Consider the following 144179-nt stretch of genomic DNA (forward strand, 5'->3'; position numbering starts at 1 on the left):
GTGGGCATATCTGTGAGCACTGCCGAGTAGGCGATGGGTTGGAAGGCCTTCTAGAACTCCTAGGAAGAGGGTGTGGGTCTTGCTTATGTCTGTGCCCTGACAGCATCTGGCCCTGCCTCAGAGGTCAGGTGGTCTGAACCTCGGCGGGTTAAGGAAGTGTGGATCCTGGAGCATCACTTGGCCGCCTCTGCGGTCCGCATCCGCTCCCAACTAACACACAGTCTGACTCCCGGGTGCTCCTAGAGCTCCTGTTAGGATAAATACACAGAATTTAGCATCAGGTACACAATGATAAATAATTAATTGTGATAATAAAAAGGACCACACAGGTGATCTGACTCAATCCGGAATCTCTTGTGTCTTTTTTTTTTTTTTTTGGTGGTACTGGGGATGGAATCCAGGGGCCTTCTACCTTTGGGTTATATTCCCAGACCTATTTTATATTTTCTTTTGGAAACAGGGCCTCACTAAGCAGCTCAGGAGTAGAACAACACTGGGTTCAGTCTCTAGTGCCACAAAACCAACCAACCAACCAACCAACAAACAAATAAACAAAAACCGAGGTTAGCATTGAAATTATATTTAGAGCATATTTAATTGCTAAAAGCCAATGACTATTTTCTCCAGTAGATTCATGTAAAAAAAAAATGTTCTGGGTTTTCTAATATGAGGATGGAATTTGAATTTGTAAATTCAGGAGGGTAATCAGCCAGTCATGTAGTAAACTAGACATTCCTCACATAGGTGCACTAGTTGAATAAGGGGGGTAATTATCATTTCATACACTTCCTACTTTAAATCGTTTCCCAAACCGCAGCCTATATATGGGACGTGACTTTCTCTCTGGTTATTGATTGGGGAGCAGGCCATGCCCTGCTCTGCGTTCCTCAGTGCTGGTTCCTGGGCGAGGCGTAGCACTGGACTACTCCATTTTATAAAGCAGTATTTTTCCAGGAGCTACCCAATTTGAATATCAGCGCAGAAGCAGAACGACTCTCTACCTCATTAGTAAAAGTAAGAACCACATCTGCACAGCACAACCATAAGGCGCCAACTGATAAATCAATCACACTAATAAGCAACCGCCACTTGCGAACTTATGGATTAAAGCAGTAACACGTGGACACGTGGGCGTTATCAATCCCGTATCAGAAAAGCCAGGCCATGAGCTCAGCAAACACACCAGACCACGGAATGAAGAAAGCCCTCACTGAACGCCATAAAAGGAGGGCACCCGAGACTAGTCCCGGCGCACAACCTGGTCATCCGGGCACTTGCCAGGAGCTTGTGCAGGGACATGGGCAGTGATGGACCTCGGAGCCTCTGGCCTTCGCCTTCAAGTCAGCGTGGTTCTTCCTGCCTGTGACGACAACAGCAGGGCCCGCCAAGCCGACACTCTGGAACTGCGGTCTGTCCATCTAGACCCTGGCCAGAAACAAGTTCCAGGCTGCAACAGCTCCGGCCCCAGGACAGGCCCTTCCGCCGCTTCTCCAAGTCTTCCGGGTCCTCTGACCACCTGCAGAGGCTCACATCTGTACTGCTGCGTCTCAGCCTCCGCCACCCCGCGGCCACCTTGGCCCTTTAGCCCGTCCCTGGCCCTCCCCAGCCTTCCTTTGTGTGAAGTCTCATGTGTGCCCTGAATCTTAGAGACACTGGAAATTAAGATCGGAATAAAAGAAACTCTGATTTCCTGGTTTATGACTACCAGGTGACTCGCAAATGTACACTGAATAGCAACTGATGAAGGTGGCGTAGCTTGTGGGTTTATTGTTAGCCAGTAGGTTCTGACATTTGAGAAAGACACAGATGTGTTTGGCCCATGTTAATGACCATAGCTCGTTCACAACAAAATGTATTAAAAATCTAACATTAGCCAGGTGTGGTAGCACATCCCAGTACTTGGGAGGCTGAGACAGGAGGATCACAGGTTCATGCCAGCCTCAGCTACTTAGTGAGGTCCTCCGCAACTTAACAAGACCTTGTTTCAAAAGAAAAAAGAAAATAAGGTTGGCGCTGTGGCTCAGAGGTAGAACGCCCCGGGTTCAACCTCCAGTACCCCTCCACACATACACACACAAAGTCTAATGTTAAAAATCTTATATTTTGCTTTTTTTTTTTTTTTTTTGCAGTACTGGGGATTGAACCCAGGGGAATTCTACCTCAGAACGACACCCCCAACCTTATTTTTTATTCTTTATTTTGAAACAGGGTCTCACTGAGTTGCAAAGGGCCTCATTAAGTAGCTGGGGCTGGGGGTGAACCATAAACCTCCTGTCTCGGCCTCCCGAATGCTGGGATTATAAGCATGTGCCACTATACCCGGCTACATTTTGCTTATTTAATTAAAAATATTTTTTAACATTGTGATGGTTAGAGTCTTTTAATCTGTGATTTTAAGACCCTGGTGTCTGAAGTCTGCTTAGCAACAGGAAGTGGTTTCTCATAGGCCCACCCCTCCTCTTGGTAGCGCTCAATGCAGAGATGAGAGCTGGCAGCCTGAGGGAGGAGTCTGACCCTTCTGGGGGTTATGTTTGGCTTGTATGGGTTCAGTTTTAATTTTTTTTTTTTTTTTTGGCACTGGGATTAAAATGGTACTAGGCATTCTACTCCTGAGCTACACCCCTAGGCCTTTTTACTTGCTTACTTTTTATTTTGAAACAGGGTCTCACAAAGTTGCTGAGTGTCTCACTAAGTTGCTGGGACTGCCCTCAAACCTGTGTTCCTCCTGTCTCAGCCTCCCAAGTACTGGGATTACAGGCGGGCTGTTCCCAGCTGGCTCGATGTTTTTGTTGTTGTTGTTTTGTTTTGTTTTTGGTGGTACTGGGGTTCCTGGAAGCCCTTCACTGGGCTACATTCCCAGACCTATTTTTATACGTTTTTTAATTTGTTTTTATTTTATTTATTTATTTATTTATTTTTTTTGGTGGTACTAGGGATGAAACCCAGGGGCCTTCTACCTCCAGGCTACACTCCCAGACCTATTTTATATTTTATTTGGAAACAGGGTCTCTTAAGCCAGCAGAGGCTGGCTTCAAACCTGCGCAATCCTCCTGTCTCCGCCTCCCTAGCGCAGGGATTACACGCGTGCACCACCACGCCTGGCCTGGCTGGATGTTTTAAATGTTTGAATTTAAATCTTAAACTGAGGCTTGCACGCTCATGTTTGCCACACTGTCTCTTTCTGGTCTTAACCTCTGCCTGTTCTAACAGCTGATCATCCACATGGCCCTTGGAAGCATCTGCCGAAACCTTTGGGCTGTTTCCCCCACCCTGGCAGAAAAGCTCTCATTATCTTGAATCTGCTTCCAACCCCCATGGGAGACACGGCAGTTCCCCACAGCTCAGGGTAAAATAGACCAGTAGAATCGCTTTTCTCCCCACGCCTAAAGTCAGCCCAGAGGGAACCGGAGCTTTGCCGGTGGGGATGCTCCAATCTTTGAGGCCTAACTGAGCGGATGAAAAGCCTCCCTGCCCGGGACCAGGGAGAAAGGGGCTTCCAGAAGTCAGAGCATCGGGCCCGGGAGGGAGTTCCCACTGATGACCAGTGTTGCTGCGAGAAAACTCCTTCTCTGCGTTTTTTAGACAACTTAGATACTTTTTCTAAACTCAAATTGTGAGATGAATCAGCTGAGAAATAGGAAAAAGTCTTTCAGTTCTCCTGAGAAGACTAAAACTTAATCACCAGGGGCACTTGTGTGCTTGTGGGGCTCCACTGATGACCGGAAATGCCTCCCCAGGCATGGGAGGTTTGGTAAACGTTTCTGGAACCAGGGAAAGCACATCAGAGGGACATGGGGACCTCCGTCTGTCTTGCTTGTAGCTGTTAACGTGTCGTGAGTGTGTTTCCCCGGCAGTCACATCCACGGCGCAGTGGGCAGGTCGCAGACTGGCCAAAGGCGGTGCCTGGAGGTGGCATGGGAGACATGTGGCTCCCTGGGAAACTTGCGAGAGATCAGTGGCTTCTCCAAAAGACTAGAGCGGTGACAGGCTGGACAGAGCCACCTCTGTCCGTCACTGTGCTCTGCCAGGCAGCCCCTCCTCTCCGTACCTCACAGTGGTGGCCGGCTGGACGAGTGACACACCCCCTGAGCGAGGGCTCCTGTATGTCAGGTAGGGGCACCATCAGCCCGGGCTCCAACACTGGCGCAGTCTGCCTGTGGGACCAGCACCCTGGAGAGCAGCTCCTGACACACGGGCAGGAGAGTCGCCTCCCGCATGGGACACTAGCTGGCCCTGGCTCTCTGCGCCTGAGAGAAGCCCGGGGCCTTCAAGATAACGTGTATCTGGACACTGGGTCCCGCTGGCTCTCACTGTGATCTTAACCTGGCTAAGTTTTGGGGAACAGAAAGGGGTATTCAGGAACAGGGTGTTTCAAGTGTCCCTTTCTTCCTTTTTTCCTTTCTTCCCTCCCTCCCTCCCTCTCTCTCTCTCTCTCCCTTCCTTCCTTCCTTCCTTCCTTCCTTTCTTTCTTTCTTTCTTTCTCTCTCTCTCCCTTTCTTTCTTCCTTCCTCTCTCTCTCTCTGTCTCTCTCTGTCTCTCTCTCTCTCCCTCCCTCCCTCCCTCCCTCCCTCTTCTTTCTTTCTTTCTTTCTTTCTTTCTTTCTTTCTTTCTTTCTTTCTTTCTTTCTTTCTTTCTTTCTTTTAGATTGAACCTGGATGCATTCTACCTCTGAGCTATATCCCCAACCCTACTTATTATTTTTTTGGTGTGGTACTGAGGATGGAACCCAGGAGCATTCTACCTCCAACTCAGGGTCTCGCTGAGTTGCAAAGGATCTCACTAAGTAGCTGAGGCTGTCTGCAAACCAAGGTCTTCCTGTCTCAGCCTCCCGAATACTGGAATTATAAGCATGCGCCACCATGCCCGGCTCCTACTTTTTATTCTTTATTTTGAAACGGGGTCTCACTAAGTTGCAGAGGGCCTCACTAAGTAGCTAAGACTGGCCACGAACTTAGGATCCTCCTGTCTCAGCCTCCCAAGTACTGGTATTAAAAGTGTACACCACCATGCCCAACTTCCCTTTGCTTAAAGTTTGATAAACTGGTCCTGTTTGCTGCAAATTAGGAATCATTCTTGGAAATAAAATAAATATTAATATCTTTATATATCTTTTGTATATAGAACTAAGAATAATCCTGCAAGTTTCTGCTTCTGTAACCCCGCTTGCTAATATAGAATTAGGTCAGAGTAAAAACTTGTGAGTTCCTGCTTGTGTAGCTGCTTGCTCAAGTCCTCGCTTCTGTAATCCTGCTTACGCCCCATTTGCTTTAATGCTAAAAGTTGTTTTAAACTAAAAACCTGGTTTGCTGTTAGAAATTGTCTTAAGGTTAGACTTGTCTCTTAAGATTCTTGTTTTGATGTTAGAAGTCGTTTCTTTAAAGTCTGAAATATTTTTAAAATATTATAAAGTGTTTTAGAGTGTAAAGCTATTTTTCTTGGAGGTGAGTTCTAAGCCCGCCACAGCCTTATCTATAAGAAAACATCTGGCCCTCATGGCCCGAGCTAGAGGTTACCATAGTAACCAAGCCTATGAGAGATAGACATTCCTTGGCGGGCGGTGACGTAGAAAGGCTGTTCTTTAAAACCATTTGCTGTGATTCAGGTGTGTGTGTGCTTGCTTTTAAAATCATTGGTTGTACTTGTTTACCTTTTGATTTGATTGGCTGTATCCTACCTTTTGGCGGGCTGTGACGTGTGTAACCACTCCCTTCAGGGGCTATAAATACGGAACCTGAAGTGGGCTCAGGGTCTACTCTGACCACATCCTTCTGTCAATGAGGCTGAACGCTAGCTCGGCCAGAGGGAAATCTCTGGTAGCCGCTGGCAATTCCTCTAATGGCAGTTGGGCTTGTGAAAGAGTTCTGACCACTGGCTTGCCAGTAAGAGCTGCAGCACAATAAACCCTGCGTGTGATTTACATCCTTGGTGAGTTCTTCGTTATTTGGGTAAGGGGGCGACTCTCGGATCCTAACATTATCTCAGCCCTATATCATCATCATTATTATTATTATTATTATTGCTGAGGATTTAACCTAGAAGCATTCTGCCTCCAAGATATACCCCCAGCTCTTTTTATTTTTTGTTTTGAAACAAGGTCTTGCTAGGTTGCTATCTTACTAAGTTGCTGAGGCTGGTCTCGAACCTACAATCTTCCTATCTCAGCCTCCCAAGTATTGGGATTACAGGGGCGTGCCACCATGCCCAGCACTTTCTACTTTTTCAAGTATCTCACTGATCCTGAGAGTGATATTCCAAGAAAGACAACTTTTGGAAGCAAAAAGAGTCCAGAAATAGGTAATTTTTTTAATGTGATTTTTGTGTAGCGCCATTAACTTTGCTGGGTTAAGTTATTCAAAAACTATTCAATCATCTTTGCTGACATTGTATAATGTTTGCAAGTTTTCTGGAGACCACAATCCTTCATAAATACTACTAAACTGAATGTTTCTTATTTATACAAAATGTAAAGAAACCTGTAACAATGAGTAGAGAATTTCTGATTTTTCACTTCCAAGCCCCGAGGATTTTTATTTACGGAGAATATGGAAAAGTTACAAAGACTGAGGATCTAAAAAGGTGAGTGAGAGTCTGTTTTGAAACGTTGCCCGGGGCCAATCTTGTTCCAACAGGAAAAATAATGGTTATCTAGCAAATGTCACAGGCTGTAGAAGCCCCCCCCCACCCCCCGGGGATCTGCACCTGTTTATGTTATCTTCTCTACTCTCAATTTCATCTAGAAACGGGATTTTACTTTAGTCCTGGCTGACAAGTCAGCGTGCTGCACGAGGAAGCTTCGGTGACCGGGGCCACTGGGCTGCAGGGTCGGCCATGGAGTCTGTCCCGGCTCTGGGCCCAGGCAGCCCTGCGTGAAAGAGCGGGCTCCGCGACTTCCCTTGTACCAACTCCGTGCTTTCCAGTGCGGGCCTGGTTTGGATGGACCAAGATGTGATTAAACCCTATTGGTTTCTCAAAGTGCAATGATGCCTCTTTCCCACCACTGTGGTGAACCGTGTGGCAGCTGTGTCCTGGGAGACTGGCAAGCACAAAGAATAAGACTCATCGCATGAATGCTGCCCTTCCCACTTCAACGCTGAGGCCCAGGTGGTGTGCGTGTATGCCTGTGTGTGTGTGCTTGCGTGTGTGCATGTGTGCGTGCGTGCGTGTGTGTGTGTGTGTGTTTGTGTGTGTGGTACTGGAGATTGAACCCAAGGTGATCTACCACTGAGCCATACCCAAACCCCTTTTATTTTTTATTTTTTGAAACAGGGTCTTTCTAAATTGCCAAGGCTGGCCTCGAACTTATGATCTTTCTGTATCAGCCTCCAAATTACTGAGATTATAGGTGTGTGTCATCACTCCCAACTCTGGGTAGATATTTACTATATTCAAAGCATATTCTTACACATATTTTCCAACATTTACCATTAAAAATTTAAACATACAGAAAACTTGATTTTTGTGTGTGTGTGGTACTGAGGACTGAACCCAGGGGCTTTCTACCTCTGAGCCAACACCCCAGCCCTATTTTATTTTTTATTTTGAAAAAGGGTCTCACTAAGTTGCAGAGGGCCTCACAAGTTGCTGAGGCTGACCACGAACCTGCAATCCTCCTGTCTCAGCCTCCCAAGTACTGGGGTTACAAGTGTGCGACTTAGTGAGGCCCTGTTTTCAAATAAAAAATAGAGGGCTGGGGTGTAGCTCAGAAGTACAGTGCCCTTGGGTTAAATCCCCAGTACCATAACAAATAAATAAACACATAAATAATAAAAAAATTTTAAGAAGGGTTCAGAGGTAGACCCAACTTAAGTTCAATCCCCTGTACCAAAAAAAAAAAAAGCCAGGTATGGTGGTGCACACTTATAATTCTATTACTTGGGAGGCTGAGGCAGGAGGATCACAGGTTCAAGACCAGCCTCAACAACTTAGTGAGACCTTGTCTCAAATAAAAAATAAGGCTGAGGCTATAGCTCAGAGGTAGACTATCCCTGAGCTCAATCCCCAGTACCCTCCCCCCCACACACAATTTTAAAAAGAACACATGGGAAACCGGGCATGGTGGCTCATGCTTATAATCCTGGTAGTTGAGAGGCTGAGACAGGAGGATCGCAGGTTCGTGGCCAGCCACAGTAAGTTGTGAGGCCCTCCACAATTTAGTGAGACCCTGTTTCAAAATAAAATAATAAAATAGGGCTGGGAGAGATAATCCAGAGGTAGAATGCTCCTGGGTTCAATCTCCAATATCGCAAAAAAATAAAATAAAATAAAATAGTAAATAAACCATGGGCAACCTCATATGATCTTTCAACTCGCCTGGTTCATGTTAAGTCGGATCGGATATTCCTACACCAGACAAACTGAGCAAGTGTTTTGCCATTAGCCAACGCCCCAGCCTCTCTCTCTCAGACATTGCCAACTTGCCAAACCACAGCTGGCTGACCCTCAGCTTAAACAAATGCTACCCAGAGTCCTAAAGGAACTGCATCTCTTTCCACCAAAATTTCATTCCATCCAGAGCACAGTTCTCTACCTAATCAAGATATCATGTTTAGCAAATCACAGATCTCTCCTGAGCCATCCCAGCTGACGAGGACCCGGGGAAGTGCATCACTGGGGGCTTTGGCATTTCCTAAAGCCAGGACATTTGGGGAATGGAAGGAAGCAGGGCCAGCCCGCCCCGGGATGCAGCGAGCATCCATTAGCTCAGCGATCCAGGGCTGTAGTCAGAGGCCGGGGCTGCCTCTGAGTTCTAGGGCAGTTCACCCTACAACACAGTGAACAGTTGTTGAGCAGTGAATAGTGAGTTAGGCAATTTGTAACCATCAGAAATTTGGTTTTGAAAGTGGCAAAGGATGTGTACCTGCCGGCCAACCCGGGAAAGATTTCTGCTTCTCCGTGAATGGGTCAGAGACAGTGTCCAGAGGCTGAGGGTGCCCAGTCCATTCCCCTCGGACTCAGCATTTCCCACGCACCAGCCTCACTCCCAACTGCAGCACCTGTCTCTTTGCCGCTGGGCTTTATCCGGGAGCCAAGGACTCCTCTGCAGTGCACCCCGCAGGCCAGATGTCCTGGGGAATCAGTATCCTTCCAGTCGCAGCCTTTCACCAGGAATTGGTGTTTAAATACCCCAGCTCGCTGGGCATGGTGGTGCAGACCTGTAATCCCAGTACCGGGAGGCTGAGACAGGAAGAGTGCAGATTTGAGGATAGCCTCAGCAGTTTAGCAAGAACCTGTTTAAAAAAAAAAAATGTAAAAAGGGCTGGGCATAGCTTGGAGGTAGAATCTTGTGGGTTCAATCTCCAGTAGCAAAAAAATAAATAATTAATAAATACTAAGTAAGCATCCCAGCCGGCCCTCCCTCCTTGTGCAGCGTGACTCTGATGCTTCCTTTTTTTTTTTTTTTTTTGTGGTACTAAGGATGGAACCCAGGAACATTATACCTCTGACCTACACTCCCAGCCCTATTTTTTAATTTTTAATTTTGAAACAGGGTCTCGCTAAGCTGTGGAGGGCCTAAGTAGCTGATGCAGGCCGTGAACCCGGGGTCCTCCTGTCTCAGCCTCCCAAGCACTGGGATTACAAGCGTGCACCAGCATGCCTGGCGCGACTCTGACGCTCATACTCTGCACCTACTCTTGGAATCCCTCAGTGGGATTCCTCTCCAGTTGCCCACAGTGGAAACTGGCCTCACAATGCCGTTCTGACCGGCTCTCCTCTCTCCCGGGCTTCCTTCCCCGCTCCTCCACGCAAATAAACTGCTTACACTTGAATTTGTGCCCGCGAGTCTTTTTTCCAAGGGGAAACTAAACTAGACACAGACCGTGGATAAACACTCCGAAGGTCCCTCTGGCTCATGACTTTCCATCTTGTCATCCGTGAAGGCAATCTGAAAGCGGAGAGGGGAGGATCTGCCAAACACACTCACCGCGGCCCAGAAAATTCAAGGGCATCTTTTCCTGGTAATGGAGAGACTCGGTGCCTTTGGGAACAGCTGTCACGGTGTCAGCTCTGGCCTCGTGTTACTCAACCGCAACACCACCTCCCATTATGGAATGTGAGAACCGTCAGAAATACACTGGAAAGGCAGTGGTACCATCCTTGCTGTGGCCTTGACAGGCCTCCTTTGACAGGTTTACCTCTGAGCTGTTCTGCTTGTGTGGCTGCATGGAGACTTCTCGGTGCAATCTGACATAGCACACTTGGAGAGGATGTAACACTAATGCGCTCACCCTGCATCTCAGCGGAAGTTGAGCGGACAGATTGATTTTTTTATTTTCCTCCAAGATTGGGCCCGGTGACAATCACTGGGCCACAAGACACAAGAAGAAACTGTTTATGCTCCAATGAGGCTAACGCCCTTGCTCACTCGGCACTCAGAACGGTGTTGTTTTGGGGGTGCCATTCATGTGGAGGGGCGAGAGAAAAGGCCTCCTTAGATGACTGCTGCTGGATGCATCCATCGCTAAAAGGCTCAAGTGGGAGCCAGAGTGGTCGGTTGCCATGTGGTGTCTACCGAGTGTCCCAAACCCTTCTCCCAGCAACGTGGATCATGATGGGAGGCGGGATCCACTTTCTACGACAGACAAGAGTCAAGCCAGATGCCCTGTGGCAGACTGGAAAAATACTAAGCCCACCTCCTGGAGGCCTACGTGACCTTTCGAGAAGCGATATAGATCAACTGTCCCAGGAAGAAGCCTGCAGCTGTAACAGCAAGAATTTTTACAACACTGTTGCCTCCCTCCCCTCCTTACTTCCTTCCTTCTTTTACTCTGCATATAAACTGCCGCTTATCACCAATAAAGCAGACCTTGATAGGATTATCTACTTGGTCTCCTCTCTCTTTCTCGCCCATTTTTTTTTTTACAGATCGGGGTCCCCCTCGCCCCCTGAATTACTTGTCCCGCAGGACGGGACAATGCCCTGTCCCTGGTCTGTGGCCTCTAGAGGTCAATCATACAATCCAGACTCAGCAAAGCAAATGCTCCCAGCAGGACGTTTAGACTCAGGGACATTTGGAGTTCTGGAGCTGCAGTTAGCAGCTGGCTCCTGTGCTGAGCTGTCGCCATGCCCCAAAACCAGAGCAGCAGCAGCATCACAGGCAGGGACCTGCTGACCAAAGCGTCCCCAAGGTGTGACCTCACCCGTGCCCCGCTACCCAGCTTATCTCGGGCCCTGCATGGTTAAAAACCTCGTTAAACCAGGCGAGGTGGCTCATGCTTGTAATCCCAGTACTTGGGAGGCTGAGACAGTTAGGATCACAGGTTCACAGCCTGCCCCAGCTACTTAGTAAGGCCCTTTGCAACTCAGTGAGACCCTGTTTCAAATAAAGAATAAAAAATAGGGCTGGGGTTGTAGTACAGAGATAGAATGCCCCTGGATTCCATCCCCAGTACCGAAAAAAAAAAAAAAAAGATACTCTAGCATAGTATTACTCAAAGTATGGTCTGTGGATTGGTGCCAGTTTGCAATCTGTGAGCCTTTGGCCTGTAGTAAGTGTGGATGTTGGCAGGAAGCATTCGGAAATGTTCACAATACTTGTGAGTTGCCATGGTATCCAAGAAGTGATCAGGAGACTCATCCCTTGAGTAGAGCAGGACCTAGTTGGGTGGTTGTGATGAGCTGTGTGTGTCCCCGGCAGGAGCTGTGGTCTGGTCCTGGCTCACGACCAAAGCATCCCTCGCCATGGATAGCACGACAAACGTTTGCTCCAGCGTACCCACAAAAAGGGAGGGAGAAAGGGAGGCTGCAGACAAAGAATAGCAGAAAGCCACGGCTGTCTAATACTGTTCTATTTTGTGAATATTTGAAAATCAGCATCATTTGGTCTATTAAAAAGGTTTAGCTGGGCCTGGTGGGGCACACTTATAATCCCAGTACGTGGGAGGCTGAGACAGGAGGTTTGCAGGTTTGAAGCTAGCTTTGGCAACTTAGCAAGAATCTCAGAAATTTAGTGAAACCCTGTTTCCAAATAAAAAAGTAAAACAAGCCCGGGCGTGGTGGTGCACGCTTGTAATCCCCGCGCTTGGGAGGCGGAGACAGGAGGATAGCGCAGGTTCGAAGCCAACGCGGTAGAAGCCAGCTGCGCTGGCTTAAGAGACCCTGTTTCCAAAACAAAAGTATAAAAAAATAGGTCTGGGAGTGTAGCCCGGAGGTAGAAGGGTTTCCAGGAACCCCAGTACCACCAAAAAAAAAAAGTAAAATAGGGGTCGGGTTGTAGCTCTGAGGTAGAATGCCTCTGGGATCAATCCTCAGCACCACACACACACAAAATGTTTTTTTAAAAATCAACCTGTCAAGAGAGTGAGCATGTATATCATTATCAACATGATTTACATTATGATATGAGACTATAATGCACCAATAAAAACACAAAAATTTTAAAAATCAACCTGTCAAAAAAGATATTTTAAATATATATGTTTTTTGTTTTGTTTTTGTTTTTGTGGTACTGGGGATGGAATCCAGGGGCATTCAACATTCAAGCTACACCCCCAGGCCTATATTTTATTTTTTATTTTGAAACAAGGCCTCACTAAGTTGTGAAGGGCCTCACTAAGTAGCTGAGGTTATCCCAAAACCTGTGATCCTCCTGCCTCACCCTCCTAAGTACTGGGATAACAAGCATATTACAAGCATGCGCCACCACACTCAGCTTAAATATATACGTTTTAAATGTATATATTTGCATCTAAACATACAGTATATATTTATACATATATATAATGATGTTTCAAATATAACATAACTGACACGCAGAACCCAAGCTCACATAAAGATTATATGTAATGACTCAAATTAACTCTTTTAGCCAGTTATGGTGGCACACGCTTGTAATCCCAGCATTCGGGAGGCTGAGACTGGAGGATCGCGGTTCGCAGACAGCCTCAGCTATTTAGTGAGGCCCTCCACAACTTAGTGAGACCCTGTTTCAAAATAAAGAATAAAAAATAGGGCAGGGGGTGTAGCTCAGAGGTCGAATGCCCCTGGGTTCCATCTCCAGACCCGTAAAAAAAAAAAAAAAAATAGCTTTTATTTTAGGAAAAATGTTTTAAGAAAACAAGCAGTAATTTGCTGAACCGTGAGCTGGATGAGCTTGTTTATATAATAAACTTTGATTATATAATAAGCTCCTCCAGGCCATGGCTCTGGTGAGATCCCTCTTCTGTGTCCCCATAGCACACCACCCAGGGTACCGCAGAGCAAATGGTACTTAATCAACGTTGGCTGAGTACAGGAAATGAATTGGTGGGAACAGCAGTTTAATTCTCTCTCACCAGCTCTGTGCTGCTTAGTCAATTTCAAAACCCGTCTCCCGAATCCACCCTCTTGAAGATTTGTCACAGAATCCTTGAGTCTGATGGGGATTGGAGCTGCGTTAATGGCCTCCCTTTGCAGGCTCAGACACGAGGTCCGGGGAGTCGGATGAGCCTCACCGGACGCGCTGCTCCTTGGTGGCAATGTCGCCGCCTCTCCCGCCTGCGATCCCTTCCTTCTGCCCAGATGTCTCTCCCAGGGTAACAAGCCAACCTCCTACTCTGCCGGAGCCAGCCGGCAAAAGTACAGGTTCTGAAGAGCGGCGTGAGGATGAACAAGCATGGGAGGGTCGCCAGCAAACTCCTGGGCCGATATCTCTGCTGGCCGACAACCAGGTTTCTTTCTCTCCTGGTATTTATACAATTTCCAGCTTTGGGTTGCACAGGAATGCAATCATGAAAATCCAAAGCACATATATCACTTTGCGAGTCACACGGGAGCCTGGTACTACACAAACCTAATCTTAACTAGCAGACAGAACAGTTAGCATCAGTCATTCTAAGGGGTCTTATTTACTTAGACTCCATGACTCCAGACCTTGGTGACTCTGGGAAGCACAGTCAGAAGTGCATTTTTGAGTAAGGGTGAGACAGGATAAGGTAAAAACCTTAATGGCTCCCCACACTACTCCAGGGCTGGCTCTTGGTTTCAAAATAAAATGGCTTCAATTATAGACAAGAAAGAAGTCATCAAACGGGCTCCTGGACAGGAGACATGACGACAGAGATTCGTGACATGATCAATATTCACCCAGCCTGGGCCCGTGCCTGGCCACAGGATGAGCGCTCTGGCCTTCAGGAACTCTGTGTCTCCTCAGAGGATGTCGTACATCTGCGAGTGGTTAAAAGAGAGCCTGCCTCTAAAAGTGCACAGGAGTAGGACTTAGAGCCTGGAATGGGAGTGGAGAAAGGATGGGATGTTTTGGAGGGGCAGGTCCCAGAAGGTGGGAAGGACAGGACCCCCAGCCAGATCAGTGTTGCCTGAGGTCGCCGCACCCAGTCTACCGCAGGGGCCACCCAGGTCTCCTGCGGGAGGAGAGGGTCCCTCAGGGATCTGTGTGGGAGAGGCTGGAACAGGCAGAGCTGGAGGACTGCAGGGAGAGGAAAGTGCGGAGCAGGTGATGGCAGACGAGGGAAGGAAAAGCCACATGCAAGAGTTTCGTCGTTTTATGATTAGAAGAGCCGGGCGTGGGGGCGCATGCCGCTAGTCCCAGTACTTGGGAGACTGAGACAGGAGAGTTGCAGGATCAGGGCCAGCCTCAGCAATGCAGCCAGACACTCAGCAAACTAAAAAAATAATAAACAAATAAACAAACAAATAAAATAGGGCTGGGGAAGGAATGGCTCAGGGGTAGAATGGCCCTGAGTTCAATTTCCAGTAATAACACACACACACACACACACACACACACAAACAAACAACAACAACAAAAAAAACACTTCTGTGTGCCAGGTACTGTACTAAAAATAATGCACATCTAACTTGATTTACCCTTCCCCAAACGGGAACTACTGATGTTCCTTCCTACTTTACAGATGAGGACCCCAGGTGTCCTGACGCCTCCACCCTTTGTCCAGCCTAAGTGACGCATTAAGTATTAATGACAGGGCTGGATTGAAGACGTCCGATGAGAATATTAGCCTGTGGGAAAGAGGACACACTTGTTTTTGTTTTGTTTTGCGGGTCTGGGGATGGAACCCAGGGGCATTTGACCTCCGAGCTACACCTCCTGCCCTATTTTTTATTCTTTAGTTTGAAACCAGGTCCCACTGAGTTGCAAAGGGCCTCACTAAGTAGCTGAGGCTGTGCAAACCACGATCCTCCGGTCTCAGCCTCCCGAATGCTGGGATTACAAGCGTGCGCCACCACGCCCAGCGACACACTTGGTTTTTTAAGACACGTTTTACTTATGGTCACAAGTCACAAGGATACACGGGACCATGGGGAATGAGAACTAACAGGAAGTTGGCAAAGAGATGATCAATGAAGTTCTGAGAGAGGGTCACTTCAAAAGCAGGCAGCGAGCTGGGCATGGGGGCACACGCTTGTAATCCCAGCATTCGGGAGGCTGAGACAGAAGGATCACGGTTCACAGACAGCCTCAGCTACTTAGTGAGGCCCTCTGCAACTTAGTGAGACCCTGTTTCAAAATAAAGAAAAAATAAATAGGGCTGGGGATGTAGCTCGGAGGTAGAATGGCCCTGGGTTCCACCCCAAGTACCGCAGGGGGGGAGCATGCAGTGTGTGAAGTGGAATCCCATGAGATTGCTGGTGCTTGGGCTGTTTGGATCAACAAAAATGGTGATTTCATATAGATCAACTGGGGCTTAAAAGTGTAGCTCAGGGCAAGATGAGAGGTTGAGGTTAGGAGAGAGAGGATCTGTATGGATGGATGAGAGAGAGAGAGAGAGAGAGAGAGAGAGAGAGAGAGAACATTCTTTTACATTATTTATTTATTTGTTGTGGTGCCAGTATTGAACCCAGAGGGATTCTACCTCTGAGCTACATTCCCCAGCCCTATTTTTATATTTTATTTGGAAACAAGGTCTCGTTAAGTTGCTGAGAGACCTACTAAATTGCTGAGATTGGCTTCCAGCTTGTGGTACTCCTGTCTCAGCCTCCCAAGTACTGGGATTACAAGTGTGCGCCATCACACCAGCCTGTGTACAATTTTTAATGATAGAGGAAGCTGGGCACAATGGTGCGTGTCTGTAATCCCAGTGCTTGGGGAAGCTGAGAAAGGAGACTGTCAGGTTTGAGGCCAGGCTGTGCAGCACAGCAAGGCTCTCAGCAACATAGGAAGGACCTGTTTCAAAATAAAAAATAAATGAGAGCTTGGGGTATAGCTCAGAGGTAGAATGCCCGGGGTTTAATCCCTCGTACCCCCCCACACACAGTAGCAGCAGAGTGGGGTGGGGAAGACATCTAATTATATGTTAGAAAAGGGAAGGGACAAGGGGAAGGGCTGAGGGTAGGAGCCAGAGCACGCGCAGTCAGGCAGGCTCGGGCAGCCCTGCATCCTTGCTGCAGCGATCCTAAGCAGAGCATCTGATCGGCAGTACTCGCCTTGCGTGGGACCATCCCCACGGCACCTACAGAGCCAGCCAGGCAAGCGCCCCAGGGACTTGCAAAGACAGCCAGCTTGAATCCACACGAATGACACTCCTGTGAGTAATTCTGGGTGCCTAAGGCACCTGCCAGGAAGCTGCACACACCAAAGGAAGTCAAAAGGAAAGCAAGAGAGGCCAGCGCTGCTAAGTGCAGTCCTGTGTGAACGCGCTACCCACTGAGAGCTGCAGGACAGGGCAGGGGGTGGGGGAGAGAACTGAGAATCTTGGCTCATTTGCTGGTAAACCACTCTCTTTGAAGCACAGATCTCAGGGATTTCAATAAAGAAGAAATTAAAACATTAGGCCGATGGGTTTTAAACTAGCAAACAGGCCTGCTCTGGTCCACAAGCATATTTACCGAGAGAATCGTTTATGCCAAAGGGGCTGCCAGCCGATGGCCTAATGTGGGCCTTTCTCTGCGTGTGAACGTGACTCCTGAGGACTGAGTTCCCGGACAACAGAGGGGCGATTTTACCCTAGAGAAGAAAAGAGCGGAAGAGAGCCACGCACTGGAGAAAACAGGGACGGAGCGGGAGAGGAATAGACGAGGGTCGTGGGTCCGAAGGCAGCCGAGAGCCAGCTGCGTGGTCATTTATCTGGTGCGCACAGACCACCGTCAACTCAAGCTGATGACCTGATTCTGTGGAAGGGTTTGGGGATAAACTGCATTAACACATTTTACCCTTAAGACCTTCAGTAGATATCCCCCCAAAATAAGGATACCTGCCTCCTTTTTCTTTTCTTTTTATTTATTTATTTATTTTTTATTTTTTGGTGGTATTGGGGTTCCTGGAAGCCTTTCTACCTCCGGGCTACACTCCCAGACCTATTTTATATTTTTTATTTGGAAACAGGATCTCTTAAACCAGCGCGGCTGGCTTCGAACCTGCGCGATCCTCCTGTCTCCGCCTCCCAAGCACGGGGATTACAAGCGTGCGCCACCACGCCCGGCCTTTCTTTTCTTTTTTTTTTTTTTTTTGCATTCAAAATATAAAATAAAAGAGGTCTGGGGTGAATCACTGAGGTAAATTGTCTCTGGGTCTGATCCCCAGAGCCACAAAACACAAACACAACAATAACCTGTCCATCTCTTCTCCTATTGTTTTGCATTGCCATCTGTTTTTAGAAAGAACTTCCTTATGCAGAGATTACAGAAACACCTGCATTATCATCTGTAACTTTTATATTTAAATCCTTAATCCATCTGGAATTTATTTTTGTATAAAATTTGAGGTAGGAATCGTACCATTTATTAGAGATTTAGGCAATTCTTTCTTCACCAGCATTTGAAATGCTATCCTTGGCAAATTCTAAGTTTCATAAGTAAGGCAACTTATCTTCCTGTTCTCTTGCTTCAAGCCCTCTAATATTTTCTCCATTGTCCTTAGAATAAAATTCAAACTCCTTACCCTGACCTAAAAGGCCACAGCCCGCTTCTGAAATCCACCTACTAAAATAAAAGCTGCGATTTCTCTCCCAGCCTGTCCCCTGCGGGCTGTGCTCCTGATCACCCGGGGCTTCCTTCTGGCCAGATGTTCCAGCTCATTCGGGGCTGCGTTTCTTCCCTAGCTTTGCACACGCTCTGCCCTCTTGCCTGGCTTCTCCAGCCTCTGCTGCAACCCTGGTGACTCCCGCAACCCTCACCTCGAGTGACGCCTCCTTGGTCTTCCCGAGACCATGCAGAGCAGAGCGCCCTTTATGGTCCTTGTCCGTGTCCATACATGCCAGGAGAGCAAGAGGCCTTCCGGGTCTGGCTCAGTGCCGCAGTCGCAGCTGGAGTAGATGCTGAGGCACAGCTGTGGGATGGGTGAAGTGTTGGGTCAAAGAAGACGGGGTTTAGCCAGGCATGGTGGCACATGCTTGCAATGCCAGTACTTGGGAGGCCGAGATAGGAGGATCATGCAGGTTCAAACCAGCCTCAGCTACTTAGTGAGGCTCTCAGCAACCTAGTGAGACCCTGTTTTTATATATCTATAAAGCATATATATCTACTTCCGGGATACTGGGAGTGTAGCCCGGAAGTAGAAAGCCCCTGGGTTCCATTCCCAGTACCACAAAAAAAAAAAAAAAAAAAAAAAGGAGAAGACTTGGTTTTATGCCTCTCACTGAGGCTGCCAAATTGCGAGGAAGGCTGGCACAGTTAACTCTCCCACCACAGTCCCTCAGAGTGCCAGCTCCCTGCACCTGCCCACGCACTGCAGTCCTTCCAACTTTTTCCTCTCCAAAATACAAAAATCAGGAAACAAACAACAACAAATCATAGCTTGTTGGTGTTCTAAATTGCACTCTTTTTTACATGTAAGTGTAATTAGGCTTTCATATTTATTAACAATATATACATATATTTGTGGGTACACACAGAGGGTTTTCAATTTATGATGACTTTTCTTGGGCTTTTTCAAATTTATGATGGTACAAAAGTGAAACTCAGTTGGAGAACAGTGGTGCATACCTGTAGTCCTAGTGCTTGGGAGGCTAAGATGGCCGCATCACAGGTTCGAGGTCAGCCTCAGCAACTTAGCATAGACCTTGTTTCAAAATAAATAAGCCAGGCTTGGTGGCACATGCCTATAATTCCAGTGTTGAGGGGGCTGAGACAGAAGGATTGCAGGTTTGAAACCAGCCTCAGCAATTTAGGGAGACTCTCAGAAACCTAGTAAAACCTTGTTTCAAAATAAATAAAAAAAACACTGCCGAGGGCTGGCTCAGAGGCAGGATGGCCCTGTGTTCAATCTCCAGTACCCCACACCCCAATTTTAAATGAAAGTGAAAATGCATTCGATTAGCCTTCAGAACACATTTGTTAGAAACAGAACTTCACATTCCACATTTTGATCTTTTCCTCGACCAGCGACCTATGAGACTGGCTGGAGGTTCCAGGCAGTGGCAGCAAGCCACAGTTCCCAATCCGCCATGCATGCATGAGAGCCCCCAGCCCTGCTCCCCGTGAGCGCCGAGCTGCAGAGACTGATGATGCTTGGCAGGTGAGCTGTATACAGTGCACTTTTGACTTTCAATATCTGCCACTTCCCGTGGATGTGTTAGAACAGAAAGCCGCTGTAAACCGAGGAACATGTGTGCGTGCGTGTGTTTTCTCTCTACCTGTTCATCTCCTTTGCCAATTTTTCTCCTTGGTTGATTTTCTGATGAGTTGTAAGAATTCTGCTTGTTGAAGAAAAAGTCTTTCTATTACATGGGTTCTAAGTATTTTTCCTGGTTTTGATCTTTTATGACTTGAAGGTTTTTTGGGGGGGATACCTGTAGAAGTTTTAGGTTCTACAATGTTGATGAAATCGAGGGGTCGATAACATCCCACTCTTTCCTTGTGGTTTTCAGGATTTCCATTCTTAGAAAGCTCTTCCCTGTTCCAAGATCGCTCTCTCCCCCTATACATATGCTGCAGTGTCGCGTTTTTATGGCTTCACTTTTACTTCGAAGTTTCAGCGCAGCTCGCATGCCTTTGGCTATGAGAAGCCAGATGGGATCCAGCCTTTCCCCCTCTCTCTTCCCAGAGCAGGGAGCCCATTTCTCTAAGATCATTTGCTAAAAACTCTACTTCTTTTTATAGACCTTCAACACCAGGTCCATCATCTACTAGGTTTCCACACACATTTATATCTACTTATGGACTGAATCCTTTTCCTTTGGTGTGTCTATTTCTGTTTTGTTGTTGATTCAATGATTATAGAGCTAAAAATGTGCATTTTGTTTGGTTTGGTTTTGGTACTGGAGATTGAACCTTGGGGTATTCTACCTCTAAGCTACATCCCCAACCCTATTTATTTATTTAATTTTTGGTACAGGGGATGGAAACCAGGGGCATTCTACCTCTGAGCTACACCCCCAGCCCTATTTTTCATTCTTCATTTGAAACAGGGTCTCACTGAGTTGCAGAGAGCCTTACTAAGTAGCTGAGGCTGTCTTTGAACTGCAATCCTCCTGTCTCAGTCTCCCAAATGCTGTGGTTACAAGCGTGAACCATCACGCTTGGCGTATCTTTTATTCTGAGACAGGGTTTCACTAAGGTTCTGAGTATTGCGCTAAATTGCTAAGACTGGCCTCAAACCTGTGATCCTCCTGTCTCAGCCTCCCAAGTATTGAGATTATAGGCATATGCCACTATGGTCAGCAATGTTTGCTTTTTAAAAGATTTTATAAACCAGGCGTGGTGGTGCACGCTTGTAATCCCAGCATTTGGGAGGCTGAGACAGGAGGATTGCGGTGCGAGGACAGCCTCAGCTAATACTTAGTGAGGCCCTTTGCAACTCAGTGAGACTCTCTTTCAAAATAAAGAATAAAAAAATAGGGCTGGGTGTGTAGCTCGGAGATAGAATGCCCCTGGGTTCCAACCCCAGTGTCACAAAATAATAATAATAATAATAATAATAATAATAATAATAATAATAATAAAATTTGTATCCTGGTTCAGGAGGAAGAGAGGCTGTCGTGCGCAGTGACGACTCTTACACGATCTTCCTCAAGCAGTTTTATTACCCCAGGTTCTTATACAGTTCCCGTAGATCTTCTCCATCTTTCCCCCATCACTCCACCAACCCTCTTCCGTGGCACTCTACGTCTCTGCTGCAGCACACACCGGTCACAGTGGTGGCTTTGTGAACATGTCCGTCCCAGCTCGGAGCCCAGAGCAGTCCGCCAAGAAACTGCTCTTCCTGTCCACCAACCCTCTTCGCTCCGCCCGCTAGGGCATGCGCGCTTTTTAACCTTCTCCTGGGCGGGCAGGTGGTAGCACGAGGCGCTGCGTCACTAATCATCCGTAAGGCGCCTGATAGGGCTCACTGCGCAGGCTCAGGGCACCGCCAGCCTCGTGAGCCTCGTGACTTGGCTGCAAGCCCAGGCGCCATCTTGAGTCCACGCTGGCAACAAGCCTGGGTGCCACCTCGGTCCTGCCGAGTGGGCCCCGACAAGAGGCAAATGTGGCTATGGCTTAACCTGATAAAGAGGGGTGGTGGAAGATTATAGGGTACTGTGGATTATCTATTCCAAACTTCAGCGATTTAGGGTTATAACATTTTATCATATTTATAATTTTGACATATCTATATGTCACCTGCTCTATTGATTCTATATTAATTCAATCTACTTTAAATTTTTTAAATATTCATATTGAGCTCATTTTACATAGCTTCTGTGAAAGCATGGATTAGATGCCGCAGTTTTATTTTTCTAACATACTGGACTGAACAGATTAACAATCAAAATAGCCAGATGTTGCGTTGCACATCTGTAAGCCCAATACTCGGGAGGCTGAGAGAGGAGGACTGAAGGGTTGAGGTCAGCCTCAGCAACTTAGAAAAAGATCTTCAGCAATTTAGGAAAACCCTGTTTCAAAATTTAAAAAAAGGAAGCTAAGCATGGTAGTGCATGCTTGTAATCCCCATACTTGGGAGGTGGAGACAGGAGGATTGCAGGTTCGTGGCCAGTCTCAGCTACTTAGGCCCTCTGCAACTTAGGGAGACCCGGTTTCAAAATAAAAACTAAAAAGGGTTGGGGGTATAGCTCAGAGGTAGAATACCCGAGTTAGCCGGGCATTGTTGGTGGTTCATGCTTGTAATCCCAGCATTCGGGAGGCTGAGACCAGAGGCGGTTCGCAGACAGCCGCAGCTACTTAGTGAGGCCCTTTGCAACTCAGTGAGACCCTGTTTCAAAATAAAGAATAAAAAAATAGGGCGGGGGGTGTAGCTTGGAGGTCAATGCCCCTGGGTTCCATCCCCAGACCCGCAAAAAAAAAAAAAAAAAAAGGAATACCCCTGGGTTCAATCCCTAGTACGGGGGGTGGGGGTGGGGGCAGGAAACAAAACAACAACAGAAACCAAACCGAAACCCAGAGTTCTGATGTTTCTACAGCAATTTAAATTATCTTCATAAAGGCCCTGGTAGGTCTCAAAGAGGCCACAGATGATATCAGTGTTCGTGGGATCAAAAGATACTGGTGAATTTATCTTCAGGGCTGAGTTAAACAATAACACCAAAGGCCAGAGCCTCAATATTCCTATCTTTTAGTCTTTAATAAAGGTTTAAAGAGATAAATGGAAAATGCTATCATAACCTCACGGAGATCAAATTAAGGAGCAGGATCGCAGGGAATCAAATATCTGGCACTGACCTGTCACCAGCACTTACTCGGATACAAAGGAACACAGAACATGACATCTCGCCCCGCGGCAACTCTGGTTTCTAGACTCCTGAGTTCTCTGCTTTCAAAGTCTCCCGTGCTGGGTGGGCACCCACAGCACTAGTATTACTAACGTTTACAAATTTTCTTTAAAAAAAAAAAGTTTTGTTTTAAATTTTGGCCCTGTGGATTGAGCCCAGGGGCATTCTACCTCCAAATCACAACCCCAGCCCTTTTTATTTTTACTTTAAAACAGGGCCACACCGGGTGTGGTGGCACATGCTTGTAATCCCCGCACTTGGGAGGCTGAGACAGGAGGATCGCGCAGGTTCGAAGCCAGCCTCAGCTACTTAGTGAGGCTCTCGGCAACTTAGTGAGACCCTGTTTCCAAATAAAATATAAAATGAGTCTGGGAGTATAGCCCAGAGGTAGAAAGCCTCTGGGTTCCACCCCCAGTAGTACCAAAAATAAATAAGTAAATACAAAATAAAACAGGGCCTCACTTTGTTGCAAGGATCTGTTAAGTTGCTGACGCAGGCTTCCAAACCTTGATCCTTCTGTCTCAGCCTCCCAAGTACTGGAATCACAGGCATGGACCACTGCTCCCAGCTTACAAATTTTCTGATAATAAAACTCCCTGTGAAATAGAAGTTGCTCCCTCCCAAAATGGAGATTCAATTAGCTTGTGGTTTTTTGTTTTGTTTTGTTTTGTTTTTTTGTCCTTTATGAACAGTGTAAAAAAAGCTGGGCGTGGTAGCACACACTTGTAATCCTAGTACTTGGGAGGCTGAGACAAGAGGATCACAGGTTCAAGGACAGCCTCAGCAAGAAGTGAGACTCATCAACATAGCGAGATCCTGTTTCCAAGTAAGAAAGAAAATTGGTCTGGGAGTATAGCTCAGAGATATAATGCCTCTGGGTTCAATTCTCAGTACTACGGGAAAAAAAAAGTGTAAAATAATCCTGTTTCCTTCTCTTGGTAGCTATGGAGACTAATTGCAAATTATTTCAGTGACTGAATAATACTAAAAATGACAACATTCTTCAAGGACATCTATTAATATGCTTCACATTAAAAACAATAATACTAGCACCCTTATCATTTAACCGGCAGGTTTGCAATGATAAGTCCCACTGGTTTCATGACTATCTGGGGGCTGTTGAGTAGGGGAGAGGCAGACGATGCTTGCCTGGGGTTTTATTTTCTCCAGTTCCTCTCAAAGGCCTATTCATTTCCAATTTCCTACCACGCAGGTCCCCTTCACTGGCTCCTGGGCCCTTCAATTTGGAAGTTTCTTACCTCTGACCATCCCCTAATGGAAACCTGACCATGTTATTCCTAACCTTTAAAAGGCTCGTTCAGCCGGGCGTGGTGGCGCACACCTGGAATCCCAGTACTTCCGAGGCTGAGCCAGGAGGATCGCCAATTTGAAGCCATCCTCGGCAACTTAGCGAGGTCATCAGCAACTTAGTGAGACTCTGTTTCAAATTTTTTTTTTAAATAGGGCTGGGGTATAGCTTGGTAGAATATCCCTGGGTCCCATCCCTAGTTCCAAGAAAACAAAAATAAAGTAAAACAAAAGGCTCCTCTCTCCATCCCAGGGTCCCTAAGAAACCCTCCCAAGATGGCGCACTCGCACGCCTGTAATCCCAGTGCTTGGGAGAGGCAGTGACAGGTGGAATAGGTTTGAGGACAGCCTCTGCCAGGAGTGAAACCCTCATCAACCTAGCAGGACCATGTTTCAAAACAAAAAAATAAAGAATAGGGCTGCGGGTATATCTTGGAGGTAGAAAACCCCTGAGTTTAATCCCCAGCTTAAAAAAAGCGGGGGGCAGCACACTTACTGTTTTTTTTTCTTTTCTTTTTTTTTGGGGGGGCAGAACTGGGGATTGAACCCAGGGGCACTTTACCTCTGAGCTACACCCCCCAGCTCTATTTTTTATTCTTTATTTGGAAACAGGGTCTCACTGAGTTGCAGAGGGCCTCACTAAGTAGCTGAGGCTGTCCGCGAACCCGGATCCTCCTGTCTCAGCCTCCCAAGTGCTGGGATGACAAGCGTGCGCCACCACGCCCCGCTGTGCACTCACTTTTAAGGTTCACTTTGGCTGCCCTGTGCTGCAGAATCTGCTTCTGCTTTCTTTCTTTTCTTTCTTCTGTGGTACTGGGGATCGAACCCAGGAGCATTCTACCACTGAGCTACACCCCCAGCCCTAGATTTTATTTTTATTTTGAAACAGGGTCTCACTAAATTGTGGAATGTCTTACTAAGTTGCAGAGGGCCTCACTAAGTAGCTGAGGCTGGCTGAGAACCTGTGATCCTCCGGTCTCAGCCTCCCAAGGACTGGCACTGAAAGCATGCGCCGCCATACTGGGCTTGCATAACATGCTTTCTGGAAAGCTTTTGGACTCTTATACCAATTACATTTCACCCCGAGTATCTCAAAATCTAGTTTTATGGGGATACCAGCTTTGGGTCTCCCCTCACACAAGGGCTATCCGCCTTTCTGTTGGTGTAATTTGCTTGAAGAGCTGTCGAGCTAGGGATTAGTGGGAGGCTCCCAGTTACATTTTGAGGGACTGGTGCCAGATGATGTAATTCTACCAACCGAGTCTCAACCTGGGGCTCAGGACGCAACCCGCAGAGCCGAGCATCTGCCAGCGAGGCCCTCTGCGGCTATTTGAGGAGCCGTAGGCCTGGGGGCCGGGCCGGGGTGACAGCACAGCCCCGTTCTGGGCAAGTGTCCACTATGCAGCTCAGGCTGTTGGAGGCAAGTGAGAGGCTGACTGCTCAGAAGACATCGAGGGTGCTGGCGGCACACAGGTAGAAGACAAAATAACCCAGGAGAGGAGGGCCCGCCCGGACAAAGGGTCCTGTTCTCTTCAAGCACAAACTGACAGGGCCCCACGGGGCGGCCAGCAGATCCCAGCTGGGCGTACACACAACGTGGCGGTGACTACACTCCTCTCCCTTCACCCTCCATACTGCAATCCCACGGAGAGGAAGAAACATATGTACCATTAAATATATGATTTGTGAATTTTAGCTGTTGCTTTAGGTGGTTCAAATGTTCCTTCCTATTGCTATTGTTGTTGTGGTTATTTATTATTATTATTATTATTATTATTATTATTAATTATTATTATTTGTGGTACTGGGGATGGAACCTAGGGCCCTTCTACCTCTGAGCTATACCTCCAGCCCTATTTTATATTTTATTTGGAAACAACGTCTCACTATGCTGCTGAGAGCCTCACTAAGGCTGAGGCTGGCTTCAAACCTGTGCATTCCTCCTATCTCAGCCTCCCAAGTGCTGGGATTACAAGCATCTGCGCTACTATGCCCAGCTATTATATTATTATTATTATTATTATTATTATTATTATTATTATTTGCAGTACTGGGGATAGAGCCCAGGGGCATTCTACCTCTAAGCTTTACCCCTAACCTTAGTTTTTATTCTTTATTTTCAAACAGGGTCTCACTAAGTTACAGAAGGCCTCACTAAGTAGCCGAGGCTGGCTGCAAACCTGTGATCCTCCTGACTCAGCCTCCCAAGTACTAGGATTACAAGCATGCACCACCACGCCTGGCTCAGTTAATATTATAAAGCAGGACAGTCTGGCTTTGAGAGGAAGCAGGGCTATGATTAAGGTGTGAAGGACATTTAGGACCCGTATTTAAATCTTTAAGACCTTTTTCAATCACATGGTCTCCATTTTACCACTTGGTTTAATTCTTATCCTTGGCTCAGCATAGAGCTTTGTATCCTTCCAAACATTCACCCCCTAAGTCAGGCATGGTGACGCATGCCTGTAATCTCAGTACTTAGGAAGCTGAGATAGGAGGATCACAGGTTCAAGACCAGCCTCAGCAACTTAGTGACTAGACTGTCAGAAACCTAGAGAGCCTGTTTGAAACATTTTTTTTTTTTAAAGGGCCAGGTGTATATCTCAGAGGTAGAATGCCTCTAGTTTCAGTCCCTAGTACCACACACACACACACACACACACACACACACAAACACTTTACCCCAGAGAAAGCCGTTCTCTTAGGTTGGGTTTTCCTATGAACAGGCTCTGAGTCAAGGAATCAAATATAAAAGTTTTATTAAGGAGACACAAGAAGTTGAATGGGAGGAAGAGGATGGGAGGGGATGAGGCTGAGCGAGGGTCTGATTTGCTGTGAAGCCCCAGCGCGGCCGGGTCTGAGGTCCTGCGGGGAGAGAGCCCTGGAGCAGTGGCCAAGGGAGGCCAGGAAGCTGGGCCCTGACTCCTAACCCGCCATCTGTAGCCACAGCCAAAGCGAGGGGCGAGGGTGACGGGGCATGAGGTGGCCGTGGGGATCTCCACGCAGGCTGACTGCTTTCCGCAGCAGGTGGCAGGGGCCAACCCTTAACGTAAAGCATGAGGCTGGGGCTGAGTACATGGGGTTGGCAAGAGACCCCAGAGGGCCAAGGTGCCCCGACATCGTGGCCACGGCGCTTTGCCTCCAAGCCGCCTGCCCTCACCACCAGCACCAGTCACGGGTCTTTTATCACATTCTGCTGCAAGAGGAACCGAATGACATCTTTTGAAAGCCCTGGGGTGGGCTCTTCGTTATCCAGAGATGCAGTCCCTTCCTCCAGGGGGTAGAAGCGGGCGTCCCTGGAATGCCTCTGCAAGGCCGAGCAGCCGTCCCGGCTGAAGATGACCCGGGCCATCTGGAAAGTGCGGAGGGTGTACTCTTGGCTCTCCTGGCCCCTCAGTTCAGCAATTTTCTGAGACAGGCACTTGTAGACAGCTGCAGAAAGCGGATTCCCAGAGGCCGGCTGCAGACAGCCAAACTCTTCGTAGAATCTATCCAGGGATTTCCGAAGCCCGTCGTCCTCTTCCGTGGTCTCTGACTGGTCGTTCACAGGAGAGTCGAGCCAGTCCTGGGCGGTCTCAGCGGTACAGGAGATTTTCTGTTCAGTACTTAGGTTACTGCTGTCTGCAAGACAAAACACATTCCCATTCTTAAGCACACAATCAAAAATATCCCAAAGCAAGCCAAGAGCAGATGATGTCTCTTTCAGATCGACACACTCGCTGTTCCCGTGGAACTGGCAGTTGGCGGGATCAGGGACTTCAGAATCTGTTCCCACCATCCTTGGGTTGGTCCACTTTCTTGCTTAACAACCAGAACAGTTTTCTTGCATGTATTGGGGTTCTTAACCTGAGGACCCTGCGTGGCAATTCAGGGGGCTGGGGATTTGAATGGGAAAAAAAAAAATCTCATCTTTCTTTTCACTTAGCCCCTGCCTGATATTAAGCATTTCCTTCTAGGAAGAGTATAGGCATAAAACCACAACCTTAGCAGCGGCCCTTGGGACCTTGTCACCAATGGGTTACAGTTATTTCATCATCAGATGGTAGCACACTGTGTCAAAAATGTCGTGAAACAGTTATGCTTCCATTGTGTTATAGACTGAACTGTGTCATTCCTGCTTGGCAGTGTCCACAGCCCGCCTTATTCCACCTGCTGATACATCCCAGGCTTGTAGGGGCAGTGATGTCTCCTCGGGGCAGGGTCTGGGGAAGCTCTGGTGTCGGTGTCTGCACAGTGCCACGGCCAGTGCCCCCCAAACCCAAAGAGGAGTTCAGACTCATGGGGCAGACTTCTGGAAAGGGCAGGGAGTGAGTGCTGGATCTCACTGCGCTGCGGAGCGCCGCTCTGCCTCAGTCTCCCCAGGCGCCTTTGCAATAGGCGCGCTTCACCGCACAGCATGCTTCTCACCGGCACCCACCGTGCGCGCATCCCTCCCTGCCTGCACGTCCCTGAGATGGCCCCCACCCATCCTCTTAGCGAAGGCCTGGTTCCCAAGGATTCTGGCGATGTCTACACTGGCTGGGGCTTCCTTTCATATGTCAACATGCTTTCCACCATGAGTAGGATTTCTTTAGAAATTTAGGAAAAAAAAAAAAAGGAGGGCGGGCTTGACAACACGATGCTCCTGCATGCATTGTTTCCAAGGAACCTATTTATCAGAGCGTCATTTGTTAAATTTTTCTTGTAGATGCCGGGCGTGGTGGCGCACGCTTGTAATCCCTGCGCTTGGGAGGCGGAGATAGGAGGATCGCGCAGGTTCGAAGCCAGGCACGCTGGCTTAAGAGACCCTGTTTCCAAATTTTAAAAAATATAAAATAGGTCTCGGAGTGTAGCCCGGAGGTAGAAGGGTTTCCAGGAACCCCAGTACCACAAAAAAAATTTTTTTTTTTGCTCATAGCATATACATGGTTGAGATTCTTATAAAGACAAAACTATTTTCTATCTTTAGGAGTTATGGGTGATCGTTTGAACTCATTAAGGCAGGACAACCAGTGAGCACAGAGCTTTATGGTTGCATCCTGGGAACGATGCCGCTGGCCCTTAGAAACCCAGAGGTCTAATGGGGGATTCTTCCAGAGAATTCTCCACGGCTGCTTCTGTGGTGAGTGAGTGCGCGCAGGGATTTATCTCTGTGAAACATGTTAGCCTTCAGCTTTACGTTTATGCTAAGTAGGTCTGAAATTTAGAGTTCTTTCTAAATGTGCGCTTTCATGCGTCTGTATCAACAGCGCCCACACTACCCTTCCCCGGTTCCACTTACTAGCAACAGCTCATTAGGAGGATCTGTGGTTCCCAGGCTGCACAGAGCCGGGAGAATCTAAGACTTAGCTATAAAAAGCTGGGGAAAGCGTGAGGCTCTAAACAAAGAAGGGGTGTGTGCTTTCTGCATCCCCTCCCGAGCTTTTTGGTGAGGAGCTGCCCGTTTGGGGTGCAGCGTGGCACACTCCTCGGTTCCCAGGCCTGGCCGCCTCGGAGGCTCCCTGCCTCTGTGTGGCTCTAGAAGGTTGCAGGACGAGAACAAGCTGAGTGGGGGCTTGGTGGGCTGGGGGTAGGTTCTGGTCATCCGCAGTCATTTACTAGAAACTTCTGCCGCACCACTCATGGCTATATGACAGGAGTCAGACCTCAGGCCACCCCCGGCCCCTGGCAGTCGCTTCCCGAAGCGACGCTGCCGTCTAAAGCCCGTGAGGGGCTGTGGCCGCAGACCAGGGCCCGCTCCGGACCTGGCCTTGTCCTCCATGCTCTTTCCTGTCCCTCTTACCCTTGCTGCCCCATCCATACTCTGGGAGAACTGGATGGACAAGACTCAGTGCCGCCTCCAGCCCAGCCCTGTGAGGCCGCCTGGAAGTCTAGCTGGCGCTCTCGCCTCTGTCTGCATCACCACATTGAGACACCTGGCTTCCCACCCGACCCCCGAAGACACCCGGCAAGCTCCTCCTCAGAACTCTGCCCTGGCAGTTCCTCCGCAGGCAGCACGCTTGCTCCACGTTCTCCAGGATTGGTTCCCTCGCCTCCTTATGTCTCTTTTCAGCTGTGACTTCCTCAGTGAGCTTTCAGTATCAGTCAGAATGGGCTAGGTTATGCTGCATAACAAGCAAGCACTAATCTCAGGGGCACGAAACAACAAAGGATTAGTCCGCATTACCTGTAGGACTGTATCTTACTGTAAGCTGCTACAGCATCTCCTGCAGATCTTGACAAAGCTCGATCAGGGGACCCGCAAAGGCGGAGATCCCCCCATGAAGTGTGTCTAGCATTTCCTTCTTCAAAAAATTATTTTAGGATTATTTGGATCAATATGTATAATTGGAATTTTATGTATAAGCGTTATAACTAAAACTGATGGGCAGCGGCTTGTGAGAGACTCAGGCAGCAAAGACTTTTTTTCTCAAGGATAAAGTTTGGGCCAAAGATTAAGTTCAAACTGACCTTAGTTTGGGCCAATATATAAGATTAAGTTCAAGCTGGCCTTGTGATGAGACAAAGCACACTTTCTATGATTATTTAAATGTCTGGCACCCTGCCCTAAAGTCTGTTAAAAACCTTTTTCTGTCCTTGAAGTTCCTGTTTACATGACTATAAAGATTGTAACAAATCCTGAAAGGATTGAAGTAAAAAAGAAGTAGTAAGAAAATTCGTAAGAAAAGAAGTAAAAGAAAAGTAATAAAAGAAAGAAGTAAGAAAGTAATAAGAAAATAGTAAAATAAATAAATAAATAAGAAAGAAGTAAGAGATAAAGCTGGAGAAGCTTCCACCAAAATAAAGTTCAAAAATGGTATAATGGCGCCTACCGCGGGGCATAACTGGTGAGTAATCCCCCCCTCAACTTCAGAAAAAAATGTTCTCCTTGGTTTCCTAAAAAAATAACTTTAGGGCCGGGCGTGGTGGCGCACATTTGTAATCCCAGCATTTGGGAGGCTGAGACCTGGAGGATCGCGGTTCGCCGACAGCCTCAGCTACTTAGTGAGACCCGGTTCCAAAATATAGAATAAAAAATAGGGCAGGGGGTGTAGCTCGGATGTCAAATGCCCCTGGGTTCCATCCCCAGACCCGAAAAAAAAAAAAAAAAACCAAAACCCTTTAAACTTAAAAACAGAAAACAAGTTAAAAAAATAAAACTATATTATGCTAATCATGAATCAAAAATGGTCCCTATAAAAGCTTTATCTCTATAGAATCTTTTTAAAGATTCCTTAAATACCTCAGTCTGGCTGCATCTGGCTCCTCAGTCTCTCCCCACCCTGCGGTGTAATAACATCAGAACCGGCGTCCTAAAGCACCTCATATCCTGTCTTATTGATAATGAAATTAATGACAAAAACATCAAGAAGCTTAAGCCTCCTTTTCCTGCAACCCTGTCACCCTGGTTTATACATTCTACAATCTGCAACTGTGCCTTTCAAAGGACAAAAAACCACATACTCATAAAAAGAGGGTAGGTGGCTATCAAGATAATGTAATCCAAATTAACACTTCAAAAGGATGGATGGTGTTGTCTGGTGCTTTTGAAGCCAGTCTCGGTCCATACTTGTTTACATCTGAAAGCTAAACTGAATGAATCGCGGCGGGGGCGGGGGGGGGGGTGAGTGGCATATATGTCACCCTTCATCCTAATGACAAGCAGAAGCATCGCACAGGGAACTGGGGTCTCTGAGAGGCCCTTCCCGGCACAGAGAATGCTGGGAAAATACCCAAACAGAGACAGTGTGGATGGAAGACAGCCCCCCAGGTCAGGTGCTAGGCGATTCATTGAGGCTAAGGTTCTGATAAGTTATGATTTTACCTTTAGAAACTTTATATTTTTCTTAAGAAATTAAAATGTCCTAAAAGTTATAGAAAATGAAAATATCTTGCTGGGCGTGGTGGCGGACGCTTGTAATCCCAGCATTGGGGAGGTTGAGACAGGAGGGTCACAGGTTCGTGGCCAGCCTCAGCTACTTAGTGAGGCCCTCTGCAACTCAGTGAGACCCTGTTTCAAAATAAAGAATAAAAAATAGGGCCAGGGTATAGCTCAAAGGTAGAATGCCCCTGGATTCAATCCCCAGTACCGCAAAAAAAGAAAAGCTAGCCGGGCATGGTGGCGCACGCTTGTAATCCCCGCGCTTGGGAGGCAGAGACAGGAGGATCGCACAGGTTCGAAGCCAGCCGCGCTGGCTTAAGAGACCCTGTTTCCAAAAATAAAAAAGATCTGGGAGGTAGCCTGGAGGTAGAAGGGCTTCCAGGAACCCCAGTGCTTCCAAATAAAATATAAAATAGGTCTGGGAGTGCAGCCCGGAGGTAGAAGACCCCTGGGTTCCAACTAGTACCACCAAAAAAAAAAAAAAAAGAAAGAAAGAAAGAAAAACTAAAACATCTAAACTCGCAGCTCCCCAAATTGACCATTAACATAAACACACTTGTTTCACATCTTTTTTCTTATTAAATATTCCAAGTAAAGTTAACTACTTCTTCACAGAGTCACATTTCTTTCCTTCCAGCCTGTTTTACATCACACACATACGCACGCATACGCACACACGAGAGGTTTTGCATCTTGCTTAATTTCTTTTTTTTTTTTTTTACTTTCTCTATATAAAGTTTTATCGCTTCTCAGCCTTTTGGCTGAGGTCAAGTGCAGTATCTCTATTTTTGCATCCTGCTTTCAATGTACACAGTTTTGTATCTGACTTTGCAATTTTTTACTTCTAGTCACTGTTGACATATAGAGATTTGCTTTATACTATTCTAATATAGAAACGTCCTATGAAAGCCCAGCGTGGTGGCACGTGCCTGTAATCCCAGTACTTGGGAGGGCGAGAATGGAGGATCACGGGTTCCAGGCCAGTGTGTGGTAACTTAGTGAGAACCTGGGTTTTGTGTGGTTGTTGTTTTGTTGGTACTAGGGATTGAACTCAGGGGTGTTCTAACACCAAGCTACACCTCTAGCCCTAATTATTTATTTATTTTTGTGGTACTAGGGATTGAACCCAGAGGCCTTCTACCTTCGAGCTACACCTCTAGCCTGATTTTCTTATTTGAAAACAGGCTCTCACTAGGTTGCCGAGGATCTTACTACTTGCTGAGGCTGTCCTCGAACCTGCCATCCTCTTGTCTCAGTCTCCCAAGTACTGGGATTACAGGTGTGTACCACTGTGTCCAGCTGAGACCTTGTTTCAAAAAAAAATTGGCTGGGGATGTAGCTTAGTGGTAAAGCAACCCTTGGTTTAATCCCTAGTTCCACAAAAGGAGGAGGAAGAGGAAGAGGAGGAGGAGGAGGAGGAGGAGGAGGAGGAGGTGGTGGAGGAGGAGGAAAGAAGGAAGATACTATCATTTTTCATCCCTTCCTCACTCATGGACATGTAGGTTAAACCCGGATTTTCACAAACAAGGCCTCGGTAGCTTGCTGACACACACCTGCTGTGCACATGTGCCGGGCTTCTTCTGGAAACACATCCAGAAGTGAAATTACTGAGTCAAAAGGAACCTGCACTTTCCATTTTCCCAGACGCAGCCAAGTCCCTCTCCAAGGGGCTGTGCCAATTTCCTGCCACCAGCAGTGCCGGCCTTTCCCGTTTCTCCCCATCTTTGCCAAAGCCTGATATTGTCAGACAATCCGAACTGCACCACCTATTTGGGCTTGTGCCTCCCGGGCTGTAGTACCGCACAGCTGCTTGTCACACACTCACAGACCCTCTGGGTTCCCTGTTCTGGGAACCGCTTATTTCTATTTTTTCCCATTTTTCTATTCTATTGTTTTTTTCCCCACATTCTTTCTTTCTTTTTTACTTTTTTTTTTTTTTTTTTTGGTGGTGGTACTGGGGTTCCTGGAAGCCCTTCTACCTCCAGGCTACACTCCCAGGCCTATTTTTACATTTTTATTTGGAAACAGGGTCTCCTAAGCCAGCGCGCGCGGCTGGCTTCGAACCTGCGCGATCCTCCTGTCTGCCTCCCAAGCGCGGGGATTACAAGCGTGTGCCACCACGCCTGGCTTTTTTTTTTTTTTTTTTGGTGGTACTAGTTGGAACCCAGGGGTCTTCTACCTCCGGGCTGCACTCCCAGACCTATTTTATATTTTATTTGGAAGCAGGGTCTCTTAAACCAGCCAAGGCTGGCTTCGAACCTGCGCGATCCTCCTTTCTCGGCCTCCCAAGCACGGGGATTACAAGCGTGCGCCACCACGCCCGGCTCATACGTTTTTGTCTTACCTTTTTTTGTGTGTGTGATAATGGGGATTGAACCTGGGTGCAAGCTACACCACAAGTGATTATATATATATATAAAATCTTTATTTTGAGACAGAATCTCACCAAGTTGTGGAGGGCCTCACTCAATAGCTGAGGCTAGCCTCGAACCTGCAATCCTCCAGTCCTCCAGTCTTAGCCTCCCAAGTACTGGAATTACAAGCGTGCACCACCACACTCAGCTTATCTTTTAATGGCATACAAAATGTGCCTAACTTTTCTGTGATTAATCTCAGGAATATATTACTTCAGTCTCTTACAAGGAATGAGATAAAAAGAATGTGAGTAAGAAATAGAGGCCTAAGGAGACCTGTTTTTGTTTTTGTTTTGATGCTGGAGATTGAATCCAGGGGCAGTTACCTCTGAACTTTACCCCCTGTCCTATTTGTTATTCTTTATTTTGAAAAAAGCCTCATTAAGTTGCGGAGGGCCTCACGAAGTAGCTGAGGCTGGCCTCGAACTGTGATCCTCCTGTCTCAGCCTCCCAAATCCTGGGATTACAAGTGTGCGTCACCACGTCTGGCTTTTGTTTTTGTTTTGATGACAAATTTTCTCAAGCCGAAGCACCCTCACAGCATCATACTGTGATTCAACTCCATTTGATAAAGAAGTCACGGGCTGCACAGTGTGTCCAAGAACAGGGAAGGCTCGAGGTTTTCCTGAATCTTATTCCAGATAAAACAACCAAGACGCGTCTCTAGGATCACTGGGTAAAGGGCCTGGCAGTTGGAACACAAGGGCACACATGTGCTTATTAATTTTCTTAACTCATATGATCTTCCTAAGGCTGTAGTTTCAGAATGAGAAGCAGCGACAGGTTCCCGTGTTGACCGTGATGGACCAGGCAGGGAGCCCCAGGACCTCCCTAGATGATTCAGATAACACAAGTTCAGGAATTTCTGGCTTAGATCATACGAACATTGAAAACTTCTCTCCTTTGGTATGAGACCGAAGCTTCAGTTTAAAAATCCTGGTCCAAGCCGGGCGTGGTGGCGCACGCTTGTAATCCCCGCGCTTGGGAGGCAGAGACAGGAGGATCGCGCAGGTTCGAAGCTAGCCCCGCGCGCTGGCTTAGGAGACCCTGTTTCCAAATAAAAATGCAAAAATAGGTCTGGGAGTGTAGCCCGGAGGTAGAAGGGCTTCCAGGAACCCCAGTACCACCAAAAAAATAAAAAAAATAAAAATAAAAATCCTGGTCCTGCATTTTGTCACCAAAGAGTAACCAAGTCAAAGGATCAGAATTTATTTACTTTTGTGGTGTTGGTGACTGAATCCAGGGCCTCGTCCGTGCAAAATGCATGCACCACCACTGTGTGCCAGCCCTGACCGATCACAACTGGAGCCCTTGGTACCTAGAAAAGCCCCGGGGAGCTGCCAGGCCCAGTTCTTCTGGACGAGAACAGCTAGAGCTGCAGGAAGAAGTACAATCCCCAGACCTGCCGTGTGCTGGGGACAGCTCGTGGGCACCTCTGCACTGGAGGGGAGGGAGGGAGGCTCTCAAGACCAGGGAACAGGAATGACAGCTGCCTCCAGGGGTCGTTTGGAGTTTGGGGCCTCACTGAAACAAAACAATCCTTTAAAAATGGCTTTCTTGCCAGGCCTAGTGGCACACGCTTGTAATCCCAGCGTTTGGGAGGCTGAGACAGGAGGATCACAGTTCAAGGACAGCTTCAGCTATTTAGTGAGGCCCTTTGCAATTCAGTGAGACCCTGTTTCTTTTTTTTTTTTATTTATTTATTTTTTTTTTTGGTGGTACTGGGGGTGGAACCCAGAGGCTTTCTACCTCCGGGCTATCCTCCCAGACCTATTTTACATTTTATTTGGAGACAGGGTCTCACTAAGTTGCTGAGAGCCTCACTAAGTAGCTGAGGCTGGCTTTAAACCTGTGTGATCCTCCTGTCTCAGCCTCCCAAGCGCGGGGATTACAAGCGTGCGCCACCACGCCCGGCCTGTGAGATCCTGTTTCAAAATAAAGAATAAAAAATAGGGCTGGGATGTAGCTCGGAGGTCGAATGCCCCTGGGTTCCAGCCTCAATACCCGCCCCCAATGGCTTTCTCTCCAGCTAGACCACTCCTGGAGATCTTTCCAAAGGGACTGAAATACTACAGTAATATGTGCATGACCATGTTCATAGACACGTAATTCACAACAACCAAATTATAGAGCCAACCTAGTGTCCATCCACAGATGGACGGATTACAAAATTGTGATGGATGGATTACAAAATTGTGGGACAGACACACAATGGAATTCTACTCAGCAATAAAGAACAAAATAACGTCATCTGCAGGAAAGTGGCTGGACCAGGAGAACATTATACTACGTGAGATTAGCCAGTCTCAGAAAGCGAAGGGTCATATATTTTCTCTCAACGTGGAAGCCGGGGAGTAATCGGATCGCAGACTTCAGGTCGTGGAAGAGAAGCTCCAGCAGAGCCAGGGAGGGGGTGTCTGGGAAGGGGTAGGGAGAGAGAGGGCCAGCGAAGGAATCGCCTCCATGATGTTAGGAGCCCATCTCAAGTATGGGGAAGGGAGGATGGGGAGGGAGCCCGGGGAAAGCCTGCCAAGTGCGTGTGTGTGCGCATGTGCAACTACCGCTATGATTTACATTATAATGTGAGACTATGATGTGCTTTTGTTGTAACAAAATAAATAAAAATGTTTTCCCCTAGCTGGGCCTCTGCACTATAAACCAAGTACGTGGGAGGCTGTGTCAGGAGGACTGCAGGTCTGAGGCCGGCCTCAGCAACTTAACAAGACACTCAACAAGTGAGACTCTGCTTCAAAATAAAAGAAAAATATATAAATAAAAAGGCCGAGGGGGGTGTTTGCAGCTCATAGGCAGACGGCCCCTAGATTGAATCCGCAGTAACAACACCACCGACAAGTCTCTCCCCAAATGGTTTTTAAACTTTCATTACTCACAAGAGGTTTCTGCGGATGTGCTTCACATCCTGGCTAGACGTCAAGGAGCCCTTGTGAGCGGGCAGGAAAAGCCAGCGGTCGGATTGGCTCTTGGTTGCTATGGCAACACTGCTATTCTGATCACGGTTGTTTACTTCGGCCAAGTTAGATGTGAGCAGCTAACTACGAGGAGGCTTGCAACTTTAACCCCAACTATAAGGAAAAATATAAGCACTTTAAAAATGCTTGAAATGTAGGCCGGGCGTGGAGGCGCACGCTTGTCATCCCAGCATTTGGGAGGCTGAGACTGGAGGATCACGGTTCGCGGACAGCCTCTGCTACTTAGTGAGGCCCTCTACAGCTAAGTGAGACGGTTTCAAAATAAAGAATAAAAAATAGGGCAGGAGGTGTAGCTCGGAGGTCGAATGCCCCTGGGTTCCATCCCCAGACCCGCAAAAAATAAAAATAAAAAAAATAAAATAAAATGCTTGAAATGTTGCTGTGTCCATGAAATGGAGCAGGGGCACCGTTCCCGTTACTGGGGAAGCAGAAACAAGATTTTTTTTTTTTTTTTTTTTTGGTCCCTGAAGAGGAAAGAGGGCCTCCCACAATCTGCCCAAGTTGACAAGTCAACATTTGTCAGTTTTAAGATGTAAAGAAGAAGCCGGGCGTGGTGGCGCACGCTTGTAATCCCCGCGCTTGGGAGGCAGAGACAGGAGGATCGCGCAGGTTCGGAGCCAGCCGTGCGCGCTGGCTTAGGAGACCCTGTTTCCAAATAAAAAATATAAAATAGGTCTGGGAGCGTAGTCCGGAGATAGAAGGGCTTCCAGGAACCCCAGTAACACCAAAAAACAAAACAAAACAAAACAAAACAAAAGAACAGAACAAGACTCCTATGGAAACATCCAGTCGGTGTTAACGTCAACAGCAGGGCTTCCAAGCAAAGGTGAACATTGGTGGCGGCCCAGGGAGGTCAGAAACGTCCACCTGCAGGAGGGTTTTGTCAGACGCAGATCTTTATAAACAGGTGTCACTCCGCACTGACCTATGAGGTAATCTGAATTGTAAACAGATACTCCCAGGGCCAGGGAGGTAGCTCATTGGTTGAGTGCTTGCCTAGCGTGCAGGAGGCCCTGGTTTCCATCTCCAGATTGCAAAACAAAGGCCCCGGAATGTACTTATACAGCTCAGGGCTCCTCCCTCAAAGCCACCACCCTAAGGACCAGGCTCTTCCTTATAAAACGCCGATGCTGCTCAGAGGATGTCACGAAGCATCTATTCTGAAAGCTTCTCCTGAATGCCCTCACTGATGACAAATCTCCATCCTCAGAGGACAGAATTCCCTTCTTGGAAACCATCAAGAGGCATTCGTGTAAATAATGCAGGTGCCTGAAAGAGTAATGTGGCATGAGGTAAAACACAAGGTTCATCTACAGAAGGAAATCACTTTCTTGTGTTCCACGAGCTGGTTCTAAAAGCTATTCTCATAGGCCAGGCGTGGTGGCACACCTGTAATCCCAGTACTTAGGAGGTTTTAAGACATGAGGACCACAGGTTTGAGGACAGCCTCAGCCACATAGTGAGATTCTCAGCAACCTTGAGAGACCTCGTTTCAAAACAAAAAATACAAGATGGTTAAACAGAGGTAAAACTCCCCTGGGTTCAATCCCTAGCACCCCACCCCACACACACAAATTATCCTCACCAAAAAAAAAACTTTGAATCAGCTCTCTACATGGCAGGCAGACAGCTTTTACATACATACATACATACATACATACATACATATATATACTTTCAAAGTGTTACTTTGTAGGGCAGATTTAAGACCTGCCCATGTAAAAGCTCCTGGTCACAGATCAAAATTCTGAACATTAATGGGCATGGGGGTTCATGCTTATAATCTCAGTATTTGAGAGGCTGAGGCAAGAGGATGTCAGGTTTGTGGCCAGCCTTAGCAACTCAGTGAGGTTCTCTGCAACTTAATGAAACCCTGTTTCAAAATAAAAAATAAAAAAGCCTGGCGTGGTGGCGCATGCTTGCAATCCCCACGCTTGGGAGGCTGAGACAGGAGGATCGCACAGGTTCGAAGCCAGCCTCAGATACTTAGTGAGGCTCTCTGCAACTTAGTGAAACCCTGTCTCCAAATAAAATATAAAAATGGGTCTGGGAGTATAGCCCGGAGGTAGAAAGCCTCTGGGTTCCACCTCCAGTATCACAAAAAAATAAAAAATAAAAAAATAAAAAATAAAAGAGGGATGGAGGTATAGTTTGAAGGTAGAATGCCCCTGGGTTCCATCCCCAGTACCATACATACACATACATGCAAACAAAAAAACTTAACATTTTTGCCCTGACAAAAGAGATGTTTGCCAACACTGACTTCAGGTTTGGAAGATGTGAGCTGTGTAACCTGGGCAAGTTACTTAACATTTCTGAATCTTGTGTCCTCACCTATAAATTGGTGATATTAATGGCTCTTGCCTCATAGGCTGCTCTAAGAGTTAACACAGAAGAGCTTGGCAACATCACCATGGCAACAGGAGCAGCACCACAGCAGAGCTGCTGCAGCTGAGGAAATGTTCCTTTTTTGTTTGGGTTTTACTTATTTATTTATTTATTTATTTATTTATTTATTTATTTTGGTACTAGGAATTGAACCAAAGTAGGTGTATCTACTTCCGTGCTACACTCCCAGCCCAATTTTATTTTTATTTTGAAACAGGGTCTCACGAGGTTGATGAGAGTCTCACTACTTGCTAAGGCTGTCCTTGAACCTGCGATCCCCCTATTTCGATCTCTTAAGTACTGGGATTACAGGTGTGCACCACCACTCCGGGCTAGTATTTGTCCTTTAAAAACTGGAATTTTGTGCCAGGCGTGGTGGCGCACGCTTGTAATCCCCGCGTTTGGGAGGCGGAGACAGGAGGATCGACTGGTTCCAAGCCAGCCGCGCTGGCTTAAGAGACCCTGTTTCCAAATAAAAATATAAAAATAGGTCTGGGAGTTTAGCCCGGAGGTAGAAGGGCTTCCAGGAACCTCAATACCACCAAAAAATATATATAATAAAATAAAACTGGGATTTTATGGTGCTTTTTCTTTTTAAAAATGTATTAGCTGGGTGTGGTGGCGCACGCTTGTAATCCCAGCATTCGGGAGGCTGAGACCAGAGGATCCTGGTTCGCGGACAGCCTCGGCTACTTAGTGAGGCCCTTCGCAACGCAGTGAGACCCTGTTTCAAAAATGGAAGACCAGGACTTCCGGGAAGTTGGCGACCGAGAAAAGCGGGGCTTAAGAGCCCCGCTAACAACAAATCTCCATTACCACAAAATCAGCGCCTTTCATAGCCAGAAAACACCATCACCAGTGAAACAAAAAATCACCAGGCTCCAGAGAGAAAGCGGACTGAGAACAGAGCCACAGAGGAGATACACCGGCCTCGCGCCCGAGGACGTGGCAGACGCGGCAGCAGCGCCATACTGCCGGCGGCACCGGCGAATTCACGGGATGGCTATAGGAAGCCGAGGTGAGCCACTGCGGAACAGCCAGGCGGGATTTCTCCACGCAGAGAGCATCTAAAGCTCCCAGTGGCTGAGCTCAGCACACGCTGCAGGGATTCAGAGTCAAAATCAAAACCAAGAAGAAAACGCCAGCCCCATAGCCGAGGGTGTAGCAGCGGCGCCATATTGCCACCGGCGGCAGCAGCAGCAAATTCAGCGAGGCCAGTACAGCTACATCTGCGCACTCAAGAACAGTGAGTCAAATTGCGGGCCACAGAGGAGAAATCCCAGTACTGTACTCACTGGGACTTGACCCAGTGGGGGAGGGGCGGTGGCAGAGATATCACACCATAGGAGAACGCCCAACCTGGCACCCCCCACAGTCTAAAGCAGCCTCTATCGACTCTCTGGGTCGGAGACTCTGTGATAAAACCCAGTAAAGGAGTAGTGGGGTCTGAGATACTACTGACTCGAGATCCAGAACACCTTAAGTGAAGTCATAGTGACCCAAGGGAAAAACCCAGAGAAGGCACAAACATCCGAAATCATGGGAAAGAGGAATAATACTGGAGCAATGAATGCACACAACCCCACAACATCAGAACCTGATAAAACTGAAAATCAGAGATTTCTAGAAGATCAAATCAGGAAAATAACTAGAAATAATAGAGGTGCTTCGAAAAGAACTCAGAGAGAGCCAAAAAGAGATAAAGGATGCAATTAATGAAGTAAAGGCCTCAATTCAAAGCACAAACAACCGATTAGAACACATGGAGAACAGAATCTCACTCTTAGAAGATGAGCAATCCAAAAATGAACGCATAGTTTCTAATCTAGAAAAAAATATCCGACAGCAGGAATCTGATATTGAAGAAATATGGGCCCATTTTAAGAGAGCTAACCTAAGAATATTTGGAATAGAGGAGGGAAAAGAAAGTGAAACCAAAGGGATCAACAATCTCTTCAAGGAAGTAATAGCAGAAAATTTTCCAGACATAGAGCAAGAGGTCGATACACAGGTCCAGGAAACTTATAGAACTCCCTTTAGACAGGATCGGAGAAGAGGATCCCCACGCCACATAATTGTCAAAATGACCAATGTGGAAGCCAAGCAGAGAATCTTAAAGGCAACAAAAGCAAAGGGCCAAGTGACATTCAGAGGCAAACCAATTAGAATCACTCCAGACTTCCCAAACCAAGTTATGAGAGCCAGAAGGGCTTGGAGTAACATAGTCCAAACTCTGAAAGAAAACAACTTCCAGCCAAAAATTTCCTACCCAGCAAAACTTTCTATCAAATTAGATGGAGAAATAAGAAGCTTCCATGACAAACAGAAACTGAAGGAATTTATGTCTTCAAAACCAGCGCTAGAGAAAATACTCAAAGAGATTAACTACAAAGAAGAAATAGGTAACACACACCAGAACCAGAGAAACAAGATTTTCCATCCAACAGACAACTAAGACTGATTATCTGTGGAGATTCATTATTTATGTTAGTCTTTTACCTATCTCTAAAGGGTATTGTTTGCCTTTATTGTTGTTAATTTTTAGGATTTCTAGTTGGAATATTAATATACCTTCAGATATAGCAATTGGAAATATTTTATCCCATTCTATTAGTAACTGTTAATTCTGTTTACATTGTCTTTGGATATACAATATTTTTTTTATTTTTTAGGGAGTTTGTATACGCTTCTGTTGCCTGTGCCATTGAAATCATAACCAAGAAATCACTGCCAATTTCAATGTTGTGAGGTTTAATGACCCAGATTTTCTCCTAAAAGTTTATAGTCTTAAGATTTATATTTAGGTCTTTTATCTATTTTGAGTTAATATTTGTATATGGGATTAGGTAAGGGTCCAATTTTATTCTTTTCCATGTAATTATTATTTTTCAACAATATTTAGTTAAAAGATTAATATTTCCACCACCAAATGTTCGTGGAAACCTTGTCAAAAATAACTTGACAATATAGGGAATAATTTAGCTCTAGGCTTTTACTTAACTCCAATGGTTTATATACCTGCCTTTAGAATAGTACTACACTGTTTCAATTATTGTAGCTTTATATGGTTTGAAATCAGAAAATATATATCTTCTAGCTTTGTTCTTTTTCAAGATCGTTTTGGGTACCTAGAGTCCATATTCCATTTTAGGATAGATTTTTTTCTGAAAAATAAATATACAAATATATGATAGTTTCACCTAAAAAATAGAAAAAAATATTCTCTGGTAAGAAAGAAAGCAAAAAGAAATATTGAAATGTCATCTTTAAGTCATCAAAAGCTTGGTATCAGACAAATGAAACTGTTATGTGAGATTACCATTTTTAATTTTAGATAAATTGCCATAATACTAGATGTCAACTACTAAGCCAAGCATGGGAGGGAGGGATAGGGAGAGAATGGGGTGGGGATTGGGTGGGGGCTGACTGGGAAAAGTGTGCATGTATGTCTACAAAAGTATGTATCCTACTATGATGTATGAATACAGTGCACCAATAAAAAAAAAATAAAAAAAAATAAAAAAAATGGAAGACCAAAATATAGGACTGGGGGTGTAGTTTGGAGGTAGAATGCCCCTGGGTTCCATCTCCAGTACTGAAAAAAAAAAATCACACACACACACACACACCACACATATTTGTATTGGTGCAGTGTCGTCTCACATCACAATGTAGTTCACTGGGATCGGGACATACATGCGCACACATTTGGTATTAGTGGGGATTTTTTAAAGAGTAACTCGTAAATGCTCTCACGTTCCAGTGATAGGTGGGTAACCTGCTGAAGGTCTGGGTGAACAATAGAAGAATCACGGCCAGCCCATCTCCCAGCAGCAGGACTGACTACACCGGGCCCCAGCTGCCACCAAGCAGCCCCGATCCCGGCGTGGGCAAAGCAGCGGCTCAGCGCGTGGGAGCTTCGAGCACAGAAGCCCAGGCTGCCGGAGCCGTCCAGCCGTCCCCAAGCGGCCCACAAGGGAACCCAGCAGCAGCGTGTGGGTGGGACCGAAACGACTCAGCCTCCAGAGAGCCCCATGGCGGGGCGGTTTGTGTAAATTGAGGGCAATACAAACCAGGCAAGGGCTTCAGGGAGAAGCTTGGTTGGGAAATCACAGGAGGAGGGACAGACTGTATTTTAAAAAATGACTGAAATTAGGCAGAAAAGATGCAGGGTTCACAGAAGGGCTGCTGGCTGAGCCAGAAGCACAGAAGAATCGAATCTAAGGAGGTCGCTGGGGCTGAAGACGTGATGAGCTGGGCATCGAGACTGCTCGCCCTGCTCCTGCGCCCGCGGGAAGAGGGCAGGCCTCTCTCCAGGAGCTCTTCCCTCCAGATGACACAGAAGACTCAGAAACTGGGGGCAGTCCTAATAAAACATAACTACAACCTTGCATAATACAACCTATGCAGCAATGGGTTATAGGCAGCAGAGAAGTACCAGCCGACTGAAAATGTGGGCCAGGAAGGGTGTGGGATGTACTTGTGCTGAGAGCATCTCTAGAGGAGCCGATGGTGGTGCATGCTTGTAATCCATACTTGGGAGGCTGAGACAGGAGGATCTGAGGCCCGCCACAACTTAGTGAGACCCTGTTTCAAAATAAAGTATTAAAAACTGGGTTTGGGGTATAGCTTGGAGGTAGAATGCCACTGGGTTCAACCACCAGCACCACACACAAAATACAGTGGATATTATAAATATCCTCGTGTTAACCCGGCAGGATGGCACATGCTTTTTTTTTTTTTTTTTTTTTTTTTTTTTTTTTTGGTGGTACTGGGGCTGGAACCCTTCTACCTCTGGGCTACATTCCCAGACCTATTTTATATTTTTATTTGGAAACAGGGTCTCTTAAGCCAGCAAGGCTGGCTTAGAACCTGCGCGATCCTCCTGTCTCCACCTCCCAAGCGCGGGGATTATAAGCGTGTGCCACCACGCCCGGCTTGGCACATGCTTCTAATGCCAGTACTTGGGATGCTGAGGCATGATGACTGCAGGTTCAAGGACAGCCTCAGTAGTTTAGCAAGACCCTCAGTAACTTAGGGGACCCTATTTCAACATTAAAAAATAAGAGGGGATAGGGATGGAGCTTGGAGGTAGAATGCCACTGGGGTCAATCCCCGTCACACCCCAAATTAATATGATTCCATTCTGATATGCCCTTATATGTCTAATAAAAGCAAACTTAAATCTTAGAGGAATGAGCCCCCAATCCAAACCTCAAAAAGCCCTATACACAAAGCTCCAGTGACCATGAACTCACAATAAAAACAATACTCACAAAATCTGCACTGGGTCTTGATTGAGAGGGAGTTAGCCAAAAGACCTGGTGCCAGAATGAAACCCACAAAAACTGTAGACGCTAAAGCTGGGCGTGATGGCGTACGCTTGTAATCCCAGTACTTGGGAGGCTGAGACAGGAGGATCACAAGTTTGAAGCCAGCCTCAACAACTTAGGCTCTTAGCAACTCAGTGAGACCCTGTTCCCAAATAAAATATAAAAAATAGGCCTGGGGGTGTAGTACAGAGGTAGAAGGCCCCTGGGTTCCATCCCCAGTACCAAGAAAGAAAGAAAGAAAGAAAGAAAGAAAGAAAGAAAGAAAGAAAGAAAGAAAGGAGAGAGAAAGGAAAGAAGGAAGGAAGGAAGGAAGGAAGGAAGGAAGGAAGGAAGGAAGGAAGGAAGGAAGGAAGGATGGATCTGTAGACACTGGTTCTGATGGACACAGAATTGAAGACCCATATGCTTCATGTCGTGTGTGTGTGTGTGTGTGTGTGTGTGTGTGTGTGTGTGCGTGCGTGCGTGTGTGGTACTGGGGATGGAACCTCTGAGCTGCATCCCCAGCCCTATTTTTTATTATTTATTTTGAAACAGGGCCTCACTAAATTCAGAGGGCCTCACCAAGTAGCTGAGGCTGTCCTTGAACCTGCGATCCTCTTGTCTCAGCCTCCTGAATGCTGGGATTACAAGCATGCACCACCACGCCCAGCTTGTTTCATATCTTAAAGAAATAACATAGACAATTGAAAGTTTGAGTAAGGAACAAGAGACTACAAAAGGTAACAGGAACGGGTAAATGAAAAAAAAAAAGAACAAAAAAAGCTGTTATTGAAAAATCAAAATTACAAAAATAGATAATCTGTATTTCAGCAAATGGGTAAAACAGGAGTCAAGTCACAGCTGAGAGGAGAACGAAAAGATAGAAATCAGAGTTGAAGATATTACTTAGAATTTAGCACAGAGATACACAGAGATGGTGGGGAAAGGAACGGGTAGTTAAATCACAGTGCGACAGTCTGATGTGCATCTAATTGGAATTTCAGAAAGAGAGAGAAGGGAGGGGCAGCGTGGTGCATGGTGAGCTAATGAGAGGAATTTTCCAGAACTAATGAAAAACATAAATGCTCAAATCTAGTAATCACAATGTTTTCCAAGCAGGATAAAAAGAAATCCATAGCTAGGTACTAGATGAAACCACTGGTTATTAAACGCAAAGGCAAAAGTCCTATGCCCAATGAAAAACCAAATCTCCACAAATGAAAGGCAATTACGTTGGATGCCACGTCTCCATGGCAGCCACCCAAACAAGAAACCAATGGAAAAGCGCCTGCCAGGGGTTAGGAAAATAATTAGCAACCTCGAGCCGCTCAGGAAATGGTGGGGACATGAAGACATCAGTTTCTTAACTGACCATCAACAAAATGATAAATGTCACAGTCAGGTTGCTCTTTATATCCCAAACTCGGTCCCTAAGACTGATCAACGCTTCAATATTCATACCACTTAGGTCAATTAGTGGGGACTGTCTGAAGGCAGAGGAGAGGCCATGTGAATTCTGAGCACTCCATACCCTTGGCAGCTCCGTCTGCTGAATTCACCCCAAGTGCCCCCTGTCCTTGAAACAGTATTCCTAGGCTAGACGTTGAGCCCAGATGCCACGGATCGCCTCCAAAGCACAGCCCTGTCAATTGTGCGTCTTGTTTCTGAAAGTTGCATTCCATCAGCCGATTATGTAAAGATCATTCAACTTCACAGTTGTTAAAGGTTGGTTTTCTAAAAAAGCGATGCTCTTCGTGTTTTGCTAATGTTATTTTTTGCTCTCTGTAATTACTTGACTATTCCCATTTGCTTTTAAGTGACTACTAACTTATCTTCCTAACCAACTGCAGCAATGTACAGGAGCCCCTAGCCGGGATCAGGATATCTGTTCAAAACACTCATTCGGAAAAAAGGGAGAATAATCATTTTACTCTCTTGTGATATTCGGTCTCTTTGAAAAGATTGTGCAAAAGATGCTACACAGCTTAGTCTGAAGAAAATAATTAGCTTCCTTTTCTGATCATCAGCAGGAGATAAAGAGGCAGAGGTCATGCATCAGGTTATTGCTGGACTGACAGGAGGGTTGCAGGCTCAAGGCCAATCTCAGCAACTAAGTGAGGCTGTTTCAAAATAAAATAAAAATGTCTGTGAGTGTAGCTCAGAGGTAGAATGTCCCTGGGTTCAATGCCCGGTTACACCACACACACACACACACACACACACACACACACACACACACACACACACGCTTATTGACATTTTAGCATTTTCTCTTATCTAAGATTCTCCTTAAATTCATTTCATTTAACATATAAATGCATAAACCTAAAATTGCTATCTTGAAGGGAGCTACAAAGAATACAAAATAGAAAAATAATTACACTGGTCATGCTGGATGAGTAAATTTTTTGAACTTTAAGTAGCAAAACTTCAAATGCATTTGAAACACCCAGGCTCGAGGCCTCCCTCAGCAACGTAGTGAGACCCTGCTTCAAAATGAGAATTGGGGCTACAGTGTCTTGCTATGTTTTGGGTTAATGTTCCCTGAAGGTGTATGTTTTGGAAGCATGGTCCCCAGGAGGCATTGCTGGGATTGACAGTGGAGTCTTGAGAGCTGAGGCCTAGCGGCAGGTCCGCAGCTCCCTGGGGACGCACCCCTGGAGTAGTATGAGGTGGTGGTCTCCGGAGGTGGTCTCCAATGCCTCTCTGCTTCCTGACTTGATGTAAAAGGTCTGTTCCTCTACATGTTCCCACCATGATGTGCCACCTTGCCAGAGGCCCAAGCCATGGGGCCAGCTGGTCGGGTCAGAACCTCCAGAAACATAAGCCCAAATAACCCTTTTCTCTTTATAAGTTAATTGCCTCATGCATTTCATTACAGCAACACAAAGCTGACTAATATAAGTTTTATAAAAAACTTATAAACTTGGATTTTTGGTTGCAACCAATATAAATCATGGTAGCTATGACAGAAAGACATATTAAGAAGCTTAATATGATTGATATTGGAGGAGCTATAAGAATAGACTAAAGATTTTAGGAATTATTCTCAAAACATTCAGCAGATTTGGACAGCCACGGGACCTGCTATCTCCATCACTAATAAGAACCTAAAGAATTAGGAAGCTGCTGTCACAGATACTCCAAACTATCACAGTTGCTGCTAAAATCTGAAAGCTTCCCCATCAAGAAGCTGCCTGCTGAATCAGGAAGCTGTCACACATTGGCAAGTCCCAGAACCATGCTGCCTCTGCTGTTAATCATACCAGCCATTCGCCTTAACTCCTCTTTGCTTAAAGTATTCTAGCCGCACGTGGTGGCACAGGCTTATAATCCAGTACTTGGGAGGCTGAGACAGGAGGATCACAGGTTTGAGGACAGACAGCCTTGCAGTGTAGCAAGACGCTCAGTAACCTAGAGACCCTGATTCAAAAGAAAAATAGCTTGGGGTTAGCTCAGAGGTAGACTGCCCCTAAGTTTACTCCCCAGGGCCACCAATAAACAAATAAATAAAAATAAAATAAGGCTGTGGACAAAGCTCAGAGGTAGAACACACCTGGATTCCAGATTCAATCTCCAGTGCCTGCCTCCCCCAAAAGATATTAATTTACTTCACCATTTTATTCTTGGCCTACAAATTATTCTCAAGTATTGCAGGAGCAGGAAGGGGGACCCAGAAAACATCTGACCACCACACAGTGACCGGAGGCATCCGTATCCATGTTTTGATACCCAACTCCGACTCCAGGTCTTCGCATCAGTTCCACAGTACTGGACAGTACTGGAGTTAAGACTTTCTTTCTTTCTTTCTTTCTTTCTTTCTTTCTTTCTTTCTTTCTTTTTTTTTTTTTTTGTGGTACTGGGGGTGGAACCCAGAGGCTTTCTACCTCCAGGCTATACTCCCAGACCTATTTTATACTTTATTTGGAAACAGGGTCTCACTAAGTTGCCGAGAGCCTCACTAAGTAGCTGAGGCTGGCTTCAAAACTGTGCGATCCACCTGTCTCAGCCTCCCAAGCGCGGGGATTACAAGCGTGCGCCACCACGCCTGGCTAGAGTTAAGACTTTCTAATAGATCATTTTATGTTTCTACCTTCAGCAATACACTTGGAAAATTGCTGGGTACCACAGAATGATAGCTGTTGAATCTGCTTGGAAAGCTGACCATGACATAGATCCTATGGGCTGGGGACCTTAAAACTCAAGTTGTGGTGCCTTCTCTGTTATCTGAAATTTATATATATCCCCACTAGTGTTTGGTTGGTCTATCTATCTATCTACCCATCCATCCATCCATCCATCCATCCCTTATGATTCAGATATAAGAATAAAAACATTAAATTGTATCCAAAATAAATATATCAGTAAGTATAGACTGAGGTTCTGAGGAGTGAGAAGGGCGAGTTCCAAATCAGAGGGCAGAAATGTTCTCCACAAAAGACAATGTTTCAGCTGTTTTTAAAAGATAATTTTGAGCAAAGATCTTTCTGGGGAAAGAGGAAAGAGACATGGCAGGTTATAAACGATAAAACTGCCAGCTTGGGAAGGTAAATATTTGCTGGCAATTACGAACATGGTAAAAGTACATCATTAAACTCAAGTAATTAAAAAGCTCAATTTAATATCACACGCATCAACTCCATTTTTAATAAGCCAGCTGCCTCAACAACCACGAGCCATAGTCCAACGTGTCTCCACGGTGGAGCAGGAAATGATAAATGTTTCAGCATGCCTTCCGCAAGGTGAGTCTGAGCTAATTATTTCATGCGCAAGTCAAAATGGATCTGATTAGTAAGTGAGCCTGCCAGCCAAGTTCATCAGCTGCATGCTCGACAAAATTTCCTATTAATCAAATCTACATCAAACTGTATCAGTGACGTGCTCTCGAGAAGAGCTGATGAAAACGTATAATTAATTAACAACTGCCAGGTATGGTGCTGCACGTCTATAATCCCAGTACTTAGGAGTCTGACACAGAGGATCACGGTTTTGAGGCCAGCCTCAGCAACTTGAAAAGGCCCTCGGCAACTTAGTGGACCCTGTTTCAAAATAAAAGAATAAAAGAATGCCCCAATAACCAAAAAATAATTAATAGCTATTTTTATTTTATTTTATTTTTTGGTGTTACTGGGGGTGGAACCCAGGGGCTTTCTACCTCCGGGCTGTACTCCCAGACCTATTTTATATATTTTTTGGAAACAGGGTCTCACTAAGTTGCTGAGAGCCTCACTCAGTAGCTGAGGCTGGCTTTGAACCTGTGCGATCCTCCTGTCTCAACCTCCCAAGGGCAGGGATTACAAGTGTGTGCCACCACACCCGGCTTTTTTTTTTTTTTTTTTTTGGTGGTACTGGGGTTCCTGGAAGCCCTTCTACCTCCGGGCTACACTCCCAGACCTATTTTTACATTTTTATTTGGAAACAGGGTCTCCCAAGCCAGCACGCGCCGCTGGCTTCGAACTTATGCGATCCTCCTGTCTCTGCCTCCCAAGAGCGGGGATTACAATCGTGCGCCAGCACGCCCGGCATCACACCCGGCTTTTAATAGCTATTTTTTAAATTTATCAACATAATCTGTGCTTACAGATTCTAAAACTCAGATGAGGCTAACAGTCTTACAGTGAAAAATGATAGTTCCAGGACCCCTGCATCATCTTCCTTCCATCCCTCAGAGCCTACCACCTCAACTTGCTCTTTGGTTTTTAAAATGGTTATATGTCTGGTTAATATTTTCATATATAGTAACACCTCAGTATATCTTACCTGCCATAACAGGCGCGCGCGCGAGCACACACACACACACACACACGTTCAGAATGTGAAGATGCAGAGGGTTCCCTCCCCTACTGGCTTCCCTCCCTCCCTCTCTTCTTTTTTCTTTTTTTGTACTGGGAATTGGATCCAGGGGCATTCTACCTCATTGCTATACTTTTAAATTTTTTTCAACAATATCCCCCTAGTTGCTGAGAATCTTATTAAGTAGCTGAGGCTTGTCATAACCTGAGATGCTCCCGTTTCGGCCTCCCAAGTCCTGGGATTACAGCTGTGAGCCACCAGGCCTAGCTCCTTCTCTACTTGCTATGATTATGTTGATTTGTTAAAACAATATTTAGCCAGCTGTGGTGGTGCGCACCTGTGATCCCAGTACTTGGGAGGCTGAGACAGGAAGACTTGAAGGTTCCTGGCCAGCCTCAGCAACTTGGTGAGACCTCGTTTCAAAATAAAAAATAAAAAGGGATAGAGGGTATAGCTCAAAGGGAGAATGGCCCTGGGTTTAATACCCAGTAACAGCAACAAAAGTAAATCAATGTTTATATTGTTGTAACCTTATAAATATCATGACTGCTACATGTCTAAGGATGTTTACTATTATATAATTATTGCATTATTATTACATCGTTGCTGTGGTGAGTGCTTTTTCTCTTCTGTGTTTGTGTTGACCTGCTCCACAGCTGATGACCCAGGGCTCCACCCTGCTCCTCTCCTGAATTCCTTGTATCATTTCTATGATGATTTCCTCTGCCTTGTCTTGATTCTTGCTTATTCCTCCTGTTTCTTCCATGTTCTTTAGTTCTTAGTCATCTTGAGCTCTGTGTTTTTTAATAGTTTCCTTAAACAGCTGGTGCTCTTTGGCTGAGCGTGGTATACACGGTGAGGCACTAACCAGGCGCGGTGCCGCACGCCAGTCATCCCGGTACTTGGGAGAATGAGACAGGAGGATCGCAGGTTTGCAGTCAACATCAGAAACTTATGCCTTGTTTCAAAATAAATAAAAAACAAGGCTGGGTGTGTAGCTCAGAGGTAGAACGCCTCTGGCTTCAATCCCCAGACACACACACACACACACACACACACACACACACACACACAGTGTGTGCTATGGGCAGGAGCTCTTGCTGTGGACAGGGCTATGAGCCTAGAGGCCTCCTCTTTGGGCAGACTTGGGTCCTCTCACCACCTGGCTGGCCAGATAGATGACGCCGTTTCAGACAGGGAGGCTCAAGAAGTGCTCTTTGTGGAGACGCATTTAGCCAGAGACCTCAGTGCAGTGAGAGAGCAGTGCAAGGATGGCGCGGGCTGGCTGTGCAGAGAGGAGATGACGACCCAGGAGCAGCAGCGAGGGCCCCGAGGCTCAAGCTCATGAGCCGGAGGAGGGGGCCAGGATGGGCAGCTCTGGTACATGGGAATAATATTCACATAGCTTTTTTCAGGGACATTAGAAAGTCATTAAAATATTAAACATTAAAATATGTTGTGGATTTTTGTAAAAAATAATCCAAATTATTTAACAATATTTGACATCAGTTAGGAAGTCATCACTAATTTTCCTTGTTTGCTTAATCGGGCAGGCTAACAATTACGTGAAAAAATTTCCCCCCATTCAACCTGGTGAAGATTCTAAAAAAATTTTTAAAAGTCCATGCCTCATAAACATTGATGCTAGAAACTCTCTGAATAAGATATGAATCTAAACTGGGCATGGTGGTACACGCCTGTCATCCCAGTACTTGGGAGGCTGAGACAGGAGGATCATAGGTTCGAGGACAGCCTCAGCAAGTAGTGAGTCTCATCAACCTACCAAGACCCTGTTCCCAAATAAGAAATAAAATCAGGCTTAGAGTATAGCTCGAAGGTAGAATGCCTCTGGGTTCAATCCCCAGAACACACACACACACACACACACACACACACACACACACACACACACATCATATATATCAACACACAAAACCAAAGGAAGCAGCTCATGTTGATGAGAAAAATCAAAAGCTTAAAAAAAGCCCTAGTTGTCAAGATAACAACAAAAAATAATTAGAAAATATAGTTTCCATGTGCAGCACTATCACATTCAGCAGCTGATGTTTAATTTATCTCTAATCAGTCATTTTAGAAGCTAGGGCATGCTGGATCTGGTGGCACACGCCAGTAATTCCATAACTGGGAGGCTGAGATTCGGAGAGCTGTGGATTTGAGGCAGCCTCAACAATTTAGCAAGACTGTCAGCAACTTAGTGAGACCTTGTTTCAGAATAAAAATTAAAAAGGGCTAGGGATAGAGCTCAGAGGTAGGATGCCCCTGGATTCAATTCCCAGTACCACAAATAAAAACAAAATAAGAAAAAAAGATAGGGTATGAATGGAGACTCCATAGCACAGGGCAACTCACTGGTCACAGCCACTGTGAGAATAAGTGAGTCCTGTGGTGTACAGGCTGAGTGTGAGAACTCGTTTCTTCGTTTGAAAAGGATTCTGCAACTTTCCCCGTATGCCACAATTCTGCAGAGAACTTCCATTTATTAGCACGGGACCCAATACTTACCGAGGGACCAGAAGGTCAACTCGCTTGCTGGAGGGTTTCCAGATCCTTCTCCTTGGACGGCTATGGTTTCAGAGTGACTCAGTGTTGACTTTCAAGCCATCTGTCTGTGCTCCCTTACCAGCTACCGCCGGGCCCGGCACTCCAACCCAAGAACACTCTCCATCCAGCTCCTTCTTCCCTGTGCTCTCTACCCAGGAGCCTCCCTGGCTCCTGGGGGGCCCAGGCCTGCTCCCCTCCTCTAGGGGGCCCAGGCCTGCTCCCCTCCTCTAGGGGGAGCTGGCTGGCCCACGCACGGCTCTGTCCGCACAGTCTCCAGAGCTGTGTCCTACTCAAAGTCTGCAGGCGTCTCCTATGGGCACCTCCTGGAGGCAGGGCCTGGCCTAGCCACAGAAAGTGTGTCCTGGTGACTCAGAAGAAACCAATGAGCGCACTGCCCTAGGGTGCACTGCCACAGGACAACCCTGAACCGCCATCCATGCAATTACCAGGAAAACTGGAGCGCTGGTAGCAGCTTGGGAGGTGAGCTGCCCGGCCCAACTCGCCCCTAGCCCGAGATGCGCCGCTCAGTCTCATCTTCCAAACCACCTGCGTCCTCCCGGATGCTAGCAGGTGTGCCACAAAGAAGCAAACTAGGCTTTCGAAGAAATTGGAGAGTGGCAGGGTGCTGTGGGCTGAGTGTCAGGGTCCCTCCTAAATTCTGTTGAAATCATAAGCCCCAAGGAGATGCGTTGAGGGGGCGGGGCCTTGCGGTGTGAGGGGCGGGGCCTTTGGGTGATTAGGTCATGTGGGAGGAGCCCTCGTAAGTGGGATTAGTGCCCTCCTAAAGGGACCTCGGAGAGCCCCGAGTCCCCCGCACAGGAGGACACGCTGGAAGCCCCGTCTGAAGCCGTCCTCGCCAGACAGCCTTCGGCAGGTAAGCACACATCGCTGTTGTTTATAAGAACTTAGTGTATGGTGTTTTGTCACAGCAACCCAAAGAGACTAAGACATGGGGTTAAAAGCATTAAACAGATCTTTCCCCAGCAGAACAACCTTTGCACAGCAGGTCTCACCCCTGTTATTGAGGATGGGACGAGATGACCAGAAGTGCTGCAGGGGTCGGGGCTGGGGCGGGGCACAGATGTGAACGGTGGCTGTCCTTAACTCCCCACCAAACTCTGGAGATTGTCTTTCATAGTGACAGTAAGATACTTTCTATTCTTTGTTGCCCTGGAGATTGAACCCAGGGACATTCTACTTCCAAGCTACAACTCCATCCCTTTTTATTTTTTGTTCTGAAGCAGTCTTGTTAGGTTGCTGTCTCAAACCTGCTATCCTCCTGTCTCACCTTCATAGTACTGGGATTATTATTTATTTATTTATTTGGTGGTACTGGGGTTTCTGGGAGCCCTTCTACCTCCGAGCTACACTCCCAGACCTATTTTTTATTTTTAGAAACAGGGTCTCTTAAGCCAGTGCGGCTGGGCTTCGAACCTGTGCGATCCTCCTGTCTCCGCCTCCCAAGCGCGGGGATTACAAGCGTAGGCCACCATGCCGGGCAGTACTGGGATTATATATATAGGTGGGCACCACCACCCCGGGCTAAGAAAGTACTTTTAATATTTTAAAAGAGAAAGCTACTTTACTCAACTGCTCAAATTAGAATGCAACCCAGCTGGGTAAGTTTGTTGATATCATTTGCCTACATTATTATATAGACGATCCATTTCTTAGCTTTTTGTCTGTTATGGAAGTGTTAATTTCTCCAAAAAAATTTTTTTACTTTGAAAAGTTACATTGGAGCTGGGCATGGTGGCGCACACGTGTAATCCCAGCATTCAGGAGGCTGAGACTGGAGGATCACGGTTCGCAGGCAGCCTCAGCTACTTAGTGAGGCCCTCTGCAACTTAGTGAGACCCTGTTTCAAAATAAAGAATAAAAAATAGAACACGGGGTGTAGCTTGGTGGTCAACTGCCTCTGGGTTCCATCCCCAGACCCGCACAAAAAATAAAATAAAATAAAAAGAAAAGTTACATTGGAAGAGAAGGACTTGCAGGCTAGGAGAACCACTTTCAGTGGCATGAAACCCTGTGGTAAGCCTTCCCCTGGTTGCACCAGGCTTGGATGTGAATGGCAGCTCGCATTCTGCTTCCCAAAACTCAAGCACTGCCTTTCTGACAGCCAGCAAAACAAGTATATTCTCTCTCTCTCCCCCTCGCCTCTGTTTCTCTAACACACACACACACACACACTCACACACACACACACACACCATACCACCCACAGGGTACTCACTTAGACAGGCAATGTTCAGGACAGGCAATAGTTTATAGAAATCCTGTTACTCAGCTGGGCGTGGTGGCCACGCTTGTAATTCCAGGCTGAGACCAGAGGATCACAGTTTGCGGACAGCCTAAGCTATTTAGTGAGGCTCTCCGTAACTTAGTGAGACCCTGTTTCAAAATAAAGAATTAAAAAATTGGTCAGGAGATATAGCTCAGATGTCAAATGCCCCTGGGTTCCATCCCCAGACCTGGAAAGAGAGAGAGAGAGAGAGAGAGAGAGAGAGAGAGAGAGAGAGAGAGAGAGGGAGAGAAAGAAATCCTGTTACTCAGGACTAGAGCTAATGCAAATGTCACATCACTCTGAACCAAGCCAAGCACAACAAACAAAACCATACGCCCCTCAGGGCACTTTAAAGGTCAAGAGAATGACATCTTTCGGTGTGAAGTGGTGAATACTGGAATCTAGGTGAGGATCCCTTAAACACTTTGGGCGTCTAGAGAAAAGCCAGGCACAAGTCTTGTGGGTCTGGAAGGGAACATCTGAAGAGAGCCGAGCTGCAGAGAGGCCCCTGAGGCCACGCAGAGGAGGCTAGGGCGCAAACACGGCAGGCCTAAGCACCTGGAGTCCCAGGTCAGGGCGAGGAGGCCGGTCAGCCACACAGCGCTGGCCAGAAAACGTGCGTCCAGAACCGTGAGGGACCGCACAGCCCCACCAAGCCCGTGTGAAGACCAGAGTGGAGATCTTCCCCTCTTCCCCAAGGACTCCCGGAATTTGAAGTCGAGGTTGGACCCAGGCCTGGTTTCGAGATGAAATTGAGGATGGTAACTTTAGTAAGCGGCATGGTTCCCAGAAGAATTCCAAGACTTTGTCAAAGATGATTTGGAACATGTTGTATACGGCAGCCAAACTAATCTCAAAAATTGAAGCAGTGGACATGAGGAACTTGAGTTACATATCATGGTATACATTTTGGGGGTACCACTGGGGTTTGAATCCAGGGGGATTATACCATTATTATTATTATTATTATTATTATTATTAATTATTATTATTATTATTTTGTAATAATACATCCCTTTGGAATACAAGACTTGAGAAGATATACAAGCGCATATCATCCAATAAGCCCTCATCCAATCCCCATCCCATTCCCTCCCCCCTCGATCCCATGCTTAATTGGTAATTATCTTTGATATATTTGTTTATGCACCTCATGAGTTTTAAAGAGATTCCAGCCTCCCCCATCCCCTCCCCTCTGATTGGTCACCTTGATTGCTTCTCAATAGGGCCCTTTCTACTACTCGACCTCCTCCTGTTACTCCTTTCCTCCTAGTTCCTACTAATTAGGGGAAGCATCTGGATTTTATTTTCTGTGTTATCTCTCTGTGCTTGCTGCATTGCAAGTTCCGATCCCACTCTTGACGGCCCCAGTAGTCGCCTGGCCACCCAGAGAACTCTTATCCCGACCTCGCTGGCTCCAGCACCGGCCTTGCCTCATAGGAGGCCCCGATACTGGCCTCACTGGCCCCCACACCGAACTAACCCCTCAGCTGGCTCCTCTCCCGGCCTCAGAGGCCCCAGCACCGGCCTAGCCTCATGACAGGCTCCAATCCCGGCCTTGCTGACCCTGGCACTGGCCTAACCACTCGGCAGGCTCCTATCCTGGTCTCGTAAGTCCCAGCTCCATCCTTGCCTCATGGGCAGTTTCCGATCCCGGCCTCGCTGACCCTGTCACTGGCCTTACCCCTCGGCAGAGTCCAATCCCAGCCTCGGAGGTCCCAGCACCAGTCTTGTCTCATGGCAGGCTCCAGTCCCAACCTTGCTGGCCCCGGCACTGGCCTAACCCCTCGGCTGGAGCAGATCCCTGCCTCAGAGGCCTCAGTAGTGGCCTTGCCTCACGGCAGGCTCTGAACCCGGCCTCGATGGCCCCGGCACTGACCTCACCCCTCAGCAGGCTCCAATCCCGGCCTTGGAGGCCCCAGCACCGGCCATACCTCAAGACAGGCTCCGATCCCGGCCTCGCTGGCCCCGGCACTGACCTCACCCCTCGGCAGGCTCTTATCCAGGCCTCGGAGGCTCTGGCACTGGCCTAACCCCTTGGCAGGCTCCGATCCCGGCCTCAGGGGCCTCAGCACCAGCCTTGCCTCACGGAAGGCTTCGATCCAGGAGGATTATACCTTTGAGCTACAATCCAACCTTATTTTTTATTTGGAAACAGGGTCTCACTAAGTAGCTGTGGCTGGCTGAGAACCAGCAATCCTCCTGTCTCAGCTTCCCAAGTACTGGAATTACAAGCATGCACCTCCACCCCGGCTCTGTTATACTATTATGTAGGCCTAGAATTTAATCCAAGTTACATCTTCATATGTGGAGGGAAGAAAACAGACAGAAACCATATGGTTCCCACATCACCCAAGAAGCCTTTAAACATTGGAGAAGGCGGGCATGGTGACTCACACCAAAACCCCAGTATGTGGGGAGTCTGGGACAGGAGGATTGCAGGTTTGAGGACAGTTTCAGCAACTTAGTGAGGCCCTCAGCAACCTAGTGAGACCTCATTTCAAAGGAAAAAAATAAAATGGGTTGGGCTGTAGCTGAGAGGTAGAATAACCCTGGGTTTAATCCCTAGCACTGTAAGACCAAAGTGGGGCCATGACAGGCTTCATCCATACAGCAAACACGCTAGGCCTAACTTTCAGTTTCCCAGGAATACAACTAATAGTTGAGTGCCAGTTTTGACACCTGGGTCAGGATGAAAAACTCCCAACCAACCCCAGGGGCACGAACCAAACGGGAGGCACCAAGTATCCTGTCCGTTGCTTGTGATAACAGCGGCAAAGATTCCTTTTGGTCTAAAGATAACTCCTTTGTCAATCACAGCCCGAGTGACTTAAATGTATAAAACTGCCTTGGAACAAAGACTTGGGTCCTTGTCAAGACTCCATTGCGTTGGAGGGACTTGGACCCCAGCTCGAGCCAGTTCCCCAATAATCCCTTCCTGACTTTGCATTACTGTGTGTGGTGGTCTCTGTCACCCTGGGGTCCCAGACTTTGGGTACAACAGCACCACAAAAAGAAAAAAAAAAAATAAGGCAGAGAATTTACTTCCCTGCATGTCTTCTGCTGGTTTTAAGGAATGAAGGCAAAAGGCGAGGGAGAGGAGAAAGGGGACCAGACGGCATTAAAGCAACGGGAGGGGAAAAGCAAAAGCAAAAATAAACCAAAACAAAATAGTAAGAGTCCCTCTGTGTGCGAGGATTATCAATGTCTGCCTTTTCTTCTCTATGGCTTTTGTATTTCCTAATTTTCTACAATGAACACATAAACAAGAAAATGTTGAGAGAGAGAGAGAAGTCAAGGGCTTCACTGAATTGAGACAGCTCCAGGGAAGCGACACATAGCTGCTGCCACTTACAAGCAAGTGTTTAACCAAGGGCTTCTCAAGGTCACGCACAGGGCAGCGGGAAGGAGCCGGGAACTCGGCAAGTGTGGGCACAAGTAGGACACTATCATGATGAGTACATTATGATGTGGAACTGTTCGAGATAAGTTTCAATGGCATCTAAGAAAAGACACATTTGGAAAGGAGCAAATGGTCGGGCGTGGTGGCGCACACTTATAACCCCAATACTTGGAAGGCTGAGACAGGAGAATTGCAGGTTCTTGGCCAGCCTCAGCTACTTAGTGAGACCCTCTGCAACTTAGTGAGATCCTCTTTCAAAATAAAGAATAAAAAAATAGGGCTGGGGTTTGTGTCTCGGAGGTAGAATTAAGGAGATAGAAAGGAAATAGGCAGATATGGAAGAGGCCTCGGTAGAAAAAAGTCAATTTCCTTAGGGGCGAGGAATACTAATTAACTTCCAAGGCTTTTGAGATCAGCTATTCCAAGGTTCAGAAATAAGAAGGACCAAAGCTTCACAAAACCATCTGTTTACTAATCAACAAACCCAGGAGACATCACTGGAGCAAGTCTGACACTCCTATGAAAGGAGACTCTTCAAAGGACATGCAAATACCCTATGCAAATTCTGAGAGCTGCTTCCCAGAATCCCCAGAATCTCAAACTCCAACCAACAGAGGACATGCAGACATATATAAACCCCTAGCGCAGTCACCAAGATGGTTTTTCCCACTCTGGGAACCCCTCCCCACTAGGGAGCTTCTCTCTCTCTCTTGCAGGTCGTGTTAGCTTTGAGAGAAGGCGGAGTGCAATGAAGGCATTTGGCCTGGGCTACAGTCGGATAGTGACCTGAAAGCCTCTGCTGGACATCAAGGCCGACCAGGGTCCCTAGCGGTGACCTGCACTCCTTTCTGGCAGATTGCGTGGACTCTGGGAGAAAGCAGTTTGCAACTGACGGCACGTGGCCCGGGCTACACTCGGGTAGTGACCTGAAGGCAGCTACTGGACACCAGAGCCCCGACAGCCCTAGAGGTGTTCTGCCACTTTCCCTATTCCTTTCTGGCAGATCGCGTGGACTCTGGAAGAAAGCAGCTTGCAACTGAAGGCATTCGGCTAGGGCTATCCTCAAGTATTGTCCTGAAGACAGCTGCACCCGGGATACTCAGCGCAGAGAGAGATCAGGACACAGAGCAGCAAGGGAACTCATTCCCCTTCTAAGGGCTGCCACATTCTGACTTCTAGGCTGCTTTGTCTTTTAAAATACTTTACATCCGTGGACCACGCCGCAGACTCTGCTACCTGGCCTCTCTGGCCCGCCTTTGCTGAGCACAGAGGCAGGTGCTCTCCTCAGGATGTTCCATGAGGGACCTTAGGTAGTTTCCAGTTCGCGCTGTCGCCGTGTGTGCCCCGCGGCCCTTTCGGCGCATGTCTGTTGCACTGCAGGTGTGCGTCTGTTCAGCTTTCAGAGGTATAAGAGCCTCTCAGAGAACTAGGTGCCCCATTCTGCTTTTGCCTGCATCCTACTGTTGGTGTCCCCTGCCAGGCCCCTGCCAAATCTGATCTGTCCCCCAAGACTGAGAGCCCCAAACCAATCTACTTTCGTCTAACTTAAAAAATTAATTATTGCCAGGCATGGTGGTACCCGCTTGTAATTTCTGCGCTTGGGAGGCTGAGACAGGAGGATCGCGCAGGTTCGAAGCCAGCCTCAGCTACTTAGTGAGGCTCTCAGCAACTTAGTGAGACCCTGTTTCCAAATAAAATATAAAATAGGTCTGGGAGTATAGCCCAGAGGTAGAAAGCCCCTGGGTTCCATCCCCAGCACCACAAAAAAAATTATTTATTAGGGTACTGGGGTTTGAGCCCAGGGATGTTCTACCTTTGTGCTACAGCCCAGACTAATTTTTTTTTTTTTATTTTGAAAGAGCGTCTCACTAAGTAGCTAAATTGCTAAAGCTAGTCTCAAACTCTCGATCTACCAATCTCAGCCTCCCAAGCACTAGGATTATAGGCATGCGCCACCACACCCAGCTAAAAATAGTATCTTCGTAGATATTGGCTAAGCTTATTTTTTTTTCCTAAAGAAGAGGCTACTAAAATAAGAAAGGCAGAAGAAATTCTACTGTAGTTAAGAGCAAATTATATTACAAAATGACAAGCTGCCTCCTAAAACACAACATGCAATTACTATTACTTTAAGATAAATCAAATTATCCATGTAAACCTAACGACTCACCGGTAAATTAATAAAAGATACGCCAGTACGGAGCTTTTAACTGCTTCTGTAACAACCCCCCAACTTGAGCTTAGGTTCTGACGCAGGCAAGAGGTAATTAGTTAGCAACAGACGCAGCAGTCAAAACCTGTCAGACCACAGCCCCAGTCCATCTTCCTCAGCTTTATTAAGACCATCTGCCCATTTTCTTTCAAGCTTCCACCTTAGACAAGCCTATTGAGAGAGTCCCTCCAAACTAATTGCCTTTTTGCTGTTTTTTTGATCAGTATCTTTTTCTCCTATCACCAGCTTATAAGTTTCCAAGAGCTGTTATCGCATACTGCAAGTTTAATTTCCTCTCTAGAATGTTTTTTTTTTTTCCAGAATATTAAACCTTTGAAAAGTAGCACATGGAAAAAAAAAAAAAACTTGTGCAAAGGTAGGGCTTAAATAAAGGAAGGCTTCCAGGCGAGGCGGCTACTTCCTGTCTCCAAGAGGTAATCTTCTCTCAGGTTATTAAACATTGTTTGTGACCTTTAAAAAGAACTCCCTGAAGCCATTCATCAGTAATAAAATCTAGTTAGTCGTTCACAATAGCAAATAATAGAAAATGTCAATTTTCAATTACAGACATAATCATCCCAAGTCAGAATTACTAAATAGGGTTGAGAGGGTCCAAATTATAATCAAATACATTTTATGGAACACTATAAATTAAGAGATACAAATAAGCATAAATGAAATATTTATGAAAGAATTTTTTGGAGTGCGATACTGGGTATTGAACCCAGAGGGATTCTACCTCTGAGCTATACTCCCAGCCCTATTTTTGTTTGTTTGTTTGTTTTGGTGGCACTGGGGTTCCTGGAAGCCCTTCTACCTCCGGGCTACACTCCAAGACCTATTTTATATTTTTATTTGGAAACAGGGTCTCCTAAGCCAGCGCGCGCGACTGGCTTCGAACCTGCGCGATCCTCCTGTCTCTGCCTCCCAAGCGCGGGGATTACAAGCGTGCGCCACCACACCCGGCTCTGTTTGTTTGTTTTTAAAACAGGATCTTACTATGTTGATGAGAGCCTCACTACATGCTGTCTTCGAACCTGTGATCCTCTTGTCTAGGCCTACAAGTACTGGGATTACATGTGTGCACCATCACACCCAGCTGAAAGAATTATCATGTACCAAATATTATTCCAAGGTCTGGAAATTTCATGATGAAGAACAAAAATATGGTCCCCGCCTCATGTAACTAAAGGTCTAGAAGAGAGCCAGAAGCCTGAAACCCCAGTACTTGGGGTGTAGCTGAGAGAGACAGACAGACAGAGAGAAATTACTTTTCAGCTCAGAAGTACATGAAATCAGTGTTTCGGGGCCCACATCCACACGGCTATAATTCTCCAGGCGCTGGTCAGTAGCTGGTCAGTAGCTGGCTGCGGCGCCACACACACAGAGATGGAGCAGTGTGCCAGTCCTGCATTCCTCAGGCCCAGAGCCTGGGTTTCCTAGGAAGTGGGGTGAGGCTGGGTCGTTGTCCTGGCAACGGCTGATACGGTTTGAGAGGCAAAGGCCAGAAGCAATCTGCCTGCGTTGATGCTGGTTGACAAAACCCAGCTGCCTAACGTGGGCGCACTCGGGGATCTAAGTTGCTGTATATAAGACAGCTGTTACTGGACCAAAAAAAATCACTCGAATTCTAAACAACTGATTTCTTTATATTTTTGTGGTACTGGAGATTGAACCCAGGGGCATTCTTGCTCTGAGCTATACTCCAGCTCTGTTTTAGTATTTGTTTTGTTATTTGTTTGGCACTGGGGATTGCACCCAGGGACATTCTACTTCTGAGCAACACTCTCAACCCTATTTTATTTTTATTTTGAAACAGGGTTTCTCTAGGTTGCTGAGAGACTTGCTATTTGTGAGGCTGTCCTTGAACTTGGGATCCTCCTGTCTCAGCCTCACCTAAATTTTCTCTTAAAGCCATCTATAATTTCAGTGATAACCTCATATACAATATTTAAATCAATTCTACTTTGAGAAGAAAGTTTCTTAGACTGAATATTGTCAATTCATACACAAAATGCATAAACCTAACTCTATTTAGGTTTCTGATTTTTTTTTTTTTTTTTTTGGTGGTACTGGGGTTCCTGGAAGCCCTTCTACCTCCGGGCTACACTCCCAGACCTATTTTTACATTTTTATTTGGAAACAGGGTCTCCTAAGCCAGCGCGCACGGCTGGCTTCGAACCTGTGTGATCCTCCTGTCTCCGCCTCCCAAGCACGGGGATTACAAGCGTGCACCACCATGCCCGGCCTGGTCTATTTTAAAATACATATATTTTTTGTGGTACTGGGGATGGAACCCAGGGACATTCCACCACTGAGCTACACCCTTAGTCCTATTTTTTTTCTTTGTTTTGTAACAGGGTCTTACTAAGTTGCAAAGGACCTTACTAAGTAGCTGCGGTTGTCCTAAAACCTGTGATCCTCCTGTCTCAGCCTCCCAAGTACTGGGACTACAAGTATGTGCCACCATGGCTGGCTGTTTTAAAATATTTAATCTGAGCCGGGCGTGGTGGTGCATGCTTGAAACCCCAGCGCTTGGGAGGCTGAGACAGGAGGATTGCACGGGTTCGAAGCCAGCCTCAGCTACTTAGTGAGGCTCTCAGCAACCTAGTGAGAACTTGTTTCCAAATAAAATATAAAAAGGTCTGGGAGTATAGCCCGGAGGTAGAAAGCCTCTGGGTTTTACCCCCAGTACCACCGATAAATAAATAAATAGGGCTGGGGGTGTAGCTTCGTGGCAGAATGCCATCCCCAATACTACAAAAAAAAATTTAATCTAGATTCCTTTTAGTACCACAATCCAGTGACTGATGACATTTCCCTCCCTGTGATCTCTAGTTTTGAGCTGTCAATTCCCTAAGACATCTCCATCCTTCCAAGAAGGAAATGTCTCGTTCACGTAAGCCATGGTCATGGGGGGGACTTCATGTCAACTCACAAGTCTTCTCCCAACTACGCCTGGCAGGCACAGGAGCAGCACCCCTGGCGCTTTCCACTAAAGGGTAAAAGCAGGCGCTGGTGCCAAGGGCTTTAGTTACATCCTGCACACTGAGTCCTGCCCATTCTGTGCAGACACTGCATCATGTGGCAAATAGGACTTTAGATCAAGTCAAAAAGTAGACACACAAGCCGGGCGTGGTGGCGCACGCTTGTAATACCCGCGCTTGGGAGGCTGACACAGGAGGATCGCACAGGTTTGAAGCCTGCCTCAGCTACTTAGTGAGACCCTGTTTCCAAATAAAATATAAAAAAGGTCTGGGAGTATAGCCCAGAGGTAGAAAGCCTCTGGGTTCTACCCCCAGTACCACACACACACACACAAAAAAAAAAAAACACAGTTCTTCAGCCAGACATGGTGGCGCACACTTGTAATCCCAATACCTTGTAGGCTGAGATAGGAGGATCGCAGGTTCGAGGCCAGCCTCAGCAACTTAGTGAGATTCCCATCAGGGGTGGGGTTGGTTATAGCTCAGAGGTAGAACACCCCTGGGTTCAATCCCCATACCACAAAACAAAATCAAAAAACAGTCTTTCAATTACAATAAAAGAGGACTGCCCATTCATTCGTGTGTGTGTGTGTGTGTGTGTGTGTGTGTGCACGCGTGTGTGTGCATGCATATACATGTTTGTGGTACTAGGAATTGAATCTAGGTACATTCTACTCCAAGCTACACTTCCTTTTTATTTTTTATTTTGAAACAGGATCTCACTAGGTTGCTGCAAATCTCACTAAGCTGCTGCGGCTAGCCTCAAACCTGCGATGCCCCTGTCTCGGCCTCCCAAGCCCTGGGATCACAGGTGTGCACCACCACACCCAGCTGCATTCACTTAATGCACTTTCTTGAGTGGCTACTGTGTGCGGGGCACCATTCCCGGTGCGGGGGTACAGCAGTAAACAAGAGGAACCCCGAGCTGTCTCTTGGAGCTTATGTTCCCAGGGCTGACCAGACCACAAGGAAGTGCTGAGGGCAGCAGGGAATTGTATGAGGGCGAAGCAGCAGCCGTGCTCGGTGGAGCCGGTGCAGGGAGGCCAGGTGCCCTGGGCCAAGAGGACTTCCCGGAAGAAGTCACACTTGAGTGGCGATCTGGGCATGAGGGCACAATGCGTGTTCTAGGAGAAGAACGGCCCAGGCTCAGGGGCCAGCCGTGCAGAACCTTAGAGGTGGGCCGGCCGGCTGGCCAGGTGGGTAGAAGTGGGAGGCGTGGCCACGGGAGGGTGGCGAGCCAGGTCACCTGGGCTCCAAAGGCCAAGGGAGGAGCTCCAGGTGCCCCCAGTGCCCTGGAAGGTTGGAAGCAGCAGAGGTGGTGAAATTGACAGTTCTCAAAAGGGCCCCGCGGCCCTGCTGGGAAGTACACAGAGGAGGGTAAGAATGGTGCTGGAGGCTGGGCGTGAGCCACGCCTGCAATCCCAGCACTGGGAGGCGGAGACAGGATTGTAGGTTCAAGATCAGCCTCGGTGACTTAAGGAGACTCAGCAACACAGCAAGACCCTGTTTTAAAATAAAAAGGACTGGGGGTGTAGCTCAGAGGTAAAAAGGGAGGGGGAGGGAGGGATGGGGGGGTCAGGAGGGACAATGGTTGGAAGGGGAAGGGTCCAGCAAAGTCTAAGAGCCGCTGAGAGGCGGGAGAAGCGGAGGAAAGCTGGGAAGGACGGGATGGGGAAGAGACCCCAGCAGCCGGGGAGGTCAGGATTGGTCAGACACGGGACGTCGTGAGACAGACCCCAGACACCACAGTAGCCTGTGTCCAGGGGCCGGGGAGAAATGCGAAGGGGTGGGAATGCGGTCTAGACACCTCGGCACACCGTTCGCAGCCTTTGGCTATAAAAAGCACAAAGAAATGGGGCAGTATCTGAGAACAGCCAGGGAGGATTGTTAGGATGGAAACTTACATCATCTTTGTATACTGCTAACAATGAGCCAGTCAAGAGGCAAAAAGCAATAGTGCGGGCTCGTGGAGGGAGCTGTGGGTGTTACATCGTGACTCGGGGACAAGTGGGATTGAGCAGAGGGGCCGCCCGCACAGCCGCGACGGCTGGGGGCGCCTGGGGACAGGTGCAGGTGGCAGAGGACTCAGAGGGGTTTGCAGTCTTCTCAGTAAAATTAGAAGCAAGAAGCAAGGCTCTGGGCTCCTGGGGTGAGCTTTTCAAAAGGCAGAGAGGCTACTGCAAACCAAGGCAGCGGAAGCTTCAGGCTCCAGGTGGGGGGCTCCCAAAGAGGCTGCAGCCCCTCCCTAAGGGGAGCCAGAGGAGATGTGGCTTAGCAGCCAGAGGGCCAAAAGAAGGCAAAGCTCGCAGGAAGCTGGCACAGGAAGGGAAATACTAGCAGCCTTTTAAAAACAACAAAATCCTAAGCAGGGCGTGGTGGCTCATGCTTGTAATAACACCATTTGGGAAGCTGAGACAGGAGAATCTGGGTTCGTGGACAGCCTCAGCTGCTTAGTGAGGCTCTTTGCAACTCAGTGAGATCCTGATTCAAAATAAAGAATAAAAATTAGGACTGAGGTGTAGCTTGGAGGTAGAATGCCCCTGGGTTCCATCCCCCCAGTACCCCCCCCCAAAAAAAAGCCAACACTTTAGCTAGTTGTGGTGGTGTGCCTTTGTGATCCCAGTTCTTGGGAGGCTGAGAAAGGAGGATCGCTATAGCTTCAGCAAGTAGTGAGCCTCTCATCAACCTAGTGAGACGGCCTCAGCTACTTAGTGAGGCTCTTTGCAACTCAGTGAGACTATTTCCAAATAAAAGAATAAAATAGGGATGGAGGTATAGCTCAGAGTTTGTAGAATGTCCCTGGGTTTAATCCCCAGTACCGCAAAACAAACAATCCTCAGTACAAAAATAAATAAGTAAAATAGGACTGGGGCCTTGCTCAGAGGTAAAACACTTCGGAGAAATCCCTACTACCAAAAAAATTAAAAAATTGTAACAAGTTACAAGTAAATCACAAAAGTGATGATGATTATCTCTAGGAGACTTTCTTTTTTTTTTTTTTTTTTTTTTTTTTGGTACTGGGGATTGAACCCAGGGACATTTTACTTCCAAGCTATGCCCCCAGTCCTATTTTATTTTTTCGCTAAGTTGCTGAGGCCAGCTTTGAACCCACGATCCTCCTGTCTTAACTTCCCAAGTATCAGGATTGCATGTGGGCCACCACATCCAGCTTTTGCATTGCTTTAAAACAAACAAACAAACAAAAGTATCCGGACATCTAGAATACATACAAAAGCAAAGAAAGTAAACCTCCACGAATCCAAATGGCGGTGGTTACAGGAATCATTAGACACGGCTGAAGATCTTCCTGACCGCTCCCATCACTTTCCTCCTGAAGTTCCTCCTTTGAGCTTTCCTCTTTAAGCTTTTCTGTATTTCCTGGTGACAGCCCATTACTCTTATAGCAACTAAAAGAATCAGCAACTTTGGAGAATCAGCGTGAGTGTAAATAAGCTGCCGTGTACACACTGCTCATTACACCCGGACTCTGGCGACTCCCTGGAAGGCGCAGTGCCGTGGGGTCCCCCACTTTCATGCCGGAGGACTGGCGGGTTGCAGGGCTGAGCCGAAGTCAAACGCCATCTAGGAACCAGTGGCCTTGACCTCTGCAGGGGCCCTGCTCAACCAGCAGCCCAAAGGAAGGGCTGTGCTTCCCTTCTAAGGAAACGTCTTTCTGGTCTAACCACCGGGTCAGTGTGGAGGAATCTGATCCAGGACAAATAAGGCAAGCTGAAGACCCCGGGAATGGGCCTCCTGCTTTTCCCTTTTTGAACAATGGGAATGGGACGGCACCAGACCCTGGCTCTGGGAAAGTGTTCCCAGAGCAGTTCCCCTGAAAAAAGGTTCTGTCCTGGGAGTACCCACAGCTGAGCCTGGCCATGCCCCTGCAGCAGGCCAGGGATCACGAAAGGGAGCTGTCCCTCCCACCTGGCCCTGGTCCTGCTCAGGGAGAGATTTAAAACTAGAAGTCGCCGGGCGTGGTGGCGCACGCTTGTAATCCCGGCGCTTGGGAGGCGCAGGCAGGAAGAAGGTGCAGGTTCGAAGCCAGCCGCGTGCGCTGGCTTAGGAGACCCTGTTTCCAAATAAAAATGTAAAAATAGGTCTGGGAGTGTAGCCCGGAGGTAGAAGGGCTTCCAGGAACCCCAGAACCACCAAAAACAAAAACTAGAAGTCCATCCCACATAGTGGTGCATGCCTGTAGTCCAGAATGTATAAGGATGGGACAGGAGGATCACAAGTTCAAGGCCAGTCTCAGCAACTTAGTGAGGTCCTCTGGAACTTAGTGAGACCCTGTTTCAAAATAAAGAATCAAATAGGACTAGGGGTGTAGCTCAGAGGTAGAATGTTCCTGGGTTCCATCCCTAGTACAATAAAATAAAATAAAGTAAAGCTCAGGGTGTAGCTCAAAGGTAGAATGTCCTTGGGTTCAATCCCTAGCCTTACACACACACACACACACACACACACACACACACACACAGACACACACAGACACACACACTGAGATTATCACTGTTTATCATCTTAAGCCACTGATTGGGGGAGGAGTTTGCTGTTACTCCCAACAGGTAACCAAATTCTGTATCCCTTCACATCCAGCAGGCTGTAACAAAGTCTTTGCCAAACTGTTTCACAAATTAAAAAAGAAAAAAATGTTGGCCACAAACTCCCATATCATTGATGCACTCATAATACGTTTTCTCGGTTGATTTAATTTAGATGCCAAAAGAGATTTCAAAGAACTATACGTTGCTGCCATAATATCCAATACCCAAACAAATTATGGACGACGTCAGAGGAAAGTTAGGAAGCTCAGTGTTTCTCGGGGCCTCAGGGAGGCCCCTTCCCAGCAGGCTCTCCCTGAGCGGTCCTGGAAACCCTCTGGGTGGCTCTGAGAACCCTGGCTCTAGGACGACACATCCAATATTTAGGCACAGCCTGGCTGGCTTTGTCATCTCTGGTCTCTTTCTCCAAAACACTGTAAATCAAAGGCCTGAGCTAAAGCTTCTATGTCAAAGAAGATAAAAAGAAGGCGACACCAAAGGAAACAGAAATGAAAGCTTCCCTCGGAAAAACAGAACCAGCTGGCTCGGCCAGCATCAACGGGACTCACGTAATAGTTTCCTCTCTTCGTTTTATTAACTTTCCCTTGCCTTTTGCAGCTATTTTTTTTTTTTTTCTTTTGGTACTGGGGATTGAACCCAGGGGCCTTCTACCTCTGAGCTATAACCCCAGCTCTATTTCTTATTCTTCATTTTGAAACAGGATCTCAGTAACTTGTAGAAGACCTACGAAATAGCTGAGGCTGGCCACAAACCTGTAATCCTTCTGTCTCAGCCTCCCAAGAACTGGGATTACAAACATGTGCTGCCACTTCCGGCTCAGCAACTATTCTTTTTAAAACCTTCCTAGGTAAAAATACATATATATTATATATTATATCAGCATGGGAGAATTCCTTCTGATCTGAACAGCCCGGGGCCTGGTTTCTTGGCGGCTGATGTCTTGGGTGTCCAGTCACTGGGTGGTTAACTCCCGAGCAGCAGAGACTGCATTGAAATCCTTCTTCCCAAGCCGGGCATGGTGGCGCACGCTTGTAATCCCTGTGCTTGGGAGGCTGAGACAGGAGGATCGCGCAGGTTCAAAGCCAGCCTCACGGGATCAGAACCTGCCACGAGGAAGGCCGGTGCTGGGGCCTCCGAGGCCGGGATCAGAGCCAGCTGAGGGGTTAGGCCAGTGTCGGGGCCACTGGCCGGCATCGGAGCCTGCCGTGAGGCAAGGCCACTACTGAGGCCTCCGAGGCCTGGATTGGAGCCTGCCGAGGGGTTAGGCCGATGCCGGGGCCATCGGCTAACATCGGAGCCTGCCGTGAGGAAGGCTGGTGCTGGGGCCTCCGAGGCCGGGATCAAAGCCAGCTGAGGGGTTAGGCCAGTGTCGGGGCCAGCGAGGCCAGAACCGGGGCCTCCCATGAGGCAAGGCCGCTGCTTGAGCCAGCGAAGTCTGATCAGTCCACCAGGTAGCCAGGCCACAACTGGGGCCATCAAGAGTGGGATCGGTATTTGCAACGCGGCATGCACAGAGAAATATTGCAGAAAATTAAAACCAGATGCTTCCCCTAATCAGCAATAAATAGGAGGAAAGGGGCAACAGGAAGTGGTCGAGCTATAGAAAGGGCCCTATAATGAAGCAATTAGGGTGACCAATCAGAGGGTATGGAATAGGTGAGGATGGAGCCTCTTTAAAAAGCAGGAGGTACATAAACATATGTATCAAAGTTAATTACCAAACAAGCATGGGATCGAGGGAGGGGGAGGGAACGGGATGGGGGCTGGATGAGGGCTAATTGGATGATGTGTGCTTGTATATCCTCTCAAGTCTTATATTCCAATGTGATGTATGATTACAATGCACCAATAAAAATAAAAAAATGGCATACTGAATACTTGTAAATAAGATGATCCTTTGATATATGATGAACCTGAGTTTTCCTCCATTGTCTCTTGATTATAATAAACTTTGACTTTAAAAAAAAAAAAAAAGCCAGCCTCAGCTACTTAGTGAGGCTCTCAGCAACTTAGTGAGACCCTGTTTCCAAATAAAATAGAAAAAAGGTCTGGGAGTATAACCCGGAGGTAGAAAGCCTCTAAGTTCCACCCCTAGTACCACCAAAAAAAAAAATAATAATAATAAATCCTTCATCCCCAAGAGCGAGTGCTCATTAGTATCTGCTAAATAAATGCATTGACTTTGATTCTCTTTCTACAGGCCTTGCAATCAAAGAATATCTGTTGAGTGTTTATGGCTATACATAGCACAGTGCAAAAGCTGTCAGGCCATAAAACTTAATTGCCATAACTTACAGCACTTAAAACGATTCTCCAGCCAGGTGTGGTGGCGCATGCTTGTCATCCCAGCATTCGAGAGGCTGAGACCGGAGGATCGCAGTTCACGGACACCCTCAGCTACTTAGTGAGGCCCTCTGAGACTTAGTGAGGCCCTGTTTCAAAATAAAGAATAAAAAATAGGGCAGGGGGTGTAGCTTGGAGGTTGAATGCCCCTGGGTTCCATCCCCAGACCTAAAAAAAAAAAAAAAAAAAAAAAAAAAAAAAAAAAGATTCTCCAGTACACTGGAACCAGTAGGATGTTTTTAGACGTAAACACAAAGGTGTGGTTTTCTTGGCAAGTTATCTGATGTTTAAATATTCTATGTAGTTCCTATTATACTAGAAATCAATAAGCATGCATTGAATAATTACTGTATTTGATGAAGGCAATTACAAAGATTGGCATTATATTTAATAAACAAAATCGAGATTAGACATGAATAAAACTACGAGTAGAGGTATTTCTTTCCCTTCAGATGTTCTGTATCTTCAACTTTCTCCCAAATTGGCATGGATTGGATTTAGGGCCAGAAGAGTCAGGTGTGGTGGTACGTGCCTAGAATCTCAGAACCCTGAAGGCTGAGACTGGAATATTGCAAGTTCCAGGCCAGCCTCAGTAATATAGTAAGGTTCCTCAGAAACTGAGTGAAACCCTGTTTCAAAATAAAAAATACGCTGGACGTGGTGGTGCACACGTGTAATCCCAGTACTTGGGAGGTTGAGACAAGTACAAGGAGGATCACAAGTTCGCGACCAGCCTCAGCAACTAAGACCCTGTTTCAAAATAAAAAATAAAATCAGGCTGTGTAACTCAGAGGTAGTATGCCCGAGTTTAATCCTTAGTACCAAAAAAATAAAAATAAAAAAGTGAAATAGGGCTCAAGGTATAGCTCAGAAGTAGAATGCCTCTGAGTTCAACTTCCAGTACCAAAAAAAAGTGCTTTTTTTTTTTTTTTTTTTGCGGGTCTGGGGATGGAACCCAGGGGTATTTGACCTCCAAGCTATACCCCCTGCCCTATTTTTTATTCTTAATTTTGAAACAGGATCTCACTCAGTTGCTGAGGGCCTAAGTAGCTGAGGCTGTCCATGAACCTCAGTCCTCCAGTCTCAACCTCCCAAGTGCTGGGATTACAAGTGTGCGCCACCACACCCGGCTTCCAAAAATTTTTTTTAAAAGAAAGGTATCTTTTATGTGCTACATTTACAATAAAATCACAAAAGAATTGTTTAAAATAAATGTAGAGTAGAAATTTCCTTCATAATACTTATATCTATAGACAATCCTATGATCAACCACTGACTGGCCTCAAACTGTACCAGTTACATCACATCTCTACATAAAACCAAATCCCTATGTGCAGAACAGGAAGGAGTCACAGGATGCCAGCTTGGACAATCCATTGGCCATGGGGAGCTTTATCAAGAGTCCTTATTCTAGAGCAAGGGTTGGCAAACTTTTTCTATAAAGGGCCAAATATCAACTATAATCTATTTCTCCTCTACTTCCTACTCCGTTTCTTTCCTAAATAATTCTCTTAAAAGTGCCATCCATGGTGGTGCATGCTTATAATCCCAGTACTTAGGAGGCTGAGATGGGAGAATCAGAGGTTCAAAGACAGCCTCAGCAAATAGTGAGACTCTCATCAACCTAGCGAGACCTACTGAATAAATAAGCTGGGTGTGGTGGTGGTGGTGGTAGTGCACTCTTGTAATCCCAGCATTGGGGAGGCTGAGACTGGGGGACTGCGGTTCACAGACAGCCTCAGCTACTTAGTGAGGCCCCCCGCAACTCAGTGAGACCCGGTTTCAAAATAATAAAAAATAGGGGAGGGGGTGTAGCTTGGAGGTCAAATGCCCCTGGGTTCCATGACCCCAGACCCCCCCAAAAAAAAAAAAATTGGGCATGGGGTTTAGCTCGGAGGTCAAATGCCTTTCTGGGTTCCATCCCAGACCCGCATAAATAAATAAATAAATAAATAAATAAATAAATAAATAAATAGGGATGGGTATGTAGCTTGGAGGTAGAATGCCCCTGGGCTCAATTCCTAATAAAACACACACACACACACACACACACACACACACACACACACACAAACTTAAAGGCCACTCTAAGCTGGCAGGCTGTATAGAGGCCTTGGGTCAGATGCAAATCCTCTGCGCTAAGGTCTTATTTAGACACCACTGGCCTCCACTTCACACTTGAAGGACTTGGAATCTGCATTTTAACATCTGGCGGTCGATGAGCATTGCACGTTGAGAGGCCCTGCTCTAAGGCAGTGCTTGCTCAGCCTGGAAGAGCATTAGAAGCACCTGGGCAGCTTTCGGAAGCCCGATTCCCGGGCGCCCTCCACCACAATGGAGGCTTGAGAGCTTCAGATGTGGGTCCCAGGCGGCAAGCCCACCCGAGCTCCAGGTGACGCAGGGTGCGGCCAGGGCTGGGACGGGTTCAGTCACCCATCAGTCTTAACCTGGTCAGCAGAGAAAGTAGCCGAGTCCTCCACCAGGCCTGGCCTCAGAATAATGGCTCCAGAGCCAGAGCCCCGAAAGTAAGAGTGACGACAAAGATCGTAGGAAAAAGTCGCCCTCTGCCCTCCCGCCCTCCCTCCCTTCTTTCTTTCTTTCCTCATTTATTTATATTTGTGGTACCAGGGGTGCTCTACCTCTGAAATGCAACCCCAGCCCCCCCCCTTTTTTTTTTGAAACACAGTCTCAGTAAGGTGCCAAGGCTGGTCTTGAACCTGAGGTCCTCCTGTCTCAGGCTCCCAAATGCTGGGATTACAGGTGTGCGCTACCACACCTGGCTTGAGAGAAAATACTTGATGTCTCCTTCCAGTGCTCTAGTGGTATATGCCACTAGAAAAAGACACACTAGTGGGCAATACAGAGATGATGATGATGATGATGATGATTATTATTATTATTATTATTATTATTATTATTATTACTACAGTACTGGGGATGGAACCTAGGGGCATTCTACCTCCAAGCTACACCCCAGCCCTATTTTTTATTCTTTATTTTGAAACAGGGTCTCGCTGGGCGTGGTGGCGCACGCTTGTAATCCCAGCATTCCAGAGGCTGAGACTGGAGGATCGCGGTTCATGGACAGCCTCAGCTACTTAGTGAGGCCCTTTGCAAATTAGTGAGACCCTGTTTCAAAAATAAAGAATAAAAAATAGGGCAGGGGGTATAGCTCGGAGGTCAAATGCCCCTGGGTTTCATCCCCAAACCCACAAAAAAGAAAGAGGAAGGAAGGAAGGAAGGAAGGAAGGAAGGAAGGAAGGAAGGAAGGAAGGAAGGAAGGAAAGGAAGGAACAGGGTCTCACTAAGCTGCAGAGGGCCTCACTAAGTAGCTGAGGCTGATCAAGAACCACGATCCTCCTGTCTCGGCCTCCTAAATGCTGGGATTACAAGCGTGCACCACCACGCCCAGCTCCGAATTGATTTAAAAAGATGCTAGCAATTTCAGCCTTGATCATTAAACATGTAGCTACAAGTAGACAACACATTAGTCTTTTTCTACTTTGGAACTACGTGAAAGACTTAATTATTTAGAGCTATGTTCAGAAGTATTTTATGTTTTGGAATATTTAACCAAAAATATAAAGATATTTTTGAATAAGCCACCATTGAGCAGTCAGCTGCTTTCTTCAAGATCCTTGGGATCAACAATTCCCCACAATTTCACAGACGAGACCTACTTTCTCCAGTGTAAATAAATATTTAATGATGCTTTTAGAATCAATACCCAGGGGGTCACAGTAAGAAGCAGTCATAACTGGGGTTCTGAGAAAAGCTGGCTCATTTCTTGCTTCCCCCACAATCCAACCCCAAAAACTCAGTTCTGTTTGCTTCTTTTTGCTTTGAAATTTGAGAAAATAGCTGGGCATGGTGGCACATGCTTGTAATCCCACCACTTGGGAGGCCGAGACAGAGGATCTTAGTTCCCAGACAGCCTTAGCTACTTAGTGAGGCCCTCTGCAATTCAATGAAACTCTGTTTCAAAATAAATAATAGAAAATAGGACTGGGAGTGTAACTTGGAGGTAGAATGCCCCTAAGTTCAATCCTCAGTACTACACACACACACACACACACACACACACACACACAAAGCTAAAAAAAAAAATTGGCGGAAATAAAGCCAGGTGTGGTGGTGCACACTTACAATCCCAGTACTTAGGAGGCTGAGACAAGAGGATTGTAGGTTCTAGGACAGCCTCAGCAAGTAGTAAGACTTTCATTAACCAAGTGAGACTATTTCAAAAACCAATATAAAGTAGGGCTGAGGCAGGAGGATCCCAAGTTCGCGGCCAGCCTCAGCTACTTAGTGAGGCCCCCTGCAGTTTAGTCAGACCCTGTTTCAAAACAAATATAAAATAGGGCTGGGGGTATGATTCAGAGGTAGTATGCCCCTGGGTTCAATCCCCTGTACCACAAAAAATTTTTTGAGGAAATAGTGCTATAAATAAATGCCATTTATCTTGTCCCTGTCCAATATCTGCATTTCCCCCTCCTCCATAGAAGAGTAGCACTTTATCACAGAATTAATGTTAAAAGCAAAAGGAAAACATGTGAATCACTCCCTTAACACCAGAATTCTTCAAGGTTCTACCAAAGTGTCCTACAAGGCCGGGAAATTCCTATGAGCCCTGGCCTAGTGAGAGAACCAGGGATTACAGAAAGCCAATCTTTAAACTGGGTGTGGTGGCGCAGGCTTGTAATCCCTGCGCTTGGGAGGCTGAGACAGGAGGATCGCACAGGTTCGAAGCCAGCCTCAGCTACTGAGTGAGGCTCTCAGCAACTTAGTGAGACCCTGTTTCCAAATAAAATATAAAATGGGTCTGGAAGTATAGCCTGGAGGTAGAAAGCCTCTGGGTTCCACCCCCAGCACCACCAATAAATAAATAAATAAATACATACATACATACATACATACATACATACATACATAAGGCTGAGAGTAAGCTCGGAGGAAGAATTCTCCTGGGTTCAATTCCTAGTAACTAACACACACACACACACACACACACACACACACACACACACAAGCTAATCTTTATTTTGGGATTAGGCCCTTCTTTCATTTTGAATATTAAAATATCATTTAATGAATGGTAATAGATTTCTGGGACAGTGGTATAATTTATTCTTGGAGCTAGGCATGGTGGTACATACCTGTGATTCTAGTACTTGGGCAGCTGAGACAGGAAGATCACAGGTTTGAGGACAGCCTCAGCAAGCAGTGAGACTCTGAGCAATCCAGCAAGACCCTGCTCCAGAACAAAAATATAAACAGGGCTGGGGTGGAGGTAGAATTCCCCTGGGATTAATTTCCAGTAACACACACACACACACACACAACGCACACACGCACACACGCACACACCGATCCTTGGCAACTAAAAGTTAGGACAATATATATGGCCCTTAAAAAAAGACGAAAAACTAGGACTTATCAGATCTCAATAATCAGAGCAACTCTACAAATTAAATACTATGAATCCACACTTTCCGATCAGAAGAGTAAGGCTTAAAGGTGAGGTGATTTGTCTCAGGTCACACGGCTCGCAAGCGGAGGGGACAGAACTTAATGTGGGCTCCTGACTCACCGTGCTGTTGCCAGAGAGAGGCCAGCTTAGCACTAAGACTCTTCCTGGCAGAGGGGCATTGTTAGAACGCATTAGTTACGAGCATGCTTGTCATCCCAGTACTTGGGAGGACGGGGCAGGAGAATCACAGGTTTGAGGACAGCCCCAGCATGTAGTGGCACTCTCAGCAACCTAGTGAGACTTTGTTTCAAAAGTCAAAATACACCGGGTGTGGTGGCGCACGCTTGTAATCCCCGCGCTTGGGAGGCGGAGACAGGAGGATCGAGCAGGTTCGAAGCCAGCCTCGCTGGTTTAAGAGACCCTGTTTCCAAATAAAAATATAAAAAAATAGGTCTGGAAGCCGGGCGTGGTGGCGCACGCTTGTAATCCCAGCATTCGGGAGGCTGAGACCTGGAGGATCGCGGTTCGCGGACAGCCTCAGCTACTTAGTGAGGCCCTCTGCAACTCAGTGAGACCCAGTTTCAAAATAAAGAATAAAAAATAGGTCTGGGAGTGTAGCCCGGAGGTAGAAGGGCTTCCAGAAACCCCAGTACCACACAAAAAAAAAACCCTCAAAATACAATGGGGCTGGGGGTATAACTTGGAGGTAGAGTGCCCTGGGTTCAATCCCCAGTGCCACAAAAAAAAAAAAAGAAAGGAAGGAAGAGAACAAGAGAGAGAGAGAGAGAAAAGAGAGGAGAGAGGAGAGACAGAAAGAGAGAAATAAAGAAAGGAAGGAAGGAAGGACAGATGGAAGGAAGGAAGGAAGGAAGGAAGGAAGGAAGGAAAGAAAAGAAAAGAAAAGAAAAGAAAAGAAAAGAAAAGAAAAGAAAAGAAAAGAAAAGAAAAGAGAGAAACTTTAGTTACAGAAGGAACGTAAAAGTCCTGGAATTTTTTGCCACGTTTTGCAATCTCACCTACCTGAGGCCTGTGTTTTCTAATCTGGCAAGTGAAGGCCCCTGGCTGTGGCTCCACTGTCCTGTGACTTGGAGACATCACAGAAGAAAGACACCCTGAGAATCCAGGGGATCCAGGAGATACGTCCTGGAACTGTCGCTCACTGAGCCAGGGGACCTGTGACACTTCTCTGAGCTGTGGCTTCTGCATATGTAATGAGAGAACAAGCTTTCCCGCGGCCTTCAGGCCAGGCTAAGATCAAATCTGGGCAGGATTCAGGGGCCAGTGAATGTCTGTTTAAGAGGGGATGTACGGATGAACTGATACCATACGTTACTGCTGCAGGAAAAGCAAGTGCCGCGTGTGATATTTATGCCATCAATGTCATCAGAGCTTAGAGTTGGATGGCTAAGACGCAAAGAACAAAACAAAAATCTTAAAAGCCAGGATGTGCACAGAGTTAGCAGAGGACTAGATGACGGTGTCTGAGGGCAGGGAAACAGAATCAACGAGACCTACTGTCGATCCTTGCCCAGACTGAAAGGGCCTCTGCAGACAGCTCAGGTGAATGTCCTCATTTTGCTAGAATAAGTGGCCTGCCAAGTCCTGCAGCTCACCAGGGGCCACGGTGAACCTCGCATTCCACCTCCTAATTGCTGTCCAGCCTAAGGCCAACACCATCCACCCAAAACCCCGAGCCTCATACACTAGCTATGCCAGAAAATCAGAAGAGCAGGGAGACCTGAGCATCTGGCGTCACCTGCAGGCGGGGTTTCACAGCCTCGCCACTTAGGGCTGGACGGTCCTGCTGGGGCGGAGGAAGCAGTTCTGGGTGTCCGAGGCTGAGCTGGGGCACCCGGGCCTCCACTCACTGGATGCTGGCAACACTCCCATGGTTAGAGCAACCAAAATTCTGGAGTCCAAACTTCACCAAATGTCCCAAGAAGCAGAACTGGCCAGAGTTGAGAACCCCAGGTGCCAACACCTGAGCTACGTACACACTATGGAAGGGCAGACGCGGCTGTTGTAAGATGCAGGGTAATGGTGATTAGCAGGGCACGGGGCCAGCGAGAGCTGTGGGGACGGCTGCGCCGGCAAGCCCTGGTGGTGCGGCGGCAGTCCCTCACGAGTGAGGCAGCGGTGGTACCGGGGCTCACCTCGTCAGACAGCCAGCTTTTCTTACTGAGATGCAACTAATCAGACCCTGACTGGGGGGGGTGGGGGTGACACAAAGACAAACAGGATTCAACTGTGAGCTCAGAGCAGAGAAGTCTAACTCCAAGGATCGAACCCAGGGGCATTCTACCTCCAAGCTACACCTCCAGCCCTATTTTTTATTCTTTATTTTGAAGCAGGGTCTCGCTAAGTTGTGGAGGGCCTAAGTACTTGAGGCTGGCCGTGAACCTGTGATCCTCCTGTCTCAGCCTCCCAAGTACTGGGATTACAAGCGTGCGCCACCATGCCCAACTTCTAAGAATCTTCTTAAAAGCTTTCAAGATTCACTCTAAGCCGGGCATGGTGGCGCATGTTTGTAATCCCCAAGGTTGGGAGGCTGAGACAGGAGAATCCCACAGGTTCAAAGCCAGCCTCAGCTACTGAGGCTTTTAGCAACTTAGCGAGACCCTGTTTCCAAATAAAATATTTTTTAAAAGATCTGGGAGTATAGCCCGGAGGTAGAAAGCCTCTGGGTTCCACCCCCAGTACCCCCCCTCAAAAAAAAAGATTCACTCTAAACCGGGCACAGTGGCTCATACCTGTAATCACAGTACTTGGGAGGCTAAGACAGAAGGTTGCAGGTTCGAGGCCAGCCTCAGTCACTTAGTGAGGCCCTCCACAACTTAGTGAGAACCTGTTTCAAAATAAAGAATAAGCTGGGTATGGTGGACAACCCTTGTAATCTCAGTATTTAGGAGGCTGAGAAAGGAGTATCAAAGTTCATGGACAGCCTCATCTACTTAGTGAGGCCCTTTGCAACTCAGACCTTGTTTCAAAATAAAGAATAAAAAATAGGGCTGGGAATGTAGCTCAGAGGTAGATCCCCCTAGGTTCCATCCCCAATACTGCAAAAAGAATAAAACAAAAAAGAATGAAAGAATTAAAAAATAGAGCAAAGGGTATAGCTTGAAGGTAGAATACCCCTGGGTTTCATCCCCAGTATCATACACAAAAAAAATTTTTAAAGCAGCCGGGCGTGGTGGGCACGCTTGTAATCCCCGCGCTTGGGAGGCGGAGGCAGGAGGATCGTGCAGGTTCGAAGCCAGCCACACGCACTGGCTTAGGAGACCCTGTTTCCAAAAAAAAATGTAAAAATAGGTCTGGGAGTGTAGCCCGGAGGTAGAAGGGCTTCCAGGAACCCCAGTACCACGAAAAAAAAAAAAATTTTTTTTAAAGCAAAAGAAGCTGGGCATGGTGGCGCACACTTGTAAATCCCAGTACTTGGGAGGCTGAGACAGAAGGATCACAGGTTCGAAGCTAGCCTCAGCAGCTTAGTGAGGCTGTCAGCAACTTAGTGAGACCCTGTTTCCAAATAAAATATAAAATAGTTCTGGAGGTATAGCTCGGAAGTAGAATGTCCCTGGGTTCCATCTCTAGTACCAAAAAAAAAAAAAAGCAAAGAATAAAAAGGCCTGGGGGTGTTGGCTCAGAAGCAGAATGCCCTTGGGTTCAACCCCCAGAATCAATAAATAAATCAATAAATTAATAAAAATAAGTGGGCGTGGTGGTGCACGCTATTAATCCCAACATTTGAGAGTCTGAGACTGGAGGATCGCGTTTCGCAGACAGCCTCAGCTACTTAGTGAGGCCCTCTGCAACTCAGTGAGACCCTGTTTCAAAATAAAGAATAAAAAATAGGGCAGGGGGTGTAGCTTGGAGGTCGAATGCCCCTTGGTTTCCATCCCCAGACCCAAGAAAGAAAGAAAAAAAGAAAGAAAGAAAGAAAGTCACTCTCAACAATAGTATTCATTTCATGGAACTAAAATATATTTCCAGCCAGGCGTGGTGGCGCACGCTTGTAATCCCCACGCTTGGGAGGCAGAGACAGGAGGATCGCGCAGGTTCGAAGCCAGCCTCAGCTACTTAGTGAGGCTCTCAGCAACTTAGTGAGACCCTGTTTCCAAATAAAAAAATATAAAATAGGCCTGGGAGTATAATCTGGAGGTAGAAAGCCTCTGGGTTCCACCCCCAGTACCACCAAAATAAATAAATAAATAAATAAATAAATAAATAAATAAATAAAATAAAACATGTTTCCTATATATATACAAACATGTACATTTCACTATTTAGTTATACTAATTCTTTAACAATTGTTAAAAAGCTGTCATTTAATCATTTATAAATAGTTTTAGAAAGAAAAGTCTGCCCCCACCATTTCTCACCTCCTCTTAGGAGAAATCAATTCTCCTCCAGCCCACGTCTGGACGCACATTCTGCCAACATCGCGCAGCCCCTGCAGCTGCTCTGGAAGCTTGGGAAAATGGCGCCCCCTTAAGTTCCTGCGTGGGCTACTGATTTCATGTTCTAAAGCAAATATTTTACCAGAAATTAACTTTTTGTGTGCAAGTGTTTCTATTTTTATTTATTTATTTTTGTGGTACTGGAGGTGGAACCCAGAGGCTTTCTACCTTCGAGCTACACTCCCAGACCTATTTTATACTTTATTTGGAAACAGAGTCTAAGTTGCTGGGAGCCTCACTAAAGTAGCTGAGGCTGGCTTCAAACTTGTGTGATCCTCCTGTCTCAGCCTCCCAAGCGCTGGAATTACAAGCGTGGGCCACCACGCCTGGGTGTATGCAGTTTTTAAAAAACTATGTTTCCTTTTCTTTTTTGTGGGGGTGGGGTGAAATTTACTCCTTACTAATAAATTAACTGAACTAAATGGTTTCTAAACACCTCCGTCATCTGGAAATATGTTTCCTATACTTTTTGGGTTTTGGTAGTGGTGGTACTAGGGATTAAACCCAGGGGTATTCTATCTCTAAGCTATTCCTCCAGCCCTTTTTATTCTCATTCTATTTTATTGATTTATTTGTGGTACTGGGGATTGAACCCAGAGGCATTCTACCTTTGAGCTACACCCCAGCCTGATTTTATTTCTTATTTGGAAACAGGGTCTTGCTAGGTTGATAAATCGGCTTGCTGAGGCTGTCCTCAAATCTTCAATCCTCCTGTCTCATTCTCCCAAGTAACTGGGATTACAGGTGTGTACCACCATGCTCAGCTCCATATGCACATTTTAAAAATAGATCTGGAGATGGGGCCCGGGTCGCGGGACTCTGGGCCCCAGACCGAACTGCGCATAGCACGCCAGACCCCTGGAGAAACCAGGCCAAGTAAGACGCTGGGTTCTGGGCTGGGGTCGCGGGCTGGGCACGCCAGATGGGGCCCGGGTCGCGGGACTCTGGGCCCCAGGCAGAACTGCGAGTAGCACGCCAGATCCCTGGAGAAACCAGACCCAGTAAGACGCTGGGTTCTGGGCAGGGGTCGCGCGCGGCGCACAAAAGCCGGGGCCTGGGTCGCGGGACCCTGGGCCCCGGGCCGAACTGCGCGTAGCACGCCAGACCCCTGGAGAAACCAGGCCCAGTAAGACGCTGGGTTCTGGGCGGGGGTCGCGGGCGGGGCACGCCTAATGGGGCCCGGGTCGCGGGACTCTGGGCCCCGGCCGAACTGCGCGTAGCACGCCAGACCCCTGGAGAAACCGGACCCAGTAAGACGCTGGGTTCTGGGCGGGGGTCGCGGGCTGGGCACGCCAGATGGGGCCCGGGTCGCGGGACTCTGGGCCCCTGCCGAACTGCGCGTAGCACGCCAGACCCCTGGAGAAACCAGACCCAGTAAGACGCTGGGTTCTGGGCGGGGGTCAAGCACAGGGCACGCCAGCTGGGGCCCGGATCGCGGGACTCTGGGTCCCAGCCGAACTGCGAGTAGCACGCCAGACCCCTGGAGAAACCGGGCCCAGAACAGAAAAAGATAAAGAAAAATATCGGAGAGGTGGTAAGAAAGCCGTTATGGATGCCAGGACACTGGAGATGCAGACAAAACTTATCTAAATGCACTGGAACTTATGGAAAAATTCGCCGTGAAAGAGGACTGCTATTTCTCTATATTGTTAAGAATCTCAGACATCACATATAAGGAGAGAGTTTAGCGGAGACCAAGGAGAAATGCGGTGTTGAAAGAGTTCTTCGCGATGGTGGTAGAGACTTGTATTCAGGAGAAGCAGAAACCGGATCTTACCAACTTTATTTTTTTGGAGAAATTACACCAAATGTCGAATGCTACCATCACGCATGCTTAGGAACACTGGACAACATTCAGAGTGGAAAAAGAGCCTGGGAAGGATTTGAAACGGTGGAGGCAGTGGCAATGCCAGTGGCCAATATTCGGGGGAGGCAGAGATCTGATACATTACAACTGGAACCTTTGAAATACTAACCACAGAGACAGTGATCGGAACCTGCTGAGGGGTTAGGCGGGCGCCGGGGCCAGTGGCCGACATCGGAGCTTGCTGTGAGGCAAGGCCACTACTGAGGCCTCCGTGGCCAGGATTGGAACCTGCAGAGGGGTTAGACCGATGCTGGGGCCAGCGAGGCCGGCATTGGAGCCTGCCATGATGCAAGGCTTGTGCTAGGGCCTCCGAGGTCGGGTCCGGAACTTGCTGAGGGGTTAGGCCGGTGCTGGGGTCAGCGAGACCGGCATCGGAGCCTGCCGTGAGGCAAGGCTGGTACTGGGGCCTCCGAGGCCAGGATAAGAGCTTGCCGAGGGGTTAGGCCGGTGCTGGGGCCAACGAGGCCGGCAGCGGAGCCTGCCGGGAGGCATGACCAGTGCTGGGGCCTCCGAGGCCGGGATCGGAGCATGCCGAGGGGTTAGGCCGGTGCTGGGGACAGCGAGGCCGGCATAGGAGCCTGCCTTGAGGCAAGGCCGGTCTTGGGCCTCTGAGGCCAGGATAAGAGCCTGCCGAGGGGTTAGGCCGGTGCTGGGGCCTCCGAGGCCAGGATAAGAGCCTGCTGAGGGGTTAGGCCGGTGCTGGGGCCAGCGAGGCCGGCATCGGAGCCTGCCTTGAGGCATGACCAGTGCTGGGGCCTCCGAGGCCAGGATCAGAGCCTGCCGAGGGGTTAGGCCGCTGCTGGGGCCAGCGAGGCCGGCATCGGAGCCTGCCTTGAGGCAAGGCCGGTACTGGGGCCTCCGAGGCCAGGACAAGAGCCTGCCGAGGGGTTAGGCCGGTGCTGGGGCCAGCGAGGCCGGCATCGGAGCCTGCCTTGAGGCATGACCAGTGCTGGGGCCTCCGAGGCCGGGATCGGAGCCTGCCGAGGGGTTAGGCCGCTGCTGGGGCCAGCGAGGCCGGCATCGGAGCCTGCCTTGAGGCAAGGCCGGTACTGGGGCCTCTGAGGCCGGGATCGGAGCCTGCCGAGGGGTTAGGCCGCTGCTGGGGCCAGTGAGGCCGGCATCGGAGCGTGCCGTGAGGCAAGGCCGGTACTGGGGCCTCCGAGGCCAGGATAAGAGCCTGCTGAGGGGTTAGGCCGGTGCTGGGGCCAGCGAGGCCGGCATCGGAGCCTGCCTTGAGGCAAGGCCGGTACTGGGGCCTCGAGGCCAGGATAAAAGCCTGCCGAGGGGTTAGGCCGGTGCTGGGGCCAGCGAGGCCGGCATCGGAGCCTGCCGTGAGGCAAGGCCGGTACTGGGGCCTCCGAGGCCAGGATAAGAGCCTGCCAAGGGGCTAGGCCGGTGATGGGGCCAGCGAGGCCGGCATCGGAGCCTGCCTTGAGGCATGACCAGTGCTGGGGCCTCCGAGGCCGGGATCGGAGCCTGCCGAGGGGTTAGGCCGGTGCTGGGGCCAGCGAGGCCGGCATCGGAGCCTGCCGTGAGGCAAGGCCTGTACTGGGGCCTCCGAGGCCAGGATAAGAGCCTGCCGAGGGGTTAGGCCAGTGCTGGAGCCAGTGAGGCCGGCATCGGAGCCTGCCTTGAGGCAAGGCCGGTACTGGGGCCTCTAGGCCAGGATAAGAGCTTGCCGAGGGGTTAGGCCGGTGCTGGGGCCAACGAGGCCGGCAGCGGAGCCTGCCGTGAGGCAAGGCCGGTACTGGGGCCTCTGAGGCCGGGATCGGAGCCTGCCGAGGGGTTAGGCCGGTGCTGGGGCCAGCGAGGCCGGCATCGGAGCCTACCATGAGGCAAGGCCGGTACTGGGGCCTCCGAGGCCAGGATAAGAGCTTGCCGAGAGGTTAGGCCGGTGCTGGGGCCAACGAGGCCGGCAGCGGAGCCTGCCGTGAGGCATGACCAGTGCTGGGGCTTCCGAGGCCGGGAATGGAGCATGCCGAGGGGTTAGGCCGGTGCTGGGGCCAGCAAGGCCGGCATCGGAGCCTGCCGTGAGGCAAGGCCGGTACTGGGGCCTCCGAGGCCAGGATAAGAGCCTGCCGAGGGGTTAGGCCGGTGCTGGGGCCAGCGAGGCCGGCATCGGAGCCTGCCGTGAGGCAAGGCCGGTACTGGGGCCTCCGAGGCCAGGATAAGAGCTTGCCGAGAGGTTAGGCCGGTGCTGGGGCCAACGAGGCCGGCAGCGGAGCCTGCCGTGAGGCATGACCAGTGCTGGGGCCTCCGAGGCCGGGATCGGAGCATGCAGAGGGATTAGGCCGGTGCTGGGGCCAGCAAGGCCGGCATCGGAGCCTGCCGTGAGGCAAGGCCGGTACTGGGGCCTCCGAGGCCAGGATAAGAGCCTGCCGAGGGGTTAGGCCAGTGCTGGGGCCAGCGAGGCCGGCATCGGAGCCTGCCGTGAGGCAAGGCCGGTACTGGGGCCTCTGAGGCCAGGATAAGAGCCTGTCAAGGGGTTAGGCCAGTGCTGGGGCCAGTGAGGCCGGCATCGGAGCCTGCCGTGAGGCATTACCAGTGTTGGGGTCTCCGAGGCCGGGATTGGAATCCTGCCAAGGGGTTAGACCGGTGCAGGGGCCAATGGCCAACATCGGAGCCTGGCGTGAGGCAAGTTCACTCCTGCGGCCTCCAAGGTCGGGACCAAAGCCAGCTTAGGGGTTTGACCGGTTCAGGGGCCAGCGAGACCAGAACTGGGTCCTCCCATGAGGCAAGGCCGCTGCGTGAGCTAGCGAGGTCTGGATCAGTCCACTGAGTAGCCAGGCCACTACTGGGACCATCAAGAGTGGGATTGGTACTTGCAACGCAGCATGCACAGAGAAATATCGCAGAAAATATAAATCAGACGCTTCTCTTAATCAGCAATAACTAGGAGGAAAAGGGCAACAGGAAGAGGTTGAGCTATAGAAAGGGCCCTATAGTGAAGCAACTAATGTGACCAATCAGAGGGTATGTAATACTGGAGGACGGAGCCTCTTTAAAATGCAGGAGGTACATAAACAAAGGTATCAAAGTAAATCACCAAAGAAGTGTGGGATGGAGGGAGGGGAAGGGAATGGGACGGGGGCTGGAGGAGGGCTAATTGGATGATGTGTGCTTGTATATCCTCTCAAGTCTTGTACTCCAATGTGATTGATATATGACTACAATGCACCAATTTAAAAAATAAATAAATTAAAAAAAATAGATCTGTATGCTGTTGGTGTGTGTAATACATGTGTATATGTATATATGTACCTATATATGTGTATCTGACTGTGTTTATATGTTTGCAACTGCATGGTAAATATGTGGAAGGACATATAGAACTTATTTACGATGATTGTGTCTAGGGAGAAGCACTAGGGAGAATCAGGACTTTTACATTCCATTTCATACTTTACTATACTATTTCTTTCTTTTTAAGAAAAGGGTAATGAAGCCGGGCGTGATGGCGCACGCTTGTAATCCTAGCATTCAGGAGGCTGAGACCAGAGGATCGCGGACAGCCTCAGCTACTTAGTGAGGCCCTCTGCAACTCAGTGAGAACTGGTTTCAAAATAAAGAATAAAAAAAAATAGGGCAGGGGGTGTAGCTCAGAGGTCAAACGCCCTGGCTTTCATCCCCAGACCTGCAAAAAAAAAAAAAAAAAAAAAAAGGAAAAGAAAAAGAAAAGGGTAATAAGTGCTTTATCATTAAAAATAAACTTTAGGGACTGGGTGTGTAGTTCATGTGTGGGTACTGGGTTCAATCCCTAGCACCAAAAATCAAAACAAAATAAGTGTCCATGATCCAGGCAAGGTGGTGCATGCTTGTAATCCCAGTATTTGGGAGGGTAAGACACAAGGATCGCAGGTTTGCAGCAGACCTCAGCTACTTAGTGAGGCTTAATGAGACAACTCAGTGAGACCCTGTTTCAAAATAAAGAATAAAAAATAGGGCAGGGGTATAGCTTAGAGGTAGAAATCTGGGTTCAATCCCCAGTACCGCAAATAAAATAAAATAAGTATCCTAAGTATCCCGCATATACCTAAGTGGGGTCTTCCATCTGCAGACTAGCAGCAGGAAGTCTACAAGAAGAAAAAGGTATACTTTAGACTTATTCTGTCTAACTCAGTGCCTGAAATTGCTACTAGCTTCTAAGCAGCATTAGTTCTGAGCCCTGACAAAGGCCATATTCTTCAAAAGGAATCCTATCAGTACCTCTTTCCCAGCAATGTTAAAATAATTCTAGGATGCATGACTTAGCCAATTAGGAGCATTCCATAGAAAGAGCTCTCTATAACGCAGTAATCTCCTTCGAATAATTGGAGTGGGAAATATTATCAGAAATATTCTTAGAAGTAAGGAGTGTATGCTACATTTCCAGATTTTGGCTTTTTAAAACAAAAATGATATCCCTGTGCCAACTTCAAATTACAATTCAAGGACAATGTAACAGGGCCAAGAGCTGCCCTCAGCCTGGCATCGAAGGACACAGCCCAAAGGCTGCCAAGGAGGGCACCGCGGGCGCTGCCTGCACCAGCTGCCCGGCAACCGGCTTGGCTTGGCTTTTTTCTTTCCTTTTCTTTTCCTTGCCCTTCCTTCTTCCTCCTCCTCTTCCTCCTCCTCCTTCTCTCTCTCTCTCTTTTCTCTCTTTCTCCCTCCCTCCCTTTCCTTCTTTCATTTATACTTGGAATTGAACCCAGGGGCATTCTATCTTTGAGCTACACACCCAGCCCTTTTTATCTTGCTACATGACCTAAGGTGCTGGGGGTTTTGCTAAGTTGCTGAGCTCCTCCTGTCTCAGCTTCCTCAGTACTAGGACTGCAGGCATGCACCACCATGCTTGGTAGGCAGATGATTTCTAAGCCAGTGTATTCATGAATAAAATGAGAAGCCAAGGCAGAAGATTATAGGTAAAAGTTCTAAGATCACTCACTCTCATTCTTGAAAGCTAAAATCAACCCCCCCAGCCCTGGTGGAAAGACACCATAGTGGCATCTAGTGCAGAGCGTGGTGACATCGCCCCCCCTGCCCCCAGGTTACTCAGCTCACATTCTCTGGGTGCGCAGAAACAGGGCCCACCGTGTAAATAAATGTCAGCGCCGGGCGTGATGGCGCACGCTTGTAATCCTTGCACTTGGGAGGCTGAGACAGGAGGAAGGCACAGGTTCAAAGCCAGCCTCAGCTACTTAGTGAGGCTCTCAGCAACTTAGTGAGACCCTGTGTCCAAATAAAGTATAAAATAGGCCTGGGAGTATAGACCAGAGGTAGAAAGCCCCTGGGTCCCACCCCCAGTACCAAAAAAAAAAAAAAAAAAAAAGTCCGGCTGGGCATGGTGGCACATGCAAGGAGCCTGCTAAGCCACCTTTCTGGTGCTAGGGTAGAGGTCACAGTCTGGGTCATCTTCAGCTGGGAAGGAGGACAGGCGACACCAAGCTGCTACGTTGATCCTCCAGTCCTGGGACCCCAAACCAACTCTCTTTCTTCTTGAGCTCCACGCCACTCTTGGGGCCTGAACCCAAGGCTCACCACCTGCTGGGCAAAAGCTCTACCACTGGGCTGCACCTGCAGCCCTCGCCTACTCCCCGGCCAGCGCCTTTGGCGGGGGAGATGGGGAGAAAGAGGTCCACACTGTTTTGCTGAAGTGGGGATGGAACCCAGGGGCCTGCTACCTCCGGGCTACACTCCCAGACCTATTCTATATTTTACTTGGAAACAGGGTCTCTGAAGCCAGCGCGGCTGGCTTCGAACCCGTGCGGTCCTCCTGTCTCTGCCTCCCAAGCGCGGGGATTACAAGCGTGCGCCACCACGCCCGGCTTATCTTTAACACTTTTTAGTGTTGCCTGTAGTAGGCTCACAACTCTGCAAATATACACCTCTGGTGCATTTAAATTCCTTTTCCCCCTAAGTCTTGGGAATGAGCACAAAAAAGCCACTAGGTGGCAGTAGATCCAAGCTACAAAGCCTACCATGGCAAGAGGGCTTCTCAGTCCTGAGCACCAATGGGGTTGAATAGGGCTGTGGCTCGAGGGGAATTTAGTAACTACCGGCTGGCTGGTTGCTGAGAAGAGGCTGGTTCAGCCGGGTGGGTGTATATTAATTTCCTATTGGGGTTTTATTGACTGACCACAAAGTTAAAAGGCTTAAAACAACAAATTTATTATCTTACAGAGATAGAGGTCAAAAGCCCAAAATGGGTTTCAATGGGCTGGCGTCCTGTCAGGGGTCCGCATTTTCCTGAATGCTCAGGAAGAACCCAGACCCTGGCTTCTCCAGGCCACCTGCATCCTCAGCAGATGACTCTTCCATCTTCAAAGCCACAGTGTAAAGTTCTCCTCTCTCTTGCTGACCTTCCTGAGTTCCCTCCTTTTTTTTTTTTTTTTTTTTTTTTTTTTTTTTTTTTTGGTGGCACTAGGGTTTGATTATAGGGGAAATCTACCTCCAAGTTACACCCCGGTGGCTGCTTAGGTACCGCTGGCTAAAACATCCAATTTCAACCCAGCTTCTGAAATGGAGCTGGGCAAGGGGTAACTTCCTCATCTTTTTATTTAGACTTTGCCTACTTAATATTTTCCAAGAGATGTTAGAAAATTTATGGCAAAACAACTTGACTGCATACCTGAGGAACCACGGCAGGGCGTGCGGTGCACAGATGTAATCCCAGTACTTGGGAGACTGAGGCAGGAGGGTCACAGGTTCGAGGCCAGTCGCAGCAACGTAGCGAGCCCCTCAGAAACCTAGTGAGACCCTATTTTAAGGCCAAAAAATGAGCTTGTGTGGTGGTACGGGCTTGTAATCCCAGTACTTGGGAAGCTGAAAAAGGATCGCAGGTTTGAGGACAGCCTCAACAACACAGCAACACTCTCAGTAATCTAATGAGACCCTGTTTCAAAGTAAAAAAGTAAAATAAAATAGGGCTGGGATGTGGTTCAGAGGTATACGTCCCTGGATTCAATCCCCAGGTCAAAACACACATATATACACAAATATGAAAAGGTAAAAAATGAAGAATCCAGGGGTATGGCTCAGAACTAGAAAGCCCCTGGGTTCAGTCCAAGACAGGAAGGAAGAGAATTTATATTTGTTTGGTTTGTGTTTTAGAACTTACTTAAATTTGCACCTCAGATGTATTATTTTATGAGCAGGGGAAAAACTAACAATGCTATAAAATGTGATAGGTATAGTTATTTAAGAAAATATGCATATTCTTAAAGCCATAACTCTGTGCACTGTTATTGGAGAACTATTTGCTAAATAAATAAATCCACTAGGAATATCCTTCCTTCCTTCCTTTCTTCTTCTCCTTCTCCTTCCTCTTTTTGTGTGTGGGGTGGGAGTGTGTGGTACTGGGGACAGGACCCAGGGTCATTCTACCTCTGATCTATACCCCCAGCCCTATTTTATTCTTAAATTTTGAAACAGGGTCTCACTAAGTTGCAGAGAGCCTCACTAAATTGCTGAGGCTGGCCTTGAATCTGCAATCATCCTGTCTCAGCCTTCCAAGTACTAGAATTACATGCATGCACCACCGCGCCCGGCTGAAACATATCTTCCTCATGATGGAAAGATGCAGGGACAATATCCTATTCTCAGGAGCACTGTGTCTCTTTAGGGCTGTCCATTTCTCTGTTTTATTTATAAAGAAGAAAAGCTAGGGGCTAGTTTGGGCTAGTCAAGGCTTTATTTTATTTTTATTTATTTATTTTATTTATTTATTTATTTTGGTGGTGGTGGTACTGGGGGTGGAACCCAGAGGCTTTCTACCTCCAGGCTATACTCCCAGACCTTTTTTTATATTTTATTTGGAAACAGGGTCTCACTAAGTTGCTGAGAGCCTCACTAAGTAGCTGAGGCTGGCTTCGAACCTGTGTGATCCTCCTGTCTCAGCCTCCCAAGCGCGGGGATTACAAGCGTGCGTCACCACGCCCGGCAAGACTTTAGACATAAGACTTACTTAGAGTTAAATCTGCAAGGCCTTTATAAAAGTCTATCGCTTTCCATTCTATTCTACCCATAAGATCAAACACAGCAGAGCTTTGCTGACAGATACAAGTTGATGGGAAAGGCACTATTTTTTTTTCTTTCTTGTGGCACTGGGGATGGAACCTAAGGGCATTCTGCCTCTGAGCTACACCCCCAGCCCTATTTTAATTTTTATTCTTTATTTTGGAACAGGGTATCACTGAGTTGAAAAGGGCCTAAGTAGCTGAGGCTGTCCGCGAACCGCGATCCTGTCTCAGCCTCTCAAATGCTGGGATAACAAGCGTGCGCCACCACGCCCAACTTCTACGTATTTTTAAGTCGTGTCAAGTTCTGCCCGTACGAGTTCTGTACGCTCAGCCCACCAGCCTCTGCAGGCGCCTCCTGTATGCAGGACACTGTCCGTCCCCTCTACTCGCACCTCGGGTCTAGGTTTGGCAGGCAGCAGTCTTAGGCACTGTCAGAATTAGCAAACGGCAAAACAGGAACCCTGCCGGTCAAGCACGGTGCTCTCAAAAGTCCTGTTCCAATAGGCTGGGCTTTGTAACTCTGAGCATGTGAGCACCCAGCGACCAAACACTCCAGGGGATGAAAGGGCCACCACTCTGCAGAAAAGAGCAACTTCAAAGAGCTAAATGTGCTCCGGAAAAACTGCTTCTGGGTCGAAAAAGGGTTTCATCAATCCCAGCAATTATAATTCCGGCTTGCTCTCCTGTGTTTTAACATAAGCTGGGGGAACCCGCCTCGGGAGGGCAAAGCCGCCTCTCCAGTTAGGGCGCAGGAAGTCAGAGCTTCTTCCACACTGGGGTGGCAGAGGGGGCCAGGAGAGGTCCCTGGCGGTGGACACACGCCGGGCCAGCGCCCGGAGTGCTGAGACCAGTCTGCGGCTACTCAGCCGAGGAAACTGCAACACCCAAGGCTCCGTGCTCCATACACAGCCGTAAGAGCGGCTCATGTTTGCTCTTCTTTAAAGCCCTGCTTTGAAGTCAGCCCGACCCAGATCTGCGTCTCGGCTGCCCGCCATTTTCCAAGTAACATATTAACACGTAACCAACCAGGCTGAGGCTGTCTTTCCTCGTGGGTAATGTGGAGGTCACAAAAGCACTGACATCTTGGGAGCGCTGTGAGGACCAAAGGGGACACTGGCTGTGACAGGCACACGCACAGCGCCTGGGATGCGGGCAACAGACACAGGCTGACTGATCCCGGGGCCTCCCTTCTTGCCTAAGGTCTTCTCCGACTCGCACACACCGAGCAATGGAAGAAACCAGGGCAGCTGGTGTTTCCTCGATTGTAGGAAGCCACAGCTGAGTGACAAGCCAGGCAGGAATGGTCCCTGGGAGAAGCCTTTGAGGGAAGCCATGGCAGACTGAAATGGCCACTGCACTCGTGGACGCTGCAGGTCAGCGCCTGCAGGTGCGGCTGGTGATGGAGCGTGCGTGGCTGATGATGGAGTGCGCGGCTGATGACGGAGCATGCGCGGCTGGTGATGGAGCGTGCGCGGCTGATGACGGAGCGTGCACGGCTGGTGACGGAGCGTGCACGGCTGATGACGAAGCGTCCGCGGCTGATGACGGAGCGTGCGCGGCTGGTGATGGAGCGTGCGCGGCTGATGACGGAGCATGCGCGGCTGGTGACGAAGCGTGCGCGGCTGATGACGGAGCATGCGCGGCTGGTGACGGAGCGTGCACGGCTGATGACGGAGCGTGCACGGCTGGTGACGGAGCGTGCACGGCTGATGACGAAGCGTCCGCGGCTGATGACGGAGCATGCGCGGCTGGTTTCCAGCTCAGTTGGGGATCCTCTTCAAACTGTAACTGCAGGCAAAGTCCATGCCAGTAAGCAGGCCTCTCTTCCTGCAGCAGGTGTCCATGAAACTCGAAAGGGAGGAGCAGGGAGGTTCACAGATACAAGTAGCACCTTGACCTCGTGTGTATGTGGGCGAGGGGGGCTGGGGATTGAACCTGGGGGCTTCCCACCTACGAGCTGCACCCCAACTTCGTTTTAGTTTTTGTTTTTAAACAGGCACTGGCGAGGTTGCTAAGAGTCTTGCTAAGTTGCGGAAGCCACTCTTGAACCCACAAACATCCTGACTCAACCTCCCTAATACTGGGATCAGAGGTGGGGGCCACCTCACCCAGCTGCATGCGTTAACTTCTAAAAATAATACCCCTCAGGTTAGGCCGGTGCTGGGGCCAGCGAGGCCGGCATCGGAGCCTGCCGTGAGGCAAGGCCGGTACTGGGGCCTCCGAGGCCAGGATAAGAGCCTGCCAAGGGGCTAGGCCGGTGCTGGGGCCAGCGAGGCCGGCATCGGAGCCTGCCTTGAGGCATGACCAGTGCTGGGGCCTCCGAGGCCGGGATCGGAGCCTGCCGAGGGGTTAGGCCGCTGCTGGGGCCAGCGAGGCCGGCATCGGAGCCTGCCGTGAGGCAAGGCCGGTACTGGGGCCTCCGAGGCCAGGATAAGAGCCTGCCGAGGGGTTAGGCCAGTGCTGGGGCCAGTGAGGCCGGCATCGGAGCCTGCCTTGAGGCAAGGTCGGTACTGGGGCCTCTAGGCCAGGATAAGAGCCTGCCGAGGGGTTAGGCCGGTGCTGGGGCCAGCGAGGCCGGCATCGGAGCCTGCCGTGAGGCAAGGCCGGTACTGGGGCCTCCGAGGCCAGGATAAGAGCTTGCCGAGGGGTTAGGCCGGTGCTGGGGCCAACGAGGCCGGCAGCGGAGCCTGCTGTGAGGCATGACCAGTGCTGGGGCCTCCGAGGCCGGGATCGGAGCATGCCGAGGGGTTAGGCCGGTGCTGGGGCCAGCGAGGCCGGCAGCGGAGCCTGCCGTGAGGCAAGGCCAGTACTGGGGCCTCCGAGGCCAGGATAAGAGCCTGCCGAGGGGTTAGGCCGGTGCTGGGGCCAGCGAGGCCGGCATCGGAGCCTGCCTTGAGGCATGACCAGTGCTGGGGCCTCCGAGGCCGGGATCGGAGCCTGCCTTGAGGCAAGGCCGGTACTGGGGCCTCTGAGGCCGGGATCGGAGCCTGCCGAGGGGTTAGGCCGCTGCTGGGGCCAGTGAGGCCGGCATCGGAGCCTGCAGTGAGGCAAGGCCGGTACTGGGGCCTCTGAGGCCAGGATAAGAGCCTGCTGAGGGGTTAGGCCGGTGCTGGGGCCAGTGAGGCTGGCATCGGAGCCTGCCTTGAGGCAAGGCCGGTACTGGGGCCTCGAGGCCAGGTTAAGAGCCTGCCGAGGGGTTAGGCCGGTGCTGGGGCCAGCGAGGCCGGCATCGGAGCCTACCGTGAGGCAAGGCCGGTACTGGGGCCTCCGAGGCCAGGATAAGAGCCTGCCAAGGGGCTAGGCCGGTGCTGGGGCCAGCGAGGCCGGCATCGGAGCCTGCCTTGAGACATGACCAGTGCTGGGGCCTCCGAGGCCGGGATCGGAGCCTGCCGAGGGGTTAGGCCGCTGCTGGGGCCAGCGAGGCCGGCATCGGAGCCTGCCGTGAGGCAAGGCCGGTACTGGGGCCTCCGAGGCCAGGATAAGAGCCTGCCGAGGGGTTAGGCCAGTGCTGGGGCCAGTGAGGCCGGCATCGGAGCCTGCCTTGAGGCAAGGTCGGTACTGGGGCCTCTAGGCCAGGATAAGAGCCTGCCGAGGGGTTAGGCCTGTGCTGGGGCCAGCGAGGCCGGCATCGGAGCCTGCCGTGAGGCAAGGCCGGTACTGGGGCCTCCGAGGCCAGGATAAGAGCTTGCCGAGGGGTTAGGCCGGTGCTGGGGCCAACGAGGCCGGCAGCGGAGCCTGCTGTGAGGCATGACCAGTGCTGGGGCCTCCGAGGCCGGGATCGGAGCATGCCGAGGGGTTAGGCCGGTGCTGGGGCCAGCGAGGCCGGCAGCGGAGCCTGCCGTGAGGCAAGGCCAGTACTGGGGCCTCCGAGGCCAGGATAAGAGCCTGCCAAGGGGTTAGGCCAGTGCTGGGGCCAGCGAGGCCGGCATCGGAGCCTGCCTTGAGGCATGACCAGTGCTGGGGCCTCCGAGGCCGGGATCGGAGCCTGCAGAGGGGTTAGGCCGCTGCTGGGGCCAGCGAGGCCGGCATCGGAGCCTGCTGTGAGGCAAGGCCGGTACTGGGGCCTCCGAGGCCAGGACAAGAGCCTGCCGAGGGGTTAGGCCGGTGCTGGGGCCAGCGAGGCCGGCATCGGAGCCTGCCTTGAGGCAAGGCCGGTACTGGGGCCTCTGAGGCCGGGATCGGAGCCTGCCGAGGGGTTAGGCCGCTACTGGGGCCAGTGAGGCCGGCATCGGAGCCTGCCGTGAGGCAAGGCCGGTACTGGGGCCTCTGAGGCCAGGATAAGAGCCTGCTGAGGGGTTAGGCCGGTGCTGGGGCCAGCGAGGCCGGCATCGGAGCCTGCCTTGAGGCAAGGCCGGTACTGGGGCCTCGAGGCCAGGATAAGAGCCTGCCGAGGGGTTAGGCCGGTGCTGGGGCCAGCGAGGCCGGCATCGGAGCCTACCGTGAGGCAAGACCGGTACTGGGGCCTCCGAGGCCAGGATAAGAGCTTGCCGAGAGGTTAGGTCGGTGCTGGGGCCAACGAGGCCGGCAGCGGAGCCTGCCGTGAGGCATGACCAGTGCTGGGGCCTCCGAGGCCGGGATCGGAGCATGCCGAGGGGTTAGGCCGGTGCTGGGGCCAGCGAGGCCAGCATCGGAGCCTGCCGTGAGGCAAGGCCGGTACTGGGGCCTTCGAGGCCAGGATAAGAGCCTGCCGAGGGGTTAGGCCGGTGCTGGGGCCAGCGAGGCCGGCATCGGAGCCTGCCATGAGGCAAGGCCGGTACTGGGGCCTCTGAGGCCAGGATAAGAGCCTGTCAAGGGGTTAGGCCGGTGCTGGGGCCAGTGAGGCCGGCATCGGAGCCTGCCGTGAGGCATTACCAGTGTTGGGGCATCCGAGGCCGGGATTGGAATCCTGCCAAGGGGTTAGACCGGTGCAGGGGCCAATGGCCAGCATCGGAGCCTGGCGTGAGGCAAGTTCACTCCTTCGGCCTCCAAGGTCGGGACCAAAGCCAGCTTAGGGGTTTGACCGGTTCAGGGGCCAGCGAGACCAGAACTGGGTCCTCCCATGAGGCAAGGCCGCTGCGTGAGCCAGCGAGGTCTGGATCAATCCACTGAGTAGCCAGGCCACTACTGGGACCATCAAGAGTGGGATTGGTACTTGCAACGCAGCATGCACAGAGAAATATCGCAGAAAATATAAATCAGACGCTTCTCTTAATCAGCAATAACTAGGAGGAAAAGGGCAACAGGAAGAGGTTGAGCTATAGAAAGGGCCCTATAGTGAAGCAACTAATGTGACCAATCAGAGGGTATGTAATACTGGAGGACGGAGCCTCTTTAAAATGCAGGAGGTACATAAACAAATGTATCAAAGTAAATCACCAAAGAAGTGTGGGATGGAGGGAGGGGGAGGGAATGGGACAGGGGCTGGAGGAGGGCTAATTGGATGATGTGTGCTTGTATATCCTCTCAAGTCTTGTACTCCAATGTGATTGATATATGACTACAATGCACCAATTTAAAAAATAAATTAATTAAAAAAAAAATAAAAAAATAAAAATAATACCCCTCTTAAACTGTCATCACCTCCAGTGACTGTTTGATGTGAGCTACAATTTCACAGCCTAAAATAGAGAACTACTGTTTTTTAACTTTAAAAAAAGGAATAGAGCCGGGTGTGGTGGCGCACGCTTGTAATCCCCACACTTGGGAGGCGGAGACAGGAGGATCGTGCTGGTTTGGAGCCAGCGCGCTGGCTTAAGAGGCCCTGTTTCCACCAGCTATACCACTCCTGGGTATCTTTCCAAAGGGGTTGAATTCAGAGAACTACAGCAACTTACACATACCTATGTTCATTGCAGCACAATTCGTAATAGCCAAAATATGGAACCAACCCAGATCTCCATCAACAGATGAATGGATAGCAAAACTTTGGGAAATACACACAATGGAATTCTATTCAGCCATAAAGAAGAACAAAATTATATCATTTGCAAGAAGATGGAAAGTCCTGGAGAGCATTAAGTGAGATCAGCCAAGCACAGAAGGAGAGGGGACATATGTTTCCTCTAATATGCCCAAACTAGGAAACACAGAGGATACCAGTGGGACTCCTGATAATGGAGGGGAAATCTCAGCAACGTTTGAATGGAAAGATAGGAGAGGAGGAAGGCTGATCTTGATTAATGAGGGTCAACATCTGAACATGTGTAAAATTATGAATAAAACATGGTTAACCTGGACAACCATTGGTGGGAGGGGGGAAGGGAAAACGGGGGCGGGGGGGGAGAGGCGCCAAATATAGTTTAAATGTATACCATTTAGGTTTAATAAAAATTTTGTTTAAAAAAATGGGTCTGGCAGTGTAGCCCGTGAGAGTGTATCCCGGAGGTAGAAGGGCTTCCAGGAACCCCAGTACCACCAAAAAATAATAATAAAAATTTAAAAATTTAAAAAAATTTTTAAAAAGGAATAGAAAAGTCACAGAAGTCATCCCCACACAGAGACACCCAGGAAATAAGAGTGCCCTGCAGAACACCTGAATCTCCAGGTAAAACCCACTACCTGGGATGTGACCAAATAGCCAGTTCTCTTCTCAGTCCCAGAGCAGGGGCTCAGTAACCACTCCTGTTCTTTCCTTTCCTCATTCTTTTTTTTTTTTTTTTTTTTTTTTTTTGGTACTGAGGGTTAAACTCAGAGGCATTCTACCTCCAAGCTACACCTACCTCCAGCCCTTTTTTTTTTTTTTTTTTTTTGCTTTCAGACAGGGTCTCACTAGGTTGCTGAGAGGCTCACTAAGTTGCCAAGGCTGGTCTCAAACCTGTGATCCTCTTGTCTCAGCCTCTCAGGTGGGCTTAGAGGCGTGCCTTACCACTCACTGCATCTGGAGTCCAGTGTGGGGGGTACTGGGTTGTTAGTCACTAAGTTGGATATCACTTAATATACTGTATACATTTCTTTTTGTAGAAAAGAAAATGGCTTCAAAATATTTACATGTCTAAAACATATCCCAACTCCTATTTAAAAATAGCAACAACACATCAAGAGTTTTGAAATTATTATACTTCTAGTTTGAGTTTGGTTATTAATAACTGTTTTTCGTTTTGTTTTTGTGGTACTGAAGATTAAACCCAGGTACATTCTGCCTCCAAGCAGAATGAGGTGTACCCTCAGCCCTTTATTATTTTGAAACAGGGTCTCGCTAGGTTGGTAAGTCTCACTACAATACATGGTGGCCCACGCTTGTAATCTTTCTCAGTTCTTAGGAGGCTGAGACAAGAGGATGGGGGTTTGCGGACAGCCTCAGCTATTTACTGAGGCCCTCTGAAACTTAGTGAGACCTTGTTTCAAAAATAAAGAATAAAGCAGGACATGGTGGCGCATGCTTGTAATCATAGTACTTGGGAGGCTGAGACAGAAGGATCGCAGGTTCTCAGCCAGCCTCAGCTACTTAGTGAGGCCCTCTGCAGCTTAGTGAGACCCTGTTTCAAAATAAAGAATAAAAAATAGGACTGGTGATGTAGCTTGGAGGTAGAATGCCCCCGGGTTCAATCCCTAGTACTGCAAAAAAATAAAATTAAATTGTTAAAAAAAGAAAGAATAAAAAGTAGGGCTTGGGGTATAGCTCAGAGGGAGAATGCCCCTGGGTTCCATCCCTAGTATGACAAAAAGAGGAAAAAAAAAAAAAGAGCCTCGCTACATTGCTGGAGCTGTCCTCAAACCTGTAATCCTCCTGTCTCAGCCTCTAAGTTTTTTTGTTTGTTTGTTTGTTTGTTTTTTGATGGTACTAGGGGTGGAACCCAGAGGCTTTCTATCTCCAGACTATACTCCCAGACCTATTTTGTATTTTATTTGGAAACAGGGTCTCACTAAGTTACTGAGAGCCTCACTAAGTAGCTGAGGCTGGCTTCGAACCTGTGCGATCCTCCTGTCTCAGCCTCCCAAGCGCGGGGATTACAAGCGTGCGCCACCACGCCCGGCTCAGCCTCTAAGTATTGTTATTACAGGCATGTGCTAACATATCTGGCTTAATTAATTAACTGGATTTTATAGTAATAAAGTTTTATAGAATTACAAAGAGAGGCCATATGAATTATAGACAGGAAAAAGGCAAACACATTTCTCTATTCTCAAGCATTAAACGCTCTGGACAAAGTGCTAAATATACAGGTTACCAATGGCCTTTGAAGGCTGGGATGTTAACAGATTCTAAAAGAAGAATGAGGGGCCTTAAACCACTGTTTAGTTTAAACATGTCCACCTGCCGGCTAGGGCCTTTAATCATCAAAGACGCATTGTGTTTAACATTCAAATCTGCAGTAAGCATTCGAGGAACCTCCCCAGCACTGTTCTCACACAGAAGTTCAAGTCGAAGGAAAGGGCTGAGGTTTCCGACATCCGCACAGCAGCGTCTAAACAACACAACTTCAGAGAAACCTTTGTCCCGCCTGAGAATTCACCTTGGGCGCTCTCCAGAACGAGGGTTCCCGTGGCCCTGAGGACACGAGATGCAGGACCTAGGCAGCTTCTCTGGTGTAGTGTCCACGGGACTGCCTCTGCTCAGAGACCTGCCGCCGGGGGCTCCACCAACACCATCCCTCGCTCACACTGGCTCTGCCCGTCTGTATACGCCGCGCTCCCTCTGCTCAGCAGCAGAGGAGACGGCAAACACGTGTCCACCGGCAGAGAGCTCAAGTCCATCGAGTCTACAACTCGGAACTAACTGGTAGATTCAATTCAACAGCTACTGGAGTGCAAAGGTGTTGACAGGGAGGAAGAAGCACATCCCAAGGAGGGGAACAAGCCCGGCATGGTGGTACACGGAATCCCAGCACTTGGGAGGCTGAAATAGGAGGATCACAGGTTCAAGGCCAGCCTCGGCAACTTAGCAAGACCCTGTTTCAAAATAAAAACTAGAAGCCGGGCATGAATGCCCACCCTTCTAATCCCAGTACTTGGGAGGCTGAGACAGGAGGATCACAGGTTCCAGGCCAGCCTCAGCTACTTATGAGGCCCTCAGCAACTTAGTGAGACCCTGTTTCAAAATGAAGAATAAAAAATAGGGCTGAGGAGCCAGGCAGGGTGGTGCACGGTTGTAATCTCAGCATTTGGGAGGCTGAGATAGGAGGATCATGGTTCGTGGACAGCCTCAGCTACTTAGTGAGGCCTTCTGAAACTTAGTGAGAATTTGTTTCAAAATAAAGAATAAAGAAATAGGGGTGAGGGTGTAGCTCAGAGGTAGAATGCCCCTGGGTTCCATCCCCAGTACCACAGAAAGAAAGAAAGAAAGAAAGAAAGAAAGAAAGAAAGAAAGAAAGAAAGAAAGAAAGAAAGAAAGAGGCTGAGGGTATAGCTCAGAGGTAGAATGTCTCCAGGTTCCATCCCCAGTACCACAAAAAAGATTAATTAATTAAACAAGGGATATAATTTGTGTGGGGCAGTACTGGGAATGGAACCCAGGGGCCTTCTACCTCCAGGGTTCCCCCCTAGCCCTATATTTCACTTTTTATTTGGAAACAGGATCTCACTAAGTTGCTGCAGCTGGCTTCAAACCTGCGATCCTCCTGTCTCAGACTCCCAAGTGCTGGGGTGACACGCATGAGCCACCACATTCGGGTTTGTTGTTTTTTTTTTTAACAAATACCCTGGATCCCAGATTAGAGTCTTGTCTCACTGATTGGCCTGGGGGGTTAAGAGGAAGCGCTCGCGGCATCTCAAAGGGATATAAGCAGAGCGGTGGGGTGGGCAGGTGTCCCAGGGCCTCATGGCCGCTGCAGCTACTCTGCTTCATGGGAGCAGGAAGGGCAGCGGAGCAGCTGCCCAGCCCTGGGCCTGGCCGCAGGAAAGCTGCTACTGCACCTGCAGGCACTGGGCGCCACCTGGTAACGCAGCGCAGGCGTGTTCCCTGGACAGCCACTGCACAGCCTCGCCTGCCTTCGCACACCCGACTGAAATGATGGAGACCCGGGAGGTTTTGTGGACTGTCACCCTGGGATTCCACCCACTGGTTGCTTGGAAAATGCGCCTAAGACTCAGGTCTCTTGCCACGAATATGAACAGAGATATGGAAGCTGGGCATAAGCTGAGGACAGGGACGTGTGTCCATGCAATAAGTTAGACCGTGGGCGTTGGGACGCGAGTGGATGCAGTGGAGCCATGTGCTGAGAAAATCAAAAGGTGAAGACGCGAAAGGAGGAGCGGGGCTGAGGCACGATCAGGAAGAGTGCGTGCTCGCCCAGCTCCAAAGGGTGCAGGCCAGGCTGCGACCCTCACGGAGGGTGGCCGTGGGAAAGGGCCATAGGCAAGCCACAGCCAGCGGGGCTGAGCTAGGAGTCCTTCACACAGGTAGCCGAAGCCTGGGGCCCATTCTTAGAACCCAGCTCTCGTGGGCGTCCCTGCTGTCTCCCAAAGCTGAGGCCCCCTCCCCACACCCGCGGCTCTTCCAAGGACTAGAGCACAACACTGACCCCAGCCTTGAAGGTGAGGCCTTGCCACCCACCTGCCTGGGTCCTGCCTGCCACCTGCTGGCCATGTGTGCCTGTGTTTACTCAGAATTGAAAGGGCATTCTACCTCCAAGCTACACACCCATATTTTTTATTTTATTTATTTATTTATTTATTTATTTATTTATTTATTTATTTTGCGGGCCTGTGGATGAAACCCAGGGGCATTCGACTTCCGAGCTACGCTATTTTTTTTTCTTTATTTTGAAACAGGGTATCACTAAGTTGCGAAGGTCGTAAGTAGCTGAGGCTGTCCACGATTCAAGATCCTCGAGTTTCAGCCTCCAGAATGCTTGGATTACAAGCGTGCGCCCCCAAGCCCAGTGATTTTTTTTTTTTTTTTTTGAAAACAGGGTCTCCGTTGCTAAGAGCCTGGCTGGGCTGCCAAGGCCACCTCTGAACCCACAGCCCCCCTGTGTCAGCCTCCCAGGTACTGGTTTACAGGCGTGTGTCACCATGCCCAGCTGTGTCTGGCTCGAGACTGAGATGTTGACAACTGCGATGATCTGGCTGCATTACAATAGTCTTATTCCATACAGTGGCTGGGAGAGCCAGGAACGAGGCTCGTGCTTAGACCCCCTTCTGCCACCTCTGCTAGTTCTTTCTTTTTGTGCTAGGGATGGAACCCAGGGGCACTATACCTCTGAGCTACACTCCCAGCCCAATTTTTGTTCTTTATTTGGAAACAGGGTCTCACTAAGTGGCAGAAAGCCTCACTGAGTAGCTGAGGCTGGCCAGAACCTGCGATCCTCCTGCCTCAGTCTCCCATGTACTAAGATTACAAGCGTGCGCCACCATGTTCGGCCCTATTCTTTACTTTTTTGAAACAGGGTCTCACTAAGTTGCAGAGGGCCAAGATGGTGGCAAGAGTCAGCTGAAGGGCTGCAGGGAAGAAAATCCATACTGCAACTACCCAGGAGCGGCAGGATTGGAGGGAAAGGGGGCCCCGCGTGTCAACAGGAAATGAAAAACCCAGGCCTTCATCAACTCTGAGAAACCAGAGATGGAAAATGGTCAGCTTACCCAGCGCGGGCTGCCAGCAGCGAGCTTCGCAGAGCTTGGGCCAGACACCTCACAGTCTGCACTCGGTCACGACCAGGTGACCAGGGACGGCCTTCCTAATTCCCTCTGGTAGATAAGCTCACAAACGTAGCTCTGGAATGTTGGCAACAATTAATATTTCCATGCTATGTACATGAAGTTCCCTTTGTGGCAGATAAGCCTGAGCATATTTATTTCTACTTAGGATTAATTATTAGAGATATCATTAAACAGGATGACTGGCCTTCATTTGATTCTAATGTCTTGCTCCAATAATGGCTGAAAAATACCAGTGTGTGTGTGTGTGTGTGTGTGTGTGTGTTGTTAGTTACTGGGGATTGAACCCGTGGCATTATACTTCGGAGATACACCCCCAGTCCTATTTTTTGTTTTGTTTTGTTTTTGTTTTGAAACAGGGTCTTGCTAGATTGCCGAGAGTCTTGCTAAATTGTTAAGGCTGCCCTCAAACAAGGGATCTTCCTGTCTCAGCCTCCCAAGAAATGGGATTATGGGTATGTGCCACCATGCCTATGCAAGACAGCATTTTTACTTAGTTCTGGGAAACCTATGCATAATCTGGTCCTTTTATTTTTTTATTTTTTATTATTATTATTATTTTTTTTTTTTTGGTGGGACTGGGGATTGAACCCAGAGGCATTCAACCTCAGAGCTACTCCCCCAGTCCTATTTTTTATTCTTTATTTTTAAACAGGATCTCACTAAATTGTGGAGGGCCTAAGTAGCTGAGGCTGTCCATGAACCTGCAATCCTCCTGTCTCAGCCTCCCAAGTACTGGGATTCCAAGTGTGCGCCACCACGCCGGGCTTGGTCCTTTTTTTTAAAATTAACAAATGTTACATACTTGTTATTCTTGTGAATACCAAGTAGCATGATACATAATAGAACTATGTGCACAGCAAAGTTAAAATTGTTTTAAGTATTTAAATCTGAATAAAATAGTCAAAATAAAATACTCAAAAACTTGTTATTATTCCCTAACCCCAAATGAGTTGTTTGCTCTATCAAGCTAATAAAACAAGCCTGAGGCCAGGCGTGGTGGCGCACGCTTGTGATCCCAGCATTCGGGAGGCTGAGACCGGAGGATCGTGGTTCACGGACAGCCTCAGCTACTTAGTGAGGCCCTCTGCAACTCAGTGAGACCCTGTTTCAAAATAAAGAATAAAAAATAGGGTAGGGGGTATAGCTCGGAGGTCACATGCCCCAGGGTTCCATCGCCAGACCCACTAAATAAATAAATAAATAAATAAATAAAAGCCGGGCGTGGTGGCGCACGCTTGTAATCCCCGCGCTTGGGAGGCAGAGACAGGAGGATCGCGCAGGTTCGAAGCCAGCCTCGCTGGCTTAAGAGAGCCTGTTTCCAAATTTAAAAAAAAAAAAAAAAATGTCAAAAATAGGTCTGGGAGTGTAGCCTGGAGGTAGAAGGGCTTCCAGGAACCCCAGTACCACCAAAAAATAATAAATAAATAAATAAATAAATAAATAAATAAATAAAACAAGCCTGAATTTTCCAGTAGTTTCTTGTCTTAGTGGTATCATTCCTCTGGTCATTTCTAAGGTTAGAAATTATTTTTCCCATAAATATGTCATTTAAGCGAGGCCTGGTGGTGCACACCTGTGATCCTACCTCGTACTTGGGAAGCTGAGACAAGAAGACTGCAGGCGAAACCCTCCGCAACTTAGGGAGATGCTGTTTCACTTTTATTTTTTTGTACTGAGGATGGAACCCAGGGACATTCTACCTCTGAACTACACCCGCAGCCCTTTTTATTTTTCGTTTTGAAACAAAGTCTTGCTAAATGGCTGAGGCTGTCCTCAAACCTGACACCCTCACGTCTCAGCCTCCCAAGTAGTGAGATCACAGGCACGGGCGTGCGCCACCCCGCCCAGCTGGAGATGCTGTTCCAAACTAAACATAAAATACACCTGGGGGGGGGGTAGCTCAGAGGTAGAATATTCCTGGGTTCAATTCCTAGTGCCAAAAATTAATTGATTAATTAAAAGATTCCAGCGTCTAGAGCTACAGAGAAATGTCAGGCATGGTGACACACACTTGTAATCCTAGTATTTGGGAGGATGCGACAGGAGGGTTGCAGGTTCGAGGCCAGCCTCAGACACAGAGATGCAGAGAACATTATCATATGCTGATACTCCCTTGGGTTGCACTGTGAGAGTCACACAGGATGGCGATTGCTCATGCCTGGCTGAGCAGGGCTGGCGTGGGGCAGGAGCAGGGCGGACAGCGCGGAATGCTCCTACCTGGGAAGGTCAGCTTGCAGGTGGTGGGGAGTGAAGTGTGAGATGGGTGGTGGTGGGACCCCAGGGAGGCCCCTGCCCACAGGCCTCCATGACCCGCCCTGGATTCCTGAAACCTCGCAGTTTTTCTAGGTACTCCAACAACCCGCTGCCTTGTGCCAAAGCCAGTGCTTGGCGGTGCACTCGGGCATTTCTATTTTATTCTTCGTAAGTTCCTTTTTTTTCTCTCTCTGAGAAATCTTAGTCGGGGACAAATGAACCCACTGCCACCTAGCATGAGAGAGGAGGACAGACAGAGGAACTGGGACTCCAAAGGGCGTGGGCAGAGAGGCACGCCTGTTTGTGAGGGGCACATGGCATTAGTTTTCTATCTCAAAAGAAATGGTACAGAGTTTATGCCATGGTGGAATAGTTTATGGCTCTCTTTGTGCATGTTAAAATAGCTGACATAGCTGGGCGTGGTGGCACATGCCTGCAATCCTAGTACTCGAGTGGCTGAGACAGGAGAATCGCAAGTTTGAAAACAGCCTCAGAATTTAGCAACCTAGGAAGAAATTGTTTCAAAACATTATATATATATATATATATATATATATATATATATATATATATGGTCTGGAGAAGCTGGGTTTGGTAGTGCATGCTTGTAATCCCAGTATTTGAGAAGCTGAGACAGGAGGATCACTCAGGTTTGAAGCCTGCCTCAGCTACTCAGTAAGGCTCTCAGCAACCTAGTGAGACCCTGTTTCCAAATAAAATATTAAAATAATAGGTCTAGGAGTGTAGCCTGGAGGTAGAAAGCCCCTGGGTTCCATCCCCAGGACCACACACACACACACACACAAAAAAAAAAAAAAAACGCTGAAGGCAAAAATACCTCTGGGTTCAATTATGGTACAGAGATAGATAAAGAGATAGATAGATGGATGGATGGATGGATGGATGGATGGATGGATGGATGGATGGATGGGAGAGAGAAGAGATTGAGAGTTTGATAGACTGTTTGGGGGTGCAGCTTGGAGGTAGAACACCTCTGAGTTCAATCCCAAGCACCGCAAAAAGAAATAAATCAATGAAATCAAATGCCTAACAGCTCTGCTACATATCCCTAGCGGCCACCTGCTCTGACGTTCCTTCTGGGAAGCAGAGGAAGCCCGGCAGTCTCTTCCTCCATGGATCAACTAGGAGGCTCAATTCAGTCTCCACCTAATCTGATGCTCTGTATGACTCTCTCCTTTTACAGGCAATATCCTGGGGTCCTTCACACCAGCCTTACACTATCTAAGGGTGTTGAGAAGAGACATTTTGTGTTTGTGTGTGGTGCTGGGGATTGAACTCAGATGCATTCTATGCGCTATACCCCCCAGCCCCATTTTATTTCTTATTTGGAAACAGGGTCGTACTAAGTTGATGAGGGTCTCACTACTTGCGGAGACTGTCCTTGAACCTGAAATCCTCCTGTCTCAGCCCCCAAAGTAGTGGGACTGCAAGCATATGCCACCATGCCAACTTCAGCCCTAAGTCCCTGCAGGCTTATCTGCTAATGATATAAGAACCATAGCCGTCAACATCCAAGTATTTGCTGAGTACCTGCTATCCTGGAATTGCTTTTGTCATGGGAGGAGACAAATACGGTAATAATCAAATATACAGGGCGCCAAAGGTGGCACGTGTCATGGAGGAGGGTCCGCAGGTATGAGGGAGTGATCTCAGATGCTGGGGTCGGCTTCCCCAGAAGCATGCAGGGCGAAGGGCCAGGCTCAGTGCAGAGAAAGCCAGCAAGGCTGGAGGGGCGGAGAATGGTAGGAGACCAGTCCTGGACTGGGGCAGGATGTTCAGCCCAGGATGTTCAGCCCAAAGATCACCAGCCCCAGGGCAAGGACTTTGGCTTATGCTGAGTCAGGGAAGAAGCCCAGGGGGGTTGTACTGAGGACTAACCAGATCTGATTTCGATTTTAAAAGGATCTTTTGCTGGGAGTGGTGGCGCACGCTTGTAATCCCAGTACTTGGGAGGCTGAGACAGGAGGATGGCAGGTTCGCAGCCAGCCTCAGCTATTTAGTGAGGCCCTTCGCAACTTAGTGAGACACTGTTTCAAGATAAAAAATAAAATAGGTACAAAAAAAAAAGATCTTTCAAGCCAGGAGTAGCAGTATATACCTGTGATTCCAGTACTTGAAGCCCAGTACTTGGGAGGCTCAGACTGAGACTGAGAAGGATCTCAAGTTCAAGGTCAGCCTCAGCAACTTAGAAAGACCCTGTTTCAAAATGAAAAATTAAGAGAGCTGGGTGTGTGACTTGATGTTAGAATGCCCCTGGGTTCAATACCCAGTTCTGTAAAAGAAAATAATAAAATAAGATAAAATAAGATAAAATAAAATGGTAGCTCGCAGGTAGAATGCCCCTGGGTTGAATCCCAGTAACACACACACACACACACACACACACACACACACACACAGTAGAGGTGGAAAAGCTAGTTAGATGACTGTAATAGCAATCCATAAGACAGACAACACAGCTTGGACCAGCATAGTGTAAGCAGAGGGCAAAGACTGTTTAGATTCTAGACTGATTCTATTTGTGTGTGTGTGTGTGTGTGTGTGTGTGTGTGTGTGTGTGTGTGGTACTTGGGGGTAGAACCCAGGGGCTTTTCTACCTCCCAGCTATACCCCCAGAACTATTTTATATTTTATTTGGAAATAGGGTCTCACTAAGTTGCTGAGAGCCTCACTCAGTAGCTGAGGCTGGTTTTGAACCTGTGTGATCCTCCTGTCTCAGCCTCCCAAGCATGGGATTACAAGCATGCGCCACCACGCCCAGCTAGACTGATTCTATTTATTTCCTTTTTTTCCAAGCTATACCCCCAGTCCAATTTTTTATTCTTTATTTCAAAACAGGGTCTCACTGAGTTGCAAAGGGCCTCACTAAGTAGCTGAGGCTGCCTGTGAACCATGATCCTATGGTCTCAGCCTCCCAAATGCTGGAATTACAAGCGTGCGCCACCACGCCCGGCTTCTATTTATTCATTTATTTACTTACTTATTTGGCACTGGGCATTGAACCCAGGGGAGTTCTACCTCTGAGCTACAATCCCAGCCTTTGTTATTTTTTATTTTTCAAACAAGTTCTCACTAAGTCACTGCGTCTGGCTTCAAATCTGTGATTCTCCAGTCTTAGCCTCTCTTAGACTGCAGGTGTGTACCACCAAGTCTAGCTCTGGATTCTAGATTTACTGTAATGGTACACTTACAGGATTTGCTAAGGAACTGAATGCGAAGTTTAAGAGAAAAAATGAAAGCCAAGCATGAAGGCGCAGGCCTGAGATCGCCGCCCTGGGACTGAGACGGGAGGATCGCAGTTCACGGCCACACTTCGCACCCCAGTGAGCCTCACAGCAACTCAGCAAGATTCTGTCCAAATAAAAGCTAAAATGAGGCTAGACGTGTAACGTGGAGGTAGAATGCCTCTGGGCTCAATCCCCAGGACCACAAAAAAGGAGAGAAAAGAAGAAAGAAGTTGACAGTAACTGCTTGGGCTTTTGCTAAGTGAATACAAGGATGGAAATGTGTGTGTGTGTGTGTGTGTGTGTGTGTGTGTGTGTGTGTGTGTGTGTGTGTTTGGGAAGGGGGTACTGGAGGTGGAACCCAGAGGCTTTCTACCTCCGGGCTATACTCCCAGACTTATTTTATACTTTATTTGGACACAGGGTCTCATTAAATTGCTGACAGCCTCACTAAGTAGCTGAGGCTGGCTTTGAACCTGTGCAATCCTCCTGTCTCAGCCTCCCAAGCGCAGGGATTTCAAGCGTGCGTAACTACTCCCAGCTGATTTTATTTATTTTATTTATTTATTTATTTATTTATTTATTTATTTATTCTGTGGTACTAGGGGTGGAATCCACAGGCTTTCTACCTCTGGGCTATACTCCCAGACCTATTTTATATTTTATTTGGGCACAGGGTCTCACTAAGTTGCCGAGAGCCTCACTCAGTAGCTGAGGCTGGCTTTGAACCTGTGCGATCCTCCTGTCTCAGCCTCCCAGGCGCCGGGATTACAAGCATGCGCCACCACACCCAGATTCTGATTTTATTTTGAAACAGGGTCTATCTAAATTGCTTAGGTCTTGAACCTTTGATCCTCCTGTCTCAGCCTCCCAAGTACTGAGATTACAAGGGGGTGCCACCACGCCAAGATACGGATTAGGTTTAGAACAGACCAGGTTTAATTGAGCACAACTAGCTGATGTCATCAAGCACACAGATGGTCTAAATGTCAAGCTGCAGGTCCAAGCTGGAGATAGAAACTTGGAACTGAGCAAGGCACGAGGGCATCTGAGGCCCTGGGACTGGCTGAAGCCGCTCCCTGATAACAAGAGCAGAGACTGGAGGACTCAGCACGGGCTTCCCTCACATTAAAGGCTGGAGACATAAGAGGAGGAGCCAGCCATGGAGACAGAAAAAAAGCAGGAAAGGAAGATGAGGGCCACCACAGGGACCCTCCCAAGGACTGGAGAAGAAAGGATGTAAGAAGGAACAAGTGACTCTTTATGCCGCTCTTAGATCTAGGAAGCGGATCCTGAGAAGTGGCCACTGGGTTTAAGTGTGGAGGCCACTGGAGACCTTCCCAAGGGCTATTTCCATGGAGTAAATGGGGACAGAAGCCAGGCTGTGGGGGGACTTGGGAGAGAGGGATTGGAAGCTCCAGACACTGATGCCATCATTTGAAAGTCTATGGATGCCAGGAGTGGTGGTGCACGCTTGTAATCCCAGTATTTGGGAGGCTGAGACAGAGAATTTGGGTTCGCGGCCAGCCTCAGCTACTTAGTGAGGCCCTCTGCAACTTAGGGAGACCCTAAAGTTTTATTTAAAGAATAAAAAATTGGGCTGGGGATGTAGCTCAGAGGTAAATGACCCTGGGTTCAATTCGAAGAAGAAGAGGAGGAGGAGGAGGAGGAGGAGGAGGAGGAGGAGGGAGGAGGAGGAGATCCAAACTCTAGCAGGATATATTTGCCATTATCTTCAAATATTCTATTTTTTTTTAAAAAAAAAGCACTTCTTTTTTTTTTAGTATTGGGATTGAACCCACCCACCAGGACCTAAAAGGAATGGGTCGACCTCAGCATGGACTAGAACCTCTAAAACTTCTAAACCCATAAGCTCAAAGCAACCTTTTCTCCTTCTACATTGACTATCTCAGGTATTTGTCCTATGGCAACAGAAAGCTGACTGAAACACATGTCCTTGCCCCACACATGGCTGAATCCCTCATTAAAGTATCCAGTGAGTCTCTCCCCAACACCCCTTAGGTATTAGAGATTGATCTCAGAGGTATTCTACCTCCTAGTTACACCTCCAACCCAATTTTATTTCTTATTTGGAAACAGGGTCTTACTTAGTTGTGGAGAGCTTACTAAATTACCGAAGCTGGTTTCAAAGCTGCGATCCTCTTGTCTCTGCTTCCCAAGTACTAGGATTACAAGCACATACCACCACACCCAGCTATGAGCGCTCTTCTAAAGTATTTAATATTTAAGAAATATTTGAATTTCTTAACAAAAACAACCACAAAAACAAGAGTCTGAATACCCATATGCCATGATAAGTACTTTTTTTTTGGCACTGGGGATTGAACCAGGGGCATTCTACCTCTGAGTTACACTCCCACCCCTATTTTATTTTTTATTTTAAAACAGGGTCTCAGCCGGGTGTGGTGGCGCATGCTTGTAATCCCTGAGCTTGGGAGGCTGAGACAGGAGGATTGTGCAGGTTCGAAGCCAGCCTCAGCTGGTTTAAGAGACCCTGTCTCCAAATAAAATATAAAATAGGTCTGGGATTATAGCCCGGAGGTAGAAGGCCCCTGGGTTCCATTCCCAGTACCAAAAATAAATAAATAAATAAATAAATAAATAAATAAATAAATAAATAAATAAATAAATAAAATAAAATAAAACAGGGTCTCAGGAGCCGGGCGTGGCGGCACACACTTGTAATCTCCGCGCTTGGGAGGCAGAGACAGGAGGATCGTGCAGGTTTGAAGCTAGCCGCGCTGGCTTAAGAGACCCTGTTTCCAAAAATAAAAAAGTATAAAAAATAGGTCTGGGAGTTTAGCCCAGAGGTAGAAGGGCTTCCAGTACCACTAAATAAGTAAGTAAATAAATAAACAAACAAACAAACAAGCAAACAAACAGGGTCTCAGTAAATTGCTGAGGAATTCACTAAGTTGCTGAGGCTAGCCTCAAACCTGCAATCCTCTGGTCTCTTTCTCCCAAGTACGAAAATCACAGTCTTGCACTACCACGGGCTGGTGTGTGCTACCACGTACTGAATTACACCTTATTTTTATTTTTTTATATTTTGTGAGGGGGCACTGGGGGCTGAACCCAGGGGGTAACTTTCCACCTCTAACATATACCCCTAGCCCTATTTTGTCATTTATTCTGAAACAGGGTCTCACTAAGTTGCCAGAGCCTCCCTAAGTTGCTGAAGCTGGCTTTGAACCCAAGATTCTCCTGTCTCAGACTCTCAAGTGCTGGGATTATAGGTGTGCACCACCACACCCGGCTCTGATTACGGTTTTAAAGATGACTCGGGAGCTCAGAAGGATTAAGAAAAATGTCCCAAGTCACACAGCAGCGAGTTGCAGAGCTGAACTTTGAGTGAGTCCAGGTCTATGGACCTCCAGACTGGGTAATGAATGGGAAAGAGATGGGCCTTACACTGGGCTTGATAGTATACATTGTGGCGACTCAGTCAGAGGAATTTGCAGAGGAGTTGTTATTTATTTATTTTTGTGTGTGTGTGTGTGTGTGTGTGTGTGTGTGTGTGTGTGTGTGTGTTTGGGGATGGAACCCAGGGACATTTGACCTCCAAGATACACCCCCTGCCCTATTTTTTTTTATTCTTTTTATTTTGAAACCAGGTCTCACTGAGTTGCAGAGAGCCTCACTAAGTAGCTGAGGCTGTCCCCAAACCGCGATCCCCCTGTCTCAGCCTCCCGAATGCTGGGATCACAAGTGTGTGCCACCACGCCCGGCAGGAGTTGTTATTCAAATCCAGAGCAGCTGGGAGTGGAGCATTCTCCAGGCTGTGGGTTCAGTCCCTGGACACACACACACACACACACAATCCAAGGTATACTTCATTAGAGGAATACTAAAATCTCTATTGTTCTTACCCATAAAATATAGCAACCTTATATTACTATTTTCTGAAGTTTTTTTTTTTTTTTTTTTTTTTTTTTTTGTGTGTGTGTGTGTGTGTGTGTGGTACTGGAGATGGAACCCAGGGGCCTTCTACCTCCGGGCTACACTCCCAGACCTATATTATATTTTATTTGGAAACAGGGTCTCTTAAGCCAGCAGAGGCTAGCTTCGAACCTGCGCGATCCTCCTGTCTCAGTCTCCCAAGCGCGGGGATGACAAGGGTGCGCCACCACGCCCGGCTTTTCTGAAGTTTTGAAAGAACAAAACAACTAACTCTCCTCTCCTCACTGATCCAAGCCTTCTCCGGCCTCTGAATGCACTTGGCGGGAGATCAGAACCGAGCTGCAGGGGCTCTCCAGGAAACCGCCCCTCTTGGCGACCTTTGAAGTCCCCCCCACAGCTTTGCTGATGATGTTTTTCTATGTAGGACAATAAATCGTTCCCCTGAGACCTGCTGTTGGAAGAGAGAAACAACCCATCACACACCTTTATATCTGCTCTTTTTTTTTTTTTTTTAAACGAGAGTTTGCTTTAAACTCCGCTGATTACCTGGCTCGACATCAGAAGAGTGTGGAAAAGAGAGGGAAGCCGCGGAGCTGGGCGTCGCGCTGCCGGGCTCCTGGCTGCGTCTCTGCAGCACGTAATCTCTTATGTCGCTCGAGGATGGCAGGTCCAGGGCGCAGCTCTCCCCGGGCTGGCTGCTTGGGCTGACTTCCTGGGCTGCCATAGCCCCTCTGCAGAAAGAGGATCCAGCATGAACAGCACTCCCCAGCAGGACCCTTCATTGCAGCCACAGCTCCAAGAATCATAAAGCTCCCACAACAGTAAAACTAGCAGAGTTTCCTTTCCATTTTGTGTATTTTTTATTTTTTGTGGCACTGGGGGGGGTTGAACCCAGAAGCATTCTATCTCCAAGCCACATTCCACCCCTTTTTTATTTTTTGTTTTGAAACAGGGTCTCGAGCTGACATGGTGGCACACCTTTGTAACCTCAGTACTTGGGAGGCCGAGAGGAGGATTGCAGGTTCAAGGCCAGCCTCGGCTACTTAATGAGGTCCTCTGCAACTTAGTGAGACCCTGTTTCAAAATAAAAAATGAAATAGGGCTGGGGGTGTAGCTTGGAGGTACAATGTCCCTGGGTTCAATCCCCAGTATTGCAAGGAAAAAAAAAAAAAAAGAAAGAAAAGAAATAGTCTCACTAGGTTTCTGAGAGTCTTGCTAAATTGCTAAGACTGGTCTCAAACCTGTGACCCTCCCGTCTCAACCTCCTAAACACTCGGATTACAAGTGATCACCAAACCTGGTTTCCCCTGTTCTGAATGGTCTTGTTTTTACTTTAAGCCCATATATTTTTCATCCTGAGAAAGAAAGATTCTCAACTGAAAGAAACCAGCAATCACTTCAGCTAGAAAACAGGTCACACGTCCAAAACTGGGAAAGGTTCCATCACAGATCAATTCCCCGATGAAACGTGTGAGGTACTATAACTCAAGGGTGAGGACGGAAAATGCTCGTGACATGAAATGCGAAGAAATTTCAAAGCAAATGGTAGGATTCGACCTGGGTTTTACAAAATGAAATACTGTATGTATGTGTCAAATAGAGACACAGGTGCAAAACGTCCGGAAGGACATATCCCAAATTAATTGCGGGGAGATTACAAGCCATGTGCATTTTCCTCTAGGGTCTACACAAAAAGCAGCCTGCCAGGTAGTTAACATGCCAGGCTCGGTGCCAGGCGCCCCGATACAAAGGTGAACGCCACGGGCTTCCTCACGGAGCTCAGAGTGGGGAGCAAGCCAAACTCAGGGGCAGGGGCAGATTATCACTGCTAACACAGGGGGGCGAGAGAGAGGAGCCCATGGCCAGAGAGGCTTTCTGGAAGGAGTGGTAGCCACCACGGCCAGAGGAAAGCACGAACTCAGAAGAGCCAGCAAGAGCCAGCACAACGGAATCATTCCTTTCCCATTGTGTGTGTGCGGAGCAGGTACTGGGGATCGGGTCTCAGTCCTTTTCCCTTTTTTTTTTTTTTTTTTTTTGTGTGTGTGTGTGTGTGTGGTAGTGGGGATTGGACCCAGGGGCATTCTATCTCTGAGATGCACCCCCAGCTGGCTCAGAGAAGACAATTTTTTTTTTTGAGGTACTGGGGATGGAACCCACAGGGGGATTGTACCTCCGAGCTACACTCCCACTCCCAGCCCTATTTTTTAGTCTTTTTAAATTTTTATTTATTTATTTTTTTTCTGCAGCACTGGGGATGGAACCCAGGGGCATTCGACCTCCAGCTACACCCCTGCCCTATTTTTTTATTCTTTAATTTGAAACAAGGTCTCACTGAGTTGCAGAGGCCTCGCTAAGTAGCTGAGGTTGTCTATGAACTGTGATCCTCCTGTCTCAGCCTCCCGAATACTGGGATTACAAGCGTGCGCCACCACGCCCGGCTTGAAAAGACAATTTAATAACTGAGTGGACAAAGGGGGTTTCTTTTCTTTTCTTTTTCTTTGGAAACAGGGTCTTGCTAAGTTTCTGAGAGCCTCACTAAGTTGCTGGGGCTGTCCTCAAACCTATGATCCTCCTGTCTCAGCCTCCCAAGTACTGAGTTAGAGGCGTGTACCACCAAGCCCGGCTGCCAAGGGGGTTAAAGAGGAGCTGAGAGTCAAGGAGGAAGGAAAGCTTTGATGACTGGCTGTATTACCAACAGAGTTAGGGCAGACAAAAGAAGAAACAGGTTTGGAAATTGTTATGCTGAATCAAAGAATAATACATAGCCATTAAAAATAATAATCAGAGCTGGCGTGGTGGTACACACTTGTAATCCCAGCACTTGAGAGGCTGAGACCAGAGGATCCCAGTTCACGGACAGCCTCAGCTACTTAGGTACTCTATAACTTAGTGACACCCTGTTTCAAAATAAAGAATAAAAAATAGGGCAGGGGGTGTAGCTCAGAGGTCAAATGCCCTGGGTCCCATCCCCAGACCGGCAAAGTAAGAAAAAAAAAAAATATCACAGGTTCGCAGCCATGCTTGGCTATTTAGTGAGGCTCTCTGCAACTTAGTGAGACCCTGTTTCAAAATAAGGACTAAAAAATAGGGCCGGGGTGTAGCTCGGAGATAGAATGCCCCTGGGTTCCATCCCCAGTACAGAAAAAAAATAAAATAAAATAAAAAGATAATCAGAGCTGGGCATAGTGGCACATGGTACTTGGGAGGCTGAGACAGGAGGATGATAGGTTTGAGACCAGCCTCAGCAACTCAGTAAGACCTAGAGAGACTTAAGAGACCTCAGCAACCTAGAGAGACCCTGTTTCAGAACAAAAAATAAAAGAGGCTGGGGGTGTAGCTCGGAGGTTGAATGCCCCTGGGTTCAGTCCCCAGTAAAACACAAAACACACACACACACACATGCGCGCACACACACACAATAATCAGAACTTCAAAAATCTCAAAAGAGCCGGGCGTGGTGGCGCAGGCTTGTAATCCCCGTGCTTGGGAGGCGGAGACAGGACGATGGCACAGGTTCGAAGCCAGCCTCAGCTGGCTTAAGAAACCCTGTTTCCAAATAAAAATATAAAATAGGTCTGAGAGTGTAGCCCAGAGGTAGAAGGCCCCTGGGTTCCATCCCCAGTACCACCAAAAAAAAAAAAAAAAAAAAAAAAGAACAGCAGTAGTTCACTTTTCTTATTTCTTAGATTCCGGCCCTTGTGCTAAGCGCTTCATCTACGGTAGCCCTATCAGGCAGGTAACCCCACAATGGCCCTCATTTTCGCAGCCAGAGCCAGGCCTCCAGAGAAGTACTTTGCCCTGGGCAACGCACCAGAAGCCGCTCTGCGGAGGCCTGAAGGTCCCCGGCTGCCCGGCCTAAGTTAACCGGATCAGACAAGGACAGGAAGTGCCGACCAGGTCAACACGAAGCCTGGCGAGGTCCTGCTTGTTTGAGGACACCCTGTCACATGTTTTTGTGGACGCTCGGGCTGCCAGAGCCAAGGTATCAGATGATGGCTCCTGCAGGGGTCAAGTGATCGGGGCTCCCCACGCCCCAGGACAGCCCGCGCCTGCACGTGCTGCGGGGGCCAGCCAGGCCGGGGCAGGGTCACCACCACAGCGGGCACCTTCTGCAAGGGAAGGCCGGGTCATGAACCCACGCACACCCTGCCTCTGCACAGGGGCCTGGGGAGAGCCGGCCACCCAGCGCAGGAATGAACCCTTTCTAAAAACAGCACGCCGAGGATGGCTTGTCTTTGTTTTTAGAGTGACTTTATTTTGGGGGGGAACCCAGAGGCACTTGACCTCCGAGCTACACCCCCCTGCCCTATTTTTGATTCTTTATTTTGAAACTGGGTCTCACTGACTTGCAGAGGGCCTCACTAAGTGGCCGAGGCTGTCCGCGAACCACGATCCTCCGGGTCTCAGCCTCCCGAATGCTGGGATGACAAGCGCGCGTCAGCACGCCCGGCAACAAAACTGTTCTAAATTCATATAAAAATGCAAGGGACTTTAGAAGAGTCAAAACAATCTTGAAAATGAAAAATGAAGTTGGAAACATCGTATTTTCTGATTTTAAAACTATACCAATAAAGATCGTGCAGTACCAACATAAATAAAGAACATAGATAAGTGGAATAAAATTGCAAGTTCAAAAGTCAAATCCTGCCTTTACCGACTATCGATGAAGCAGTCTGGGAAACAGTCTGGCAGTCCCTCAAAAGCTTAAACAGTGTTTATACTCTGACGTAGCCGTTCTGGTCTCCAGTAAATGCTCAAGAGAAAGGTATAAACCAGGCACGGTGGCACAGCCTGGAATCCCAGTATTTGGGAAGCTGAGACAGGAGGATCGCAGGTTTGAGAACAGCCTCAGCAAGTGGTGAGACTCTCATCAACCTACCAAGACCCTATTTCCAAATAAAAATAAGCCTGGGGTGTGGAGCTGGGTGTGGTGGCACACGCTTGTAATCCCCGCGCTTGGGAGGCTGAGACAGGAGGATCGCGCAGGTTCGAAGCCAGCCTCAGCTACTGAGTGAGGCTCTCGGCAACTTAGTGAGACCCTGTTTCCAAATAAAATATAAAATAGGTCTGGGAGTATAGCCCGGAGGTAGAAATTCCCCGGGTTCCACCCCCAGTACCACTAAAAAAATAAAAAATAAAATTAAACAAGGGCTCAAAGGTAGAATGCCCCTAGGTTCCATCTCCAGTTCCACAAGAAAAAAAAATCACATATTATGTGATTCTATTTATGTCAAATGTCCAACTTAGAAAACTATACACAGTAATTGCTCAGGACTGCGGGATGATAGTGAGTAAGCATTATGCTACTGAACACAGGAACCCACTGGAGCCCCGTGGGTACAGGATTCTTCTTTGGGGTGATGAAACCATTCTAGAATTAGATTAGAATGGTGGCTGCACACTTCTGTGAACGTATAACACCCGCTGCATGATCCAGGTGTGGTGGCGCACACTTGGATTCTCAGAGTTCGGGAGGCTGAGACCGGAGGATCGCAGTTCGTGGACTGCCTCAGCTGCTTCGGCCCTTTGCAATTCAGTGAGACCTGTTTCAAAATAAAAAATAAAAACAGGGCTGGGGGTGTAGCTCGGAGGTCAAATGACCCTGGGTGCCATCCCCAGACCTGCAAAAAAAAAAAAAAAAAAATGCTGTATGTCATTGTGTGTGTGTGTGTGTGTGTGTGTGTGTGTGTGTGTGTGTGTGTGTTGGGGGGTTGTTACTGGGGCTGTGTGTGCCTCTGAGATATACTTCCAGCCCTTATTTCTCGTTTTTTTGTTTGTTTGTATGTTTGGACACACACACACACACACACACACACACACACACACACAGTATTGAACCCTGGGGTATTCTACCTCTAGCCTTATTTTATTCTTATTTTTAAAGCAGGGAGCCAGGCGTGATGGCGTATACTTGTAATCCCAGCAGTCATTCGGAAGGCTGAGACCCGAGGATCGCGGTTCGTCGACAGCCTCAGCTACTTAGTGAGGCCCTCTGCAACTCAGTGAGACCCGGTTCCAAAATAAAGAATAAAAAAAAACAGGGCAGGGGGTGTGGCTCAGAGGTCGAATGCCCCTGGGTTCCATCCCCAGACCCGCAAAAACAAAAACAAAAATAATAAACAAAAAACACAAATAAAACAGGGTCTCGCAGGATTGATGAGATTCTCACTACTTGCTGCGGCTGGCCTGGAATCTGCGATCCTCCTGTCTCAACCTCCATAAAACTGGGATTAATAGGGGTGCGCTACCACGCCAGGCGTCCATGTTACATTTTGGGCACATTTTATGCTGTCTAAATAGGAATTTCACAAGAAAGCTTTTTTCACTAAAAGAAGCGGCGAAACTCATTCGGACCCACTGGCTGTAAATTCCGGAGACTCCCCGATGCCCGGGCTTCACGGCCAGGGGGTGCGGGGCCGGCGACGATGGCGGCGTGCCCAGGGAATGGCAGCTTCCCGACGGCGAAAGAACGATCCAACACCCGGCTGGGACCCCTCGCCCCTTCCCAAGGCACTCGAGTCGATGCCGAAAACTGGAGGAAAAGAACCGCCAAGGCCCAGATCCACTCACCGCCCAACCACAGCCAGCGCCGGAAGCGGAAGTGGAGGCGCCATCTTTGTTGTGGGAAAAGTGAGGTCCGAAAGGAAGTCCCCGGACCGATTCTGGCTGTAGGCAGGCACGGGCAGCTACGGTGCTGTGGCCATCTTAACTGAGGGCATTTGCCCAGACTGGGAAGCTCCCTGCGTGGGGCCAGTTTGGGCAATTTGTAGAGATTTTTTTTTTTTTTAATACTTTTATTAGTGCATCTCACATCATATAGTTCATAGCAGTGATAGTGACATACAATCCTTCAACATCTGGTGGGCTTTTCTGCACCCACCCACCCCACCGTACAGGGTATTGAGATTGGCACGGGTATTCCCACATATGAACAAATGCCCATCAATGTGATGCCTTCATTAATCTCTCCCCTCCCTTTCCCCTAGACCACCGCCCTGGCTCCACTGCAGTTTCTTATTTGGAGGCCTTTGGTATCCTGATCACCCCCCAGCTCCCACATAGGAGAGAAAATATAGGACCCTTCACTTTCTTTAACTGGCTAATCTCACTAACACTTTTCTCCAGATTCAGACATTTTTCCTGAAAATGACATTATTTTGTTCTTCTCGATAGTGAGTAGAGTTCCACTGTGTGAGTACCCCATAATTTTGTAATCCATTCATCTGTTGATGGACACCTAGTTTGGTTTTATAATTTGGCTTTTGTGAATTGTGCTGCTATAAACATGGATATGCACATATTATTATAATTCTCTATTCTCTAATTTTGGGAATATAGCCAAGAGTAGAATAGCTGGAGTTTTTTTTGTTTTTGTTTTTGTTTTTGTTTTGTTTTGTTTTGTTTTTTAGTACTGGGTATTGAACCAGAAGCGTTCTTCAAGTTATACCCCCAGCCTGATTTTATTTTTGTTTTGTTTGGGAACAGGGTCTCACTAAGTTGTGGAGGACCTTGCTAAATTGCCAAGACTGAAATCCTCCTGCCTAAGCCTCCCAAGTACTGGGATTACAAGTATGCGCCACCATGCCTGGCTGAAAAATGCTTATTTTTAAGTAAATTTGGTAGATGCTAATGGACCAGGAAATATACTTAACTCTTTTTTTGGTGGTACTGGGGGTGAAACCCAGAGGCTTTTCTACCTCCGGGCTATACTCCCAGACCTATTTTATATTTTATTTGGAAACAGGGTCTCACTGAGTTCCTGAGAGCCTCACTAAGTAGTTGATGCTGGCTTCGATCCTCCTGTCTCAGCCTCCCAAGCAAGGGGATTACAAGCCAGCACCACCACACCTGGCTTATTTAACTCTTTTTTAGCCTGGGGATTGAACTCAGAGTCATTCTACCTCCAAGCTACATCTCCCAGCCCAATTTTATTTCTTATTTGGAAACAGGGTCTCACTAGGTTCCGGAGAGCTTCACTAAATTTCCAATGATGGTTGTGAACCTGTGACCCCTCCTGTCTCAGCTTCCCAAGCACTGAGATTACAAACTTGTGCCACCACACCCAGTTTATATTTAACATTTCATAAAAGTTAATTCTCCTGCTGGACATGGTGGCACATCTTGTAATCCCAGTACTTGGGAGACTGAAACAGGAAGATCACAGGTTCAAGGCCAGCCTCAGCAATATAGGGAGACCCTATTCTCAAAAAAATAAAAAGGACTAGGGAGCCAGGTGTGGTGAGCACACTTGTACTCTCAGTACTTGAGAGGCTGAGATAGGAAGATTGCACGGGTTCGAAGCCAGCCACGGCTGCTTAGTGAGGCTTTCAGCAACTTAGTGAGACCCTGTTTCCAAATAAAGTATTAAATAAAAAAAGGTCTGGGAGTATAGCCCGGAGGTAGAAAGCCTCTGGGTTCCACCTCCAGTACCATCAATAAATAAATAAATAAATAAAATAAAAAGGACTAGGGAGCCAGGTGTGGTGAGCATACTTGTACTCCCAGTACTTGGGAGGCTGAGACAGGAGGATCAAAGGTTCACAGCCAGCCTCAGCTACTTAGTAAGTCCCTCCACAACTTAGTGAGACCCTGTTTCAAAATAAAAAATAAAAATAGGGCTGGGGGTATAGCGCGAAGGTAGAATGCCCCTGGGGTCAATCCCCAGTTCCACCCAAAAAAAACAAATTATATCTTATCCCTCTTTATCATGTTGAACCTTGATCTTTCTAATTGCTCTCTGCTTTCAGGACTTGGCATTAAGAAAGGGGAAAGAAAATATCACAAAAGTTCAACGGTTAAGTAATTAATGAGGGTCAAGGCATCTTATTGCTTTGTAATCAGGCAATATTGCAAAGTCATAATTAAGTAATAACTAGACAGTAGGAGTGGGCAATGTGGCACAGGCCTATAATATCAACTATTTAGGAGGCTGAGGCAGGAGGATCACAAGTTTGAGACTAGTTTCAGCAACTAAGCCACACGCAATGTCTCAAAAAATAAAAAAATAAAATAATAAACTGGAATTGTGGCACACACCTATAATCCCAGCCACCCTGTGGGAAGCTGAAGCAGGAGGATTGCAGGTTCAAGGCCAACCTCAGCAACTTAACAAGACCCTGTTTCAAGTTCATCTCGTGTGTGTGTGTGTGTGTGTGTGTGTGTGTGTGTGTGTGACTACGGATTGAACCCCGGGGCATTCTACCTCAGAGCTAAACCCTCAGCCCTTTTTAATTCTTAATTTTGAAGCAGGGCCTCACTAAGTTGCTGAGACTGGCCACGAACCTGCAATCCTCCTTGTAAAGTTGAAATTGAGTGGTGGTGGGGAGGGTCGCAAAGGAGTTAAACACCAGCCTAGTTATCAAAAGCTAGCGGAAGTATCCTGATATTTAAAGTGTTGGGGGGGTTGGGGAGTCTAGCAGTGTGGGAATGCCAATTCTCTCATGACATCTAGAGTCTGGTGATGCCTCATGGAGATACCTGAAGTCTCACAATATATCCGTTTCTGGTTTCTGGGGTTCTCCCTCCTGTCTCCACTGCGGGGTCCTATAGAAGAAGGGAGGGACCCGACCTATCACTCCTGTCTCAGCCTCCCAAGTACTGGTATTACAAGCATGCACCACCACACCTGGTTCCCCTCTAGACCTTTTAATTTTTTGTTTTGAAACAACAGGGTTTCGCTAAATTGTTGAGAGTCTCACTAAATTACTGAGCCTGATCTTGGAACTGAAATCCTCCTGTCTCCGCCTTAACTATTTATTTTTTTATTTTTATTTTGAAACAGAGTCTTTCTAAATTGATTAGAGTCTCTCTAAGTTTCTGAGCCTGGGCTCAAACCTGTGATTCTCCAGTCTGAGCCTTACAAATACAGGGATGTGTGATATCATACCTGCCCATTTATCTTTCTGATAAATACCTTTGAGTTCTCAGAGAGTGCCTCCCTGTTCTCAGAGAGCGCCTCCCTGCCCAGAATGAGTAAGTACTCAGAGGACTGGGTGAAACTTGCCAAGGACTGCTAGCCTTAGTTGGCTTTGTCAATATATTTTGATTCTCTGAGTGATTTTGCTTTCATTATTTATTCATTTACTTATTGCACAGGACTAGGGCTCGAATCCAAAAGGCGTTCTGCAACTGACCTCCATTCCTAGTCCCTTTTATTTTTATTTTATTATTTTTATTATTGACTTATTGTTATACTGGGGGTCGAACCCGAGACATTCTACCTCCAAGCTACACCCCCAGTCTTTTTGTATTTTTTGTTTGTTTGTTTGTTTGTTTGTTTTGCGGGTCTGAGGATGGAAGCCAGGGGAATTCTACCTCCGAGCTACACTCCCTGTCCTATAATTTTTATTCTTTATTTTGAAACAGGGTCTCACTAAGTTACAGAGGGCCTCACTAAGTAGCTGAGGCTGTCCGTGAACCGTGATCCTCCTGTCTCAGACTCCCAAATGCTGGGATTACAAGCGTGCGCCACCATGCCCGGCTAGACATAACATTCTTAATACAAATTAAACTGCTTTTGCATAATACATGTTTCAAAAGTTCTTTTAAAGCTAGGTTAGGTGTCTGAGACAGAAGGACGGAAGGTTCATTGCTAGCCTCAGCAATTTACCTGCAGAAATTGAAGAAAACAGTAAATAAAAAAAAAATTACTTCTAAACACATTTCCCAAGCATGGATTATGTTTAATTTTCTTGGCATTCCTTGAGAAGGTATTTACTTGAAGATAAAATAACCCAGATTTATGTCTAAATATCAGGCAGAAGCCACTCTGATTTTAAGATTTCCTTGGATAATTCCTAAAAGAATTACAGAGATGAAGCCGGGCGTGGTGGCGCACGCTTGTAATCCCAGCATTCAGGAGGCTGAGACCTGGAGGATCGCGGTTCGCAGACAGCCTCAGCTACTTAGTGAGGCCCTCTGCAACTCAGTGAGACCCGGTTTCAAAATAAAGAATAAAAAATAGGGCAGGGGGTGTAGCTCGGAGGTCAAATGCCCCTGGGTTCCATCCCCAGACCCGCAAAAAAAAAAAAAAAGAATTACAGAGATGAGAGTGGGCATTCTATTTTTGTGATAACTTTGTGTTTCTAGAAAAAAGAAAAAAGCAAACTCCTGTTACCTTTCCTTCTTTCTATTCTGTTGACTAGCTTTGAGTATTTCATTGTTACTGAGATCTGTTTTTAGAATAAAATTTGTTCTCTTTAAAAAAAAAAAAGCCGGATGTGGTGGCACACGTTTGTAATCCCAGCATTCAGGATTAAAAGAAAAAAAAAAAAAACTAGAGTGGCAATGTAGCTCAGAGGTAGAATACCCTTGGGTTCAATACCCAGTACCACCACCACCAAAAAAAAAAAAAAAAAAAAGGAATTGACTACATAGAAATATGAAAGGTGTCCTCACCACATACTGGAACCACATAAAAATAAGAGAAGGACCTGATGCCCATGTTATATAAAGAGATGGCTCCAGGAATTGCTGTGGAAAGAAGCCACGGTCAGCTGGGGTAGCTATCTCTAGAAAGTAAGATTAGGTAATGTTGGAAATAAAAGGACAAAGGAAACTCGACTCCACATCAAGGACCAGGCTTTATTCAGGGATAAAACCTGGAAGGGAGCCCTGACCAGGGCAAGAACCCACGAGAGCGGGATTCTGCTTCCTTACAGACTGGAGGCTTCTCCTGGGTTAAGGAGCAGAGTTACAGGAGCGGTCATGTAATTCCCCCGTGGGAGGCTTGACACCCAGCCAGGTTGGGTAAAACTTATGGGCTGGGGCCGGGGGGACCGTTAGGCGCGTGTCTGCCTGTTTTCACGCTTTTTCTTGGTTCTGTTTTCTCTCCCGTCTCCTTCCACAAGACCTCACCGCCGGACCTCACAGTGCCCACAGGTAGGGCTGTCTGAAAAGTGAACACTATTACTTTTTACTTTATAAAGCTTGGTGTTTGTACTGTTTTAGATGTGTGTGTGTGTGTGTGTGTGTGTGTGTGTGTGTGTGTGTGTTAGGTGAATTAAGTTCTTACTTCAGAACCCCCCCCCCAACCCACGAGCTAAGTTTCCTGAGAGGCCTTGGTCTGACCGGTTAAGCTACCATCCCCCTGGTCACTTAGCTGGGAGACCTGCCCCTCCTGGTGACTGTTGGCCAATCAGTGAAAGGGACATTCCCCGCTGACCCAGAGCCAATTACCTGGCCGCAGGACCCCCTCCCATGGGACTCTAGCCAGTTAGTTCAAAGGGCACCTCTCCTAGCCTATTAGCCCCAACCTGTGACTCCAAGCCCCTATATAACACTGACCCCAGCATGCGTTCCCTCTCTCCTTTATTCTTTTTCTCTTCCCCTTTCTCTTTCTTCATCTCTCTCTCTCTCTTCCTTTCATACCGGGGTCTCTGGTGTGGTCAAACTTTGTCGTGTGTGTGTGTGTGTGTGTGTGTGTGTGTGTGTGTGTGTTTTACTGGGAACTGAACCCAGGGGCATTCTTCCTCTGAGCAACACCTCCAGCCATATTTTATCTTTTATTTGGAAACAGGGTCTCACTAAGTTGCAGAGTGTTATGGTTTGGGGGGTGAGGGTTACCGTTTGGGGGAAACTGTCCCCGGGGATCTTTGTTAGACCCCTGGGAATAATTTCCCAGTAAAACCACAAAAAAAAAAAAAAAAAACCCAAAAACAGAAAAACCATGGGTTCTTGTCCTGAGCTAAGGATAAATACACATTAGCCCGGACTCTTGCTGAAGATTTAAAGAAGTTTATTAAAAAGATAGAAATACAGAAGATAGTTACAGCCCCATGCCATTCAGGCATGGGGGGGTTCGAATGAATTCACCCAAGATACAACACGTGGACCAAATTTTTCTATACATGACACCCTCCATCTTGTTCACATAATTCTGGTGTAGTAAAAATCCTGTAAGGTTTCTCCCCTTACCCTGTAAGGTACCTACCCCCCACCAAGGTGTCTTTCACAAAGGTCCATCCCCTCCTCCCATCCTACCTAGATTATTATGTAGATCTGTCTTTAGAAAGAGGAAGCCCTAGCTCCCCTCTCCTATGGACTTGCTAATTACTTTTAGCTCAGTCAAAGTTTCAAGAGCTGTTTGCTTCTTGACCGAAAACAAGACCAAGTCTTCCTTTCCCCAGGTCTGCCACCATTTTGACACAATTATTTTTGAAATATATCTATTAATAATCAGAGCTTTCTCAAATCTTCCTAGGCCATTCCCAATACTGGTACACAGAGGGCCTCACCATGTTGTTGAGGCTGGCCACAGATCTGCGATTCTCCTGTATCAGCCTCCCAAGTACTGAGATTACAAGCATGCACCACCATGCCTGGCTTAAACTCATGATTTTTTTTTTAACATTATTAAAATATATACAGTAAGCCAGGCGTGGTGGCGCACGCTTGTAATCCCAGCATTCGGGAGGCTGAGACCAGAGGATCGCGGTTCGCGGACAGCCTCAGCTACTTAGTGAGGGCCTCTGCAGCTCAGTGAGACCTGGTTTCAAAATAATGAATAAAAAATAGGGCAGGAGCTGTAGCTCAGAGGTCGAATGCCCCTGGGTTCCATCCCCAGACCTGCAAAAAAATAAAAAAATAAAAATAAAATATATACAGTAGGGCCGGGCGTGGTGGTACACACTTGTAATCCCAGCATTTAGGAGGCTGAGACAGAAGTATGGCAGTTTGTGGACAGCCTCAGCTACTTAGGGAGACCTTTGCAACACAGTGAGACACTGCTTCAAAATAAAGAATAAAGCTGGATGTGGTGACACAGCTTGTAATCCCAGCATTTGGGAGGCAGAGACTGGAGGCCCTTCAGAGAGGCCCTTCACAACTCAGTGTGACCCTGTTTCAAAAATAAAAAGACTGAAAAAAAAAATAGAGCTGGGGGTATAGCTGGGAGGTACAATGCCCCTGGGTTCCATTCTCAGTACCACAGAAAAATAAAAAATATTCTTTATTTTTGTGGGCTGGGGGTGTAACTCAGAAGTAGAATGCCCCTGGGTTCATTCAATTCCCAGTACCAAAAATACACACACACACACACACACACACACACACACACACACACAGACAGAGTTGGGCTTGTGGTGTAGGCCAATGGTAGAGAACTTACCCAATATACTTAAAAGCCTGGGTTCAATCTCCAATAATGTGAAAGAAAATAAAAAATAGAAAGAGTGATAGTACTATCCTAAATGTCCATGCCCCAACCATCTCATGTGTTTTAGAAGCATCATTAGTGTGTACTGTAATAACCCGGAAGTCAGAGTATCTCATTGCTGAAACGGCTTGTTTAAAGGCCAAGAGAGAGCTGGGCATGGTGGTGAGCTGAGAGACAGAATAAGAGAAAAAGAAGCTGTGCGTGCATGGTGGAGCACACCTGTGATCACACTATTTGAGAGGCTGAGACAGGAGGATTGCAGATTCGAGGACACACTCAGCAAGTAGGAAGAGTCTCATCAACATAGTGAGAACCTGCTTCAAAAAAAAAAAAAAGCCAGGTGTGGTGGCGCACACTTGTAACCAATCCTGCCAAGTACCCAAAGGTGGAGGACCCGCTGAGCGCACAATCCTCCCGTACCATCAAAGGGCCTGTCCTTCCTTCTCCCTGTTCTTGAGAAGGACTGACTCCTTGTCTAGTGACAGCATTGGCTATAAATACCTGTTATCAATAAGCCCTTGCAGCTGCCTGGAGCCAGGGAATTTCTCAGGAAGCCAAGTGTTTCTGAAGTTCTAGAAAGCAAAGCCAAGCTCTTAAGAGAGTGCTACGTAAAAATCACAGACCACTGTCTGATACCAAGCCCCTGCGGCAGGCCCCACAGACCAGGCTAAAAGTTTCAATGGAGTCAACTCGTGTTTGAGTTCCAGGCACCGCGCTGTAACCAAGCTGTTTATCTGACCTTCCAATAAACCAGGATTGGAGAGATAACAGCCAAGTTTCCCCATTGGGCTCATTTCAACTGGCAAGCTGAACTGCCTGTGCCTTAATCCTTGTGTAAGAAACTTATGTTTAAAACAGGTGACCTGAAGTAACCCAGTGTTAACCAACTACTTATTTTCCTTTTATTCTTTTTATTTATTTATCTATTTTTTTGTGTGGTACAGGGGATTGAACTCAGGATTAATCTACCTCCGAGCTACATTTCCAACCCTATTTTAGGTTGATGAGAGTCTCACTACGTGCTGAGGCTGTCCTCGAACCTGCGATCCCCCTGTCTCAGCCTCCCAAATACTGGGGTTAAAGGTGTTTGCTACCACACTCAAATTACTTGCTCCCGGTCTTGTTCTCTGTTTCTGCTTTCTTTGGCCCTTTCCTGTCTATAAAACCAATCTCCCCTGCTTGGTTTACTGGAACACTTATTTTATGAAATAAAGAATTGCCTGAATCTAGAACTGAAAATAAAGCCAATTAAGATTTTGACCTTGCCAGGCGTGGTGGCGCACGCTTGTAATCCCCGCGCTTGTGAGGCGGAGACAGGAGGATCAGGCAGGTTCAAAACCAGCCGCACTGGCTTAAGAGACCCTGTTTCCAAATAAAAAGTATAAAATAGGTCCGGGAATGTAGCCCGAAGGTAGAAAGGCTTCCAGGAACCCCCGTACCACCAAAAAAAAAAAAAAAAAAAAAACAGATTTTGAACTTAGCTGACTGATGCATGCCTGTAATCACAGTACTTGGATAGATACGAGGACCACAGGTTCAAGGACAGCCTCAGCAATTTAGCAAGACTCTCAGCCAGCACCTGTTTCAAAAAACAGAAAGAGCTTGTAATCGCAGGTGGAACCCAGGGGCATTTTACCTCTGAGCAACACTTCCAGCCCTATTTTCCTATTTAGTCTTCTTTCTTTCTTTCTTTCTTTCTTTCTTTCTTTCTTTCTTTCTGGCAGTACTGGGGCTTTCTACCTCCGGGCTACAACCCCAGCCCTATTTTTTTTTTAATAATTTATTTGGAAACAGGATCTCACTTGCTGAGAGCCTCACTAAGTAGCTGAGGCTGACTTTGAACCTGTGCGATCCTCCTGTCTCAGCCTTCCAAGAGCTGGGATTACAAGCGTGCACCACCATGCCCGGCCTTTATTCTTTATTTTGAAACAGGGCCTCACTAAGCTGTGGAGGCCTCACTAAGTAGCTGAGGCTGGCTGTGAACCTGGGGTCCTCCTATCTCAGCCTCCCAAGTACTGGATTACGAGCATGCGCCACCACACTCGGCTTCCACATTCTTTCTCTTATTTCGGAATGTACCGTGCCTTAAGTTCCAACAACAACACAAAACTAAGAGTCATTCCCAATAGCCCTGAATACGATGAGGTTTTTGTTATGGATTTGGGAGAATATGGTTGTGGGGAAACTGTTCCCAGGGACCCCTGTTAGGGTCCCAGACACAATTTCCCTCAAACCACAAAAAAACCCCAAACAACCAAAAACAGAAAAAAAACCCCGCGGGTTCTTGTCCTGAGCTAAGGATAAATATACATAGCTTGGAAAGTTCCTGAAGATTCAAAGTTTATTAAAAGATAGAAATACAGAGGATAGGTGCAGCTCCATACCAGACTGGCATGGAGGGGAGACTCGAATGAATACACCAAAGGGATCACACGTGGACCGGAATTTTATTACCATGACCTCCATCTTGTTTACGTAATTCTGACATAGTGAACATCCCTGTAAGGTACCTTCTCTTACCCTGTAAGGTACCTCCCCCAGCAAGGTGTGGCGAGGTGTCTCCTTTCATGAAGGAAGAAGGTCAAACCCTGCTCCATCCTCCCTAGACCATCATGTAGATCTGTCTTTAGATAGAGGAAGTCCTAGTTCCCCTCTCCTATAGACTTGCTAATTACCTTTAGCTAGGTTAATTTACATTGGAATAGTTGCCTGCTTTTAGGCAGAAACCAAGTCCTTTCACAGCTTTGCTCCTCACCCAATTTTTGAAATATATTAATAATCATACCTTTCTCAAATCTTCCTAGGCCATCCCCAATACTGGTACAGTTTTCATGACAGAAAACTATTGACGCATATTTATTTTTTTGTGGTACTGGGGATTGAATCCAGGGGCATTCTACCTCTGAGCTATAACCTCAGCCCTATTTTTTATTCTTTATTTTAAAACAAGGTCTCACTAAGTTATAGAGGGCCTCACTAAGTAGCGGAGGCTGGTTGTGCACCTGCAGTTCTCCTCTCTGAGCCTCCCAAGTACTGGGATTACAAGTGTGTGCCACCACGCCTGGCCAAGCCCTGTTTTTTAGTCTTTATTTTATTTTATTTTGCAGTACAGGGGATAGAACGCAGGGGCATTCTACTTCCGAGCTACACCTCTAGCCCTATTTTTTATTCTTTATTTTGAAACAGGGTCTCACTGAGTTGCAAAGGGCCTAAGTAGCTGAGGCTGGCCATGAACTTTGATCCTCCAGTCTCAGCCTCCTGAATGCTGGGATTACAAGCATGTGCCACCACACAGGACCTCAGTCTTTTTTTTTTTTTTTTTTTTTTTTGCAGGTCTGGGAATGGAACCCAGGGGCATTCGACCTCTGAGCTGCACCCCTTACCCTATTTTTTATTTTCTATTTTGAAACAGGGTCTCACTAAGTTGCAGATGGCCTCACTAAGTAGCTGAGGCTGTCTGCGAACCATGATCCTCCAGTCTTAGCCTCCCAAATGCTGGGGTTACAAGCGTGCGCCACCACGCCCGGCTTTAGTCTTTTTTATTTTTTATTTTTATTTTTGGTGGTACTGGGGTTCCTGGAAACCCTTCTACCTCTGTACTACACTCCCAGACCTATTTTTATCCTATTTTATTTGGAAGCAGGGTCTCTTAAGCCAGCCAGCCACGGCTGGCTTCAAACCTGCACGATCCTCCTGTCTCTGCGTCCCAAGCACAGATTACAAGCATGCGCCACCACGCCCGGCTAGTCTTTATTTTTAAACAGGGTCTCACTAAGTGGCAGAGGGCCTCACTAAGTAGCTGAGGCTGGCCACAAACTTACATCCCTGCTCTCTTAGCCTCCCAAGTACTGGGATGACAAGCACATACCACCACGCCGGGCTATTAATTCCTATTTGATCTATAGACCAGAGGATGTAGGGGCGCAGCTCAGTGATAAAGCAATGCTCAGCATCCACCACACCCTGGTTCAGTAGACACACACACACACACACACACACACACACACACACACACACACACAATGGCATGAGGTTGGGGATGAGAAGGAAGAAAGTCACAAGTCGCCTAGGGTCTCCCGTATCCACAGCCAAGAGGCGGACTCCTCATGGCCCACGCCCTCCAGGAATGATCTCAGATTAAGCACCCTGGGACGCAGTGCTGTGTGAGTAAGGACTTAGTCAGTCCCTCGTGCTACCACAAGCAGTGAACACATGCCCTGAATGAAGGTCACTAGATCAACCTAGCCCTAGTCATGTCCTGACAGTTACCCTACTGTTCCTCTCGGGGTCCTCAGGGTTTCCTGCCTCTCTCTGTGTCTGACGTTGCTCACCTGTTTTACTTGAGAAATGCAATGAGTCAAACCTAAACATTTCAAGCCGGGCGCGGTGGCGCACACTTATCATCCCAGTCCTAGGGAGGCTGAGGCAGGAGGATCCGTGTTCACGGTCAGTCTCAGCCACTTAGTGAGGCCCTCTGCAACTTAGTGAGACCCTGTTACAAAATAAAGAATAAAACATAGGGCAGGGGGTGTAGCTAGGAGGTAGAATGCCCCTGGGTCCCATCCCCAGTACCGCAAAAAAAAAAAAAAAAAAAAAAAAAAAAAGAGCTGGAAGTGTAACTGGAGGTAGGATGGTAGGATGCCCCTGGGCTCAATCCTCAGTAAACAAATAAATAAATAAATAAACAAACAAACAAATAAATATGGGAATATTGTGTTTTACGATATTTATGGTACAATTTTTTTAAATTTGATTTGGTGGTACTGGGGATTGAACCCAAGGATATTCTACCTCCCAGCTACACCCCACTTTTCTTTCTTTCTTTCTTTCTTTCTTTCTTTCTTTCTTTCTTTCTTTCTTTCTTTCTTTCTCTGTCTATCTCTCTTTCTTTCTTTTTTTGTATCAGGGATAGAACCAAGGAGCATTCTACCTCTGAGCTCCACTCTCAGCCCTTTTTTTTTTTGCAGGTCTGGGGATGGAACCCAGGGACATTCAACCTCCAAGCTACACCCCTGCCTTATTTTTTATTTTTTTATTTTGAAACAGTGTCTCACTGAGTTGCGGAGTGCCTCACTAAGTAGCTGAGGCTGTCCAAGAAAGGCTATCCTCCTGTCTCAGCTTCCCAAATGCTGGGATTACAAGCATGTGCCACCACGCCCAGTTCCAGCCCTATTTTTTTTTTTTTTTTTTTTTTTGTGATGCTGGGGGTGGAACTCAGAGGCTTTTCTACCTTTGGGCTATACTCCCAGACTATTTATACTTTATGGAAACAGGGTCTCACTAAGTTGCTGAGAGCCTCACTAAGTAGCTGAGGCTGGCTCCAAACCTGTGTGATCCTCCTGTCTCGGCCTCCTAAACGCTGGGATTACAAGTGTGCGCCATCACGGCTGGCTCCATCCCTATTTTTTATTCTTTATTTTAAAACAGTCTCACTGAGTTGCAAAGAGCCTCACGAAGTAGCTGAAGCTGTCCCCAAACTGTGATCCTCCTGTCTCAGCCTCCCAAATGCTGAGATTACAAGCTTGTGCCACCATGCCTGGCTAACCCAATTTTGTTTTTGTTTTTGTTTTTTTGTGGTACTGGGTATCCTGGAAGCTCTTTTACCTTAGGGTCTCATAAGTTACAGAACAGAGAGCCTCACAAGTTGCTGAGGTTGGCCATGAACCTGCAATCCTCCTGTCTCAGACTCCCAAGTACTAGGATTACAAGGGGTTGCCCTCACACCCGGTTTTATTTTTTTATTTCAATTCCCAGTACCATAAAAGAAAAAAAAAAACTTAACACATTTCTGTGTGTGTGTATGCATTTGTGCACACTTAGACTGAATCCAGGGGCATTCTACCTCAGAGCTACATCCCCAGCCCTATTTTTTTATTTTGAAATGAGGCCTTGCTAAGTCACTCGGGCTGGTCTCGAACTTACAGTCCTCCTGGCTCAGCTTCCCAAGTCCTGGCATTAAAAGTGTGCACCTAGCTAGGACATAACCTCTGTCTGTCTGTCTGTCTGTCTGTCTGTCTGTCTGTCTGTCTGTCTCTCTCTCTCTCTCTCTCTCTCTCTCTCTTTCTTTGTGATTGTTAAGTTGGGTCCTGCACTCATGTGACTTTGTGTCACATGACCTCTGCAGGGCAAGGGAGGGGCTGAAACCCCCGCGAGAATTGGGCATTCCCGCGAGTAAACCCCCATCTCGCGAGATGCATGCCTTTAAAAGGAGAGCCCGCGTCCTCTAGCTTCGGACAGGCGCGCGGGCCCCACGGTGCCTCGCCCTGATCCCCGGGAGAGCCGTGCCATTAAAACTTTACATGCCACGTGTACCGGACCTCTCTCGTGTTTTTCACACTCCGCCGTACGCACATTATTTTTATTTTACTCGTATTTAATTTTTTATTTTACTTATCATTTGGTGCCGAACCGGGAGAACTCTTGGGTCCCTCCGCATTTTTTTCCTTTTTTTTTTTTTTTTCTGTTTTCTCTTTTTATTTTTACTCTCTTTTTGAGCCCCAGACTCTCCAACCCGCCAGCAGCTCGCCTGTGAGGTCCCACACCAGCGCTCCGCTTGCAGGCGTTGCTCCCACCACTGCCGCCGCTGCCGCCCCGTGCCTGCGTGGACTACCTCCTGCACGGGCCAGGACCTCTGCCTGCCGCTTGGACCTCCTAAAACCGCCGTTCCCGCCTGCCCACGCCGCCCGCCGCTGGAATGGGACCGCGCCGCCCGCGGACTGCGCCACGCCGTGCGCCTATGTCTTCTCCGCGCCTGGCGTTGCTTAGACCCGCCTGCCGGGGCCGCCTGCCTCCTCCATCTAGGTGGCCGCCACTCTGCTAAACAGCCCCCAGCCCGCCAAGTCCAGCCCGCGCTCCAGCTGGTTCCTCCACTCGGACTCGCGCCCTGGCGCCCTTCACCCTGTGCCTGCCCACCCCTGCTGCCTGGGCCTGGCCATTCCGGTAAGCAGCCACATGGAATTACTGGGGGGGGGGGGGGGGTCGCCAGCTTTGGCCCGCCATCTTGGACACGTGAAATCACTGGGGGGCCGCCATCTTGGCCCCACCATCTTTAACCCCTCCCACCTCATGGCCTCACTGGAGGCCTCACCATCCTTAACCCCTCCCACCTCATGGCCTCACTGGAGGCCTCTCCATCCTTAACCCCTCCCACCTCATGGCCTCACTGGAGGCCTCGCCATCCTTAACCCCTCCCACCTCATGGCCTCACTGGAGGCCTCTCCATCCTTAACCCCTCCCACCTCATGGCCTCACTGGAGGCCTCGCCATCCTTAACCCCTCCCACCTCATGGCCTCACTGGAGGCCTCTCCATCCTTAACCCCTCCCACCTCATGGCCTCACTGGAGGCCTCGCCATCTTTAACCCCTCCCACCTCATGGCCTCACTGGAGGCCTCACAATCTTTAATCCCTCCCACTTTCCACTCCTAACCAATCCTAGGAGTCGGCGGCCATCTTTCTGGCCCGAGCCAGGCAGCTTGGCACTTGCTCTGCCTGCCAACCGCCTGCGCGGGCCAGGACCTCTGCCTGCCGCTTGTACCTCCTAAAGCACCGTTCCAGCTTGGTTCTCCGGTCACCGCCGGGACCTCTGGCCGGTTTGCCCCACCCGCCCCGAGCCAGGCTCACTGGCGGTGCTCCTCGGGGCCCAGCCTCAGCGTCTGGCGTGTGCCTGGAAGCCATTTTGTCTCCACGCCGCGGGCCCGGCAAGCCATGCCGCCTGCGCACCCCCACTGATCCCACCTGCGCCAGCCGCCAGTGCCGTCCACACCAGCCACCGGCATCCACGCGCCCCAGCTCCACCACGCTCCCAGCAGCTTCTCAGCGCTTCTGTCGCAGCCAGCGCTGGCTGGCAACACTTCACTCCGGTAAACTGCCTCCTTCCCTTGGTTAGCGGGTTCCGGACTTGGGTCTTCCGGTCCACTGGGACCTAAAAATCCAAGCGCTTGGTGACCCATTGTCCCCCGGTCCACTGGGACCACGCTGCGGATGACCAGGTCATCCTCCGGTTTTGAGAAGGAATGAAGACGTTCTTCCCTATCTCTTAACCTCTGTTTCCGAACGATTGAGCAGGGAAATCGGGGACGCCCATTTCCTGTTCTTCGTTTCCGCCCGCGAACCAATTATGGGGAGTCGAACCTTTATACTAGCAGATGCCCTGAGAGCCTGTCTGCCTTGATACGAGTTGGGAAATAGGTTGCGGTGGCCCAGGAATAGTTAGGAACTTTTATAAGCGGTCTGGTATCCTTCCAAATGCTCTCCCCCATCAGCTTCCATTTATTTTCCCGCCAGCTGCCATTTTGTGATGGCGCGTAGTCACTGCCTGGTGATGTCACAGTCGCCATCTTGGCCCGCGCCAGACTGCAATTTTGCTGGGCGGCCTGCGTGGGCGCGCCCTAGGTGCTGTGGGAAACGCCGGGGCTGGGGCGACACCCTCTGCCCGTGGGGAGTCTGCGTTGCCATTCTTGCCAGACACCAGCCCCGGGACGCGCTCTTTGTGAGTATAGGTCCGTCACAGCTGACAGAACCTTAACATAGCATCTAAGTTTTAATTCCAGAGAGAAACAGGCGGAAATGGAGCATACACTCCGACTTTGCCAAAAAGCAGATCCCTGGTAGCTGCCCTTTGGCTGGCGGTGGCGGCTCAGCCCCCTGGAGCGCCACCTACGTGTGGAGGACTGCAACAACAACTACCTCCAGGAGCCTGCCTCAAGTGGGGCGAAGCCACGCCTACCAATCAGACTGCTCGGCGTGTGGCCAGGAGGGCCACTGGAACAGTGCCCTTGGAAAAGGGTGAGCCCCAGGTGCCTCAACACAGGGGGAGCACCTTTCCAGACCAGGCCCCGCCGCTGGCCCTACTCAGCCTGGCTGAAGACTGATGGCTCCTGGATCCCTCAACCTCCATCCTCTTTGCCAGCTCAGGGTAGCTCTCCAGGTACTGAGTAAGCCAGTCTCCTTTTTGGTCGCCTGCTCAATCTCATGATTTGTTTTTTTCTTTAATAGCCCTTGCCTGTTCAAGCCTCCTCAAGCGCACATCACTAAGCTGTCCAGGGTAACCTCCAATTCGCACTGCAGCTATCCACCCACCTGCCCCCCCCCTTCTGGGGGACTGGATTCCCGACTCCTCCCGGCCTGGGGCCCCTGACGACGCCCCTTGACAGCAGGAAGAAGCTAGAGGGTCCAATCGTCATCCATTATCCCTACCATCAAAAGGCCGGAATGTTAAGTTGGGTCCTGCACTCATGTGACTTTGTGTCACATGACCTCTGCAGGGCAAGGGAGGGGCTGAAACCCCCGCGAGAATTGGGCATTCCCGCGAGTAAACCCCCATCTCGCGAGATGCATGCCTTTAAAAGGAGAGCCCGCGTCCTCAAGCTTCGGACAGGCGCGCGGGCCCCACGGTGCCTCGCCCTGATCCCCGGGAGAGCCACGCCATTAAAACTTTACATGCCTCGTGTACCGGACCTCTCTCGTGTTTTTCACACTCCGCCGTACGCACATTATTTTTATTTTACTCGCATTTAATTTTTTATTTTACTTATCAGTGATACTGGGGATGGAACCCAGGGGCATTCTACCTCTGAGCTACACCCCCAGCCCTGCTTTTTATTCTTTATTTTGAAACAGGGTCTCACTGAGTTTCAAAGGGCCTCACTAAGTAGCTGAGGCTGGCTGTGAACCGCGATCCTCCTGTCTCAGACTCCCAAATGCTGGGATCACAAGCGTGCGCCACCACGCCCGGCTAGACATAACATTCCTAATACAAATTAAACTGCTTTTGCCTGGCTATCCCCTTCCTTCCTCCTGCACCTGTAGGGGAAAATTCCCATGATGATAGTCGAAATAGAAGGGTCTCTTTTTTCCTGAGAGGACAATAAAAAGTCTGATTCAGTTCTCTGGGAAGCGCCAGGGAAAAGTCCCTCCTGGGGCACAATGGTTCCTTTGTGCCCTCATCCCCAGCGGCTCCTTCGGGCCACTCAGCCGGCTCTGGTCTTAGGCTGCCTGTTCTGCTCAGCACAGGCTCCTCCCCTCCGCCAAGAGCTTCTCAAAATTTCTCCTCTCCTCTTGGCAGCGGAGCCCCCCACCAAGCTGTCAAACACCCAAACCCAGCTGGGTGCGGGATGCCCCCTGGATCCCCGCTGCTTGGGAAGCTGAGGCAGGAGGTCAGCAAAGTCAAGGGTAGCGAGATGCTGCCTCAAAACTCAAAGGTAAAGAGGAGTAGGGATGCAGCAGGGTGGCAGAGCAGCCCAGGGGTCAATCCTCAGAGCCATGCCAGGAAAATAAACAAATCCAGATCTGTACCGGCTGCTTCTCCTTCCCTCCGCTTGACTCTGAGCACCAGTAATCCCGGTACTTGGGAGGCGAGACAGGAGGATCAAAGGTTCCAGGACAGCCTTGGCAATTAGTGAGACTCTCATCAACCCAGTGAGACCCTTTTGAAAATATAAATTAAAAAAAAAAAAATGTCTGGGAGTGTAGCTTGGAGAATGCCCCCTGAATTCAATCCCCACTACCAAAAAAAAAATTTGGAGAAGCATGCTCACAGGACAGTCCTCAACCTAGCAGGACCCTATTTCAAAATAAAAATAAAAAATAGGTCTGGGGGTGTAGCTCAGAGATAGAATGCCCCTGGATTCCAACCCCAATGCCACACACACACACACACACACACACACACACACACACACACGTTCTCTAATGGTTTTCTTGATCTGGCCTCTACACCTCCTATGACTCAGTAGCTCTAGGATGGGGCAAGAGAATCTGTTCTTATTTTATTTATGTATGTGTTTGTTTATTTGTTTATTAGTACTGGATGTTGAGCCCAGGGGTGTTCTACCTCTGAACTGCAGCCCCAGCCTGATTTTATTTTTTATTTGGAAACAGGGTCTGGCTAAGTTTCCGAGGGCCTCGCTAAATTGCCACGGCTAGCCTTGAGCCTGAGATCCTTCTGTCTCAGCCCCCAAATACGACGCTGACAGACGTGTGCCACCGCCTGGCTCCTGCCCCTGATATCTAAACCTGGATCAGCCTGATGAGTTTGTGCCGCCCCAGAAAAGGTAATTAGGGAAGAAATTGTTCCATTCCAGATTGTTTTGGACCACAAACAACTTGCTCTAAACGCCAGCCAGGTCTTCAGGCCAGGTTTTGTGAGTGCTGGAGGCTAGTCGAAAAATCCTGTTCATTCACCTGTGGGCAGATTAACGAGTGTGCTTTCAGAGCCGTGAGAAGGACATCCTTCCAAGGAGGGTAGCGGAGCAGAACTCTGGCCCACTGACAGTGGGCATGTAACCTGAAGGTGCTTCTTTTTGTTGTTGGTGGTGGTACTGGGGGTGAAACCCAGAGGCTTTCTACCTCCTGGGTACACTCCAAGACCTATTTTTATATTTTATTTGGAAACAGGGTCTCACTAAGTTGCTGAGAGCCTCGCTAAGTAGCTGAGGCTGGCTTCGAACCTACGTGATCCTCCTGTCTCAGCCTCCCAAGCGCAGGGATTGCAAGCGTGGGCCACCACGCCCAGCTCTGAAGGTGCTTTTTTGGGTTGACTGGGACAGAATGGAATAAATGTTGACTGGACTAGCTTGAGAGACAGGCAGGGACTTATTCACATACTGGTATAATTCACAGACCAGGAGCTGGACGTCGAAGGGCTTCAGGAGGAGGAAGCCTAGAACAGAGAGTCCGCTCTCGTCTCTGCACCTCGATTCTCTTGCTTTTTTCTTTTCTTTTTGCGGGTCTGGGGATGGAACCCAGGGGCATTTTACCTCTGAGCTACACCACCAGCCCTATTTTTTATTCTTTATTTTGAAACACGGTCTCACTGAGTTGCAGAGGGCCTCACTGAGTAGCTGAGGCTGTCCGTGAACAGAGATCCTCTGGTCTCAGCCTCCCGAATGCTGGGATGACAAGCGTGCGCCACCACGCCCGGCTTAAAGGTGTTTTTGTTAAAAGCACAGTCAATGAGGCAACGGCATAGGAGGAGGGGAGGGAAGACAGAACCAGGAGACAAAGCTCACGAGTGAGGTCACAAATGATACCTAGTGGGAGGAAAATAGTCCTGATTTTCACTTTTCTGAAGCTTCCCCTGTGGTGATAAAGCCTGTAATTGCAGGACGTGGGAGGCTGACACCGAAGGATCACAGGTTCAAGGCCAGCCTCAGCAACTTTGTGAGACCCTGTCCCAAAACAAAAAAATATAAAGGGCTAGAGCTGTAGTTCAGAGGTAGATACCCCTGGGTCCAATCCCCAGCAACCCCCTCACACACACACACACACACACACACACACACACACACAAAGAATATCAGTGGTGCTCTTGGGGCTTTTTTTTTTTTTAATATCTTTCGGATCTGTTTTGCAACATAAACCTTTCTTCAACTCTCTGCCCATGCTTCAAAAAATATCTGACAACTCAGACTTCACGGATTCCTTGTTTCTTGACAGTTGTTTTTTTTTTAATGTCAGTTACCTGGAGCAAATGACTTATTCTTTCATTCAACAAATACTTATGTTGGGTTCGTGGAAGGCGCATCAAGGAGAGAAGATGGATGAGGGGGGAATGGGGGTGGACGGACGGTTGGCTGATCAGCAGACAATAAAGTGCCCGTGTTGTAGTTACGAGCATCCATAGTGCCGTGGAAAGGGCTTGTTCTGGAAAGTCATTGACTCTAGCCGGGCACGGTGGCACACGCCTGAAATGTCAGTACTTGGAAGCAAGACGGAGGATTGCAGGTTTGAGGACAGCCTCAGCAATATAGCGGCTCTCAGAAAACTAGTGAGACCCGGTTTCCAAGTAAGAAAGAAAACTGGCAGGGAAGTAATAGCTCAGAGGTTCAATCCCTAGTAACACACACACACACACACACACACACACACACACACACACACACACACACAGAGGCACTGAATCTTTAACTTGTGTTCTTCAAAAGTCTTTTAAAGAATGTGATATGGCCGGGCGTGGTGGCGCACGCTTGTAATCCCAGCATTTGGGAGGCTGAGACCTGGAGGATCACGGTTTGCAGACAACCTCAGCTACTTAGTGAGGCCCTCTGCAACTTAGTGAGACCCTGTCTCAAAATAAAGAATAAAAAATAGGACAGGGGGTGTAGCTTGGAGGTCAAATGCCCCTGGGTTCCATCCCCAAACCCGCAAAAAAAAAAAAAAAAAAAAAAAAATGTGATATAGGAAATTGTGGGGAGCCATTAAGGTTTTCCCCTTTAAGAATACGTCTAACTTTCCATGACCCCAAACCTTATTGGCTAAAGGCAAAGGACAGTCAGAAGTATTCTTAAAGGGGAAAACCTTAATGGCAATAATGCCTCCTGTATATTTTTGTCCTCTGTCGAGTTCTTTTTTTTTTTTTTTTTTTTTTCAGAACTGGGAATGGAATCCAGGGGCATTCTACCTCCAAGCTACACCCTCAGCCCTGTTTTTGTTTGTTTGTTTGTGAGGAGATAGAAAGGAAATAGGCAGATAGGGAAAAGGCCTTGGTAGAAAAAAGTTAATTTCCTGAGTTTCCTGAGGGGCGACAAATGCCTGAAACTCCAAAGGCTCAGAGATAAGAAGGACCAGAGCTTCACAAAGCCATCAGTTTACTAATCAACAAACCCAGGAGCCCAAACCCAGGAGCAAGGCTGACACTTCACTGAAAGGAGATTCTTCAAGGACTTGCAAATACCCTATGCAAATTCTGAGAGCTGCTTCCCAGAATTCTCCTTGGAAGTCACCCTAACCAAAAACGGACTTGCAAGCAGTCAGGCCTTTGCCTTACTCGATGGCAAAATGGGGACTTTCCCTCTCGGGACCCCCCCCCCCTTTTGGGGAGCTGCTCTTTCTCTCTCGCAGGTCATGTTGGCCCTGAGAGAAGGCAGAGTGCATCTGAGGGCACGTGGCATGGGCGACTCTCGAGTAGTGACCTGAAGGCCTCTGCTGGACATCTAGGCTGACCAGGCCCCTAGGGGTGACCTGCACCTCTTTTCTGGCAGATCGCGTGGACTCTGGGAGAAAGTAGTTTGCAACTGATGGGCACTTGGCTCGGGCGACACTCAGGTAGTGACTCTGAAGGCAGCTACTGGACCCCAGAGTTCCGACCGCCCCTTTGGGGTGTTCGACCACTTTTCTCTATTTCCCTTCTGGCAGATTGCATGGACTCTGGAAGAAAGCAGCCTGCACCTGAAGGCAATTTGGCTTGGGCTACTCTCAAGTATTGTCCTGAAGGCAGCTGCTGGACCCAGAGTTCCAGCCCCTTTGGGGTGTTCAGCCATCTTCCCCCTATTCCCTGCTGTTTCCAATAAACCTTTTACTCCCCTTCCTGAGGCCTGCAGGTGTCATTCTTTGCACCCCGTTTCATTTCTTTGTGCTTTATTTAGAAACAGGGTCTCATTAAGTTGTGGAGGGCCTCACTAAGTAGCTGAGGCTGGCCTTGAACCTGCGATCTTCCCATCTCAGCCTCCTAAGTACTGGGATTACAGGGGGCGCCACCACGCCCGACTCTATGTCAAGTTTTTATTCTTCCTTGAGTGTCATGGATGTTTGAAGTCTTCTAACGTTCTCTAACCCACAGCGCTGATACTGCCACCTCTTCCCTACCTGCCTTAAAGGAATTGGAAGCCATTTGCAAATAGCTATTCCCTGACCTCCTTCCATTAGGCTCCTAACCTCCTTCCTTAGGCTGCTGTTGCTGTTGCTGTTACTAGGGATTGAACTCAGGAGCATTCTACCTCCCAGCTACACCTCCAGCCCTATTTTATGTTTTGTTTTCAAGCAGTCTCGCTAGGTGGCTAAGAGTCTCATTACTTGCCAAGGCTGCCCTCAAATCTGCGATCCTCCCGTCTCAGCCTTCCAAGCACTTGGATTACAAACTCGATCCTCCCGTCTCAGCCTTCCAAGCACTTGGATTACAAACTCGTGCCACCATGCCTGACTTTCCTCTTTACTTATGACATATCAAAGTCAATCACTAAGCCAAACATGAGAAAGAGGGAGAGGGAAGGGATGGGCCAGGGATTGGGGAAGGGCTAAATGAGTGACTTCTGCATCTACCTTCTACTATCTTGTAGTCCATTAAGACGCACGACTACAATACACCAATTTAAAAAAAAAAAAGGAAAAGAAAGAAAGAAAGAAATTACTCAGCCAGGTGTGGTGGCGAATGCTTGTAATCCTAGCACTTGGGAGGCTGAGATATAGGAGGATAACAGATTAGCTGATAGGATCAGCTGTTTAGTGAGGCCCTCTGCAATTTAGTGAGACCTTGTTTCATAATAAAAAGCAGGGCTGGGGGTGTAGTTTGAAGATAGAATGCCCCGGGTTCCATCCTCAGTACCACAAAAACAAAAACAAGACAAAAAACTAAATTATTCCAAAATAAAAATTCTGAGCGCAAGCCGGGCATGTTTATAATCCCAGCATTTGGGAGGCTGAGACAGGAGGATAGCAGTTCGCATCCAGCCTGTCTACTTAGTGAGGCCCTTTGCAACTCAGTGAGACCCTGTTTCAAAATAAAGAATACAAATTAGGGATGGGAGTGTAGCTCAGAGGTAGAATGCCCCTGGGTTCCATCCCCAGTATGGGGGAGGGGGGAGGCAATTGAGTGCAAATTGCTGGTGCAATTTGGTCCCTGTTCTAGGCTTCTCTGCCCATTTGTCAGTGGTTAGAAGCAAAGATTCTTATCTTTTGTACTTAGTTTTGTTACAGGGGGAATCAGGACGTGTTGTTTTGCAGAAGCCACTCCTGGAAAGGACGGTGTTTAGATCCTGCTGGGTCGGGTTTGCACAACATCTTCCAGGGCAATAGTCCATTTTCAGAATGTGCCAAGCCTTCTGAAACCAACCCCGGGAACATGGCCATTCCAGAAATATCCGAAAGGTGAATATGGCTAACTTCTCGTGCAGTTCTGGGGCAAGCCGGGAGGGTGTCATGGGTCACTTAGATACAGTCAGTCTTTCCAGCATATCTCTCGATATAAGGTAACATACCACCTCCTTGGTGGTTATTCTGGTATTGCTAAGGCCAAGCAAGAGGCCGCAGTTAATTATAGGACCAATTCAGTTCATTTGTATCGTCAGCATTAGCTGGTTTGTCTGTATTATTTTCCTTAAAAATCTCCACCATTGCCAGATATGGTGGTGCACACCTCTAATCCCAGTACTTGGGAATTAGGCTAAGACAGGAAGATTGCAGATTTGAGGCCAGCCTCAGCTCTTAGCAAGGCCCTCAGAAACCTAATGAGGCTTTGTTTCAAAATAAGAAATAAAAAGGGTTGGCGGTAAGCCCGGTGTGGTGGTGCACGCCTCTCATCTCAGCATTTGGGAGGCTGAGACAGAAAGATCAAGGTTCACAGACAGCCTCAGCTGAGGCCCTTTACAATTCAGTGAGACCCTGTTTCAAAATTAAGAATTAAAAAAAATAGGGCTGGGGTGTAGCTCAGAGGTAGATACTCCTGGGTTCCATCCCAAATATTGCAGAAAAAAAAATTGGAGGTAGGATATCTCTAAATTCAATCCCAGTGCCATTAAAAAACAAAACAAAACAAAAAAACCCCACTCCATTCTGCCAGGTGTGGAGGGAAGCTGAGACAGGAGGATCACAGGTTCACAGTCAGCCTTATATACTTAAGTGAGGCCCTCCACAACTTAGACTCTGCTTCAAAATAAAGAATAAGCTGGGAGCTTGGCATGGTGGTACACGCTTGTAATCCTAGCATTCAGGAGGCTGAGACCAGAGAATCACGGTTCATGGCCAGCCTCGGCTACTTAGTGAGGCCCTAAGCAACTCAGTGAGACCCTATTTCAAAATAAAGAATAAAAAATAGGGCAGAGGGTGTAGCTCGGAGGTGGAATGCCTCTGGGTTCTATCCCCAGACCCCCCCCCCAAAAGAAAAGAATCAGCTGAGCATGGTGGCACACACTTATAATCCCAGTAGTTGGGAGGCAGAGACTGGAGGATTGCAGGTTTGCAGCCAGCCTCAGCAAGTAGCGAGACTCCCATCTACCTAGTGAGACCCTGTTTCAAAATAAAAATAGGGCTGGAGGTGTAGCTTGGAGGTAGAATGCCCCTGGGCTCAATTTCCCAGTACTGCAAAAATCAAACAAATAAACAACAACAAAATCCAACTTCATCATTGCTTTACCACCAACGCAAGACAGAGACAGACAGACAGACACACACACACACACACACACACACACACACACACACACACGCGCGCGCGCGCGCGCGCAACAGATTGGAGAGGGGGAGCAAGATAGATGAATTATTGCAACTTTTTCCAACTAGAGATGGAGTCAATATTTTGGTGACTTGAGTTTGGGCGTGGCTCTGTGAGCTGCTTTGCCTAATGGGACAGCAGCAGAGAGGACAGGGCCCCTCTGCCCCATGTGACCACGCTGGGGCGGCCCCGCCAGATTCCTTGGGCTCCTCAGGCCTCCAGCTCTATCACCCTCTGTCATCCTGGGCGCGCAGATGCCTTGGTGTGTGACCAAGCGATGACCTGGTGTGTTACTTTCATGAGCCTCCCGAGTTCTTTTGAAAGGATGATGTCCTCTCGCTTTCTCCTGGCCCTCTAAATTCTAGTGAGAAGCCCCACCTAAAGGCTTCAGATATTAACTGCTGAATAATCTTTCTTTAGATTTACGGAACCCAGAACCTCTAGTGACCTTTGAAACGCCCTGCCTTAATCTTAATTCTATGCAGCAACTAACTCAAGGCTTAGAAAGTGCTGTGAGGTTTAACTTGCAGGATTTTCTTCTTTGTTTTGTTTATTTGGTACTGGGGACTGAACCTGGTGGTATCCTACATCCAAGCTGTACCCCCATTCCTCTTTTATTTTTATTTTGAAACAGGGTCTCACCAGGTTGATGAGAGTCTCACTACTTGCTGAGGCTGTCCTCAATCCTCCCGTCTTAGCCTCCCAAGTACTAAGATCACAGGTGTGTGCCACCATTCCTGCTAAACTTGCAGAAACTTAATCTGTCGGGCATGGTACTGACCTTTAAGTGGTGAATTGCCCAGAGCCAATTCTGGTAACAGATGTACTAGATATGTGACATTTGCCTCACCAGATCCGATCTCAGTCTTTCCCATTCTGTTTTATATCCTGGATGCTAATCTCTGCAGACTGCTCGAAAAGGCGATTCCATCTGGTTTCCCTTTGGCTTTAATCAAGAAAGGTTTTGGCTGGAGAGTAATGCTGCTGCCTGGATGTTCCCAAAGCCCGCCCTGAGGACTGTTATGGGTTAGGTAGG

General features: G+C 48.0%; 1 protein-coding gene across 1 annotated transcript; it reads right to left on the bottom strand.

Annotated features, from left to right (window-relative positions):
* Window positions 1-27075: 27075 nt before the first annotated feature.
* Window positions 27076-112507, bottom strand: SHLD1 (shieldin complex subunit 1; the record flags this gene model as incomplete). Its single annotated transcript, XM_080716679.1, has 2 exons — window positions 27076-27524; window positions 112330-112507. 2 exons carry the CDS (start codon window positions 112505-112507, stop codon window positions 27076-27078), a joined length of 627 nt encoding a protein of 208 aa, XP_080572805.1.
* Window positions 112508-144179: the final 31672 nt, after the last annotated feature.

The sequence above is a fragment of the Muscardinus avellanarius genome, assembly GCF_963383645.1.
Source record: "Muscardinus avellanarius genome assembly, chromosome: 19".
Classification (NCBI taxonomy): Eukaryota; Metazoa; Chordata; class Mammalia; order Rodentia; family Gliridae; genus Muscardinus; species Muscardinus avellanarius.